Source organism: Melitaea cinxia, chromosome 12 (genome assembly GCF_905220565.1).
Source record: "Melitaea cinxia chromosome 12, ilMelCinx1.1, whole genome shotgun sequence".
Lineage (NCBI taxonomy): Eukaryota > Metazoa > Arthropoda > Insecta > Lepidoptera > Nymphalidae > Melitaea > Melitaea cinxia.
Genome location: NC_059405.1, coordinates 11,137,269 through 11,281,447, shown reverse-complemented (window position 1 = coordinate 11,281,447; position 144,179 = coordinate 11,137,269). Strand labels below are relative to the sequence as shown.

The 144,179-nt window shown below is 33.1% G+C and overlaps 1 protein-coding gene across 1 annotated transcript; it reads right to left on the bottom strand.

Moving 5' to 3' along the window:
- Window positions 1-52,306: 52,306 nt before the first annotated feature.
- LOC123658246 (transcription factor collier) lies at window positions 52,307-129,034 on the bottom strand. The gene is made up of 16 exons (XM_045593686.1): window positions 128,978-129,034; window positions 122,274-122,382; window positions 119,918-120,053; window positions 107,247-107,400; window positions 105,120-105,183; window positions 101,485-101,540; window positions 92,287-92,360; window positions 90,779-90,847; window positions 63,548-63,629; window positions 61,234-61,387; window positions 59,290-59,447; window positions 58,868-58,994; window positions 57,527-57,618; window positions 57,077-57,251; window positions 55,946-56,074; window positions 52,307-52,554 (listed from the first exon to the last, which is right to left on the bottom strand). Exons 1-16 carry the CDS (start codon window positions 129,032-129,034, stop codon window positions 52,307-52,309), a joined length of 1,884 nt encoding a protein of 627 aa, XP_045449642.1.
- Window positions 129,035-144,179: the final 15,145 nt, after the last annotated feature.

Genomic DNA, 144,179 nt, shown 5'->3' with positions numbered 1-144,179 from the left:
TTAACCACACAAGAATGATGGAAAGATGAAGGAGGGTCAAACATCCAATGTTTGATTCTCAATCGTCTTTTTCTCGTCTTTCTGTGGCATGAGGTTTGAGAGAACGCTCTTCAATGTATATTGTGCAACAATACAACAAAATGAAAAAAAAAACTAATGTATGGAAGTTGACTTTATACTATGGTTTCAGAAAACTTAATCGGTATAAATTAATAGGTATTATTTCAGAAATATATTGTCTAGAGTATTTTAAATATCATGTTTTTTTTTAACAAAATTGCCTACAGTTTATTTCCCTGTAATAGAGTTACTCCATAAAAGTAATAAAAATGGAATACCTACAGTTAGTAACAACATAAAAGTCAGATTAAATCGGAGTCAATATTCATATAAAATGCAAAGGCATTTTATCTCAACCATTATTTACACTGAGACATCATTACAACTTTTTAAAGGCACACATGTTATCAAGGACACTCGATCAAGGAACAAGGCATTAAGCTCGCGAGACGTGTTTAATCTATAATGCGCCTTATCGCAATATTTTCCATTTCCGGGGTAAAACCGGGACGTCGGCGGGGCATCGCCAGGGGAAATAAGGAAGGCTGAGTTTCACTTTGTTGTTTTTTTCCAGCGCCGGGAAATTTTTCGTACTTTCCTCTTCGTTTACACTTACAACGGTAACGGTTGTTACGCGCCCGATTGTTACCTGCATTCCGTGCTTCTGAATTAAATATCGCGCCCGGCAAAGGGTGAAACGTCTGGATTTGCATTTCGTTTGCAACAATGAAACTGTATTGGACTCAGATCTCCGTGTTTAAGTTATGTTTTAAAAAAAAGTAAAATGCAAACAATTTCCCTGCCCCGAGCCTAGAGCGAAAATTGCTTACTATAATTACAGTAGATATAGGATATTTATTCACTTTCTAACATATTTCAGTAATGTGCACAGTCAATGCATAACTTAGAAATAAAGGAGGCGGGCGAACGTCCATAGAAAGTTGGGCCTGAACGTTACATTGATGATTTTAGTGTTATTCTATAGAAACTATAGTCCTTTATCAAATACAGAACATTTTGAATAAATCCTTCATGGGAGAAAAAAGTTACAAGATGACTTTGTTTAGAAAAAAAAATAACCTCAAATCGTTATAGTCACTCAGTACTTGTGTTATTTAAAGTACAATTACACGATTATGGACATCTATGGTTGAATGAGAAAGCATGTTTATTACAATTGAATCTATGTATTTGTTATTTTTCATTTGTCAATAATAAAGGGGAGAGTTAAATAAAAAATGGTTAATTGTTTTAACATTTATTTATTCATCATCATAAATTATTAGAACTTTATCAAAAAATTGTGCTGGTGGTATTAGATTTTCTTGATGTCTTGCCCAGCCTAGGTACCATATTACGGACATTAATGGCAACAGCAACCTACTGTTCGTCTACCTAAGACACAATTACAATAATAAACTCAGATGGCGTTCCTTCCTCTGCGAGAATTGTCAACTAATATGTAAAAAACGTCATTGTGTGTTGTTGTTAAACGAACGCGAAAGTCGTGAAAGAAAACCAAAAGATCAAACGAAATGCACAAAACACAAAAATATTCACTGCCGCAAGCTGAGAACAAAACGAGTGAATGGCTTTGACACTTGACTTACACCTGACTTAATGTTTTTACGCCTTTGATTGCCACCTTAAAAAATAAAGGTAGTCGTTTTTTTTATACTAATCTCTTTTTTTAGATAAAACCATTATACCCATTGCAAATCACGATAGCATTGCATACTCTTATTATGCAACATAAGTACATAATAAAAAACCTTAAAAATAAAGACAAATGAAACGAATCGGCAATCCAATAATTCGTTTTTCTCAGCTAGCAACATTTGAAGTGTTTCTATAGGACAGAAAAATATACTAGGACACAGGAAAACAAAAGTGTTTCAATTTATTAATCAATTTACTATCCCATGATAAAATAACGAATCGTTTCGCCATTGGGAATGAAAAAACTTGAAACGAATATTGATAAATATTTCAATGATGTAACGGATAGTAAAGTTCAGGCCCATTTTCGCCCGTGGCCTTTTGCCTAAAAAACATTATTTTTCATAGGTCATATTATTTTCTAATCGAATTTTGTTTTAATACAATATTCTAATGGATCATCCATAATTTGCTTGCAATATCCAGGTATCGATGTCTGTAATTAGTTAATGTTCTCGCTCATCTCCGATAATTTATTGAGACGGAGCACCTCCCTGCCGGTGTAGGTAGATCAGCTCGGGGGAATTGTTGAAAAACTCAAGCAAAATATTAATATAGCTCTTAGGCTAAATATTGTGAACTGTATCCTTCGAACTAGAAAGTTTTGATGCTGGAGCATATATTTCCCGCAATGTTTTTATTCAAATTGTGATACTTATCTAAAAATAATAGCAAATAAGTTATTTAAAATTTAATGTCATAGGTATTATAATATGTTGAATTAATACTACTTGTATTTCCATCTACATGTATATTTTAGCTAATAAATAATCAATAAATGTTGTGAATCGTAAGTCTTTCAAATTTTTACACAGTTAAAAACTTAAGGACTTGTAAGAGAATTGGTAAATGAAGATTTAAAGTGTTAAATATTAATTCAACATTTCAAGTATTACATTAAAAATTTAAGCAAAACTATTTTATAAATCAAAGATCAAGACTGATCTTGTATCTTAACAGTCATCTTTCAATAGTCTCAGTGTCGGATTAATCAGAATCGTTCTATTCTCACTTCGCTACGAAAAATCGTCGCCATCAGCAAAGCCGGCGTCTCGTCCTTAATAACTCGATGATGCATCGCCTATCATTTCCTTGCTTTTGTTAGAATTTTATAAATTAAGACATTAAAAACGAAGTATTAAAAGTTTTGCAGATTTATCTGTTTAATAATTTTTATTATAATGTATGACTGCGTTTTAAATTATTAACAATATTTTTTTTTATTTCCGTTTGAAAACCTATTAAATATAATTTTAGTCTTATTATTTTTATATTTTACTAACAATTACGTATAATTTACCCATATTTACTTTTATGGACAATTTTACTTACTTTTATTGAAGACAAATATTAGAATTTCATTAAAATATTAAAGCTTAATAAAAGCTAAATTTGTGGCTCGGATTTTTCGATAAAAGTTTTATGATTGTCGTATAACTTGTTCGACAAGCATGGTGGCGCAAGTCCATACTTTTCCCGTAATAAGCTGGGATCTCAGTTCGCGGCGTGATTGGTTCATTCCTCATGGGAACCGAACTTCGTCAACAAATGAGAAGTGAGCCAACGTGATCATAATTTATAAGACAACCGGTGTTATTTATTATCAGCAATCTTGTTACCGATGTGAAAATTTATTTTGCGGAAATTGCTATTAATAATATATCTTGTAATTAATAGTGAAAAAAATATCGCTTCACCTAAAAATTTAAAATTTAATACATAAAAGAGTTATATTTTTTTATTAATATAAACAACACCCACGGGCTTTAAATTGCCCGAGCCTTTTTATTAGACATCACGCATTATGCTTATAATACAGGCGATTAATTAGACAAATGACAACAGACAGTCCTCTGACTGCTTAGCACCTATAGCTAGGACGTGGTCCGACGCTTACGGCGTTTATCCGAGGAGAAGGAATTACAAATAATTAAATTAATAATTAACTTAAATTATTATATAAACCAAAACTGTTGTACTTTAAGCTGCGGTTCCAATAAGCCCATACCGCTTTTTTTAGATTATTCTTTTATTTTTTGATAGTTAAAATTGGCGCAAATTTCATTTTCGTGTCAAAAGTCGGAAAAATTGTTAGTTCTGTAGAAACAATTTATATACCCGCATTTTTGAATAACTTTTATGCTATATATAGTGTTACGGAGGAAAACATCCCTCGTACGCTCTAGAAATAAATAAGCGTACCGCATGAAGAAGATATATGGTGTGGCGAGGGAATACAATTCAGGATAGCAAAGGTCGTACCCGTTAGTATAAATGTAAGTAAATTTGAATAAAACATGTGCGGCTCGCGGGGCCGCGTGTTCTTCTTTGTTTTAATAAAATCCTCGTTTACGTGCTTCTGGAAAACATCTTGTTTATCGAGGTACATGGATTTTATATTAGAAGTTGTGGAGTGTTAATGCAAAGTATTTTGATTTAAGTAAATGACATATCTTAAATATGCTGCCTAGCGGTTTGGACTAAGTGTTCTGTAATAAAAATTAAAGGAATTTATAATTTTTATTATATGTGATATTTTCTTTGTAGGTGGTAAACGAAAATGCCTTAAGTTTTCCTCAATTAAAGATTTTCATGACTTTTTTTCTTCACTTGCACGCATTCAGCCTGTATCATCCCATTGCTGAGAATAAGCCTCTTTCTCTTCTTTTCTTTTCTGGGGAAGGATTGGAGCTTAATCCACCACGCTGCTCCACTGCGGGTAGGCGGATATCAGCACTTATAATAATGTAAAAGAGAGCGACTGGAAAAAAGACGGTGATGATCTTAAATTTCTGATAGACATTGCTTTAAGCCACACGATTATATTTTTTTTACTTCATCGCTTATATTAATGTAAATGCTTTAAATTTTAGAAATAGTTTGTATTATAAATATGTATTTATATATAAGAGCTAAAATCTATAGTTAGTCTGATATAAACAAAATAATATGAATACGAGAAGTTTCAAGACTAACTTTCAGTACTGTCCGTGAAATGATCTCATTGGGAAAGGAACTCGCCCTTAAAGGGGGAAGTTAGTCAATGCGGTGGGATGCCCGAAAGGGTGTTAAAACAAATGTCATATGCTTATGGGATTTTCGTGTTATGTTAATGCGAGACAACTGTTCGCGACTTAGTTTTGGACATGAAGTGTCATAATTAGAATATTTTTAACAAATATATAAATTTTAGTTCAAATTTGAATATCGAACTCATTTGAAATTATTATATAATTTTACTCGATTCTACTAAGGAGGTTCCATCGCCATATCTTTTTACCGGGTGTAGGTACCGATTTTGATACTTTTATTGCACTTATTTGTCGTGTAGTCCCACTTAAATTTGAGTGAGATCTGATTTTTAAGTTTTTCTAATAATGTGTATATAATTAACTGTTTTTTCCTCTACCTACATTGAGGGCGTGCTCGTTTTATTGCTTGTCGATGTAAATTGTGGTAAGTTTTTTTCGTTTATAGCAAACACAATTATTTACTTCCTACTAAAGATATTTTACAAAAACATGCTTAAAAATAAAATCTTAACGTGTTTTAATATTATTGTTTTTTTTTAAATATAGTTTTAGAAGAAGACAATTGTGAGCAAGTATTGACGTACGTACGTTTATGACAGAAATATCGACGGTCATTTCTTAAAAATTATTACAGCAGTGTATATTATTTTGGCTAGTAAAATATCCCTTAATTTAGAAGTACTATTTCTGCATATAGATAACACAGGCTTCCTAGTTCAGCGGTTTAGCTTTTTATGGTCAGTAAAGGTTATATTGTTTTGTGAAAATTCTGAAATGTAAAGACCTAGTAATAAACTCTTCTTATTAGATGTATACATTAACAGATAAAAACAGGATCTACAATGTAAATCATACAAATAATTCAATTTCAATTTCCAATCACAACAGCCGACCACAATAGACAGTAAACCGAATTACGGGGCGGTGTGGTCACCCTAAAGCTAAACTAAGCTAAACGCTAACCCGATGAGGTATAATTTGCGACCAATTAGAATAATGGTCCAGCAGTGATGTATGCACGACGTGTGGAGGAAAGGAAATGCTATGGAGTCGGTGTTATTTCTTTTTACAGAATGTTCATATCGAACTTACCTTTATTAACGGAGTTCAGATATGAGATCATTTAAGACGAGTTGTTAATTTTTTAGTGTATAAGCAAATAAATATGCCTATAAAGGTATATCTATTTTTAAGTTTTTATTTGCGATTCATATTGAGATATGACTAGCTTTTAAAAAAATATAATGTAACTTCTTAAACTCTTTAAGATACAAATCTTACAATTTGTAATATATACGAGTTGGTGTCTTACCTACTAGCTTCTTACTTTTTTTTACTTCTACCTTATCTTTAACACTTACCTTCGTTCGATAGTTTTTAAATGTTATTTATATATTAATTATTACTTATTTATCAATTCATCATTTTAATAAAATTACTTAAAAACATGTCTTTGTAAACTACAAATTGTTTCAGTAGTGATACAAACATATTTTTAAGAAATAAATTAAAACTTGGACACATACTTTAGGTATGTTCGTCTCCAACGTTTCTCCAATTCGTTAATAAATGTTCCGGGATGCGTTTGTCCAGTGGCAGAACGTCAATGTCGCGATTGTCGTGTCTATTTATGCAAAGTGCGGTGAATTTTGTATCGACGCGCGTCCTGTCTGGCGTCCACTTCAATTATTGAAAATAGTTCTTTACAGAAAACATTGTTCTCATTTCAATAAAATCATCTTTTGTTTTTATTAATTACTTTTGGCATTAAAATGTTCGAAATGATGGAAAAGATAAAACAATAATTAACAAAACTTTGTCGTTTCCAAGATACTCTTTAATTGAGGTATATTTACAAAAAAAAAACAAAAAAAAAAAAACATTAGAGTAACTCTTAAAAGGCTTATTATTAGGTTGTATGGTTATTTAATTTATAAGAGAACCATTAATTTTATTTTTAATACTATTTCGTATTATTTCCTTATTTTATAAGATGATATTCAATTAAATTGCAGTTTTATTTCAATTAAACTATAACCAAAACATTAAGTTAATAGGTATGAATTCCGTGTTAATTTATTGAGACACGTTCCACTGTCCCCGCTGGGTATTGTTTAAGGTATTGGAATGTAAACTGTTTATCTCATGAATTAATATTAAATTGAGCATGTGTGCTATTGAATAATATACCATTATTTATATATAGTATAGCTATATAGTAATTAATATAATTTAGATTTTTGATAAAGAAATTAAATTTAAATTTGACCCAAGTAATTATTCCCAAAAATAAATTTAGTTCAATTCAAATTAATCGTAAAAATAGTCGTATTGCAATTACATTGGATTGCATTATCATAAATAAATCTAATAGTGAATAAAGCCAGGTTGATTATACGTACGTAAAGGATTAACGTGAAAAAGAGGTAACCCGTGTCAATCTCCGGCCAATTTATGCGCACATTTGTTTAACCAAAAAACGTTTAAATTTACCGATTTACGACCGCTGTCCGAACTTTTCGAATGGATTGTCTTTCTTGCTCACATTACGAGCTTTTTGTGGTGTTGTGCTGTTTAAATCTAAAAATTACTTTAAAATAATCAATAATCAATTAATGTAATTATTTTTATTTTTTTAACCTCCTATGGACCACCCGAAGAATACTGAACGGAACGGAGGAATAAGAAACTACTTCATTATAGGACAGTCTAGAATGCCGCTAAGATCGGATGCCGGGATAATATAATTTTTTGTCGTGTTTGGTTATATATATTTAAATTTTTGTTAGACCTTAGAAGTATTGTATCTATTGTTATTAATTACATTGTATTATGAGATTTCCACATATTTATCTAAATAAATAATATATTTGACTTAATTTTTATAATTGTTTAGATTTATGTGACAAATATGATTCGAAGACATTTCTAAAGAAGTAAATTACAAGCAAACGCTGAATACAATTTAAAATAAGCTCCTACTTATCCAGATGCTAAAAGCTTTTGTTCAATTACATATTCATTTTTTATACAACTATATCGGCAAACAAGCGTATAGCTCACCTGATGGTAAGCGATTACGGTAGCGTATAGACGCCTGCAATATTACAAGCATCGCAAGGGCGTTGCCGACATTACCCCGTTCTTCTAACTTCACTGTTACAATAATTGTGTTTGTTCGTAAATGGAAAAAACCGACTTCAATTACATCGACAAGTAATACAACGTAAGTAAACGAAAAAAAATTAACAAACGCACTAGTCATCACTACGAATTTCGAGGGTTTTCCTCGATTTCTCTGGGATTCCATAATCAGATCCTGGTTTCTTTATCATGGTAACACCCTTGGAATATCTCCTTTCCAAAAAACAATAATTATTAAAAATCGGTTTATAAACGACGAAGTTATCCCCGAACATACTTTTAAAAAAATATATGTACGTTCGAATTGAGTAACACCCTCCTTCTTTGAAGTCGGTTAAAAAGTAAATAAACATACATATCTCGGTATCGTAATTTATGATAGATTTAGGTGGAAGCCTCACATATACCTTGTTTGCTCTAAATTAAGATCTCTACTTAGTAGATTTTGTATATTGAAACATAAGCTCCCATATACAATTTGTAGAATACTGTAATTAGTCCTGGCTCAATCTGTTATCAGTTATGGACTAAGTAGCTACGGTACGACCTATAAAACTCATTTAAATAATATTTATGCTTTCCAGTTACGTCTGTTAAAAACCATTATCGCAAAATTTAAAAATAATTTTATAAAAATAAAATATTTTTAAATATTGTCATGTAAGATTTAAGTTGGTTAAATTTAATGTCTTAAATGAAGTTAATGATCTTAGTTTATTAATCGAAAAATGTAGACCTTAAGAAAAATTCAGCACTCCAAAAAATTTGTTATACCGAATGCTAGACAGTTTTACGGAGCTCGAGTGTTAAATAACATTATACCCGCATTCGTTAATGAACTTTCCGAAGATCTACAAAAGTTACACCTGGACAAACGTAAATAGAGAAGATCACTAAAAGAACATTTATTAAAATCTTTAAGCGTTTAATAGTTACAAAATTTTGGTAATTACTTTGGTTATTGGTATAAAATGGTACGGTGTATAATGTACGGTGTAATGTTTTGAGGTTTTGGTACGGTGTAAATGTGAGGTTTCGCGGCAGGCTTATGAGTAAGTGTAAGTATGTGTTTTTGTATTTTTGAACTAATAATTAATAAAAAAATCATCGATAGTGGTCCACCCAGTCAAAAGCTCTGAGGAACCTAACATACAAAAAAACACACAATCGAATAGAGAAACTCCTCCTTTTTAAATGTTGGTTAAAATTTTGTATCTCCTAAAATTTTTTCTATTAAAAATTTTCTTCAATAGTCACTTTTCCTATCTGTTTTATAATTATTTCTATTTTTATTACTAGGCCTTTAGATAAAAAAGCTATTTAAAGAAATAAAAAATAAATCTTTGGACTAAATAAATTCTTTGAAATTAAAATCGCCTGGTTACCATCATACTGTCGGTATTGGCTACAATTAACATGATACGTTTAATTACCCACGCATAAATTTGTGCCTTGTATTGAGTATTTCATGGATAAACTAAGAAAAACTGAGCGTATGTGAAAAAAATAAAAATTCAAAAATGTATTTTATAACTTATGGCTTGTTAAAATTAATGTAATACATATTAATATGTCATTAAATATGTCATTAGGTGTTTATATAAAAAGCTTAACAAGATAAATACATAATTATGTAATGGCGTTTAGGCGTCGACAATATTTTAGATTTTTTTAGGACATTTCTTCAAGACAAGTATATATACTTTTATCAACTACAACTAACGACGAAGTAACTATAATAATAATCTTTGGGATATAGTTCTATAGTTAAGATTTTTTAGTATTTTCTTGTTTATATTTTGAAAAAAATTTTTTTACGTAATTATAGCTTTAGTAGCTCCACGGCGTTAACGGTCATAAATATCGCCGACAAATTCCCGCCAATCGCGACAGCGCACGTCCCATTTGTCGTGAAATGCGCGCGTAAATAATAACCAGATGAGCGTAGCTTTATCACGCTTATTTATAGCCTCATTATAAAGTAATCGTTTGGTTAATTTTATCGGTTTTTTGATATATTTTAATAGAGCAATTTTTATCTAATAGATAAACAAAATAAAAGTAGTAAAAAAAACTTTCAATAAACCATCCCAAATTCGTCACTTTCATTCTTAAAAGTTTTGTTTTAGAAAGTGACTGCCATTTATGTTATTAATAATAATTAAAAAATAACACAAACACATAAAATTACAAAAAATAATTTACACACCTTTTCAACTTTTAACCGTATTCAATGTTTTTTTTTGTTCCCGTTTTTACACGAGATACCCACTTTTAAGGAAGGAAAAGCCAAAGGAGATGTGAAAATATTTACGTAAAAATATTATTAGTGTTGTATTATCAATATTAGATATATCAGTGCCAGTAACTATAAACACGCTCCTATAAAAAGATGCAATATTTCCTAAGAATGATCTAAATAATGTTTGTATAATGGTCAGCTTAATAATATAATATAATAATAATAATAATTTTATTTCAGACAAAGTCCTTAATGAAGAAACAGAGAAATAAAAGAAAACAAAAATAAACATAGGAAAATAATAACATAGGATATTTATATCAAAGTACACACACACATATACAATATTCATAACCGATTAAGAATATAAAATAAGTATAAGCAAAATATACATTACATATCCCTGTAAACCTTACTAGTTGAATGGTAAATGTTGAACTCAAAAGGGCTCATTTGCTTCAAAATTACCTACTTAACGAGGCAAATTCAGATGCTTTGTATCATTATAACCGAATATTAAACGTAATATTTCCCGTAGGATTACAGCAAAACTATGGATAGTGGGATAATGTGAACAATTCGCCCAATAATGGTGCTTCATTGACTATCCCTGGACTACGCTTGATTTGCCGATAAACGTAGTAAATTGAAATGTTTCACGGTTCATTAAAAAGGTTCCACAACTAATTTTAAAGTTACATAATTTGTTAAATTTAGTATAATGTTATTTGCATTTGATTTGTATACTAATAAAATAAATTTATTGAGAGAGTTAATTGATTTTGTTCCTATCAACAGTTTTTTCTACTTGCTTATTGCTTATAAAATAACACATAAATCATTACAAGCAATATTACTGTAATTTACATATTGTTTCTTACTAATATTTACGAGTACTATTTCATATTGACGCTCTGTAAGATAAACTCAAATTTACCGACGTATAATTCGAGAGACTGTAGGAAAATTTCGTTTGGAAATCCTTCAGGGACTGACCGGGACAGTCTGAGGCTTTCGCAATATTGGACATCATCTAGACTAGATTAATCCGTTTTACAATGTGCTACCTAATATCTACGACTAATCTAAACTTCGACATAAGTAATGAAACAATTTCTATCGAATTCAGTGAATAAATAACATTCAAAGTTCGGACTTTGTACCACGATGTAAAGAAAATAATCTTATCAACCGCTAAGGGAGGGAAAGCGACAAAATTTTCAAAGCGAAAATTATGCATGAAGCAACGTAGCTCGATGAGGTGAACAAAATTCCAGCAATCTACGTCTTTTCTCTTGAATTTTTAAAGTATCTGATGTCTCGCCAGTCTGAAATTCATTACCGTACCGAGTAAAAACGCCGCCCCGTTGTTTAAACACAAAATCACAATAAAGTTGCTCTTGTAATGGGCAATGCATTTTCAAGAGAAGCGGTAACTGGCAGAGCGTATTATTTATTCCTTAAGGAAATCGAATGTATGTAATTTATTCTATGTTTATAAAAATCCCAACATTATTTTTCATGTAAAGATTTAAAATTATGTTTTTTTTTTACTTTCTACTGTTAAAAATACTCGTAAACTATTTGAAGAATTGGTATTCATATGTAGGTACTGCGATCTATCAAAACGATTTAGTTTTGTAAAAACTACTTGTATGACTGCATTATTTGTGGTGTATTTTAAAATTAAAATGAAGAAATATTTAATTACAAAACAATAATATGTGAGTCTCGTGCGAGTCATGCCTTTTAAATGATTTACAAATTTTTAAATATACTAATAATTAATTTTATAAAAATTGTTAATTTATAAAATGATGATTTAAAAAAAAGTTTTGAAGCCTACTCGTATAAAGAAATTTGTGATTCAATTTCGTTAAAATATGTTACTTTACTATTAAATTGATTATATTTTCTTTTACAAGTAATAAACATAACCTAATACGGTCGCGATATGAGAAACTTTCGATCCTTTATTAGCGAAGCCAACAACTATACCAAATCTAATTTCTTGTTAGATCATATCCTGGGGGAAGACGGCTATGAGCATCAAAGTTGTCGCTAACATGATTAGGGGAGACGAATTAGTTTCGGTCAGGAGACCCACTTGCCTTCACCTGACCGTTTTGTGGATTTTGATTAATTTGGATCGTTTTGAGATTAAATTTGATTAATAGCGTAACTTAACGAAATTATTTATATGTGATAAACCGAATAAACATACCGTCTTAAAAATTGTAATTGCGTGTTTTAAAGAATGTTATTGCTATGTAAATATTGATATGTAAATCCACGTCGTTGGATGGAAAGTACCAAATTTTCAATTTTATATACTTTTATGTTGGCATAGTTATCGATCAATAAATTTTTGCTTATTTTCCAAGTTATTATTGGACTGAATTGTTTATGATTAGCTAAAACGATGTGATTCTTCGTTTTTTTAGTACGTTATCATAGACTAGAAAAAAAACCAAAACCGCTAATAATACCTTTAATAAAGAAAAAAAATGAAAAATAATAATAATTGTAAAACTTTATAATAATAGTAATTTTACCACTAGAATGATTAGTTAATCAAGTTAAGTATATAAACGTGAAAGGTAGTAAGTAAAGCGAATGGATACTTAGGCGTTGTTATAGTTGTTTGTTATTGTTTCGAGTTTAAGGCTAAGAAGCTAAGAAATCGCATTTAAGACAACATACATACACACGCAAATCTGATATTTCATTTTCAACTTCTCATGGGCTCGGTAATAAGGGAAACCTCTCAAAGTACAGCTAGTATCATTTAAATATATCTGATTTTTTTTTTCATACCAAATAACAAGTGAAAATATGAATTCAAAACATTCATCGTTTGCATAGGTACTCGGCTCATCTCTGGAGACTGCGGTACATTCATCCAGTAGCCAGTAACTACATGCTTGTTAACTCGTCTCATATATTATGAAGCTATGTCAAATGTATCCCGCGGTGGCGTGATACAGCGTGCTTTATATATAATATTTAAGATTACATTTTAATGTAAAAATTTTGGTTATAATAATTTTGGTTATAATAATTATAAAATATTGGTTTACTAATAATTATAAATAATTATTAGTAAACCAATCAGTTGTATTAAACTGATTTGTTTTTTACTGTACTGGAATTACCGCGATTGTTATTTTATAACTGCCGATATTTCGGCGATGTTGCAGACGCCATGGTCGTGGGTGACACAGTCATTGTCATTTGACATAGTTCATAGTGACCATGAGAGGTTAAAAACCTATGTGTGCTCGTTTGGCACTATCAAAAGCCTTTAAGTCATTAATCCTAAAGGAGAAGAAGAAGATAACTTATACTGATTTATTTTTAGTACTTCCATAGATACAAATACTTACTTTAAGTATTGCTTTTGACATGGCTTCTCGAAATTTGTTTGAAATTAGTAATGCTGCCGATTGGTATAAAAACGTGTAATTTTTTTATACGTCAACGTTGAATTAATTTCCAGCGAGAATAGAAAAATACTAAAATAAATAATCTTTCAATAGAAAGTTCTACCTTGATCTTGCCTTCAAACTGCATACGATATTTATTTCTATACGCACAAATTACTTGTTCTCTTTAACGTAGATCTAGCTATCGTAACTTGGATAATTACATTTTGTTTTAATGGATAAATTTGTCAATAATTATGTTTCTGCATTCAGTTTGTAAGAATGTCGAAATGTAATAGCTTTTAACGACTGTTTGATTCTACAAAATTACTACTTTAAGATAAATGTAGCTATAATTGGTATTAATTTTTGAGTAGGTATATCAAAAACGTTCTATATAGCTTGCAGTATCATAACAATACATGAAATTTGAAAAAACAATAGTGTACTTAAGTACTTACATAGTTTGAACTTATAAAATGTTACGAGAACAAAAAACACATTTTAAAAATATGATATGTTTTGAACATCCTATCGTTAGAGTGGTTAGAGAGAAGGTAAAATAAAGGCTCGCCAAATGTCGTATGTCGCGACCTTTAGGGATTTGCTGACGGTTACTTATTTAACTTGAAGCGAGTAGCGAACTATCTACGTCCAATATTTGCATGGCTTACCGGCTAACTACATTCCCGTTGTTTCTGTTTGTGTGCAGATTCAGTTTACATGTCCATTCCAATAGTCTATCTGTTTTACTTTATCTTAAATATATTATTGACGATTCGATTTTTGTTATATGTTAAATCTATACAAGTAAATAAAATTGGAGTGTACCGATTTTGACGGGATTTTCACTGGCACATAGCTGATGTAATAAGGAGTAACTTATGGTACTTTTATTTCAGAAATGTATTGCGAGCTGTAAAATAACTTTTTGTTAAATTCCACGCGGACGAAGTCGCGGACACAGCTAGTTATAACATCAATTCTGCTCGATGAATGAACTACCCAAGCGTCTAGTATTTGCGTTTTAAAACTTTAAATTAATCATGTATAAAAAAATCAACGAGGCACATAATATCATTGACGGTCTTTATAAGTCTAATATACATAATTTAATATTTAAATTGAAATCTAGATTTACATAATTATCGTATTTATTTCTATATGATAGAACCTTTACACATAAATCGTCGTTTAATTCGTCTATATTTGTGTAAAAATAATTGTTTTGTATTAAAAACTGTATGAAATGATTTCTTATACGTGTTATTTTACACTACGAAGTTCTCAAACAAGCGTACGGTCCGCCTTTGGGTAAGCAGTTGCAGTAGCCTATGAACGCCTGCAGTACTAGAAGCATTGCGCGTGCTGACCTTAGTGGGCCCCAGCAGGAGCTCTGGTTACCTTACTCACCACAGGAATACAACACTACTTGAGAACAACATTATTAAGCTAGAGCGGTACCAATTAATCGTATTTGCGCGGAGTAAAGGTAGAATTGGAGTAGCATCTTGTTGAATCGTGATTTCAATACTTATGATAGAAAAGTAGACAATATTATTATTATATATTACATTAGAGTTACATATTACTTTATTAATATTCTATTATAATACATTGGTACAAATTTAACTGTTTAGCCAAAACAAAAATTACAATTCAACTTGTACGATATCGAAGAAAACGTTACCTTCTCTTTTGGACCGAGTTCGAAAAAGGAGGAGGTATTTGTGCCCAATTAAGCATCTACTACTGTTTATTATTATTATTTTTTGATTATATAGAACCATTACGGTTTAATGTTATGTATATTGCGTATGTGTATATATCTATGTATGTATGTTTATGTGTATATATAGATTGTATATATTATATAATTGTATATTATTATGTTGTACAAGCCTGATACATTGCAAGTTTCTTTCTTGTAGGTAGTTTGTTTCTTGGGTAGTCCGGAAGAGATTACTATTTAGATACAAGAACGCACGTATTTTATGCTTTTATTTCCTATAATTGTTGTATGTTACTGTGTGCAATAAACTTATTTATTATTATTATTCTTCGATTGAACTTTTTTTTGTGTGTTACCTCATAACTTTTTACTGAGTGTACCAATTTTGATGGTGCTTTTTTTATAATCGAAAGCTGGTGCTTATTATGTGCTACCATTTAACTTTGACTGAGATTTGACAAATACTTTTTGATTTAACCCTAATATTTAGAATTTAATTCACCGTTTTGCCATATACATATAATGTGTCTTGTTTATAAAATTAAAGTCTAAAAAAGTTTCGATTGAAAACACAAAATTATAAAATTATTTATTAAAGTTAATCAATCGTATTGTAGGTTACTTTCATTTACATCTAATATTAACACAATTTTTTCTAACCAAATAATTGTACGCTTAAAGTCCATAAATCGAATGTATTGTATTTATATTTCAAAAGTAAACAGTCTTACTCATTCTGCAAAAAAAAAAGATGATTTATCAAAATAAATTAACCGCAAGACAGTCGGGGGCGAATCGTCACGGTCTTGTCAAATATTTACACCGCAGTTACCCGGAGCTACGAATTATAAAAAGCGGGATCTATTATTGTTGGGTACAAGAATTGAGGAAATAGAGGCACAATGTACGAAAAAAAATCATATTTAATTAGATAAAGAATTAAATAGACGAATGTTTGCTTTAAAATCCTGTCTATAGTAATAGGTATACGTAAATCATCATTACTTTGCGTAATATAAATCCTATACAAGCCCTTACTATCTAGATAAATATTTAAAACATTGATATTTATATCAATCGCTGTGAGAAGTAGAAGTAGGTACGGCAGTTCACGTTTGTGCTCATCACGGAGTATATTCCTGTGGTAAGTGGTGATCATGTATATATATGTTTATTATATATATTTTATATTTAAATAATCTGCAAAAATGACAATACAAATAATATGCTTGCAAAACAGCTACTAGTACCTGTAGGAGTTTAAAAAAGTGAATTTAAACATACATATTATTTAGCATGGCTACCATAACCTACCTCGATTTTTAAATTCTAATAACTATCAGAAAAAAAAATAAAAAAAAAAAAAATAGCCAACCACGTATACATCCTACCTGTATTTTAGATACTATTTAAAGAAAAAATAAATAAATAAAAGGTACCGCCTCTGCATGCGAACCGTATTATAATATGCTGGCCAAATCTCATGTGACTCGAAACTAACAATCCATCATCGTCTAGGATGGCTACCGTAATAATGCCCTTCAGAATAACAAACACAGAAAAGAAAAACTGGCTCGAGTGAAACCGGTAAGGGTTCTGCACTACCGCACATATTTTTTTTTTTTTTTTTTTTATGTCACTAGGTCGGCAAACAAGCGTACGGCTCACCTGATGGTAAGCGATTACCGTAGCTTATAGACGCCTGCAACACCAGAAGCATCGCAAGCGCGTTGCCGACCCAATCCCCAATCCCCCCAGGAGCTCTGGTCACCTTACTCACCAACAGGAACACAATACTGCTTAAAAACAGTATTATTTTGCTGTGATCTTCTGTAAGGTCGAGGTACTTCCCCAGTCGGGCTGCTCCATATTTTGAGCAAGAAATTCCTGCTGTGCCCTACCTCGGTTAAACATATAACATATTTAAAACTTACTTCATTTTTTTAGAAAATAAGTGACAATGTCGAAAAACTTATTTCGCATGTTTTTTTAATATTTTTAACCTTACATTTTCCACATGTTTTATTTTTTTATTTTTCGGTACTTTTACTTTTATATCTATTTTTTAATTTCAAATATGGTTCTAGATATATAATGCTTACAACCATTGTACCATTGCTGGACTACGTGTCTATAAATAGGTTTTAGGTTTAGCACCTTTTTGCCTAAAAGGACCAATCGGAACCCTAAAAAAGATCGAAATGTAGGAAGCCCCATTAAAATATAATGACAATAACGTGGGTTTGTGTTGATTTATCAGACTATAATATTTTGTTATTCTATTTTATTAAAAGTGTACTGTATTGTTATATTTTTCATGTTAAATAATGTACAGTACAATAAATAAATGGTATTTTATAGATATTTTTTATTATATTTTATTATTTTATGCATAAAGCGAACTCAAAAAATGTTACAGATTTAAAATATCCTCCTACTTGACAAGAAACGTCAAAAAAAATTTTTTCGTAATGGTTTTAATGTAATTGTACATCGTAGAAACATATATACATTAAATTTAATTCGATAGATTGAACTTCAGTCTTGATCAGAAACTCAGAAAACATATTACAATTTATAATTTTAAAAAGCATGTATGCTTAGTTAAAAATGATTTCCATGTAAACGTCATTTTGAAATAGCGGCTCACATGAAATTTAAATCCAACTCCCTGAGGTCGAGAGAAAATTAAGTGTCTTCATCCGCAAGATGGCGCTTTTGTTATATTTACGGGTGCGCGTGCACTTAATATTCATTAATTCCGTTCGAAATGAGCACGCTCACTCTTCCGCTTCGGTGACGTGTGATTTGAGTGCGGTTTTGTTTAGATTATTTCACTTTTATTACCACGTGCATTTGTCTTAGAAACCAATGTATTACTATGTTATATGAATTGCCATGAATATAGGCAATAAAACGAAGAAGGTACCATCAGATTCAGTTACAAAATATATATATTGTATTTAGATGTTGAAAAATTTTTAATTACAAATACAGGTTAAATTACTTATGTGTTTGAGACAAAACGCAATGTATGATTGCTTGTTTTAATTTTATTCTGCGAAATATCAGAAATTCAACAAAGGCGTGTATAAAAATGCATTTACAGTTTCTTTGATAAGCCTTTAACAGGCGTGGACGGCAACGCAACACGCAGCCGAAGCAAGAAATTAAGAGTTGTGTCACAGTACAGCCTCCGGGGAAATTCGACCAATCACGGTAGTAGAATTGCTCATCGTATCCGAAATGCTTACACACGGATGCCTATTTAAAATAAGATTTCGTAATAACAGTGATATTTTTATTTTTTTCTTACAATATTTATGGTGTAGCAGTGAATGTAGTCTCTTAAAAAGTCGGTTTTCGCTGTTTAGGTTCCCGCTCGAAGTAGATATTGGTATTCTGCTAACATCTGTTTCTGGTCTGGGTATATATCCTTGTGAGACTCCCCAATATGCCTTGAAAAGTACGTTAAGCTGCCCTTTCGTTTGTTATCCATATATTTTGACACCTCATGCAATAGCTGTTTAATTTGTCCTTATTATCATTATTACGTATACGTAGGTAAATTTTAGAAAGTTTGTTTTCAAATTTTTAACCGACTTCAGAAAAGGAGGATATTACTCAATTCGACCGTATATATATATATATATATGTTCGGGGGTAACTCCGTCGTTTATGAACCGATTTCTTCTTCTTCTTCTTCATGTGGTCACATTTAAATTTCATCGAGATCTGATTAAAACTGTTGGAGTAATCTTTGATAATGCGTATTTACTTGACTATTTTTTCGTCTACCTACGTTCTATTACTTGTCGATATAATTGAAGTCGGTTTTTCTTTGTTTGCCTGCAAACACAATTATACAATATTGTTCCTACATATTGACATTATATTACTTTAAAAAAATTACATACAAATTGATATCATGATTATACTAATTATTTACATCGTCTCTGTGTGATAGAGCATATATCCGACGCGATTTATCTCGCACACTTTCCTCAATTTCGCTCAGCGGTTATGACGTGCATTTACTGTTACAGGTTGCAATTTATTTTAATATCGCTCTTATGTTTACAACCATAAAGATCACTATATTGCGTAGATCTCTATTACACTGATAGCACTTAAATTAGTATTACACGAAAGTCTTTGTTATCACTAGTAAGTGTTAAGAAGTAAAATACGTAAAAATTTCAATACAAGAGTACACAATGCTCCTCTATAGTGCTATAGCTACAAAAAAAACTTGTATTTAAGAAGTTATAATTTTGATACCAAAAAAAACCGTTACAATTAAATTACTGACATGAAAATTTTCACGAAAGTCAAATCCGCATCAATCATATAAATGAAACAAATTTTACATCACGATAATTAAAACTCCTTACTGTCAAAACATCAATAATGAAGAACTCCCAGTGGGCTGCAGACTTCGATAAACAGGCGTAAAAGCTTTTAGCATTACAGTTCATTCATTTATTCTAAGTATTTCTTTGTCGTCCCCGCCACCGCAAAGGCGTTTTAAAACGCCCAACGAATGCCATAAAGAAAAATAAAGATTGGAATCTTTGTGAAATTCAAATCCCAAGAGGATAGATTCACAACGAACGCCTCTGCTTTCGGATTACTGATTGATTATGCATTCCCGTCGCGTCTGATGTGTGCGGGGTGAAAAACAATATTATATCGGTATTTTGTATTGTGACGGGCCGAAATTATATAAATGCGAATTATATTGTTGTATTTAGAAGTCATAATCGTTATTTGTAACTTTTGTATGTCTCTGTAATTCGGTTTTATTATTCTTGTTAGTTGCGAAAATTAACGTGATAACTGTACAAATATACGTTTTTTTTTGTCAACTTATAGTTAAGTAAAAGAAAAATATAAAAACACATTAGGTATGATGGCTAAGAAGCGGCTTTTAATAGTATAAACATTTTGGTCGTATAGGAATAGTAACTTAGGTTGTTTGATGAAATCTAATTTACATAGAGCAAGTCAAGGAATTTCCTGCTCAAAAACTAGAACAGCCCAGACTGGGAAGTACGAGTACCTCAAATTTACAAAGGATCTCAGCCGATTAATACTGCTATCAATCGGTGTTGTATTCCTCTCATGAGCAGAGCTCCTAGAGAGCTAGTCCTAGTGTTGCACGGGTCCATAGGCTATTGTAACCACTTACCAGCAGGAGCGCCGGCTAATCGTCGAAAAAGCGGCATTGTGAAACGCAATGTCATGAAACAGTAAAGTGTTGTTTTGTCACGGGACACAAAAATAATTTAGCAAACGCAAAAACTGCACTTGAACCACCGTGTAAGTATAATTTGTATATGTTTGCAATCGTGTATGTGCTGCATGATAAAATTATTAGACTGTTGGTTGATATAAAGCATAAAAGTATCTAGGGGAGCGAGGGGCTTGTTGTAACAGGGGTAAGTAGTAACAGGCTCTTTTTACTAGGATCTTAAACTTTATCAACGCATTTCTTTGACTCAATTTAACCTATAAACCGCGCTGCATCATATTGCCATAGCCAGTGTCCCGCCAGTCGGCGCAGTGAGCGAAATTGTGCACGCGCATCATTTTTGCCAGGTAATATGAAATTGTACTGTCGTAAAATTTTGGTTTGCATTATTAATATCGACTAATTTCAGACTTTCTATATCTTATTTACATACAAATTTATCTATCTTTGATAATATCTAACAGTTTTTAAGGTTGCTAAATTGTTTAAATAGTTATGTTGATAAATGTTAAAAATTATACCATGGGGTTAGTTGTAACAAAAACCCGGGGCTAGTTGTAACGAAATTCCAGGCTTGATGTAACGTGTTACAATATGCCCCAAGTTATGTTCTTCTAGAATGAGGGTGTATAAAAGAAAGTCAGAGCGGGCAACACAAAGCCAAGAAGTGTACGAGTTAGCGGCAGCTGAAGTTTTAGAAAAAAAAATGCAGTATTCGGAAAGCTAGTCAGACTTTCGGATTATGTCACGTCTCTCTTTATAGATACATATTGTCTAGTATGTGGTGAAGCTTACACAGATTCAAATAAAGAAGATTGGGATAGAGTGTATCATTTGTAAGATGTGGGTACATGTGGGATGTGTTACAGGAGACACGATTTATTTTATTTGTATTAATAGTCGCTCAGATGAAGACTGAATTTAATTATAATGAAACCTATCAAATGTTGATTCTTATATAAGTACAATACTTTCTTAGATATATATTAAAAAGAGATAATTACGAATCATACCTTAGACATAAATAATTTAATTACTTACTGTGATATAAAAGTGCAATGATGATTATAAGTAGTGTTTAAGTACATAAAACAGTTAATTATTTAATTTTTAGGCATTGATTACTTAAAAGTCTATTTGAGTTGATTTTTGATAAGAATTACATAATACCTACTTTAAAAAGGTGTCAATTTTGTTAAAAATAAACAAAGAATAAATGATTACAGGTATTAGTGTCGTTTTTTTTTTGTCGTTACTACTTGCCCCGGTAGATGTTACAACTTGCCCCAAGCACGAGGTAAGTTGTAACACCGCACTTCTTCTAGAAAATAATTGATTGTAAAATAATGTATAATAGTTATGGTATTATTTTTACTTTATTGGGTAGAGGAAGAATTACAGCATCCATCCATCTTTATTTAGTAGCAATATAATCAATAGATTTCAAGATATATTAGTTTTCATGAAAAATGTTACAACAAGCCCCTCGCTCCCCTACTCCTGATAAGTTAGGTTAATTTTTATATCCTTATGGGTCATGAAAGAGATTCGCAATACGGTTTAATAATTATTAATGTAGGTATACATAAATTTAAATTACAGATACCGGATTTACATGTAGCTTTAATTTACAAATAAATAAGATACCCAAACCAAATCAAACTAATTAACGAGTGACCCTTTTCATAAGCCCGACTTTACTCTTGATACGACAGCCTACAAGACATCTAGGGCCCATGCGACCCCACAAGATGGCGACCACAGATAACCCTCAAATGTCCTGCTACTGTCTGATAAAACAGTAAAAGCCAAATGTTGACCTGCGGCCCTTTAATATTCAATGGGGAATCACGGGTCTGTATTATATTTAATTTGGAGGAACTAAAATTGAAATTTTTAATTTCTGAGCTATTTTCAAGAAATATTTTGCAAAACGAAGGTATATTTGAAAACGTTAAATGAAAATTAGAAATTTGATTAGCTTGAAGTATTAGTCAAAAAATCGAGTTAAAATGTACTGATGTTTTTTTTTCTTCTTTTGTTTTTTTACGGCAATCTCATGTGCAGTTTTAGTCTAGCACTGTTTTCGTATTGCAATATTAAAGTAATAAAATAATTTTTCAGTTTGTTCTAAATTTGAATAGTAGGATAATATGGCCATATTATTTATCCGTAAAGATTATTATCTCTAACCAAACAACCAATTAAAAACCAAACTCGTTGCGACAACTGTTTGTCTTGTTAGCAATATTTTTAATTGAGACAGACCCTGTGTTAGCAAACAATAGTTAAAAACGACAATTTTTAAATGATCCCTTCATTTTTCTCTGACATAGAAATATAGAGTTCGATTTTCAAAACTAAATTAAATCTAAGGGTCGAACAGAACTGGTTAAAAGTATAGGGTGAATGTTTACATAAACCGGGCAAATAATTAAGAATGTTCATTGATTTTGTCAACAAAATGTGTGGTCGGTGCGGGATTGTTGAGGGTATGATTGTTTGTACTATTCCCGATGTGTTCTAGATTGAAGTTTATTGGTTTATTTTGTTATAAATTTATATTTGCCCCTCAAGTTACGTTATTTATTAATATAAAAAAAAAATACTTACAAAAGTTTATGACATGACCCTAAATTTTGGGTTACAGTAATTATAATATATAAATTGAGGAAACTACAATGCACGCGTCAAGACGCAAACTAAAAATGTCTACTAACCAGAACTCTAACAGAATTTCACCAGGTATGTGAAAATATGTATTTGTGAACAGTAACTTACAGTGTTACTATTACTGTATTAATTTACAGTATAATACTAAGTACTGCCAATACAAGATTTCATAAGGTTTCTTAAGCGATCCATTCAAGTATAAATTATCTAACTATGGAACCTTGTTCGAATATAAAAATATCTATTACAGCTTTCAAATACAACGTATTAACTTTTAACCTAGGCAATTTCTTTTTCTTTTAACCCGTATTTCTTCAGAGACTCATTCCCTTATTAGAAATGTTTGTTTTGTCCGGGAGGTCCTGGGTCATTATCCGGGTGACACGTGATGCGTGAAATTATTTCGTACTTTACACAATTCGGGCCAGTGCGTATGCGCCCTTCTAGTATTTACGGACGAAAATAATAGGGACATATCTTTTTTTCTAAATAGTTAGAAATTTATGTAATTGTATTTATAAGTAAAATAAGAAGATTTTTTTTTCCGAAACAAAATGTTAAAGTTTTGTGTCTGATTAATAAATAGCGAACCCCTAAAGTGTTACTATATATCCACTATAACTAAAATCCCTACTAATATTATAAATGTGAATGTAAGTTTGTTTGTTACGCTTTCGCGCGAAAACGACTGATTCGATCATCACGAAACTTTATACACATATTCTTGGAAGTTTTAGAAGTAACATAGGATACTTTTTATTAGAAAGAAAAAAAATTAATGCGTGCGAAGCCGCGGGTAAAAGCTAGTTATATATTTAAAAAACATGTACATAGTCGGAACTAAAGCTGCTTGCTTAATTGATAATTACGTATATAATAACGTATATATGTATGTAAATATGTATGTATAGCAAGTAGTATAATAGCTTCGTATCCAAAAATTATGCTTTTTTTAATTTTTGCAACTGTTTAAACATCAATTCTATCCACATTAGACCCACACAATAACAATTCTAGATATGTTCCCCTTTCTATTACGATTCCAACATAACTCGTAATGCAATACATCTGGTGCGATGTGCCTGACACCATGATGCATTGATACACAACATCCATTTGTAATTGTGTCCTAATAGTGTTGTGCTTTCGCACATACGACTTTAATGATGCGTTTAGAATTCGTTTTCAATACATTTACATTGTAGAAAATAATTGACTTTTACCAATGAATGATTATTTCCTTTGTATAATAAGACAATTGTAGGAGTATTTCTGGCCCATATTTGCCCCTGCATTTACAGGCATCTTTAAAATTTATATTGTTCTTAACCGTAAAAAAAATATGACAAGAAAATTTCTAAATGTTAGAAGTTTAGTGACACTAAGAAGTCTCCTTAAGAATTTTTAACATGTATATATGCATTTTATTTTGCAATATACTCCTTACGAAACGATATAATCGTGAAGTATTAAAATAATATGAGACAATAAGTTTTTCGGATTTTATCGCGGTTTATAGTAGCCTGCCATGGTCCGAGAGGTCAACTCGACGAGTCACTTTTTCGAGTTGTTTCATTATAATGAGTTAAGTTCGCGTAAACATTAGAAAACAATATAATATTGGGAAGTATAATTGTATTTGCTTGCAAACGAAAAAAAAAAACCGATTTCAATTACATCGACAAGTAACACAACGTAGGTAGACGAAAAATAGTCAAGTAAATACGCGTTATCAAAGATTACTCAAAAAGATATTATCAGATCTCGATGAAATTTAAATTTGACCACATAATAAACATCAGCTTTCGATTAAATTTAAAATCATCAAAATCGGTTTTTGGAAGTGGGTTAAAAATCGTGTGAAACAACAAAACAGTAGTGACGGTAATAGTAGCGCTTGACAAGCGCTTTTAGCTGTAAGGTATAGCTGTAATAGTATGTTTACTGTACCGATACAAACAGCAAGCGTCAATTTATGTTTTGATTTTATTATTTTAAGTAATTATAATTTGATGTATTTAATAGAACATTTTAATTTTTTAATTTTTTTCGTAGATAATTGTTTAACAATATATATAATATTTATCTTTAAAGCTAACGTAATATTTACAAAACAGTATATAAAATTGGGTAAGTAGGTATAATATATTTCTACTGTTTTTCATTTATACCTTTTACAAATATTCTTTTATATTAAAAAAAAAAAAATCATGCTTCCAGTTTAAATAATCTGATCCGAAGCAGAAAAAAAGATTAGAAGGAAGCAACGACGTATTCGGTTCATCTAATACCCTCTCTCTAAACCTTGTCTCATCGTGTTTACGAGTAATAAATTAAATTTACAAGGTGTTGAAGTAAACGAATGAAGATGAGGGAATAATGTTAAGACTCTATTTCTTGAGTTCTTCTGCCTCAGGGGTTTTTAAACATTTTTAATGTAATCAATTTATTTTGTGCAGAATTTATTTCAAAATCTTATATCAACTGTGAGCACACATATGTTTTGTTTCATGCAGCTAAAAAGTTTATTCGTTTTGACAAATTATAAATTTTGATATTTAAAGCCGATTTTTACATTCCTTAATATGAAACATCACACCGGAACAAAGATAAAGCCGCATGTCTTGTCTGTCTAAATCTATATACATACATTTAAATAAAATTAAAGTGTAAATCTATGATTTCAAAGTGACTCTGTTTTTTTCAAGTGCATATAGATACGTACACTATACTTAAGTAAAAAAACGATATTAAATTTTTTGTCTGTCTGTCATTCTGTTTGTCCAGGATAATCTTCGAAACGGTTGAACCGATTTTTATAGCACTTTCACTGAAGGATAGAAGAGGAGTAACATATGGGGTATTTTTATACCGGTTTTTCCTGCGTATTCGGGATTTACGCGCAAAAAACTGCTTTTACCGCGCGCGAATACCTACCGCCCATATAGATATGAAGTAATAACCAAACATTTTTCTGTATATTCTGAGTAAATACTCTAAGAAATACAATTGCTTTGAGAAACCTGACCGAAATTGAGCTCTGCGAGCATTCTGGTAGTTTTAGTGCCTGAAAATAGAACCATAAATGTGGTATGGTAATATACAAAGAGATTCAAAACTATTTTAAAACACAATATAATAATTAGGTACCTACTACTAGCTAGCAGAGATTGTTGTCGACTGTGCAAACTCGAATCCTGAAATATTTCGGACACGTTGTTCGAAACGAACAATCCATAGAGCGACTCGTTGTCCAAGGGCAGGTAGAGGGCAAGCGGTCACGCGGTCGATCACCTACACGTTGGACAGACCTCATCAAAGCTGCGACACAGACCTCCATAGTCCAGAGTTCTCGAGACACTGAAAACCGCATCAAGTGAAGGCGTATAGCGGGGGTTGCTTTAGCCAATGAATCGTTGTCAACCACGACCACTCTGTCAATAGTGAACGGCTAAGAAAAGACCTACTACTTTAGCACTTCTTAGTAAATATAATAATTTTTTACGCGAAGCCACGGGCAACAACTTATGATAAAATAAATTAATAAGCTTAGTCTTACCTCAGTTCAAACACTAGATTAGTTATAATCTTGATCGAGATTTTTTTTATTTTGATTTTCTTATCCGTATAATGACTATGTTATTCGAGCACAAGTAAAACTATACATGTTTGCAATACACCATAATTGTAAACACATGTTTTTTGTACCTTATATTAAATAAATAATAAGACAGTTTCTAAATTTATATCAAGCGTAAGTTCGATCATGCTTGGAGTACTGCTCTCATCTTTGGGATGTCTCAGCCAAGTACCAGCTGAAGCTTCTTGAGTCAATTGAGAGGCGAGTCAAGAGGCTTATCGGTGATGATGCACTGGTCGCCGCAAAGCTGCAAAGCTTGCATCATCGGCGTAGGGTGGCCGGCCTGTCGGTTTTTTATCGGATACACTTCGGAGAGTGTGCGTAGGAACTCCATGATCTGATTCCCCCCTCCCCCTTCCATCATCGTACAACCAGACGCTCTGCGGTACGCCACCCTTATATGGTTGACATTACGCACTAAGCGATTCGCTAGTACATTCTTCATCCGTACGGCCAAAGAATGGAACTCTCTGCCAGCGTCTGTGTTTTTGGAAAACTATAACCTGGGGATCTTTAAGTCGCGAGTGAATAGGTTACTTCTAGGTAAGCGTGCTCCATCTTAGACCGCATTTTCACTTATCATCTGATGAAATAATGGTCAAATGCAAGCCTATCATTGTATTTAAAAAAAAGACAAAGTTTGCGTTACACATTAATTTATGTCAAGTCTCAAATGTGATTTTTTCAGGTAGTCAAAAATTGTAAAAGTTGTAATTGTAACAAGCATATCTAAACAAACAAACGAAAATTTTGTATACATAAGGTACATAAATTGTTAACTCTACATGCCTATAGAAAGAAGAGATGATGTATGAATATGGATGGGTATTTAAGTAGATATAGGAGAGGAAAAGAAAGCGATTGCGTGAAATATGATATTAGGAGAAACGAAGTAATGAATGAGGTAAGGACTTATAGAAGTGTAAAAATACAGCATATGTTAAGTCAATTTCTACATAAGCTATAAGTATCGTATGATAATGACGAGCATAATATTTATGTGATTGGCGTAAGCTTTTGGTATATCAGTTAGTGTTAAAATACTATAGAAACAACAGACAGATAAAAAGAAAAACAAAACACTTTTTCTTCAATACCTGTAAAAAAATTCCAACATGCCGTCATTGTATATATTACCTGAATTAAATGTAATTCTGAATTTGGTATTTTTAGTAAAACGTGAAGGTGAAATTAATCTAAAATGTGTGTTAACGTAAAAGAATTTTCAGAGCGTCGTCGAGATTTACCTGTCAAGATTCGTTACATGCAGGGCGATATTAATGGTCTTACGGAATTCCCTTACTTTGTATGTCGAAGAAATTTCCATGAAGCTTATTTATCTTTTCAAATGTAATGTTTACTTGTTTGTGAAGGGACTTGGCGATAAAAATCTTTTAACTACCGATAATAATCGATAATAATAAGAATTTTCAGGTTTGTTTTACTTCAGCCTATCGCAGTCCATTGCTGGACATAGGCTTTCACAAGTTCGCGCCAAAAATGGCGTGAAGTCATGCGTGTTGCCCATAGTTACCACGCTGGGCAGGCGGGTTGGTGACCGTAGAGCTGGCTTTGTCGCACCGAAGACGCTGCTGCAGTTTGTTTAGTATTTGCCAAGTGTGACACAAATCAAAATATTTTTTTTTAAATCAGGTTAAAAAAAAGTATAGTAATAGAGTATTTAAAAACGAATTGGCAATCGTCATTTTACAATAATAAAATACTGTTTCTTAAAAAGTAATTGTAGAGTATCTTTCGATTTCTTCTCTGTAGAATCTACATTCCGAATCGGTGGTAGCTTCACTTTTACGCTTCAGCCTGTAATATCCCACTGCTGGGCATAGGCCTCTTTCAACATGTAGGGGAAGGATCAGAGCTTAATCCACCACGCTGCTCTAATGCAGGTTGGCGGATATATTCCCTACTATGCGTAACGATCGCTATTAGGTGTACATGATAGCAACCATCGTCTTCACACTTAATAGAACATATTCTTTTTAGTACCTATTTACTATTCAGCTATTTTACTTATAAAACTATAGCTTCATTGACCTTTCAAGAAAAGCAACTAATTATAAAATAATAATTAAATACCGATGAACAGACACTACAAAAAACGCAGCATACTTTTGAAATAACATATTACAATATAATTACATTTTACGAAAACCAGAACAACAAAAAGAGTTACATATGACAACAATCGGTACCCTAACTGCTAATGTCTTCATTTCACCGACCATTGATCGTCAATGAAAACACAAAGCGTTCAAATTCAATTTATTGCTTGTCAAATCTTCACTTGTTGCATTGTAGTGGTACCATTGCTGGTAATGACTGCTACACATGTTGTAAAGGGGTGAATCGAAATAAAATATTAACATGATTCGAAAATTATACAGTTCATTGTTCCTCATTCGATTCGCGTAGCTTGTATATATTTATTCGCCTGCCAAAGGAGGGTAAATACATACCTCCTATAACATTTTAACTATGAAGTCTAACGTAATAAGAGGTGTCATTAGATCTTCCATATAAAATAATAACTGGCTGTTCCCCGCGGTTACGTACGTAATGGGCGTCTTCCTCAATAAATGCGCTATCCAACACAAGAATGATTTTTCAGTTCGAACTAGTAGTTCCTGAGATTAGTGCGTTTAAACAAACAAAAAAACAAACAAACTTTTCAGCTTTATAATATTAATATAGATCATAATTACAACCTATACAGTCCACTGCTGGACATAGGCCTCCTAAAGCATACGCCAAAAATAGCGTGAACTCATGTATTTTGTCCATAGTCACCACGCCGGGCAGGCGGGTTGGTGACCGCAGGGCTGGCTTTGTCGCACAGGAAGACGCTGCTGCCCGTCTTCGGCCTGTGTATTTCAAAGCCAGCAGTTGGATGGTTATCCCGCCACCGGTCGGCTTTTAGCTTCCGAGGTGGTAGCGGAACTATGTTATCCCTTAGTCGCCTCTTACGACACCCACGGGAAGAGAGGGGGTAGCTATATTTTTTAGTACCGTAGCCACACAGTACGTAATATAGTACAGTAATATAGATGTCTGTATCATAATAATTTTTCATTAACTTTGGGTATACAGCCAATGTAACTGGCATTGCAATTGTTGTGATTTGAATGCTTTTGAAGGCAGTATTTTAGTTTTAAATGTGTATTTGACATTAATTAAATTAAAATTTTCTTATTTTTGTTTACTTTTTTTAAATTGTAATAAAAATTAGTAATCGAGGTAAAAAATTTATGAGGTTTTCATTAGATAGGCTTTTCATTTTCACAATGAAAACGTGATAAGAGTTCCTTCGCACTACACGTAAAATAATTATATCGTCGCAACTACTGTAGCGATAAGACTTCAAGAATTTACTAGCTGAAAAGGATAATAACACCGGCAAAATAACCGAGCACACCAAATTCAATTAATTTTCAATTTTATTCGAATAAACCACATCCTGTTTCCAAAGTATGTTAAAGTTTCGCTTTTTTGATTTAAGACTGAATTGAAGGAATATTTTTTTAAATATCGCTTCAGCCTGTAATATCCCACTGTTGGGCATAGGCTTCTTTCCCCATGTAGGAGAAGGATCAGAGCTTAATCCACCACGCTGCTCCAATGCGGGCTGGCGGATATATTCCCAAACTATGAGTAACGATCGCTATCAGGTGTACATGATAACAACCGGGACCGACGGCTTAACGTACTCTCCGAGGCACGGTGGGGAGACCCACAAGGACTGCACAAACACCCAGACCATGGCAATCACCTGTATGGCCAATACAAATGTATGTCATTTGCGGGGATCGAACCCGCTACCGCCAGCGCAACCGGCACAATCCATAGCTGTGACCGTTGCGCTAACGCGGCGTCTTATTTTAAACGTAAAATATTTAAAATAATTAAGGGTATGAGTAACATTGGGAACACGGGGAATTAAATAAATTATATACCTATTTAATGAAAAATATGGTTATTAATCAAATATATTATTATATATAAGAAGGGAACATATGGAATTGAATCTCTAATTAAGCAAAAAATATGGTTATTATTCAAATTTATTATTATATATAAGAACATGTTTGGTTACTTTTTTTATAGAGTTCAAATGCGATTTTCTTGTCAAAACTACTAAACACTATTCGTAGGGTGTCGTATAAGACCCGCATCGTTTACTTTAAAGTTCTTGGCTTAAGAGTGCTAAGCCGTGTTGAGACCGACTATTCCCGAAACGAGAGCTTATCCATCAATATCTTTGCATACGGTACATGAGTGGGATACCGTTTTTAGTTTTATGAAATAGATATGTTATATACTTATTTTCGCTTACCTAAATCTTTTAAACTTTGGCCGATTCTTTTTAAACAAATCCGTTGATTCGTATATTTTATTACCCAAGATGCTTATTTCTATTAGGTAGTACAGAATGTTGTAGTTTAGCAATCCATAAAGAATTTTGTGGCGTATACCTGCAGTTAATTATAATGTGAAGTCATTATGAGCAACGAGAAAACATGATCGCATCTATGTATATAAATACGTATTATTAGTACTTTAGACAAATGAAGTGTTCATCTACACATGACAACGCGCGCTTATATAAGACTAGCTTCTGCGCACGACTTCGTCCGCGTGGAACTTTTAAAGGGGGACAATTCTGTCAGAGAAGATTTTTTGTGAAAGTTTACGCAGCGTACTCAGCGCAAGCTCTCAAAAGGAAAAAAACAACTGGTTTCGAAACATTCTTCATTGTTGCTCCGCTCCTAATATAGCGTAATGATATATAGCCTATAGCCTTCCTCGATAAATGGACTATCTAACACTGAAAGAATTTTTCAAATCGGACCGATAGCTGCTGAGATTAGCGCGTTCAAACAAACAAACAAACAAAAACAAAGAAACTCTTTAGCTTTATAATATTAATATAGATTACTGTTGCTGTTATTATTACTTTTCTCTTAGTTCCAATAACAGTATAGAAGAAAATACAAACTCACTAAACAGAAAAGCTATAGTTCTTTTCAGGATATGTCAGCTCCGACGGATGTTCTTGCCGTTTTTATTTTATTTACTTATCAATTTACTACACATTTAATACATTTTTATTAACAACTTGTCTATTGTTATATAGTATTTGTATATTATTATATCTTGTATACTATTATATAGTATTTTTATTAAATTTATCCTTACTTAATTTACGAGAAGAATAAATATCTTAAATACTAGACTTAACTACGAAAATAAACGAAATATTTTTATGTAGCATCAATTTTCAATTGTTATAATAAAGGAAGCGTTTTTAGATATTGTTGGTTTGTAGTAATTTTGTAAAATCATCCGTTGAACTTTATTTTGTAATTGGTACAATCACAGTCTCCTCCAGTTCAACCACGCTGCTACACTACGGATTGGCGGATATGAATTCCTATACGATCGATATCTAGTAACGATCGCTATCAAGTATAAATTATGATAACAACAGAGACCGATATCTTCAAAACATAATACTAATCAAAAAGTAAACAGTAATAATAGCGTCACTCGATAAAAGTTGTAAACAATAAAAAAAATAGTTTAAAAAAGAAACTCTTATACAGACATCATAATATGCGTATGATTGGTCAATACAGAGTTATCCATCTGTAAAAGATCTAGGACATCATATACTTAGTATTTTCTGTAGAAAAAATGAAAGTGTAGCCCATATATTAGACGTAAACCAGGCATCCAAGTCGTTTGGAAGATAACTAGTACCTCTGCGAAGGGTGTGATGGTGAAGGCGTGACGGAGATAGGTCGTATGGGGCTGGATGGGAAAAAAGATAGAGAGTATTGCGATTATGTTTCATTGAGAGTAGCTTATATCCTTTGCATTTTATTAATCCTTTTTTATATATTACTAGATCGGCAAACAAGCGTACGACTCTCCTAATGATAAGCGATTATCGTAGATTATAGAAGTCTGCAACACCAGAAGCTTCGGAAGGGCGTTGCCGACCCTATCCCCTATTTCTCCCCAGGAGCTCTAGTCACCTTACTCATCAAAAGGAACACAGCACTTCTTGAAAACAGTATTATTTAGCTGTGATCTTCTGTAAGGTCTTGGTACTACCTCAGTCGGGTTGTTCCATATTTTGAGCAGGAAATTTCCTGCTATGCCCTACCTCAGAAACCTAATGCCCTTTTATTCATTTCCTTACTTCCTATTTAAGCTAGCAAGACATTAGAAACTCTACTGATACCTACTAAATATGCTTATAGGTAGCGTTGATCAGTTAACTTTTGCGATCCCTGAAATGTTGTATCCGTATTCTCATTTCCTATTCTTCTCTATTCTTCTCTTCGTCACTCCGTATCTTCAGAAAGACTGCTAATTTCAATTCCATTTTTTTCTTATAAGTACTTGGTAGTAAACTTCATTCTGAAATCATTCTACACAAATATTACATAATTACGTAATCTTAATTATCAACCGCAAAAAACCTTTCTCCTTTTATTAAAAGTGTTTATTAAAAGTTACGAAATCTGGAGTTATTATCATGTGTTTTATTACGTACATGAAAATAATCAGTTTAGACGAATCGGAGTAACAACTGTAAATTACTTTCATATCCAATTTCCGATTCAATCAGCGTCATAATACCTCTGGGAAAGTTTTATTAACAAACGAACGGTCTACATAAAGCGGCAATTACGTCACCTACAAACGACATTCAAAATTACCTATTGCCAACATTTTTTTCCATTCAAGTCCCAGTAGGCACCGAAAACTCGATGGGAGTGGTCGAATTTCAACAAAACACTCCCATTGGCCGGTTAGAACACACCCACTGTTGTAACAAAAAGGAATATTTCAGTAAAGCGAGCTTGTTCCCGAATACCGCTCGCGGTAGAGCCTTGAGAATTCCTCTCTCCCTTTCTCAAGTTAGTTTGTTTGTGTTTCAGGACGGTGCAAACGAAATATGGGTTTGCATCGAAGTCCCGTGAGAGTAAGCAGCGCCATCTTACAGATAACTCATGAACTACGACAGCGAAATTTCTACAAGATGGCGTCGCTTGTATTGTATGTTTGCTACTTCTTCTTATTACGTAGAAAGTTTTCAGCGTTTTTCGAGATGTGATAACTACATAACAAATAAAACTTTTACGGTAAAACCTAAAATAAGTTGGTTAAAAAATTTGAAACTTTAAGTTAAATACCAATTATTAATCGATTTAAAAAAAGGAGGTTTCTCAATTCGACCATATTACATTATATACATGTGTAAAAAATAATTATGTGTGTTCGCGGACAACTTTGTCGTTTATGAACCGATTTTGCTGGTTCTTTTTTTGTTGGAAAGAAGATATCCCAAGAATAGTACCATGATAAGAAAACCAGATCTGATGACGGCATCCTAGAGAAATCGAGGGGAATCTTCGATAATCGTAGTGGCGCCTAGTGCGTTTGTTAATTTTTTTCGTCTACTTACGTTGTAGATGTAATTGAAGTCGGTTTTTTCGTTTGCCATCAAACGCAATTATTTAGGGTCTCGTAACTGATCGAATTGGTTCGGCAAATAAGCTGGACAACAATTTAAAAAAAAATCTTAGAGATATGGAACTTCATAATTCAATGTCATCGAAAAATTGATAAACGTACGTGGCACTGTTTTTTGGGGCTTTTTGTGACTTTATCATTCTTTAAGTAATATCTTAAAAGATGTATCTCTAAACTTGTTGTCAAATATAAGAAACGCGTCAAACAAAATACTAGGTATAATATAAAATCTTTTATAGTTAAAATAGAGGTAAATAGAGGGTATCGTAATTTCAGTTTAACATAAAAAGTGTTTCACATAAAATAATTTGTAGTTATCGAACCGCATTAGCTAAGTACGTACAGTTGAAGTGAATGATAAAAATAACGGTAGACTACAAAGGTCACTTTGTTACATTACAAAGTTTGGCCGTTGATTATTATCGATATACCTATCTAATAGGTATTACTTTTAAGTACACGCTTTCAAAAATAAAGCCTAAATTCTTAATAATTATTTGTAACACTTTATGGTGAGTAACTACGTCAAATATATGTATGTAACTATTAAAATGCGTAAAATGCTTATTGTTTCATCTATTAAACAAATCTTCCCAAACTCAAAAAGAAAAATCATAACCATCTACGTCATAAAGTTGTATGTGCATAATATGATTATAGCTAGCGATTCTTGAGCATTACTATTATATATTATTCATAATAATTCTTCGTAGTTCTACTTTTATTGGTTGTAGTTGTTGCTTTATTCATATATTTCATAAAGAAATGTGTCAGTCTATTTTAATTCCAGATTTTTAAATCTGTCCTTGATCTGGTAACGAGAATTTTTAATGAGTGAAAAAAAACGAAAAAAAAAAAGAATTAAAAAATTAAATAATAAATAAATAAATAAATAAATAAATAAATAAATAAATATCTACACAAAAAAATTGAATTAAAAAATGAAATAACAATAAAAACTAATATTATCAATCATTTTAGATATTGTATGAACCATAATTTTGAAGTCTTTCATAAGAAATGATTCATAATCATCATCACTACAGCCTATTGCAGTCCACTGCTGGACATAGGCCTCCACAAGTTCGCGCCAATAATGGCGTGAACTTATGTGTGTTGCCCATAGTCACCACGCTGGACAGGCGTGTTGGTGACCGCAGGACTGGCTTTGTCGCACCGCACGCTGCTGCCCGTCTTCGGCCTGTGTATTTCAAAGCCAGCAGTTGGATGGATATCGCGTCATCGAAATGATTATTAATTAAGAATTAAACAGATTTTTTTCATAGTAGGTATACGGTGTACCCATGCTAAACTATATTATATAAATAGAGAAAACTTAATCTATATTGAAATGCATAAAAAACTAAATATTAACTTTTCCCCATATAAAAATGATAAGAAAATTTAATAGTCAAAATTGATATTCTTTCCAATCTTCGACAATACAACGTTCTTTAAAATATTGCCGCATGAAATCGATCTTTCGTAAGTAGCTTACCAATTTTATAGGGAGGTTTAGCGGGCCTCTTAGGGTTTATCTTGTGATACACTTAGCTCATGTCTGATACAAAATTAATAAGGGTTGTTTTGTAAATTAATATACCTATCTAAAGAAATAAAACCTAATGTTTGTAGTATTTTAGAAAGGAAATAGGTACTAGTTGATTATGTTTAAGGTATGCATTATATGAGTATTTGTTTATTAATTAATCTATACAAATAAATAAAATTAAAGTGTCTGTTTGTAATATTAAAATAACCACTTTTTACTAAATGCATACCAAAATGACGTTTTTTAAAAAATTAGTCTCTATCTATATATAACTGTCTGTCTGTTTGTTCCGGCTAATCTCTGAAACGGCTGGATCGATTTTGTCGGGACTTTCAGATGGTGTAGTAAAGAGTAGCTTAGGCTACTTTTATTTTAGAAATTTTATTTTATAACTCTGCGAACTGTACAATAACTTTTTTGTTAAATTCCACGCGGACGAAGTCGCGGGCACTGCTAGTATTTAATATTTTTAACGTCCACACGCCATCGTCTGTTCCTAAGGTAAGCAACTTGTGTTTTAGGTAACAGCCGCCTGTTCCACCTACATTTTTTTTTATGAATATATATACAAATAATACACATATAGATAAGTATATATATTACACCTAGACTCGGGTTGAGAATCGAACCCGTAACCTCTGGAGCAGAAAGCAGGGTCACTATAAACTGCGCCAATGGGCTAATCATAAATGTATTGACTTTAATAGTTTATGTTAGCTGTGCTCGCGACTTCGTCCGCGTGGAATTGTGACTTTATGTTCAATGTGATTCTTTAAATTGGCATAACTTTTTTATCAATATAGATTGCCATGAAACAAACACTAAATGTTAAGCTTGCCACAATATATTAGTAAAACCACATCTAAATCGGATTAGCTGTTTCTGAGATTAGCGTGCATAAATACACAGACAAACAAAAGACAGAGAAAAATTCTGATAATCGTTGTTTTGTGTGCTATTTGCGTTATAAAGGTCCCAATAATATTTTTTCTCATATATCTTAAATCTACAGACAGCGCCCTTTCACATTTTTATTATATATATTGGAATGATGAATTTATTTTCATATATTTTTTTATTATTTATAACTTTTTAACAAATTAAAATATATATAAAGATACTAAAGTATACGAACAAAAAGTTAAAATATAAAATATGTAAAAATGTAAAAATGATAGCGTTAAATACAAAATGTTTAAACTGGAAATAATGGAAATTATAGATAATTTTATTGAAATAGAAGTCTGTAAAATGAAAAGACGTTATTTGATCAAAAACAAAAACACTAACAGTGTAGTAGCCAGTTAAAGGTACATTTGATACTTGAAATCTTAATGATGTCGGCTAGGATTTGAGCTTACGACCGTCTGATATCGATTCACGTGTTCTATCGACTAGGTATAATAAAGTTGACATTAAAATAAGTAACGACATTTTTACTGATATACTACAGTGGGTATCTACATATTTTAGCGTATTTTTGTCTTAGCAAGTTCACACAAAATCGCATATCAAGTAAGCTTATATCGGTAATAGCTAATTAGCCGGAATCCCATAATCGGTCAGGATAGGAATCACCCACGCGGGTCCTATTTGCGGGCGCGATTAGACCCATAAAACTCGACGCGATCTTGATAAAGGACGCGAAAATTGCTAACCAACCTATCTCGTGTACCTGGTGTAGATGTTATGAATACTTGCTGTCTTAGTGACTTCACGGTCTAATTTATAAGTGTTTAATTGATTTTAAATTCCTCACTATAAGCTTAAGTATTAGTTAGTACACGATCTTGTATCCTCAAATGTTCTTTGTTAGTTAATTTTCTCTTGTTATGAATATCTGTGATTTTTTTTTAAATCAAAACTACGATAATACGAATTTTAAGGGTAAAAACCACGTCAGATATCTACAGCGTCTGATTCTAAATAAAAATGTTCATTGTGCTATTTTGTTTTTAACCGACTTCCAAAAAGGAGGAGGTTCTCAATTCGACTGTATTTTTTTTTAATGTATGTTACATCAGAACTTTTGACCGGGTAGACCGATTTCGACAAATTTTGTTTTAATCGAAAGGTGGTGTGTGCCAATTGGTCCCATTTAAATTTATTTGAGATCTAACAACTGCTTTTCGAGTTATATACAATAATGCGTTTTTACTTGACGCTTTTTTCGTCGACCTACGTTGTATTATACCGCATAACTTTCTACTAGATGTACCGATTTTGATAATTCTTTTTTTGTTGGAAAGGGGATATCCCGAGTTTGGTACCGTGATAAAGAAACCAGGATCTGATGATGGGATCCCAGAGAAATCGAGGGAAACTCTTGAAAATCCGCAATAACTTTTTACTGGGTGTACCGATTTTGATAATTTTTAATTTAATCCAAAGCTGATGTTTATCATGTGGTCACATATAAATTTTATCGAGATATGATAACTACTTTTTGAGTAATCTTTGATAACGCGTAGTTACTTGACTATTTTTTCGTCGATCTACGTTGTATTACTCGTCGATGTAATTGAAGTCGGTTTTTTTTTTCGTTTGCGAGCAAACACAATTATCCTGTATGCCGATTGTGCGTTAGAAATGTATTAAACTGCACTTAAAAGTACTATAATTAGTAACGAAACTTTTCGAGTTCGTCTGTTTTAGAACGAGTTTAGACAGGATGAATTTCAAATTTTTCGTACCAAAGCTTTTGTTAACCGCTTAATTTTTGAAGTAAACTTTTGTCTGACTGTGTGCTAGTTGCCATTCCACGGAGGCGTCGGTTTAGAAATTTTCCGACGTTGCTGAATCCGGTTTTATTAACGTCTATGCATATTCAAATAGTTGCTTTTTGTTATTTGGTTGAGTTATATTGGACTGTACATTCTACTCACAAAGGAAACTAGACGTGAATGTATTATTTTGAACCGTCAATAAAAATAGGCATAGACCGATTTTTGGTGATGGTTTTTCTGTTCGCCAAATTGAAACTGATTTACAGGATTTTATTTTACGATAAATTTTTTTTAATATCGTGAAATAAAGATTATAAGAAATACGTACCTACTCAATATTTAGATTAAATACTACTTACAATAGCATACTTAAAAAGTTAAAGTAATTTTAACAATTTGCTAAACAGCTAGTTTTATTGCTTACATATTATTAATTCAACGATTTTGTTTGTGTTCTCTCGTGAACGGACACGCATAACAAAGTGCTACAATTAAGGCGCATTCCGCTCCAACACAGTTCAACAGTTTTTCCCTCGTAATTCTATTACATTATTAACTTACACCGTGTCAAACAAATAATGCTGTGCTGTTGATTTCGTCGACTATCGATGTAATAGGTGTATGTTTTTCTTTTGAACTACGTACATGAAACACCTTCTTTATCTTAAAAATAAAGCCGAGCAGTTGCTTTTTTTTATATCGTTTATTTATATGCTTACATATTTATTTATTTATTTTTTTAATTTACATCCACAGGCTCAAAATGTCCATGCCTTTTGTTAAACATGCATTATAATTATATTAATACCAAAGGCGATTTGTCATACAAAAAACAGATCGACAATCCTGTGACTGCCTAGTAAAACTAGGACGTGGTCCGACGATGACGGCTTTTTTTTCCTTACGTACTCTTTGATCACTCATCAGTCATTCATTCATAATTTCTGAGCATTTTATTAACTTTCTTACCTATGTCTATATTTACACTTATTCGCTAGTTACCATATATGTACACTTATGTTCTACTTACAATACACACTTAGCCTATGTTACTTTTAGTAAGGGTGTTTTTTAATATATTTATTTATAGGTAAATAGTTATTATTAATATTTATCTATGCTTACTTATTGCTCCCCATGACAACAATAATAAAATTGAATCGACTTCAATTACATCGACCGGTAATACAACGTAGTTACACGAAAAAATAGTCGAGTAAAAACGTATTATTAAAGATAATTCACAGTGTCGCGCGATAGTCTGCGACGAGCGCACGTAACGATTGCGACTGTATTTACATTGTAAAAATATTATCAATCTACCCACTTTAAAAATAATTAATGAATATGGATGAATTTTCTTTGAGTGATGAGGATGATCCTGATGAGGGTCATTCAACAACTTTAAAGCAGCGTGAACATTTGTTGAAGGATATGAGCTTGGATCTAACGGAGCAACCCGAGAATGCTAAAAAAAGTGAAAAAAGATTACGTGAGGCCGAAGATAGTAGCGAAGAAGGATTTACGACTGTCACAAGGAGAAGATCCAAGAGATTGATTCGTAGTGATTCGACAAGTAATAGTAATTATATGATGGAGCAGCATTTGAATAAAGAAGGAAATGGAAACGGACCTGTTCAGTATGAAGTATGTTTGTTTTCATTAAAAGTTTTGCCTAAACAAATGGCTATGGCCAAATTTTTGAAAAATGAAAATATAACTAATATTACAAAAATAAAATATAAGAGTGCGTATAAATTATTTATTCAGTTTGATGATAAAAAACAAGCTGAAAAACTCATACAAAGTCAGAAGATTTCAGAGATGGATATAAGGGCTCAATTTACTGATGAAGGAAATTTATCTTACGGTGTAATTAGGGGAGTAGATTTTGACATAAAAGATGAAGAATTATTAGATAATTTGAGTTCCGTACATGAGATAGTATCTATTAAGAGGTTGAAAAGAATCAATGAAGATGGAAAATGGATTGATAGTCAATCGGTTCGGGTATGTTTTAAGTGCTCTTCTCCACCACAGTATATATCTGCGTATGGATGTAAAATGGATATAGAAAAATATGTTTTCCCAGTGACACAATGTTCCAACTGTTGGAAATTCGGTCATTCAAAAAAAGTATGCTCCATTAACAAACCGACATGCCCAAAGTGCGGTAAGGATCATCATAACTGTGAAGTGGAAATATTTTGCTGTCCAAATTGTAAGGGTCAACACATGGCTATAGACAAGATTTGTCCGTGGTTTTTAAAAGAAAAGAAAATCCGATTAATTATGAGTGAACAAAATTTAACATATAAAAAAGCTTTACAAGTTTATTTGGATGAGCAAAGAGGAGAAGAAAATTTATTACCGGTTATATCGCACTGGATTGATAAGGAGCCTCATAAAGCTTTGCCGGGAACCTCCCTAAATTCAGGAAAAACGTATAGTTCGGTTCTACAAAAGAATAAAGAACAAGACACTCATAACAAACAGTCTAAAATAAGAAAGATAACAAATCAATCACAACAATTTAGAAAAAGTTTTAAAAAGAAAAATAAAGAATCATATGTAAACTCACAAACAGAATTACAAGAAGACGAAATGGAATTACAAATTTCAGAAGATGACAACAGCAATTCAGACCCAGTGGCAGAAAACCCTAATATAGAAAATCCCCATACAAAAAAACGCGAGAGAAGTAGAATGCAAAAATTTGACATTTGGAGTTTTATAATTAAAATTAAGAATATAGTAACGTCTAATGATGAATTTAAAGATAAAGTATCAGCGTTTGTGAAGGTAGTGTGTGAAGAATTTCATTTGTTTGTGTTTAATATAATATCTGGTACGCGAATGGGTGAAAATTTGTTTAATTATTTCAATGGATAAGAACTGTAACATTAATATATTGCAATGGAACTCACAAAGTTTGAAACCAAAATTAATTAGTTTTGAAAATTTATTGTATCAAGAAAAAATTCATATTGCTATTATCTCTGAGACGTGGTTGAATACGGACACTACTCTCTATCTGAGTGAGTATAATGTGTATAGAAAGGATCGTTATGACTCTTATGGAGGAGTAGCGGTTATGATCCATAAATCTTTAAAGTCGTTTGTTTGCTCTAGCAGTAGTATTAATTCTGGCATAGAGGTAGTTCATATTAAAATAATTAATTGTAAGTACTTAGAAAATATAATTTCTGTTTATTGTCCTTCATCTGTTACAACACGTCAGTGTGACTGGGATAGTATCTTTTCAATAGCATCTAGGAAAACGTTAATTGGGGGGGACTTCAATGGACATCATTCCAATTGGTCCTACAAAACAGATAACAGGGGTGTTCAATTACTGGATTCTTCTTTAGAGCAAGGTTTTGTGTCACTTAACAATGGAGATGCAACAAGAGTTAAATTAGTAAATGGCATTTTGCAGATGTCATCTCCAGATATAACATTTGTGTCGTCTGATGTAGCTGTTAGTTTTGACTGGCGGGTAATTAATGAGAACCTCGGGAGTGACCATCTGGTTATTAAAGTTAAATTGAATTTTACTAACGAAATAGTCTATATTGAAAAACGTAATTTTTTAAAAGCTAATTGGGAATCATACAAAAAGGACCTTACTGATTCATTTGTCTCGGTAGATAGTTTCAACCGTTCTATTACTAGTATACAAGATTTATATGATTATTTTATCAATCAAATCAATTTTTCAGCTAACAAAAACATACCTATAAGTAAAATTTTTATAAGTCCTATCAAAAATTTCAAACCTAAACATTACTGGTCACCAACGTTATCAAAAGCGATTGCCGAGCGTAGACTAGCTCTCAGTAGATTTAGAAAAAACCCTACTCCAGATAATCTTCGAAAATTAGAAGATAAAACTAAACAAGCAAGAACAATGCTGCTCAAGGCTAAATTAAACAGCTGGAAAAAATTTTGTACGGATATTAATGAGTCTACATCCGTAACAGATATGTGGAATAAAATGAGATGGTTTAAAGGGTATCAAAAAACTATTATTTCATCACCTAAAGAGAAACTAAACGAGTTGCTTCGATCCCTTACCCCCGATTATGCCTCGAACTGTCAGCCTTTTGTCCAATCCAATAATGTTTTACTAGAGTCAAGTTTCACTATTCAAGAATTAGAGGCCTGTTTAAAAAAGAAGGATACGGCTCCTGGTACTGATGGTATTACGTATTCCATGATTGTTAATTTACCATTGGCTGGTAAAAAAGCACTTCTAACAATATTTAATGCTATATTTAATTCGGCTACTGTGCCAAAGCAATGGCGTACAATTTTGATAGTTCCCATTCCCAAATCACATAATAGCTTAAATTCAGAAATCAATTTAAGACCTATCTCACTTATATCGTGTTTGTGTAAAATATTTCATAACATGATAGGAAAACGGTTGGAATGGTTTATAGAAAACAAGTTGATTTTATCACCTCTTACTTGTGGTTTTAGAAAGACACAATCTTGTTCAGACTGTTTGTCACGTCTTGTTTCTTACATTCAATTAGGCTTTGCAAATAAAATATCAACAGTGGCGTGTTGCATAGATATTGAAAATGCATACAATAATATTTCGATAGATAGAATGGTTACGACATTGGATAAATTAGGAGTTGGTAAGAGAATATGCAACTACATCTGGTCATTTCTGAGCAACAGACAGCTAATGATCAAAGATAGTACAATGGATCAGTTAACTAGGTATACTAATAGGGGTCTAGCCCAAGGCGACCCAATTTCTCCGTTACTTTTTAATATAGCAACTTTTGAAATATGTACTAAAATAAAAAATGTATGTGTTGCACAGTATGCAGATGATTTTATTTTCTACATTTGCCATAACGATTTAAAGCACTGTGAAACGGAATTACAAATAGCTTTGAACTCGGTTGTTAAAATGTTGGATAATATTGGCCTTCAAATATCTGGAAGTAAATCTAAAGTGTGTATATTTAGTAGAAGTCGCCGTAGAGGAAAAGTTAAGTTAAAAATTAATAATGATGTTTTGCTATTGAATGAAAATATTAAATATTTAGGCCTCTGGCTAGACCGATCGTTGCGTTGGAGTAAACATATCAATGAGATTGTTGAGATATCTACAAAATTTTTAAATTTATTAAAAGTGTTGGCTGGGTCTGGTTGGGGTATCCATCCAGGCCATATTCGATCCTTGTACTTGTCTTTGATTAGAAGCAGGTTTGATTATGGTTGCTATTTTTATGATAACAGTGCAAAAACACATCTTTATAAAATTGACAAGGTTCAAAACCAAGCCCTTCGAATAATAGGTGGATTCATTAGAAGTACTCCTATACATGTAATGGAGAGTGAATTGTGTATTCAACCATTGTTTATTAGGAGATTGTATCTAGCATATAAATATTGTATGAAATGTAGATCTTGGTCAAATAATGCAACAATTAAACTTTTGGATGATTTAAGTTCATCAAGATATGAGAGATACTGGCAAAATATTAAAAACCCGTTACTTTTATTAGTATATCGTGAATGTAAACAGGTCCAGATTCACTCCTCGAACCTATTAGAAATGTTTAAATTGAATTCATGGATCAGTAGTATTGATTTAAGTAATGTCATAGAAACTAATTTGAATTGTATTAAATTATCTAAAAGAAGCTATGAAAGCGCATCTCTGAAAATTAGTGTCGTGAAAGAATTGTACGAAAAGTATTCTGGTTGGACACAAATATTTACAGATGGGTCGAGGAGCGAAGCTGGACTTGGATGTGCTTATTGTAGCCAGAAAGGGGATATTTTTGGTCAATTTAAAATTTTATCAAATATTTGTATAATGACGGCAGAACTCATTGCAGTTTCAGAGGCTTTAAAATATCTCAGTACACTGAATAACCAAAATATTGTCATTTTCACGGATAGTAAAAGTAGTTTACAACATTTGGCTCGATGCGCCTCTGGATATAGCAGAGGTGTATCGATAGCCTACACAATTGTCAACATTTTAAACGAACTTCGGATTAGGAATATAAATGTGAAGCTGCAGTGGGTTCCATCGCATATAGGTCTTAGTGGTAACGAGAAGGCTGACTGTCTAGCAAAAATAGCTATAAATGAAGGATTGGAACTTCACGTTTTACCTACTTTTTCAGAAAGTTTGACTAAATTTAGAATTGATTGTTATCAAAAATTTAAAGAATATTTCGACCAAAGAAGTAAAGAAAAGGGTATATGGTACAAAATTATTCAAAATCAGCCCCCTCGTTTACCTTGGTTTATAAAAGCAAGGATTAGTAGGAAGTACATCACTACAGCATTCAAATTACGTTCAGGCCATTTTCCATCCAAAAAGTTTGCCTTTTTAATGAAAAAAGCTGAATCCCCTTATTGTGACACATGCGGCCTGCTAGACGATGTACACCACATATTAAGTGAATGTTGTAAATACGAAACGGAGAGAGAATTATTAATGAAACGATTTAGTATAAATAAATTTGATATGGGTACTTTTTTTTCTGTGTTAACAGAGCCTTTGTCTGATGCAGCAAATTTGCTAGTTAATATGATCTTATATCATCAATGATTCTTTCTCCATTTCTTAGACATAGTGAGAATTAGGGTATGATGGGGCTGGCATGTCTGTGTAGACAAAAGTCCCTAAAAAAAAATTAAAGAATAAAAAAAAAAAAAAAAGATAATTCAAAAAGTACTCGTCATATCTCAACCAAATTGAAAAGATATCACACAGCAAGCTTTTAATTAAAAAAAGAATTATCAAAATCGGTACCCAGTTAAAAGTTCAGAGGTAACTTACATTAACAAAAATAAAATCGAATTGCGAACCACCTCTTTTTTTTAAAAGATGGTTAAAAAGTTGAAAAAATTAAACGTGTTCAAATGGACAAAATCTCTTCTTCTTGTGAAAGAAGACTTACATCTTCATTTTCATTTTCAAATAGAATACTCCTTAAGAATCGATTTTCATATCCTCATATATCCCCACATATTTAAAAAAAATATATGACGAGTAAAATCTACTAAAGCTTATTTCTGTAAATTAACAACCACAGTTATTAGAATGCCATAAATAACCTCGTGAATGAACTGCCTCAATCTTCTTAATTTTGACTTTATTTGAAATATTTTGTGCATATGTATAATTACGGTATGTGTGGTTACGGTAAGAAGAATATAGCCACCCCTTTTCTTCCCGTGGGTCTCATAAGAGGTGACTAAGGGATAACATTGTTCCACTACCACCTTGGAACTTAAAAAGCGGACTGATGGTGGAATAATCATTCAACTACTGGCTTTGAAATCACAGGCCGAAGACGGGCAGCAGCGTCTTCGGTGCGACAAAGCTAGCCCTGCGGTCACCAACCCGCCTGCCGAGCGTGGTGTCTATGGGTAAATTACGTGAGTTCACGCCATTTTCGGCGCCAACTTGTGGAGACTTATGTCCAGCAGTGGACTGTATTAGGCTGAAATGATATTTATAAAAAAAAAAACAATCAAAAATATTTATACCTAAAATAAATGTTTACAAACAATATTGATAACATTTCAATCCTCGCGGGCATTTACCAGTTGTCACGTTTCTTGAGCAAAGATCACAACGAAAACTTTAATACTATAATCCGATGTCCAAATCATTTCACAGAATATAAATTGAGTTTATGTTGAGATTTTACATCGCATCTGAGAAAAGCTAACAAGAAAAATTTCAAGAATTCCATTACTTTTTTTTTTTGTTGATTAAAAGTAATTGATATTAAAGATAAGGTAAGTACTTTAAATGAAACCAATTTTTTTTATATATAATATGTTACGAATCGTCATCTAGCTAAACTATCAATATTCTAATCACTTTAGCACTGGAATACATACGCTACGCTTCAGGCTGTAATATCCCACTGCTGAGCAAAGGCCTCTTTCCCCATGTAGGAGAAGGATCAGAGCTTAATTCACCACACTGCTCCAATGCGGGTTGGTGAATATATTCCCTATTATGAGTAACGATCGCTATCATGTGCACATGATAACAACTGGGATCGACGGCTTAACATGCTCTTCGAGGTACGGTGGGGAGATCTACAAGGACTACACAAACACTCAGACCACGGCAAAGATCTGCATGGCCAATACAAATGTTTATCATGTGTAGGAATCGAACCCGTAACCACTAGCGCAACAGCCACAACTAGTTTGTTGTAACCGTTGCGCCACCGCGTCGTCAATGCGTAAAATACATATTTATGTCTATTATATACGTCTTGAAAATATATTTATGCATATCAGTAATATTTTATTTGTAATTGTAATCAATTAGTACTTTTTCTCAAGATTTTTAGTATATTGACTAAATTCTAACAGAAAACAAGAATCGATACATTCATCGCGCAGCACTAGTGGATATGTTTGCGGTGTCGTCGGCCCAGCGAAGATCGTGCTGAAAACTTTTAATACTTTAACTCGACTCTCACTCGATTTCGCCAAACACAGCTCGTTGACACGCTTCGGCGTACTGCGATATCGCTTTATAACTGTTTTACAACTGAAACTTTACATTAATGACTTTGTTTTATGAACTGTGCTATATATATAGTTTGTTTTGTGTTTTTTTAGTCTTGACCTTTTAATTTTCTTTGTTTATTTAACACACAATAAGGATTACCGATATAATTTCTAAATGACTTTAAGGAAATATATAAATTCTGTACATGGTTTTCATATCACAATAATATTTTTAAATCAAAAAATAGTGATCAAATGTTTTTTCAAAATTTTTCTCTATAAAAAAAACAATATGCCTATATCATCAATATAACGAAATTCTCTGAACTATTCATTTAATAACGTTGATTTAAACCGAGAACGCTCGCAAAAATAAAACAAAACGTAAAACGCGTAAGAAAGTCCTTCAGGCGGGAGGGGGTGGAGGGTGGCGGCCGACAATAGGTGTACAGATAACTTTCCTTCCATAGTAGAGTCAATACCGACCCTAGGGAGTTTTACCCTCGAGGCACGGTCGCTTGGGAAAACTAGACCCTACAATATAGAAAAGGACAACCTTATATGTCACTGTGGAGTGTAAACGGCGCATACTTATACTTATGTATTAATAATATATAAAGGAAAAATGCCGAGGACGTGTGCCGAGTGATATGTTGCGACTGTTAGTGAGAGAGGGATGGATGACATCAATTTGTCGTGTCGTGATGGGGTTTTATTTTGTTTCTACGTTTACATTTTTTTTTCAGTCGATCTATTTTTGAAGTTTATCGAATTGTTTCAGACAATTTTTACAATTTGTCATTGTTTATCTAAACTAAAAACTTGCAATATGTTATATTATTCGGAGTTACATGCCGATAGGAGCGCCATCTACCGAGTCCAATTGAGATAAAAATTACCTCATCTCCCAAATTGGACCAAATTATAGATGCTTAGAAAATTTGTAAAAAATTGGTTCAGTACTTTCCGGGTTACATACTGATAGCAGCTCCACCCACCGGGTCCAATTGAAATAAAAACTACCCTATCTCCCAAGTTGGACCAAATTACAGATGCTTACAAAATTTGATAAAAATTGGTTTAGTTATTTCGGAGTTTATCGCCCACATACATCATGACACGAAATTTATATAGATATATATGTTAATGAAACATTCTTTGAAATTCTTAAAATTTTTGAAAAGTACCTTATTCGACTTACATTAGGTAGAATAATACCTAAAACAACTAATTTATCTTAGTACATGTAAATCAAACACTTTCCATAATTAGCAATAACTACAGAAAAGTTTTTCCAATAACCTATATACCTACGTGAATTCAACAACTGAAATATCTAACACGATTTACTAAAAAAATCCAATTCGTAACCTGATCCGCCCACACTTAATATGATTTAAGGGCAGATGCACACCGGACGCTAATTTGGTAATGCGCCGTCAGACGGCACGCGATCGCCACGCGGCCGTGGGTTTGTGCGATTTGTTCACTTAACTAAGTTATCACGAAGGGCGGACAAATAGCTGCAAGATTACTAAAAATTATAAGTTTGTCTCTGATCAACCTAGTCTAGCCTGTGTTTTGGAGTTTACTTATTAAAAACGACATAAGCCCCTTGATATATAAAAATGGGGGAAGTGAAATCGCGTGAAACCGTAACGTTGAGAGTGACATTTAATCGCGTATCGTCTCTTACGAACAAAAGCAAAATATATCCTAAAAACATCACGGTAGGTACCTAACCAATTGTTTTTAAGGAGTTAACTTCAATTGCAAGTCGTATCTGACAGGCACACTTTTTACGAATGTCAATTTAAGAGAAAGAATTATAAAATTGTATACTTTTAAATTTGGCATGTTACTTACCGTAAAGTTACTTGGTGAAATCTCAATTGATTTTTATCTTTCGTTTTTAAAAGAAATTCTTAATTGATAGTAAATGAGATAATTAGTTACTGTTACTATTTTAAATATGTAAATAAAAAGAGACTTACCTAATTTCAACGCGGAAGGCTGTCCGCTGATGGAATGACATCCGGACGTACGCACGCGCAGGTCACGTGCGCCGCACACGTCGACAAACGAGCGCAACTAAAGACTCATTTGGATTATTGTAACGTAATCCGTTTACAACAAATTGCATACTGTGTGAATCCAAGGGTAATTTTGTTGGAAGTAATTTTATAAAGTACAATCGAATTTGTACATCATACAAAAGAATTTCTAATTCAAAAAAGTGTAATGTTACACGTTGTATTGAAATGAATTGACAGTTCCAATGCCTACTGTATACATAAACATTTAAATATAGTTTTGTACGAAAAGTTCCACAACAAGTCGAATTTGCACTATCAGTTGAATTTGTATTAATTCAATTATTCAGACAATGATGTACCTATATTATGATAATTAATAATTGCAAAGACAACTCGGACGAAGCATTAACATCGGCTATGTTTATGTTAATTCAGTAATACAATCCCCATTCTTTACTGACACAATTAGGAGCAGCGATAAACCCATGCATTATCTAGTCACGAGCAACAATGAAAAATATTACCCTTGGAGGACAAAAATTGTTAGTATAATATTACAAGTGGGGTGAAAAAGGTAGCATGTGCGAAATCACAATAGCTTAAACTATTTAAGTTGATGTTTTTGTTCGAGTTATGAGTGTGATGGATGGGTTGCAGCTAGTGTGCAACGACCCTTTCGATTGAGCACTGCGGAATTATGATGACCCTTACCCGTAATTTTATATCATTTAAAAAGATAATTTAGATATTTTTATCTCTACTTTTAATCCAAAAAGACAAGTATTATCAGATTAGATTTATGTGAAAATATTAAAATTTAATTACTTTTATTACGACTATTATGAAAAGTAAAACAAAATATTGAATAAATTATTATTTTTATATTTAAGAAACGTAGCTTGTAGAATGCGGTGTAAATAAAACTTCTCCAAATGTATAAGTAAGTTTTTAATATCGTGTTTTGTGATATTTTGTTTCTTAACAATTATAATTTACAAGTCTTATTTGTTATACAATTGTGTTAAATAATATTTACTATATAATAAATATTACATTCAGAAGGACGATGCTCAAAATACAGTTTTATATATCGGGGTGTTATTTTCAGGGTGACATAGATAGGACAGTACTACATTTTTCGTATACATTTAGTTCGTTTCAAAGAGATTTCACTCTTCTCCGTTTCGTTGTGATGGAAATAACTTGTCTTCGCACTTAAGTAAAAAAAGATATGTATTGTTCCGAGATATGATTGTTATTCGAGATTCGATACCATCTACATTACATTCGTTGTTATGCATACAAACAATGCATTTAACTTAACATTTACATCTAATCATTTCAAATTGAAGAGTCAAAAAATTTACACATATTATACAATTTTACTTACAGTAAATATATCACAGATTTTATAAAAAAAAAAGAAAATGAAACAGACACACACGTACCAAAGAGGTTACACTTTTTACACTTGAGCCCTGAGCGTTAAATGATAGGACTTTTATAAAATCTATATGACTATTCGAACCTAGCAACCAATCTATAAAATGTGTAATTTTTAGGTAACACTAATATTTACACGTAAATTACAATAATATTTACATTCCGTTACCTGCCCTGCACATCCCGCCATATTTACCGTACAAAAACATCTGTTAACTGATATTTTTATCATATTACTACTACACTTGTTAAGTCACTATAAAATTGATTGCACAAATTATAAAATGTACAAAAGTACACAATAAGTATACACATACTTTTATGTATATAAATGAAATTTAACATACTTATTTAGTACATTTAACAAATACAAATAAATAAATAAAAAACCCTGAAATGTAACGGTTAAATTCTTTTTTACTTATATTTTTAATACAACTATAATAATTGAAATATATATGAGGGTGGCATATAGCCTTTACAATATTACATATAATAAAATAAATATGATAAAACTAAAATAATTGTTAAGAGTTTAAAGGTCATATAATGTGTTACACATGAATCAATCGTTACTTGGAAGCGAGAGGTGCTGTCTGTGCGTATTGCTGTGCGTTGCACGTGGGTAGAGAGAACGGGTTGACGCTAAACGGTGATGACACGAGACCACTCATTCCTGGTGACAAAATAACGATTGTTATTCTTAGTCCAGGCGTAACATAACTTACGACGTAATTGTTTTGATACATGTAGAAACTTCATCACTGTTAAATGATAAATGGTAAGTTTTCGGTACTCAACATTTTAAGTATTTTTTTTTTATTAAGGTATGAAAAAAAATAGAGGAGTAAAATCTACTGAACGAATAACCTCGTTACGTTTCTTGTAACGCCATCTATCGGAACCCAAGTAACAACGTTTTCTAATAACTGGCGATGTTTGGATTCGTTTATTTACCATTTGATATGGTATTAATCTTTTTAATAGACTAGTAAGCCTTTTTTGTGCCTATTTAGACACTCGATCTGAAGGAAAAAAACTCAATTTTTTCTTGAGGTTATATATATACATATATATACATATATATACAACTAGGTCGGCAAACAAGCGTACGGCTCACCTGATGGTAAGCGATTACCATACCTTAGAGACGCCTGCAACACCAGAAACATTACAAGTGCGTTGCCGACCCTACCCCCAATTCTCCCCAGAAGCTCTGGTCACCTTAGTCACAAACAGGGCAACAACACTGCTTGAAAACAGTATTATTTAGCTGTGATCTTTTGTAAGGTCCGAGGTACTTCCCCAGTCGGTCTGCTTTCCCTAACTTATACGAGTATGTTATCGATGCATACTGCGTTATGAGTTTAACATACTTTTTAGAAAATATTTTTTCTTAAAGAAAAAATATTTCATATACCTTTGAGACTGTGATTGAAATTAAATAGATAAAAAACATAGAACATTATTCGTACATGTGTCGATAGTGTGTAAAGCGTGTAAGCAACAAAAAAAAGCGAAACACAAGCAAACAAAAAGAAACTACTAACACTGCCCGGTGAGATGTTGCCAATTTTGTTGTTGAGTATTACGCGGCGGACTTTGCCTGACGACTGCGAACGCGCTTCGAGGCTTCTCTTTACCGTCACTGCATTTTGTATGAGTGTTTACTGGACATTCATTCTTACACTCGCCGTTTCTTTTAGCGTAATAGTCGCTATCTTTCGTGTTATACCCGTTATAGTGATGTTCGGAGGATAAATGTCCGTTCATGTTCGCCGGGTGGTACGGTCCTAGAGACGCTGGTCGAGATAAAGAAAACAAGAGTTAACACGAAGCGACAAGTACACATGGCGTGCGGAAGCGTTGCTAATGTGGTATAAAACTTAATTGTGTTCCAGGATATAAAGCAAGCAGTATATAGCCTTAGTTAAATAACATTTATTTCGATCTTTGGTTTGGATTATAATTTTAATTTTGTAAGTGTTATAAGCATAACAAATAAATTATGCCAAATAGTAAAGAAAAAGTTTTAGAAGTTTAACTATGCTATCATAAATTATGTGGACGTAAGTACCGGACATAAAGATAGCAGGTATATGGACAGTACATGCATATGATAACTTTCACGGTTATGTAATTAAAATAATAATTGTGTTTGCTCGCAAACGAAAAAAAAACCGACTTCAATTACATCGACGAGTAATACAACGTAGATCGACGAAAAAACAGTTAAGTAACAACGCATTATCAAAAATTACTCAAAAAGTAGTTATCAGATCTCGATGAAATTTAAATGTGACCACATGATAAACATCGGCTTTCGATTAAATTAAAAATCATTAAAATCGGTACACCTAATAAAAAGTTATTGCGGATTTTCAAGAAGTTCCCTCGATTTCTCTGAGATCCCATCATCAGATCGTGGTTTCCTTATCATAGTACTAAACTAGGGATATCTTCTTTCCAACAAAAAAAGAATTATCAAAATCGGTACACCTAGTAAAAAGTTATTGCGGATTTTCAAGAGTTTCCCTCGATTTCTCTAGGATCCCATCATCAGATCCTGGTTTCCTTATCATGGTACTAAACTTGGGATATCTCCTTTTTAACAAAAAAAGAATTATCAAAATCGGTGCATCCAGTAGAAAGTTATGCGGTATAATACAACGTAGGTCGACGAAAAAAGCGTCAAGTAAAAACGCATTATTAGATATAGCTCGAAAAGTAGTTGTTAGATCTCAAATAAATTTAAATGGGACCAATTGGCACACACCACCTTTCGATTAAAAGAAAATTTATCGAACTCGCTCCACCCAGTAAAAAGTTCTGATGTAACATACATAAAAAAAAAAAAAAAAAAAATACAGTCGAATTGAGAACCTCCTCCTTTTTTGGAAGTCGGTTAAAAAATTATGGATCCTACTAAATGAAAATGAAATATTTATTTGAGACTAAATAACAGGAAAAACTACGTAATAGATACGTGTGTCATGAATGTGTATATATTATTTCTAAGAGTCCGATTACATGCAACGGCTACAAAAATCTTAAACGTACGACTCGCACAGCTTTTAGTACAAAAAAATGTGATTGGCCTAATTATGCAAACAAACAAATTATTTATCTCTTTAACACAAGGAATCATCAAATTTGTCAGTATAAATACAAGGAATAAAATTGCATGTAATCAGCCTTTTTTAACCGACTTCCAAAAAAGGAGGAGGTTCTCAATTCGACTGTATTTTTTTTTATGTATGTTACATCAGAACTTTTGACCGTGTGGAGCGATTTCAACAATTTTTTTTTAATCGAAAGGTGGTGTGTGTCAATTGGTCCCATTTAAATTTATTTGAGATCTAACAACTACTTTTCGAGTTATATCTAATAATGCGTTTTTACTTGACGCTTTTTTCGTCGACCTACGTTGTATTATACCGCATAACTTTCTACTGGGTGTACCGATTTTGATAATTTTTACTTTAATCGAAAGCTGATGTTTATCATGTGGTCACATATAATTTTTTTTTGTTGGAAAGGGGATATCCCAAATTTGGAACCATGATAAGGAAACCAGGATCTGATGATGGGATCTCAGAGAAATCGAGGAAAACTCTCAAAAATCTGCAATAACTTTTTACTGGTTTTACCGATTTTGATAATTTTTACTTTAATCGAAAGCTGATGTTTGTCATGTGGCCACATATAAATTTTATCGAGATCTGATAACTACTTTTTGAGTAATCTTTGATAACGCGTAGTTGCTTGACTATTTTTTTGTCGATCTACGTTGTATTACTCGTCGATGTAATTGAAGTCGGTTTTTTTTTCGTTTGCGAGCAAACACAATTATTTCATTCTTCTATCCACCTTCGCCGTGATATGCACATCCTTTCTTTCCTTTATAACATACTCCATGATCAAAAGTCTGCTCCTTACTTTCGATCCCGTTTCGAATCGCGTCCTACCCTCACACACTCTAGGCGTCCTTGTATAACAACAATACTTGAAATTCCTAGGCATAACACCAACTTCCGATTAAATTCTTTTTCTATACGCGCCGCTAACCTTTGGAATAATCTCCCAAAATTCATTCAAGAAAGCTTATTGCTTTCCACTTTTTTAAAACTAAGATTATTTGAAGAACTATCTGCTTACCATAATCAGTACAGATTTATGAGATGTATATATGTAGTATGCATGTTAGTGTATGTAGTGAATGTATTTTATATGTTTTTTATTCTTCGATTCCTGCACTACTTTGCCCCGCGTTCACATCATCGCTCACTCCCATGGGTTGACTGGAAGAAATCTCTTTTAGAGATAAATTCGCCCTTGCCAACTTCTTATATTATAATGACTATTGTAAAATTACTTAGTGCAATAAAGAATATAATATTTTCGAAATAATAAGCTAATTATATGATAATATTTAAAAAAATAAACCTACAGTATAAATATATTTATCTTTATCATTTGAGAACGCGTTGCCTAATTAATAAAAAAAACAGATTAAAGATACCTTATTTCACAGTCTTTATGATACAATTATACAATTTTAGATTTTATAGTGAAGTTGGTGGCTTGTCTCACAATTGTTCAAGCATGTCCTCAAAGACTAAGACAGATCAGGTATTTTATTAGCATAATGAGTTTTTTTTTAATATCACTAGGTCGGCAAACAAGCGTACGGCTCACCTGATGGTAAGAGATTACCGTAGCTTATAGACGGCAGCAACACCAGAGGCATCGCAAGCGCGTTGCCGACCCATCCCCAATCCCCCCAGGAGCTCTGGTTACCTCACTCACCAACAGGAACACAATACTGCTTGAAAACAGTATTATTTAGCTGTGATCTTCTGTAAGGTCGAGGTACTACCCCGTATTACCCCAGTCGGGCTGCGTAACTGACTAAGTCAATGAGACCATCGTATTTAGAATAACGCCAGCAACACCAAAAGCATCGCAAGCGCGTTGCCGACCCATCCCCAATTCCCCCAGGAGCTCTGGTCACCTTACTCACCAACAGGAACACAATACTGCTTAAAAACAGTATTATTTAGCCGTGGTCTTCTGTAACTTCGAGGTACTACCTCGTACTACCCCAGTCGGGCTGCGTAACTGACTGAGTAAGTCAATGAGAGCATCGTATTTAGAATAATGTTAGGTGAAGGGTCGACTCACGCGAGGTGGTGTTGAAGAGCGAGGTGGGCGCGGCGGGGTAGTGCTGCGGCGGGTAGGCGGGCGCGTGCGGCGTGGACGCGGCGGAGCAGTAGCGCGGCGACACGGAGCCGCCGCTGCGCGCGTACTCCTCTAAAAGAAAAAGCCTGGGTCAACACGAAATTATGGTTAGGTTATGTCGCTAGAAGCTAATTCAACTTACATGTACAATTAATTATTTGAACTAGTGATCGAAGATCCAGTCCAGAGTTCGAAATTCGAACATAATTAAAAATTTTTGTTCAAGAAAACCAAATTTTTTTAAAAATTTTCATTTTGTTTACAGACTGACAATCAATAAAAGAGTATATTGTATGCGTGTTTATATCAAATACATTGTAGTGTGTGTAATGTTTATTTTGTTGATTTGATATATTTTTATTCATAATTAAAAAAAAATAGCTATACTATAATAATATTTTTTTTTCTTTTGTGATTGAATTATGATAATGTTAAGTTTTTATTTTATAAGTATGAATATGGAAGAGCGGGACATCCTGACACAGGTAAAACACTTACTTAAAAGGATGTCCCAACAACGGTATCACGTATGTAAACGTTTTTTCTAAATAAATAATTTTTTTTAATAGCATTCTGCACTCCTACTCTATATAAACTGTAAGTGTACGAAATTTCATACTCCTCCGTCCGCGCAATTTTCGTAAAAAAGGGTACAAAGTTTTTGCTTCACGTATTAATATATAGATTAACTACTTATCAGATATAAATTTAATATTAGAAGTACGAAAATCAGGTAGAGATAATAGAACTGTTATCATCAAAGCGACTTTCAAGTACAGTGTGACATTTTAAACAATATTATTAAATGTAGCCATTAAAGATTTGAAGGTTCGCTTCAAGCTCGGGATGGGTATTTGAATTTATACATATATTTCCTTCCTTTTTGGATGTCTGTACTTGTGGGTCTTTCCAGCTCGGTGAGCACGTTAAGCTGTCCCGGTTGTTATCATATCACCTGATAGCGATCGTTACTCATAGTAGGGAATATATCCGCCAAACCAAGTGGAGCAGCGTGGTGAAAGCCAGCAGTGAAATGTTACAGGTTGAATCATGATAAGATATATAAATCCTTACCTTCAGTCCACTGCGATGCAGCAGTGTCCTGTACACTAACGGCAAGCTGCCCCGTGTACGAGTTGAAGGGCATGCTGGCGGGCGGCGAGCGCGGCGCTCCAAGACCCAGTTGGTTATTACGGGGCATAGAGTAAAGAGCCTCCGCTAAGTCAGCCGCTCGCTTGAGTATTATTTCCTTTTTGAATAGAAAGACAACTTCACTATTAATTATTTGTTTTGTGCGGTAAAGATATATTTGATTATATTTGCTTTCTAATAAGTCAAACTTGAGACTAATAATTAAACGATTTTCTTTTTTCGTTATTATTTTTAATATACAAATATTAAATGTATAAATAATATAAATCTATATATGTATTTCATTATCTCCACTAATACTGGAGCTCGTTTATTACTCGCATAAAAAACAGATTTCATTGTATATTTTACGACATCTGCTATAAAACGTACCTTGGGCAGTTTTTCAGGATCGCCCGGATGCCTCGGTATAAGTTTCTGTAGCCTCTGGAAGCCGTAATCTATCGTCGGCTCGTTGAGAGCTGCTATGCGCAACAAGAAAAACAAAATCAATCATTAGCTGCCCCACTAACGAATGAAAGCCTAATTGATGGATCGCTATCGTAAGAAATTGCGTATCACGAATTACTTTTTTGGTCTGTTTCCACGATGCTCACTTGTTGTTTGTACATTTATTTATATATACAAAGATTAACGATACTTATATTATTTTCAGAAATAAATACACGCTGTTGTTATTAATGCGTCACGAACAATTTATACGACTCTAACTCGACATTTCAGTAAGTTTGTTTTTTTATGCAAACTTGGTAAAATGTTCATTACATATGTACTAAAAAAATGTCAAATTGTAATTAATAAATTAACTATTAAAAATACCAAACTTCAAATAAGTTTCCTATATGGTATATAACTAAGTCGCTTCCCGCTGTCTGTCCCTATGCATGCTTAGATCTTTAAAAATGCGCAACGGATTTTGATGCGTTTTTTTTGATAGATAGAGTGATTAAAAAAGAAGGTATAATACATGCATGATGTTAAATATGGTAGAAAAACACTGATAATTTTAGAGGTTTCTAACGTATCATTTGCTGTTGATAGTATCGTGTGAAGCCGGGGCGGGTCGCTAGTATAAAATACATCACGTTTTTCCCTTCTATAAGCCTTTATTGTAAAGTTCACTTTCATGAGTTAGCTTAGTATAAATTGCTGGTGACGATTAAGATTAACCATTTATTTTACAATTTTTGCTATTGTCTCGCAAAACTGTGAATTGGCTCGACTGTTTGGTCTATTAAATTTTTTGTATTTCATTCAAAATTGTAACCTTATTACTATTAAGTAAGTTACTTACTATTAGGTAACCTTATTAGTATTAAGTACTATTAAGTACTACTGTTACTTATAACACGGGCTTTCTGCCACTGATTGTTGCATTAATATCGTTCTTGTTTCAGTGATAAGTGAGAATCGATAAAAATTATTTTAAACTGATAATAATGATGAGTATAAAGCCATTCTTTGAAATTCACAGGCCGAAGACGGGCAGCAGCGTCTTCGGTGTAACAAAGTCAGCCCTGCGGTCACCAACCCTCCTGCCCAGCGTGGTGACTATGGGCAACACACATGGGTTCACGCCATTTTTGGCGCGAACTTGTGGAGGCCTATGTCCAGCAGTGGATTGCAATAGGCTGAAATGATGATGATGATGATGATGATGATAAAAGCCATTCAAATTCAAACTAGAGTTTTTATTTGTATACATATACTCACAAACATAAACAAATCTTCCCGGTGCTCCCTTGCAAAACTGCTTGCTCTTGTACGACAGTGTTACCTCCACTACACCGGGTATGTGTCGAGGCGGCGTCTGGACTCTGATCGCGTGTGACGTTATAAGCTGTGACAACACACAACATTAACGCCTTAATTTCATTTATATACTTTATGTGAATAGTGTCTAACCACGCAATTTAATTATGTCATCGTTTATTGTACCCATTTTATTTTAACATGGGTTTCATGGTTTTTATTAACGTTAGTGTTAATTTCACCATTATCGCTTACGTAGTCTATTACAATAAAAATTATGATACATTTTTTAACATAGTTTAAAGTTCTATAATTAGAGCAACGATTGCTTCTGTGCCGGTATTTATTGTCTTTGTAAGTATTGTGTACCTTTATCAACTCACCTCGCTCCAGACCAACATAGTTCCGAATACAACTTGAAGTCCATCGAAAAAGTTGTCCCCCACTATTATGACCGTGGAACCCCCTGACGTCCAGCCTTCGCTTGGAGATATTGCTTTGATGCATGGCGTTGCTACAGGCAACGGTGGGTAAAGGCCCGCTATTGACAGAACAAATAATTCTATTCACTATTACGACCGCTGCAGAGTCGATATTTCATTGTGTATATATAAGTTGGACAACAATATCTACTGAAATAACTAAACTGAAAAGTTTCAAATCATATAAATAATGTTTAAGTAATAAAAGCGTTACTGACATCGTTAAACTACTAGTAAAAGTATTTTATGCTCAACAACTTAAAAAGTTGAATAAACGCCAAACTGTTAAAACTCACGCCATCCTACTTGAACGCTTATCTTTCACTGTATCGGAAAAGGGACAATTGTAGCTCGTTAAAGTTACACTGGCTTACTGTTGAATTATAACGATAATTGATTATAAATTTTATATCGATTAAAATAAAGTTTAAGGTAACATAGTCGGGAATGGTCGTTATGACATTATGGAATCGTTAATGTTGATACAAGATTGCGAGGGGGACACGCGTCGCAAGACAACAGGGTGAATCTGAAATCTTGCGAACAAAACGACTGAGTAATAAAGACGAGAAGAGAAAGTGAATTTAAGGGGACGAAAGAAGATTAAGTCGGGGATACTTTTTTAATTTAAGTAATATAAACATTTTTTCTCGTCCTACGAGTGGGTATTAATTAATATTTTTCTAATTTGTGTCATTTTACTGGTAAGTACTAATTTTTGAATTCATTTTAGTATTTTGTCTGCCTTTTTATCATAATATAAAACCACTGACCAGTAAAATGTAAAAATGATTAGAGAAATAACAATTCAACACTTTTTAATGTTGCATGCATTCAGCCTGTGACATCCCGCTGCTGGGCATAGGCCTCTCTCTCTGCGTAGGAGAAGGATTGGAGCTTAATCTATCACGCTGCTACACCGCGGGTTGGCGGATATGGATTCCTATATTATGAGTAACGATCGCTATCAAGTATTTATGATAACAACCGGGACCGACGGCTTAATGTGCTCTCCGAGGCACAGTGGGGAGACCCGCAAGGACAGACATCCAAACCGGAAAGGAACATTTGTACAAATACAAAAATCCATCTCGAGCGGGATTCGAACCCTTAAACCGCCGGTGTTTCAGGCGACTACGCGCACCACTTCACTAGAAAGGTTTTAATGTTAAAAAGTGAAAAAAAAAAGTTTTTATAAGTAAGTTTTTGTATTATATGTTAAAAATTAAACATGATTTTTTGGTCTCCATTATCTATAGATTATATACAATTTAATACCGTAAATAAATATTACGCACTCTATACATAATCTATACTACTATTAAAAATATAAGCCTCTTTAAACTACTACGCCCACACTTTCGCTGACCCTCAGTTTTTACAAGATATAATAATTCTTCTAAATCACCCCTCTTCAGGCTTACTTTTACCACCCTTCCCCCTGTGAAATGTCTACTGTGATTCCTTGCATACAAACGACATCCTCAATCCTTAATTCACGGTTTCACACATTTACTTTAACGATTGATCTGTCAGTATATTACATAACACAATAAAAATGTAAAAAAATAAAAAATAATAAAGGACTGTTTCTAAAACCATAAATAATTATGTGGAGTCGGTCTTTTATCTCATATATGTATGTAATTTGATCTCATTTTTTTAATAACAGATAGTTACTAATAAGTTATATTGTTATATTAGTATTATTAGATAAAAAAACTAAGATATTCGTTAAGCTAAAACGCATTTTTCGCTCACTCACTTACAACCTTTAAACCTCTATCCTTACCTCTTGAAATTAAGAACATAAAAAAAACAAATAAAAAAGAAAAAAAAAAAAACAAAACGTACAATTAGGTTCGGGCGCGGCGTCAGTACCTTCAGACGGATCAAGTCGCTTCGCCCGCCTCCCGTGTTTACTATTGTTGTGTACGAACATATTGTCCGATATCGCGAGCAGTGGCCCGTCGACCATCACTTGTGTTGATATCACCACCTGTAACAATCGCACTTCATCAATATAAAGTTAATCCTTGTCCTTTATCAAAGCTCTGTCTCTTTCCTTTATGGGGACATAGGTACGAGTCTCCCCTTTCAATTTTAATATAATTGTTGAGCATTGTATAAAAATTATCGCGTTTTTTTAAACGAGTTTACTATTATTTAAAATTGAATTCCTGCGAATGTAAACATATTAATTATTCATAGAACCTGATCGAAGCACTGCCTCTTTTAATCGAGTTTATACCAACCAAATCCTTATAAGCGTATCTATTTTTAAGCGAAGTTCAAGATCATAGTTAAGGGATACAAAAATAAAACCCACCAATCTTCGATCTGCATCGATAACGTACAAAAACGTGCGCATTCCGACGTAACACACGTAAACACACGCACGTGCATACATAGGCACACACAGTGACAGAGATGAAAGGGAGAGTCCCTAGGGAGGTGGGGCCAGCGTCTCGAAATGGACGACGTAGTAGGTATGCAAGGAAGTGCATTGTGCAAACGTGTCTGATGCGGGTGGTCTTATTAACCTATAGATTTAATTTTTGATATTTGAACTTGAACTTACTTCTATAACTTTGTAGTTTCTCTAGAATAAATCTAAAAATAAACTTCACATCAATTCTTCGAAATATTGTAAATCTGAGAAAAACTTTTTATTATACCTATAAAAATACTAGTGGGTGTCCGATCAATTTAATAAAATTAGTAATTTCTATCTTTCTTCATTGAGTTAAATTAATATGAAATACAAAAACGTACTTACTATATTTCAACATACCTGCCACAGTTTTATAAATACAAGCGTTATAGCCGACAATTTTAAAAAGGTAACTTAGTTTATTACTATTCGGTTTTCTCTTAGATGTCATAAACGACGATAATATAAGACCCTTATATTCCTAACCTTGAAATGTTGGGGAAAGACCGATGAATTATTCAATGACACACAGAAAGACAAATATAAACACAGCGCACACGTCACATAATCGTTTATATACATTAAAATGAACATTATACATAAGTTACACTAAGTTCTATATTTGCTTGAAGTTAGGCAAAGGATACGCAACTCAAATATAATGAAGGCATGTGAGGTAGTTAATTTGTCCACAGGCAGACTACTGAAATATATAGGTATAGTTCAGAGGGAATTGTTGTTGATTATTTCCGATAAAAGCACATGCCACATTGTTAACAACATAACGCTATAATAAAATACACTATGAAGCCTATAAATTAAAATAGACAAACTATATTTTAACTATTAATTTCAATACTTATTTTTAAATTGCATTTAATTAGTAATAATACTTCGATGAATTATTAAAATTATCATCTTTAAAATAGGAATTCCAAAAGCGTTATAAAAAACAGAATTATTGTAATGTAAAATTATATTAGTAGACTCCTGACTATAATCAAATTAAAAATCAAAGATAAAAGAGTTATTTTCGATCTCGACAGCAAAAATATAAAGTAACATAAGTTAATTTAATTTAATCCTTCCCCTAAATTGGAGGTGCTTCAAATATTCAGTAGTCATGAACGCAGCCCTTCCTTCAGTCGAGGGTGATACGAGCGACGACAATGCTAAAAGTGTAAGCCACTTATATATAAAAGTAATCTTAAATAATACTCTTAGAATATTAATTTAAAAAATTCTGTGTATAATAATGAAGCCATGAATAATTACAAAAATTGTAATAAGAAAAACCTATAAATTTACAATCACATACTGCTAAGAAGTTTATTAATTAAATTCATTTAATTCAAGAATTCAAAGTTCTTCAATACATATTAATGATGCGAGGATTCGATATATCAAATAATAGTGTACTCTTTGTAATTTCACTACGTTTTTAAGTTTTCACTTAAAGTCATCTTTACTTAGACGAAAATCAAAACAATACAGACAGTCTTGATTTTGCTACTCTAACATTTTCTGACAATTAGTACCTACCCTACCTATATGTATTGGCCGCTAGTTGACTAGGTGACAGCAACAATGTAATATTGACAGCAACACAGCATTAAAGTGAGAAGTAGGCTCTGATATATTACACATACATAGTTAGGTACTCATTACAGCTAATTTTTTTTAAATTATTTTCCAAACAAAAATAAAAAATATTTGATAACTTACTTGAAACCTCCTCATGTCTCGCGGGTTTCCGGCGTTTTTCAGACAGTTTTGATTGCATTTGAGAAAGAATTTGAGAAAAAAACTGAAACAAAAAAGGTTACATTAACGTATAGTAAAATATGTAAATAATTAAGAATACGTTTGAAGTAAAAAGTGAACTTGTGTCGTAAACTCATATCGGGCGGATGAAATTAATTATCTTAAATAGATACATATTTTACTCCCACTTAGCTTTAGCTAACTTATTTTCTTCACAACTTTTTTTTTTACAAAGTTTTTACTAAAATAGCTACTACAGAATTATGTGAAAAGATAATCAGTAAATAGTAACGGTTTTCATAATTTTATTTTTTCTACAATAATATTAACCTTACAAAAGAAATCCGTAAATGATTTGTAAGAACTTATAACAACCTATGAACTTAGCTTTAGCATCTTAAGAGTTTTGTATAATATTATTTATCAATGTTGTTAATATGCGTAGTGACAACTAATGGAATCATTTAAAAGTGTGCCTCCAGCTGTTTCCACTTCAGTAGCGACCGTAAGCTCCCTAACATAGTATTAATTTGTTTCTCGCGTTCACAAATTTGTATCTTCCGCTCATTCATGCCCGTTTTTGTGAAACAGCTATTAAGCTCTCGAGTGCCAAGTTCACAACTTTTTGTCTAAATTTAGATGTACAGCAAAAAATTATAAACCGTTTACGCGTAACAGTTAGCTTTAAACTAAATCAAACAATTTTCAATGAAAGTCTATAGGCTCAACTACTGGTATATCGGATTACATACAATAGTTGATCTTTGCAATGTTTTGAGTAGGTTGCTATCTTACGAAAATAGGCTTTCGGGATTAGTGTTAAGGGTTATTCGGAGCGAATAGGTAAGTCGGTCGGTGCGTAACATAGAGTGCGCGATCAGGCAGGCGATCACGATGAATGCTTTAGCAGAAATATTTTACATAGCCTCCGGTGCCGGCGATGCCGCCACGCCGAGTATTGCTGTGCCAACAGATGTGGATATAACGAGAGTTGCTACAACTCACACGGGTGTTTTTAGAATATTTAAAAAGCGATTATACGTGATATGGCTTAAGGCATTTCTTAGCGATTTGTTTTTTAAATAGGTACGAATTTTTAGTTATCTAGGTTGAATTTAGGTATAATTAAAAAAATTACAGCGTTAGTATATGTACCTAATAGCGTATTTTGATTAATATCAAAATTAAAATGTTAACCAAGTGTATTATTTTTCTTTTGCATAATAATAACGCGTATGAGCTGTGAAAAACGGCGTAATATCTACTCAATGAAAGCCAGTCCGGGCTAGATATGAACATTGTGCTGCGAACGTATTTGTAGAGCCCGCGGCGTCGCACATCTGTCCGCATTATTTATGTTAAACACCTTATGTCACAATATTGCGAGTTAGTTTACACGTCAAACGAGACCGAATAAAGGTAGCTATGGAAATTTTATTTTGAGAGAGACAGCAGATGGATGATCCTAGGCGAGTCTATTATAACTACTTTAAACGTTTTTTAAATACAAAAGTTTAACATATCTTTTAATTGGTATATTTGCATGGCTTACCAAGTATCATATACTCTGCATAGATTTTATAAAGTCTTTAATAAATCCAAAAGGGTCACCTGACATTGTTTGTCCTTCGGAATTACTCCTATGGTCAGCCCTAAGCTTCGGAATGATGGCTAATACCGGTAAGTGAAATCTATTACGTTAGATGGGCATTCTGGTTTTAAGGCTTACCGTGTACCGTGGTGAGATTTTATTGAATCTATTATGATTTAAAATGACTTGAATTTTGTTTAACTGTTTTGTTTAAATGCTTTAGTCTGTAATATCCCACTATTGGGCATAGGCTTGTTTCCCCAATTAGGAGAAGGATCAGAGCTTAATCCACCACGCGTTCCAATGCGAGTTGGCGGATATATCCCCTACTATGAGTAACGATCGCTAACAGGTGTACATGATAACAACCGGGACCGACGGTTTAACGTGCTCTCCGAGGCACGGTGGGGAGACCCACAAGGACTGTACCCAGACCACGGCAAACACCTGTATGGCCAATACAAATGTTTGTCATGTCCGGGGATCGAACCCCCAATTGCCAGCTCAACAGGTACAATCCATGGCTGTAACCGTTGCACCAACGCGGCGTCAGTGTTTTGTTTATTATTTAGTAATATCATCCATTTTTTTCAGACAATATTATTCGCAGTAGTTTTATACAGAAATATTAGGAAAATATCAACTGATACTAAAAACTGCGAGAAAAAAATGTATAACGATAATTAATTTCCAAAAAAAAATTTAAACTTTATCCACACAGATAAATTTTTCCAACAAAAACCAACTAAAATACATCAACGGAACTAGTTGTATCCAACTAGCTGTTTATACCGACTTTAACTTAGATATGTGCAGCGTTCGCAATACTAGAGACTCGACAGGTGCTAATTTATACGAGGCGAGTCGTAATTTACGACTACGACGCCTTATGTGCCGCTGAATGAGGTTGCGCTAATGAAACAATGTGTAACTCTTTATTTTAGTTACTTTAACACATTTACACTCAATACAACAAATTAATAGCATCTACGATACGTGACGATGTGTAATTATTAAATATATTGAATTCATTTAAAAATTGTAATTTCTATTAGCTAACACAAAATCATGAAAAAGAAAATCGAGGTTTTTTTTAAATTTATCTTTACCAACGATGATGATTTGATCTTCTTCTTCGGTACAATAGACAAATGTAAGAAAGAATTTGTTATCTATGCGTAAGAAGACAATATATAGTCCTTAATTGAAATATACTATAATAATTACTAACTTTTGATATTTAACCCGAGTTATAAGTAGTACTTGTCTCATGAAAATATTATGATATTAAAATGTCGCAATAAAAATACACGGTTAAAAATTAGTCACGAGTATGTTTGTGGATCTACGGGATCTAATCGTTAATAATTAATTATCTAACTTCTACAACTAATCTTAACTAATCTTATTACAAAGACGATCGGTTTGGTGTAGTAGTGATAGAAATTCTATTACCGTCGATAGTTGAAGTTTCGTTTGTGACACTTACACTTATAACGAGGGTCTCAGTCATTTTCTGGTATGAGAATTTGTCTTTCAGAATCTTCTAGCTCTACCTTGAAACGTGCTCTATGTAAACTTTTTCAGAAACCTAGTCATCTGTTTCTATCATTTTCACTACTGGGGGAAATTACCCGCCAACATACACTAAAACAATATAAGGCGGGCTAACATAAGGATGGATCGGACCTTTCTATTTCATATGTGTAAAATTCTCAATAGTAAATTTTTTGATGGCTTCAATTCAATTCAGTTGATAAAATGACACAAGATACCTTTTGCGAGTAAAGTTTTGCAAAAGTTTAACAGAATTATTCGTTGTTAACACTTCAAGACGAAGCGTGTTAGTATTTAGTACATTGCTGAACATAATACACAGGAATATATTATGATTATTCATTTACTTGTTTAAATATTTACTAATAATTTATGTCTGTACTATAGTTTAATACTATTATACAAAATAATAGTATTAAACTATATTACAGACATAGTACAGATATATTAAATTAAAATAAATAAATAAAATATTAATATAATAAATAATAAATTATGTCCGGTAAGTATTATCTGTGGTAAAGTTTGAACATATTGTCAGTCCGCGTGTATAATATACTGCATACACTCATTATTTTTCAGAGCAGTCTGATTCAGAAAAAAAAAAGTGCTGAAAAGAATGTATATAAAATACCAAAATTTAAAAATAGAACGCTGCAATCGAACAAAAAACTTCTAGCCGTAGTTGCGTAAGAAACACTGCGACAAAATCAAACCGTTCCCAATAAAAGCGCCCACCTTTACGAATATATAGAAAATATTTACCTATCGCATCACGAACAGAAAAGTAACTGTATTTTTCGTCGTAAAAACTACCCCTGGTTTTCATCCCTTCTCGTATATTATATAGCCCTATCCGTTAAGGCTTATCTTTTGATATCAAACGAAACGTCGTAAGCGACATTGATTTCTTTTATTGATACTAAAGGCCTAGAGTAAATGAACTACACCGAGGTACGTCGTAATTTCTTCATATAGGGGTGTGAATTGGTTATAATAGGCATCAGTCATAAGGTTTAGATCGTTACATCCCTTGAGCATTGGTGGAACAATGTACCGGAGCCTCGGAACAGTACAACATAGAAAATTCATATTTGTAATTAAAAATATTTGTTAATGATATCCATATGTTTCAGAAAAAATAAACTGACTTCAATTACATCGACTAGTATATACAACCTTGGTAAGTGAAAAAATAGTCAAGTAAATACGTATTATTAGCGATAACATACGATACTTGTTCGATCTCAATTAAATTTAAATGCGACCAAACGACACGCACTACCTTTCGATTAAAAAAAAAATTATCGAAATCGGTCCACCCAGTAAAAATTCTGAGGTAACACATAAAAAAAATACAGTTAAAGAAGAAATAAAAATATGTAATCAAAGTGGGTATCTGTGAGGCTTTAAGCATAACAAGGCTCGGTATGTAATTTATTTCATGCTCTGCGTCAAAGAATTTTTTTTGAAGAGAGGTAACATTATAAGATGAAACGCTCACTCTAAACACTCACAAGTTTTTCAAAACAATAAATGAAATTTAAATGAAAACAGTTTATTCGATAAAAGTAGAGAGTTAAATAATATGTTAAAAATTATCTTTTAGACAGCTCCAATGGGTATTTATATGTAAGTAGTATTTGATGTACCTAATAAGCTTTAATTAACAATGAGACTAAATTCTAAATAACCTTTCGTATTTCGTTCCTTATTTATTCATTATTAATATTTTTTATTATTATTAGTGCTGTGTGGCTACGGCACTAAAGAATTTAGCCACCCCCTCTCTTCCCGTGGGTGTCGTAAGAGGCGACTAAGGGATAATAAGGTTCCACAACCACCTTGGAACTTATGAAGCCGACCGATGGCGGGATAACCATCCAACTGCTGGCTTTGAAATACACAGGCTGAAGACGGGCAGCAGCGTCTTCGGTGCGACAAAGCCAGTACTGCGGTCACCAACCCGCCTGCCCAGCGTGGTGACTATGGGCAAAACACATGAGTTCACGTTATTTTTGGCGTCAACTTGTGGAGGCTTATGTCCAGCAGTGGACTGTATAGGCTGTAATGAATGAATGAAAAATTATTAGTATTTATTTTATATTGTAAAGTTACACAACCGACTACAATGTTTCTTCTAAACGTACGTTAAATTTTGTATTTTGAAGGCAAAAACTTTAAGCTGTATATGCTTACATAAAGTCGGCTTAATGGCAATGAAATTGCTTCATTATTTTGTATAAAACGTCTTTATTTTATAGTTTTATTTTTACTCGCATATTCCCAACTATACGTCGGAAAAAATCTACTACGGCATTAAGTCGCGGTGAGGGAGCGGAGGGGGTCTTTCAAGTCGGAACACTTGAATGCCACCCACCTCACACTCCGCCCTCTATATACTATGTTTATTTGCATGGATGTTCCTTTCAAATAGTTTGAAACAAATATCTCCAACCTACTTTTTATAGAACTCAAAAAATATTAACTTATCAAAATATACAGTTCATTGTGTACGATTACACTAGGAATCGACCAAAAATTGTGAGAAATAATTTATGAAATTAAAAAAGGTAACCATAGGGGTATGTAAAATGTACACTAATATTTAATTTTTAAATATAAAAATAAATTTAACCTTAAACTACCTCAAGCGATAACGATAGTTCGAAATGGAGTAACAGAAAACATTTAAACCCGAAACCGCATTCGGCAATCGAACGTTCGCGAAGAACTCGCACTGACAACAAGCGGTCTCTTATAACTTTTCCCTTTTAACCTTTCGCCCCCCTGCTCCCTCGGGAGGCGGTCCCCTGGGCGCGGGACTCCCCACGCCCCGCTCCACTCAATACCGACACGCCATGCGGACGCCAAAGATTAAGTAGCCGGAAGATTGACCAAAAATATCTACGACCGACCTTAAATACTTAATTTATATAATTTCATTAATAAAAAGCTTTCTCACTTTTGAAACTTAAGTTTTTAATATGCATTATATTATTAATAATTTTATTAGACTTCTTATTTTTCACGTTATAAATTTATTACATTTAAATATAATAAAATAAAAACTGTGAACTGATTTTAACGAATATCATAGAAACAGAAATATATAATAGAAACGTAACACAAGTCACTGAAAAGAAACTTTTTTAACAGAAATTTCTCAACAAACGTTAACGCTCCCTCAGTAGGCAATACATGTAAATGAAAAAGTCTAGTTCTGCGTGTTTTATTCATGCGGGCAAATAATCTTTGTTTCCGTGCGACGGGCCTATAACGGACCCAGTTTTCGACTTTGTTTTTCCGCGTGCGCCTATAGCGAGCATTAATATTTCAGTACGTACGAATTCAAGGGTTAACTGGTCCCCGTCTCTGACGCGTAAATAGACTACAATAACAACGATTTCCATATGTACCATTCATCAGGATATGCGCCCGATTCAGTTTGTAAATGTTTGGTTTTTTTATTGAGTTATTTATCGAATTACTTTGTATCTTTGTTCTTTGTTTGTCTTTATATTTTTGTTAAGTAAATTAAAACTTTAATTGTTAAATTAACATTGGTTAGTATTGTAGTATGGTATATTTGCTTTTACAATTTTACAAACAGAAAAATTATAGAAACGTTACAAAATAAGATGAATTTTTTTTTTCATAAAACAAACAATAAAAAATACGTCAAACAATACGGTAATCGTATAATTTTTACAACATTTAATTTTTATATAAATAAACAAACATGTAGTGCTTTTCGTACAATATATAAAAGTATTGCAATACGCACATACATAAAGTCTACAAGCTATAGTAGTTTTCTGAAGGAGTGAAAGATATCGCGACGCGGCGTCGTTGCTATGGCGACGCAATAAAACCTCTTCAGAGAGACGCAGTAAACGTAACAGTTTAAGATAACTTTACAATAAATGTCAAGTATTAAGACGCTTTAATTATATTCCTTATTGTCTTTTTTAATAAGTAAGCGTATTTGATTTGTAATGGAATGTACGAATCGTTAGAATCTAGTATTAACTAAAAAATCTGTCTGAGATTTCTAAGACAAGCATAACTTAGTAATAATAATACCATTACGTAATTTCATGTTATATAAAGATATAACATACAAAATTTTATATATAATAAAGTAAATTCAATGTGACGTCTATGGCTCATTTATTAACTCTTAATTATACGAAAAGTAATTATACAAATACAAGTCATCAAAAGAAATGTATGTAGGTAGGTGTAGGTACCTACCTAGATCTCCGTTTGTAACAATGAAGATTAAAGATGAATATGCAACAAAACATTTAACCTATGCATTTTATTTTCATGATACAGTTGTAATTAATAACTAACTATTAAGTGGTTGTGTAACATTTTTTTCCACAGAAAGAGGTTTATTTTTAAGAAGACAACGAGATTTACATTTTTTTTCAAATACTATTTTTAGCATGTTCTATATTATCGAGCCACTGCCGTGTCTAAAAGTGCTCGGCGTATCTTCCAATTGAGAATACTCGCTGACATCGTCCAATCGCTCGTGGCTTGTAAGCCTTTCCCCGCTACGGAACTAAGCTAAAAATACCTACGTTATATTTCCCATCCGCTTTTTTCAACGAGTGTCTTTTATATATAGTGACGTAAATGAGTATTCAATGTTCTCTACGGGCTTTGAAACAAGAATTCGAAAATATTAAAAGAGATTAATTTCACATAGAAAGCTAAACCATAATCATTTGCACTGTTATTAAAACTTACTAAAACCTGTAAGTTCTATAAAATTAGTTATACATGATATAAAAAAAAAACAACTACGATATAAAAAAAATATATATAACAACACGGGACATTCGTAAACGCGCATGTGTCAAATAGATTTAGTAGTTACTGTACAAGTTACACATAGTATAAAACTTACAAAAATATTAAATAAAGTAAAACATTTAGTTGCTGTGGGTACCACTAAAACACCGCATTCAGCTCGACCTCTTTCGGGCACAATCAACATACAAAGACGAGGGCCAACATTACGCGTCACTTCATTGTGGGCACCACTCTAATTGTAACTACACTCCAGGGTACCATCAGCCGCTCAGCGCTCCCGATAGTAGGCGTGGGCCACTAATCTTCGACCCCTACATACTAATACACGAACGAATCCCTCCAAACAAGTTTCAATTCTATTTCAACAATGTTAAGGCCCTAATTCGATAGCAATAATTAACTGTATTTGCAAACGTAGCGAGGGTAAACGCACACTATCAACTCATTAAATTGCATCGCCTTTTTAATGAGTCTGAAAGTGAACAAAGGATATTGAGCGCGATTACATTAAGTACGTACTTGTAGCGAGGTAAGATAGTTTGTTTCCTCGGTAATGTTTAGATAAGCAAATTAAAGTATTAATAAATTTGTTTTAGTTCTAACCAAAAATTATCTCGTAGTTTTGAATGTTAAAAATTCTATTGTTGTTGTTGCTAACGCTTTTTTGATCGAGAAAATATTTTCGAAAATCGTTTTGTATGTTATTCTAGCAAAGGTATTTATTAATCAACTGTCAACTCTACACTTCAATTAAAGTTGAGGAATTGAAAACAATAGATGTAATATAGTTAACGCTGAACCGGGATATTAAATATTCCTAGACTATTACAATATAGTACACTAATTTAATTAGTACACTAATTTAGTTGGTTCAAAACATACGACTTACATCTTTATGAAACGAACGTGTCACTGTTGTCAGTTTTATTACTTCTGAAATAATATAGGTACCTACACCTATAAGATGTTTTACTTCTTAATAATCGACTTTAAATATGCTTACTATTAATGTAATCAGAAAACTTAAATGTAAGTTTGACTATAAACTCACAACTTATTTAACATACAAACAGAAAATATGCATTCCAAATTTGAAAATGGTAAAAAAATGTGGAAATGAAAATTGGTATACGTATATGAGTGTGCTATAGTCCGAATAAAGTATTTTAAGAAAGATTTACGGGAAAGATTTAAGAATATGGAAAAATCTGAAAGAATAATTAATGATATTATTAGATATACAGGAACAAGACAGGTTAAACTAGTAGTCTTATACACTTACGATATTAAACGGATTATAATACTTTCAGGTACTCGATATTTAAACGATGTTGCTTGTGATTCACAAAAAACGCCATGCAGGAAAGAATAAAAATCTTTGTTGTTGTAATGGCCTGTAACATCTTGACAGATGATTTAATCAGTGTCTGTGTTATTTATGCGACAACGCCGTTCGTGGCTGAATAAGCCAATCCGTGAACGACACATTCGTCCACACTTTGGACACACATATTGGGGATTCATCGGTGGAGGAGCCCCCCCGCGATTGTGTCTCTTTGCACGCTTTTGAGCCAGGTCTTCGAACCAGGTGCTATCGTGGGTTTTGCAACCCGTGAAGATGGTCTTCCGCCACTCATTGCGGTTCGATGCTAGGTCTTCCCAAGAGTTGCGATCAATGTTAAATGCAACCATGTCACGTTTAGTGCAATCCCTGAAACGCAGCATAGGTCGCCCCACGTTACGCTTTGCAAACGCAATTTGGCCCAATAAGGTTTGTCTGGGCAAACGCGCACTGCTCATTCGGTGTACATGTCCCAGCCATCTCAGGCGTTTCTGTTTGAGGAGAGCGACAACGCTAGGAAGCTGTGCAATCCCCAACACTCTCTCATTTGTTACTCTGTCCTTCCACGTGATGTTAAGTATGCTACGGAGACAGCGCATGTGGAAAGTGTTAAGTCTTCGCTCTTGTTTGGCGTACGACGTCCAGGTTTCGGCTCCGTACAAGAGTATGCTTAATATGCAAGTTTGATAGACTATCATCTTAGTCTTTGCGGTAAGGTGTTTGTTATTCCATACTCTTGTACGCAGCCTGCCGAACGTCGTGGCCGCTTTGCCGATGCGGATATCAATCTCTCCGTCAATGGAAAGATTGTTCGACACAGTTGACCCCAAGTAACAGAACTTGTCGACTACTTTCAAGGGTTCGCCTTCCAGCAAGATAGAAGGCTGGTAGGTGTAGCCCTGCGCTAGAATTACGGTCTTCGTTGCATTTATGGACATGGAGAACAGCGAACATGCGTATGCAAACTTGTCCAACAAAGTCTGAAGCTCCCCGGGAGTTTTCGCCACGAAGGCTGCGTCGTCGGCATAGAGCAGACTATCGATATATAAATCCTCTCGTTTACGGGAAGATTTCAACTGGGCGGTACCAAACAATTTCCCATCCGCTCTTGTGTGTAGGTGAACTCCCTGTTGTGCATCACCGAAGGCAACTTTCAGCAGCAAGGAGAAAAATATGCCGAACAAAGTGGGTGCCAACACACAGCCCTGGCGAACCCCTCTTCGCATGTCGAAAGCGTCGGACATTTGGCCATCAAAGATAACGGTACCCTTCGTGTCATCGTGAAGAGATTTCACCAGCCTCAGCAGTTTTGGGGGACATCCTATTTTCTCAAGCGCGATGTATAGCCCCTCCCTACTCACCGTATCGAAAGCTTTATTTAAATCAACAAATGCGATCAGCAGGGGCGTGTTCTGCTCTCGGCACTTCTCTTGAAGTTGCCGAAGGGTAAAAATCATGTCCGTGGTTGACCGTTCAGAGCGAAAGCCACACTGGGCCTCAGGGTATACCCGTTCAGCAAGACTTTGCAGTTTAGTCAACATGACCCTTGCAAATAGTTTGCCAACGATGCTAAGAAGAGATATGCCGCGGTAAGAGTTACAATCGCCGCGGTCACCTTTCCCCTTATACAATGTAACAATATTTGCATCTCGCATATCCTGAGGAAATCGCCCCTCCTCCCAGCATTTGCCCAGAAAGTTATGAAGAAGTGGTAACACACACTTGAGTTTTAGGAGTTCTGTGAGGATACCATCTACCCCGGGACTCTTGTTGCATTTAAGCTGCAGAACGGCCGCATGAAGGTCTCCAATGGTAGGCAGGCTATCGAGCTCAGCCATAACCGGTAATGTCAGAATAAGTTCCCTTGCTACGTGACTGATCTCGGCTGGTTGAGAATAAAGCTCTGTGTAGTGTTCTGCCCACCTTTCCAGCAGACGACTACTGTCGGTTATAATAGAGCCGTCGATCTCTTTCAAAGGAGCCGTTTTCTTTTGTGCAGGGCCGATAGCCATTCTAATCCCCGCGTAAACACCACGAAAGTTTCCTGCGTCCGCACAATCCTGGATGTTTCTGCACAGGTCCATCCAATACGCGTTGGCAAACTGACGGCAAGTTCGCTGGAGGGAAGATTTTGCAGTGCAGAGTTCAGCGCGTGTGACTTCACAGGGATCAAAATGGTAGTTGAGTGCAGCCTGTCGCTTGGAATCAATTAAAGGCTGAAGCTGATCTAGGTTTTCGAAAAACCAGTCCGATGATTTCACCTTACAATATCCGAAAACTTTACCAGCAGTTTTGGTGAGCAGCTCCTTGATGGATTCCCATTCCACTTCTGCAGGAGCATTCACATCCCAAGTAGCTGTCTGATGTCGCACGGTTGAACTAAAAGACTCCACTAACTCAGGATCCCTAGTTTTGGGAAGGTTTAAGGTCTTCCGTCCAGGGGTTTTGGAGGAATGAATCTTTTTTGGCGAAAGACGTATTTTGCTAGCCACTAGGGAGTGATCCGTGTCGCATTGCGCGCCGTGGAACGTTCTCGTATGGGCGACCCTCCCCAAATCCCCTCTTTTGGTTAAGACAAGGTCCAATTGATGCCAATGACCAGACCGGGGGTGCCTCCAGGAGACCTTACGCATTAGTTTTCCTTTAAAATAAGTGTTTGTGACACACAGCTGGAATTTAGAGCAAAACTCTAGTAGACGTTGGCCATTTTCGTTTTGCTTACCCACGCCATGATAGCCAAGGCATTCGGGCCAGGTGGTGTTGTCCTGTCCCACACGTGCGTTAAAGTCACCCAGTATATACAATCGATCCCCGGGCGGTACATTGCGTACAGCGTTGCACAGATCGTCGTAAAAGACGTCTTTAGATTCCGCAGTCGAGGTTAGTGTAGGGGCGTAAGCGGAAATTAAAGTAACAAAGCCGCATTTAGTGTTAAGCCGTAAGACCATTATACGCTCCGTCAGACCCCGCGGTGTTTCTATGGCATTTAGTAAAGTATTGTGGACTGCAAAGCCCACGCCATGTTCACGGTGTTCGTTTGAGTCCTTGCCTTTCCAAAAGAAGGTGTAGTTTTGTTCTCGCAATGAGCCCTCATCCGGAAGCCTGGTTTCTTGTAGTGCAGCAATAGAAATGTTAAGGCGTGCAAGTTCCAGATCAATAACAGCTGTTTTGCGCAGTTGAAATGCGTAATCTGAAGTCTCCGAGCTGTCGGGGAGACCTGTCCTCATTGTACGGACATTCCAAGTACTGAAGCGCATGGAAATGGTTGCTTTGTTGGTTCCTTTTTTTCCTTTTCGCTGTTTATTCGCGGGTGTAAAACAACACAGCACCGTTTGTCGGGTGAAACCCTATGTTCCCAACACCCCAGGGGAACATACGATGCCGGGACGGACCAGTACCATATTGACTGGGGGCTGCCCAGTTTGAAGCGGGCGGTAACTGATCAGTGGATCTACGATGGACCCTCCCACTGTCAAGAGTGACCCCTGGCGCCTACACTTACGTCCATTTGTGCTGGCTTAAAACCGGTGACTGTCACTCCCCGTGTTACTTTCCACGCCGCGGAACGACGTGGGTGGAGTTTCCTCTCCACAGACACTGCATCGCCTGGGACGCATATAGATAACGCAGGGTTGCCCAAGACCTGTGCCATCCTCTCGACCTCTCCAGCTTGACTCGCAGGAATGGCATGCCAATACGTGCAGAGCCACCGAATCGGTTGCAGGCTACTGCCGTTTTTCGGATTGCATCCTACTCACGCCTTACGGGGTAGCCAGTTCCGGGTTTAAATTCGGAGTTTCCTTCTCCTAGGAAGGTTGCAAACCAATGCTAAAGACGCCTACCTCGCCATAAGGGGAAAGGAGAAAATATGTGGGAAGAAAAGGTAACAGGAGATTGTGGAATCGGGAAAGATGAGAGAAAGGAAGGGATACTATTGCTTCAAAAGGTTGGGAGTCCGCAATAGTAGCTCGGGAAGCCGGGGTCGCATACCCGTGTATCCTTTTAAGCAATCACTGGACAAGTGATTGTAAAGAATACCCCTGACTATAAATCTTTGTAAGACCAAGCAAATTATAATTATATTCATAGTAGTGCTTATACTTAGAATTTTAGCGTAAACTTGATATGAAGGACCTTAAAAATCTTCAAACAAACTAAAACAGTTTTAAAATTGTTTACTATTTTCTGCCAAGCGTGGTATTTACATACGCCACGTTCATATTTACTCGGTGAATATGCTATAAAGTGATATCACGTGATCGTTTTCGGCCGGGTAATAGTTATAAATTACCCGGGTAGTTTATAAAAGCCGGTTAACCCGAGGTAAGCGGACAAGGCGGGTAATTTATTATTTGGAAATTCGGACGCATTTTCATATGCTCTATTGATCGTATCACAATGGGTGGGGGGGATAAAGGGTTTATTTTAACCAAATTATTATGGCTGTAATGACGCTTATTATTATTAGTAATAAAGACTTACCTCGTTTGCTCCATATGACATATGGTCAAGGGTGATATGACTCATTCCGTATTAACACGCATGCACGGGAGCAGTGATAGCTAAGTGGATAGAGTGGATCTTTTAATAAAATTTCGCGGTGAAAAATCTGGGGAATTACACATTCAGTGGTTTGTTGTCATATCGTCACATCATACAATGAGTCATGTATACGTATAGATTATTAAATATAGTTATTAATAAACTTCTATTTATCTTGCAGGCTTTTCGTTTCTCCGAAAAAAATATAAGTTTTGGTATAAAAATCAAGTATCTACGGTCTGATTGTGTACATCTTAATTGTTTTTTTTTTTTTTTTTAATAAAATTAACTAAGTCAAATACGATACAGTTTAACAGCCTGCCTGCCATACTTGTCGATTTCCCAGAGTTGGTTACACATGTATTTTATAAAAAAAGAATTAACTACAGAACAATTTTCAAGATTATAATAAAACAACTTAAATTTGAACACATATTTACTCATGAAAAACGTTTCCTTGTTAATTTCTTATATAAACTTATTTATAGTCACAACATTTAAAATGTTTTACTGTTAGCGCAGTTCGAACCGAGAACGGAATATGTAGTAGCGATGCGCACTGTATCATTTTCGCAAGAGGGTCTCGCCAAGTTATTATAAGAGAGCTACACTTACGTTCAACGCCGTCTTAAGATTTAAGTTCATCAAATATACAGTTACAATATTATATTGTACTAGCTGAACTCGCAAACGTTGTTTTGTCATATATGTTATTAAGCCCCTTAATCAAAAATACCTAAAAACCCAAAAAAACGCAATAAATACCCGATATGCAATAAAATAATACCCGAATAAATACCCGATATGTACACAAAATTTCATAACGATCGGTCCAGCCGTTTTGGGTAAGTAATGTAACTAACATTGTGACACGAGAATTTTATATATAAGATTACCAAAGCAATAATTTTTTATAGTTAATGTTACCAAAATATTTATCAGACTTTTTAAAACTCTTTTGTTAACATAAAGTTCAAGTACAAAAAACTTTTATATATAATAATGTAACAACAAATTTGATCCATAACATGTTAAGATTAAAGGGACATTAACATTGGTTTCGGATTTTTAGTAATCTCACTTTTGTATTTGTAATATTGCGTATATTATATAACTTAAAATTACTTATCTTAACGAAAAGACAGTTCAATTCAATTATAATTTTTATTTATTGATATCTGTTAAAAATTTTCAACTTGCCAATCTTAAGAAAACTTCCGAGATTTGTACATCCGCCAGTCTATACCTAGTTGAGCAGCTTGATTAGAGATTACTTACATTGAGCTGAAAATCCTTCTCCAATACCCTTCATCTTCCAATAGAAGAGGAAAAAACTGACATGCGCAAGTTATTGTATCTTAAAAAAGAATATTATACAATGATAAAATCTTTGAGCAGTAATAAAATATTTATTTAAGGATAAATTATTAAACGTGAGAGATAATATAGAGTTTATAAAAATATATAGGTATTTATGACTCTAAGTGAATACGTTATACAGTTTCCGGAATTTTTAAGCAATAAAAATATCTAGCACTTAACTTATTTACGATTTTCAACGCGAATGTACAAATTTTATATTCGCAAACCCTACAGTACATTTATCAAACGAAAACTTTTAAGGTAAGCATATTTAGGTCTTAGTACACATTTTTAGTGGTTTACTTACTAAAATGTCAGTGATAATATTTGTTTGATATATAATATTATCTATTATCAGGAAATATTGTTTTACAGGCACAATTGCGTAATGTAAAACTTAACGCAATTAAAAATACATAAAGTCGTAAGTTACATTATTAAAATCGTTGATTTAATACAAATCATAATATTACATTTAGGATTTAAGCAAAGAATATTAAATAAAACTCAAATGGAAAACCAAAATATAAGCGCTTCGTTGGATCGCTTCAACAAACTGCTCTATCAAAATATAACGACCGCGATAAAACGATGGAAAGAAAGCAAACGCTACCATCGAATTTCCAAAGATCCTACAATATCCACATCCCTCTCTAGCGCACATGTAATGTCTAATTCTTACTTGTTCTGGCATCAGTTCTCAATTTTTATAGGCTAGTCGATAATATTTCGGCCGCTTCGCGAGATATGTTTTATATATTTTATGATGTCCAGTTTAAAAAGTTCTCTCAGTAATATCAATAACAGCAACCGCTTACTTGGTAGACTAATAACTATGTATATGAAAACCTAAACAACCTAATAAGAAACCACTTTTCAATATTTTATATGAAGTCTAGGAATTTAAATTTTCTTTATTTTCCCATATTAAATTTATTTATTATATTTTGTAGTGTATTAGAATATATTAACTTAACTAATTCAAAAAAAAAAAAAAACTTCAACTTGGTCTCTTATAAACCGTCTTGAAGGCATGTCATTAATCTTAGAAAGCTGGCAGCGCAGCAAACGACCTCCCGTTAAGGCCATCCATGGGCAGCGTACCCATAATATGCTTGTGTAGCCGGAAAAACGTCAAAGTAAATAACGTCGGCAGTGCAAGCCAAACGAACCCTTCCTCTAATTTGTATTAGAATCATTAACGCGTGCACTAGTCACGAAGCTTCCGACCTTTGTTAACAGACAAATAGAAAATAAGGAATCCCGGCGAGGAGAAAAAAGGTAAACTCACAAGATATATTTTTTCGTAGAAAAGCGTGTCGGTAGCATTGTTAAATATATCGTCCAATCAGTATCTCGGGGCTGAAGAAATTAGCGTTTGAAAGTGAATGGTGGAACGGCGTATCCTGGTCTACCCTTTTATGTGACGCAGCATAGTAAAAAAAGAAATCTTATTTGAATTTGGAAGACGAATTAAAAAGAAAATGAATTCTGTACTAATTTAACAGAGAGAGAGTTTCGAGACGATTTTCGGGGATCGAGCAGGCAGGCTTAATTAATGCATTAAAGTTGAAAGTCTTGCGTTCGTTCACCTATATTAAGCTTATTAATACTGCCTTATTCATATACCGGTAACTTTATCTGCATTTTAAGAGTTTAAATATTTAATAGTCTTAAGCTTATGTATAACAATACATTAAACCTTTTTTTCAGACGTAGAATTAATTTTTAAAAGGTCATGGTACAATGTTTCTAATATCTTGTGAATTCAGGCCCCTAAATAACTATCGTTTCGTGATCAAATCTATATAACTAATTGATATATATATATATATATATATATATATACAAACAAATCTTTCATTACTCTCTAAGTCGTACACGAAAGCCAGAAGTAATGTTTTGGATGAAGTTTTATATAAATTATGTCAATCGTACGTTATATGTCTTCATAACGTCACGAAAATCTTCAGCTTTAACGGCATTTTATATGTCGGTGTAATCACAGATTAGGAGGGCTCACGTCTCAGTGAAATTCGGATCGGGGGCCCTTTAACGAATCGTATCACTTGTAATGAAGGCTAATTCTTTCATTAACTTCCCGTGACAATAGGAAAAAGTCTAAGTGTAAACGAAAACGAATGGCCTACGTGTGAATTTCGAAGCTATAAGTTCTATGTGTATATAGTGGTTTTTATAAGTTTTCCGTTGTGAAATCAACTTTGAAATTAATTTTATATTGACAGCAAGTTTTCATTGTTTATTTGGTTTACGTCTTTTCTAAGTAGTTAACTATTAAAATGTTTTGTTTACGTTAAAGTAGATATATATATAATACAAAATATAGATATAAGTATCATCCAAATCTGATTATCGATATCTGCACTTCCAATGCATTTTATCACATTTATCAAAACATAAATCGAAATCGGATCTGACAAGGCGTTAATGGCCAACTCAATGCAATTTAAGCGACCCCAGCCGGCTATAACCGAATTTCTTTTTTGTATCAACGTTACTCTGTTACAATGCACTTTTCGATTTCAATTTATATTTGACTATGTTTATTTTTAAAATTTATCTTTAAAAAAAAGAATTCAATAAAAAAATATATTATATATTTGAAATAATGCATTATTGCGTATATTACAAAGAATTTTCTTTGAAGTTTCTTTAGTTTTTAATATAAGATTTTTATCTGTAAATCATTCTCGTCTTTACAATCAATCACTTTTTAAAATGGTGACATTTTATTCGTTATATAGGAAATTATTTCGAATCACGAGTTACTTTTTCTACAACTCGAATTATATCAAGTCTATTACTGCATGTCAACCCGACACTAGCGATATAAAGCGAAAATTGGATTTACAGTGACAATCGAAGGCGCTGCCGTCAAAGGCGACCCGCGATATGTTTGCCCAAATACTCTTCGAAACTACACACCATTCTTATAGGACTTTGCAAGCTATCATGATATTCTCATCTTTAAAATACAATTGTGTTTTATATTTTATGATAGTTATTCAAGATTCAAACCTGTGATGTATAGGTACGTAAATTTTTATTAAAATGAATAACAATTTTTATAAACAAAATAAAGCTAAACGTCTTATAAAGAAAAAACGTGTAAGATGTTTACTGTAAAAAAAAAATAACATCGTTTACATGTGGGTAATTAATCATCAATTAACTGAAATACGAAAATAATTAAAATAAATCTAGCGTTCATCGTTTCTTATATTGTACAAAGAGCGGCATAAAATTACTGACATACAAGTAAAAACATAAGAGCACTACACTAATTCAATTTACAAAGCAGGCAATCAAGATTACCGCATTGTTGTACAGACGCCGTCAAAGAGCCAAAGGAAACTCCTTAATAATTAATTGATGCTTAAACGCGCTGACGTCTTGCGCTTCAAAGGGGACTAACAGCTGTGCATATGCCCCGTAAGTGGCGCTCGCTGTCTAGCTATACTAGATATACTGCGATTGATTTCCTATTAAATAAATAATATTTGTCTTACCAATTTTCCCTTGAGTTTTTTTTTCGAAATTCAGAAACGTGGTCATATTTGCAAAGTTCAAATATAAACCGAATAAAGAGGTTTTATATCCGCTCAAGATTATTTACTTGTTCCTCATGGGAAGAAGAAGAGATTGTGTTATCACAATTTTATTGAAAATAGGAAGAAAATTATTATATATGATTAATTATTAATATATTGTGATCTTGCCAAACAATTTCTTACTTAATTAACATCAGGTAACCAAGAAAGATAATTATCACCTCCCAAATTTTCAACCTTGTTATTTATCGGTAAACAAATACAAGACTTACTCTAACGTTGAATAGATGTAAGATCATAATTCAACGAATTTACACATTGTTAAATTTCACTGAGATCAAATTGTGAGTAGGTAGATTTGAAGATCATCCGGGTACAAATGACAGAGAGAAGATATGTGATTAGTGACATATGAAATAAAAGTAAACTTATTTGGTTTATTTTTATAAAAAGGTAGCTTAAATACGTTATACATTTTTATTTTATGCTGCAAATTTTGTAACTTGATGGATATGTATGTTTCAATATCGCGACAAAATAAAATGTAATACCATTAAATCTGAATTCACATTCAGCTAATGGATATTAAAACAATAATATTCGTGTATCCGAAAACCTCAATTATAACGTAAAATTGAAGAGCTATTAATCAAATAAAAAGTCATGATTACACCCAAATCTTGATCACTAATTGAATGTGGCACTCGTCTTAATTGAACTTAAATGACGCCTTTTTGCTTCGAAACAGATTAGTCGTCACGATAATGCTGTGACAATTACAGAACAGTGATATTACTTAAATATTGATAAAAAAACTTACTGTAATATGTTTTTTTTGTTACTAGTAATGTTATTTTTTTTATTATTATCTGAGTTGCTTAAAAATAAATAAAATTATGTAACATTAAAGTGTAATTTGAATTATTAGTGCTGTTTAAATATTTATTTTTAAATATTATAGCACAACTATATATCAACTTTATGTTGTTTTTGGTGTTTTAAAGGTAAAGAGTTTAGAAAATAGAGACAGAATATCTGTAAGTAATAAAATAATCAAATACAATAAAATATATATAGGTACATAGGCTTGCCAACACAGCAATTGAATTTTTTTTGGGAAAAGACGAAAACGGATGATAAAAAAGTTACTAATTATACTGGCTCCTGATTGACCTCTTCGTTAATAGATTTGTTGCTAATTTGGAAATTATATCAAAGTAAAATTAAATTACCACTGTTGTTGGAGAGGCAAATATTTGGGAACCCAAAAACATTTTTTTGTTTATTTACCTTTTTGAGTTTATCGAGCTGAAATATATTTATTTTATTTATTTATGTTTTATTTTATACTTTATTGTACACCACAAATACATTACAAACAAAGCATAAAGATACTTACGTACCTACTTTAAGATACCTAATATATATTGACTAGTATAATATAAAACTTGCGATTCCTACATAATTTTTAATAAAAAGATTAAGAAATTAAAATAGCTGTATTTACATATTCATTCCTTAAAGACATTTTACTTATTTATATAAAATATTTTAAACGGATACTTTGAAATAAATCTTATATTTAAAACTAGTCGCTGCCCGCGACGTCATCTGCGTGAACGCTATACAGCACCAAAATTACCTACGATTATACCTTTTAAAATAACATTCATTTTCCCGTTTCTTCTTTACATTTCATATCTACAGAAAAATCTCATAGATGGCGCTGCTTTAAAATTGTCTTGTCTTGTCTACTTATATTCATTTAATTATGTTTATCGGCTTAGTTACTTATATTGCGTGATTTTTATAGTGTGAAGCTAGCTTATATACTAACAACAACATTCAAATATGCCTCGTTAGATTACACGTTGTTACAGAATGCGTTGAGGAAATAAAGGTTCACTGCTCGTTCCCGGTAGGTGATAGCATGATAATATGTAGCCTATATGTTGACCCGACTTCTTAATAATATTCGTGCCAAATTTGAAGTAAATCCACGCGGTACTTTTTGAGTTTATCCCGGACATACATACAGACAAACAGACAAAAATTCTAAAAACTATATATTTGGCTTCGGTATCGATTGTAGATCACACCTCAAGTATTCTTTTAAAAAAATATTCAATGTACAGTTTTGACATTCCTACCATTTTATTATATGTATAGATTCTCGTGTCACGATGTTATTTAACATACTCCTCCGAAACGACTGAACCGATTTTTATGAAATTTTGTGTGCATATCGGGTAGGTCTGAGAATCTACCAACACCTATTTCTTATACCTCTAAGTTGTAAGGGGGGGGGGGGGTTAAGGAGGTTAATAAATTATATGGCAAAACAATGTTTGCGGGGTCAGCTAACATAGTATTTATATAGATATTTTTTATAAAAAAAAAACAAGTGTGCTTTAAACGACACGATAGTAGTAAAACTTCTTTAACATAAGGCCTGCACAATAGGTTTGCCCTGTGACATAGATATACGAAACGTAACTGGTTATGAGAGAAAGAGAGAAAGAAAATGTGTGCTCGCACTTCTCTCTCTTGCTCCGTTCGCCCGAACACTATTCGTAACGCTCTCATCAAGCATTCACCAGCTTACTCCCGATGTCAAGCGTGCGTAATGAAATTTTGCTTCAATATTTATTTTAATGAAAATTATAAAAAATACGTAACGAATCAAACACGCTACAACTTTATTAAAATAATTCAGAGTATCGACACAAATACAATAGCCATACATTATAAAGATGGTAACACAAAAACCGCTTCATAGATTAGAAACAACACGAGGTTCCGACTAGTTGCAATTCATCATTATTATTCCAGACAATTTATCAAGCGGTTGGCTCGCCTCCGACCGGATCGCACATTCTAACGAGATGGTGAATTTTCACCGAATAATTTCCGAACCGACGAATCACGTATTGGAATCCGAAATGAGGTCGAAATTGAGATAGAAGACTTGTACATGGTTTAGAATAAAAGTGGATATAAGTATTATGCAGGCAGAAGTTTTAACTCTAACGATAGTATTTCATAAGTATAACAATAAAAAATTTAATTTTATACTTAATAAATTAAAAGTAATACTAGTATTTAGGTTAAGTAGGCCTAAAACCGAATTACAAAATTATAATTACAGCATTATATATTAATATACAACTAAATTTTGCTTTTATATTAGCGAGAAAAAAAAATAACGCTAATAAATTAACATGGTACCATCGTCATTATTAAGCTTCTACTGAAGTTGAAGGGTCGACACGATTACCGAGGCTCATTACTTCGACTCTATCATATTTCAATTTACGATCGTCACCCGGACTTATCGAGTAGAAAAATCAGGGGGCACGCCGGTATAAATCAGAAACGAAATGTCTCATTACTGCCTTGATTTATTTATTTCTCTAAGTGGCAACAGGATATTTTACATACATTACAATATAAGGGAAAAATTCGCTTACTTCGTATTTAAATTCAAATCTTAACCGCGCACATTACATAGAAATTTTAAGCAAAGACATTAGATAAAGTCCAAGGCGAGAAAATGCTTGGTCGGAGGGAATAAGAAAGCGGTTCTAGTTGTTAAGTCTTGTACAGTTTCTGTCGCTATCTTTTGGATAAGGAGCCTAATCACCAGTCGTCGTGTCTGTATCGGGCCGTTGCGGAGCGCGGCCTTCCCCAGGGTACGCTTTTAGGACCGCTTTTTCTTTTTGGTTTACATTACACTGAAAGTGTGTCGAATTTTTTGTTATATCTCACTTTGTATGCTGATTTTACTAAATGTTTCAGTAAAATTTTATTTATAACCACATACTTTATAATTTTTTTATATTAGTAGGTATAATTTAATACGAGTTCGTTCGTTAACCGGTCGGTGGACTCACGTCTCTTTTGGAGACATTAAAAACAAACATAGTCTGACTTGAACAGCGATGTTGTTGACTAACGCCTACCTTGAAATAGAGAAAAAATAAAAATAAAAATTTGCATGTATTAGAGTAAAAAAGGACATGGGTTCATAAGCCCGTGGATGTATAAGACTTGTTAAAAAAAAAAAAAAAAAAACAATACGAATTCGTTACAATTTCACTGTAATGATCATCTTCAAATAAGAATAAAGTTGTCGGCAAAAGTTATTTCCGCCTATTTCTACTTACAAAAGCAAGTGCAGAACCTATTAATAAAGACTTATGAAGTTATCGAAACTTTAGCAGTAGAACGGCCAACCTGTTCGGGTCGCGCACCAACAAACTTCTGTTTGCAAACTATTCGTAATATAAATTTATAGCTGTGTTAACAACTACCTACTACTACAATCTTGTAAACTATTTTAATGTTTATTGAACTCCATATTTAGTTATATTATTTTCATTATTAAAATATTTAAATACGACACAACACAATCGGAATAAATTGCCTATATTTAAAAAGAAGTTGGTACAAAAAAGTAATAGAGGATTCAGCCGCTCAGAAACAAATTTATTTGGCGAAAAGAAGAGAGGCGCACAGCGCCGCGGCGTATCTAATGAGATAATATAATAGCAGTGATTCGCTCCTACCACTGTTCACAGGACCGAAAATTACCGGAAAAGTGCAGGCGGGAAAACCTCGGTTTTAGCACGTTAAATTTCCCTAATGTAAAATTAGAATTTTGCCTCCGCGATGTATATTTAATAGTGGTATAGTTCAAGATATATAAATAATAAAATACACCAATAATACTACCACAAGAATTAAAAGGAAGAATTAAAATATAAGCTAAAAGAATACTGGTAAGTTAACTATGAATAAAACGTGAAAACTTTTTAGCCTCATAAATTTGTAAGATATGCTGATTTTTATTATTAAGCGACTTTTATATAGAAAATAGCTTGTGTAAATATAATAAAATAAATTATATCTGTATACGAATTCAGTTAGTAAGATTATTACAAACTATAATAATAACACAGAGGCAAAAACAAATAGTATACAGAACAATTCATCCGTTAAATAGCAGGTATGTTAATGTCAATAAAATATCCTTTTCTAGTAACAAGCATCAGAGGGTCATATCGAATTGGGAATCGATTTTGTCGCACCCGAAATAGGGTGTAAAGATCCCATTGTAATATACATAGATGCCTTCCATATGTGTAGTAAACCCTTAGTGCTCGTCTACCAAACAAACCTATAATACGCGACTTTAAATATTCAAATGATTAAAATATCCTTTACAATTATTAAAAGAATTAGTTTATTCGCTAACGTAAGTGTCCGTGCATGTAATCAATTATCTTTTCCCCTTTTCAATAAATAAACAACCTTTAAACCTATGGTAGGTTAGTTTAATCCGTTAATAGTTATTCCGATCACAATACGCTTAGCATGGTATGTTTTAATGCGAGTGACTCCAACCCCTCGGTCAACTATCGTTTTAAATTCAAGCACGACAAAACATCTTAATCATTACGCTTCATAAAATCCTTAAGTGATTGCGTAGAAGGGACAGATTGCGTGGGTCGGAATTGATTTCGAAAGTCCATCTCCTAAAGTACCTGCACCCTATCGATATTGTGATTGTAATTGTACCTTTATAGATGGGTACAATTTTAAAAGGGCGATATAAGAAGTAAAGTGCCCACTATTTTCCTTCTCAACTGCGTCTTTTTTACTTTATGTGTTGAAAAGTTCGTAATACTTTCTAAGGTATATTTATGAACAGCTGCAGCTGAATGCGGTTTTAATTATCAGCGAACGTGTTTTCGTTTGAAGGAAGAGTGAAAGATATGCTCAGTGAAAATTTCCATAGAATACAGAATCGCATAAGTTAATAGTAGAGCCGGGCGCGAGCAGCGGCGGGCGGGCAGGCGGGCAGAGATAATGAAATTGTGTACAGAAGCGCAACGAGCCGCGATCGTGTCTCGGGCAAAAATCCACTTAACAAATTGCTGCTGATTCGAAGGGTTCAGGATTGTTGGCTGCTTTTACCGTTACGTCAGTTATTCGCCCGGTTATCGATACTCAAACGCTTTCACTCCGCGGTTGCGCGGCTCCTTTCAACATCAACTACATCATTGAATATTGAAATGGGTAAGATAAGAAATCCCGAAAAAATCTTGGCGCAAAATATTCTACAATTATTTTTTTAGTACTATACATCTCATTTAAAAAGTTTTCTTATCTAGTTGTCAAGTACTAAAAAAGACAAGTCCATTGACAAATAAACTGTTATGATAAGCAATAATATAATTAAACCAACAACAATGCCATCACAACATTGAGCCATATAACTTACAAAACGTATGAGTACAAAAGCGGTATAATGAATTCGGCGGCGGCGTTTTGCACGCAATTGCACAATTTCAATTATCGCATTAGTTCACGAGTGTACGTTACATGGGCGAGGCGGATGGGCTGATAGATTAATGTTCCATGACATACTGACTTGCCAATCATGTCACATGTAAGGCAATTCAGTCGGACCTTCAGGATTGATGATGAATGTAAACCAATTCTATCGATTTTCAAAGATATAATAAGTTATGAATATTCAACACTCAAAATCCTATTACATTTTCGGTAGCTAATTATAATGAACTCGCGTGTGGACTTTTGGACACATCAAACGTTCGTCGTTTTATATCGCAAGTTTATTCGTGGTTGTGAAATTCCAGGATCAACTTCATGCCCCGTCGAAAAGCAAAGGAAAGTTCGCGCACAAAGGCCGTCATTGAATTTTTTTTTTTGTTTCCAAGGTACAAAAAATTTGAATCGAACGAATTACAAAACCGACAAACGAATTGCTAGGGATGTCAACGAGTTTATTTTATCGATTTAGCTAGCTTTGTTTTAACTTAATAAAATCATATATGAAATTATATAAATATTTACTATGATATACAACATCATACACATACAAATATCAAGTGTAAATACTTATTAATGTCAGGTGATTTACCTCCTGCTCTCCAAGATTTGATTGTGAGATTTAAAAAATTAAATAATAATATTTCGAGACTAAAACTACTGCATAAAAACATGAGCATCATAACATTTCATGTATTACTCTATTAATATAATTTTTTAAATACTATTCAATCTATCATCACAATATATAACAGTCAAAACTTTTTAAGATATTGATATATTTTTATCCAAAAGCACGATATACACCCCTAGATTGAAAATATCGAGCGTTCGAAACGAGAGACGCCTATCTCAATTGAATTCCCGAAAAAGGAAGGGAAATAAAAGCAGTACGATCTTCACTACCCTCACCTTTGGATAGTGCTCACTCTATTGAAATTTCGATATTTGTCACTCTGATTAGCTCCCGACTCCCTATCGAATCCGAGTGAATGACTCAGCGTGAGATACCAGGCAATTACGGGTATAGCTATAAGAGCAAATTCTGGCTTACATTTTATTTTTTCGAAACAAAAGCTTCCGAAATGGGTTCCGACTTCTAATATTTGAAGTTTTTTTTATTATATTTGTATTTAAAGTATGTCTATTTATATGGTAATGCTTACAAAAATTTGTGTGAAATCATCTGTTTATACCTCAAGAAGTCAAAAAATATACATTTTTGACTGTAACAAATAATGTAAAAAACAGAAAAAAGTTTTTTATCACGAAAATGCATTGCCCGCTAAAAGTTTGTCCGCAGACATTATGGCGAATGTTCAAAAATATACAATTATGGTTTGTAAAATTTCACAGAAATTTTGTACGGTCTAGTCGATAGAATACGAAATATTTAACGAAAGGTCGTGTTTTCAAACCTGACCCGTACCTATTATAGTAAATTATACATTTAAACTTTTATACATGCTTAAAATATAACGTTCGTAATATGATTTATAGACTCTTACTTTTCTTCGTTATATTTTTCTTTTTGTTTAAAAATATATTAGCGTTAATATATTAAGTATACACCGCCATCTTGTCGACTATAGATTAGATATATAACACGTTCCACAACCCCTGCCTAATAACGCAAATCACTCGATTTTGATTCGATTTTCCCATTAGGTACTGATGAACAAAAGTTGAATTTACAAAACTTCAGCACCTGAAAACTCAAATATACTACGAGTAGCTCGAATTTGAACTTGCAACCATCCTGTTTTAGATCGACGTGTTATGACATGATCTTATGTATGTATATATAATGAACATCAATGAACTGGATAAGACTTTATCAAGTAAATTTAATAGGTATAAGAATGTAAATTCACAACAAGTTTAAGTTTATATTTAATAGTAATATATATATATATATATATATATATATATATATATTAGATCATTAAATTAGCAGTTGTTACTATACAGTTTGCTTATTATTTCGAACAACACAATAATTAACGACAATTATTCGTAATTTAACGACAATAAGTACTTACCGATCTATGATGACGGGATCTGATGGCGTTTCATTTCTGTTGCCGCAACTTTTCTTGTCACAACATCGACTGGTAAAGAAAAATAATATTAGTTCGCGTACATGATTGTACCTACACTTAAAAATTACATAAAATTACATTTATAGTGGTTGTACATTTATAGTATTATATTGCTCGGTCCCGGTTGTTATCATGTAACCTGATAGCGATCGTTACTCATAGTAGGGAATATATCCGCCAACCCGCATTGGAGCAACGTGGTGGATTAAGCTCTAATCCTTCTCCTACATGGGGAAAGAGGCCTATGCTCAATAGTGGGATATTACAGGCTGAAGAGAGTGGTCGGTAAATATCACATAATTTATAAAAAAGTATTTTAAATTTCAAATAATATTAAAAACCTATTATCATTATTTTAATTTACTTTTAAAACTGTTCGTCATTTAGTAACATCGTGGCCATGGTTGCTGTAAAGTATAATCCGAAACGTCGGGCATGTATGAAACCTAATAAATCGCATTCAAATCCGAAAACAGTTTTTCATTATAATGAGAAAAATTCGCATAAACATCAGAAACAGTTTAACGATTTCAATTTTGACCGTCATATTGTGATTCATATCCTAAGAATATATTCGTCTAAAGTAAAAAAAAAAACAATGTATTTAAAAAAAAAAAAACCTCATTTTTCTTTATAAAGTTAAATTAAAAAATATATATTTCTCATGCTTAAGTAAAACAATCGTGTTAAACAAATTTCATGATTTTAACAGAATTAACTAAGTCAAGGAAGTCGTATCTACGTTAAGTGAACGATGTTCGGCACTCGCGTCCTACCGTGGCTCCTTGACGCAAAGGGCAAAGACATTGAAAGGACAGACTCCCTCGAGACTCCTCCCCTGAAGACACGAGAACGGGACGCGTGTATCGCGATCAACGAGACGGAGATATTGCGTCTAAGGTGGAATAAAATTTTAATTGTTCACACAGACACAATATGTTTTCAAACACAATAACACACATGCGTGCGGCGGCGAGACGCGTTACTGTTACTACCGGAAAAACCACCCCAAACAAATGGTAAAATTAATAAGGACGTTCACTTGTTGTCGTTTCTCGGCGCTTGTTCCTAGAGTTTTGTAATTACGTAGCCGCTGGAATTGAGTTTGAAATATTGTATATCAAATGAAGCGCTTTGTTTAATGAATGTTACTGTGGAAGAGACATTATTTTTCCACAGTACTACATAAAGTAATGACATGATATAAAGTTGCTAAATAACAAAACGAATGTATAAGAGCAAGTTCAGATTTAAATATATATAGAACCGTCCTTTCGAAGAACTATAAAAAATTGAAATAAATGTTCACTAGATACATCAATGAGACATCTAAAAATAAAATATATTTTGAGAAACTCAGAATGACTTGCAAAATTTACTATTTGACGGATGAATAATGACTTTTTCAAAATATTGACGCTTGTACCAATTTGACATAGGTAGCTTACCTGCACATAACTTCATGTGTTAGCAATACTCTGCACATTTCCGGATTTTTATCTTGACCTTCGTAGACGATGGGCTGCAATGAATAAACTTATTAATATGATTAACAACTTGGTAAAAATAAGGCATTTGTTATATTGCTGATTACTATCTTTTAAAGTAGTACTAATGTTATTATATCATAACTATTACCATAATGAAACAGTATTTTATTTTCAGGTATAAAGTAATAAAACTTTATGTTTGTTGGGAAAAACTACAGCAACATAGAAAGTGATATCAAATTTTTCATACAAAAAGTTGTAATCTTACAGAGAACAGCAAAGTAATAACATTTTATTTATCACGGCCTTTCTAATAGCTTTGTACTTGAAGCCCGTGTAAAATTAAGCATATTAAATTAATTAAAAATCTGCGTGTAGATAAGATAATTTTTCGTCTTCATCAAGTTATTGCTTTTTGCTAATTTATGCACCCTTTAATATTATAATCGTGTTTATCATCTACGCGAAAATACATTTGCATAGTTCCATGACGAAGCTTCAAAACGTTTTAATTTTTTTACTAGCAGCTTACACGCACCTTTTAATTGAATTTGTGAAGAGTCAATGACTCGTACGATTCCTAATAAAGCCTTTTATTTTAATTAAGTTTCGTTTAACAAAATACTTTCCATCACTAAGTGTGTCCAATTCATACTAAGAGAATTGACGGAATTTAAATTATTTCACAAATGTATATAGCGTTTATTTCATTTTCGTAATGAATAATAACAGTAATGGCACAATTTTTTTTTTATTATGTGATTTTGTATTTTTTGCGAATAATGCTATCTCGTTGGCCCAGGTTTTAGTGGCCCTGCTTTCTGCTCGCAGGTTGCGGGTTTGATTCTCGCCTGAGTCTGAGTGTAATATTTGTATTTATATATTTTTTATATGTATGTAGTATTTCTACGTAGAAGCATTTATCAAAAAAAAGTATTTAGCTATATCAGCCGGCTGTTACCTATAACACAAGCATTAAGTTGCTTACCATAGAAACACAATCGTGTGTATGTTATATATATTTAAAAAATGTAAGCAAAATGTAACCAATGGTCAATTCAATCCTAACGCAAACTTGGCTTAACTTGGCTTGTGAAACAATTTTTCTCCGTGCTCATACTCTCTCCCCTACAGTAACTTAGTGTACCGAACACGTGTCTGTCCGTTTATCTATTAATATCTAATTACTAGTCACCCTCAGGGTGTGCGCTAATCTTAGTACACTTTTTTTTGCTCCCTCGAAGTTTTGTAGTATATTTCTTTATTATTCAACTATGTTACGAACACAATATATTTTATTTGTATCGTATTTTAAGACATTTAACAAGTATCAAAATTGTTCCAATTTCTTTCGAGTGCTAATTTGGAGATTACGCAAAGTTTAAATAAAAATACAAAAAACATTTCAACATATAATTATTGCGTGACTGGTGTTAGCGACCAAAATCCCCACAATCCTGAGACAGATTTTTCGCCCTAAACAAAATATTTAATTGAATATGAAATAGTAGGGTATTATCATCTTTTGTGCGGAGGATTTAGCAGGATTGTACGCGGAGCTTTTTGTAATATGTATTCAAGGGTCATAGGAAAGTATTTAAGGAACTAAATAGCTTACGGGGTCGGCTTTGAAAAGGGAATGGCATCAGGTGTAAAGCAATATGCGACTATATTTAGTCGTGAAATTAATCATCGCGACTGCTTGCGCTTGATACGTCTTAAATAGTAAACTTACAATAATATAATAGAAAGAATAGCTTTTTGTCATATAGTAACACAAAAATTAAAAATGTTATAAAAATAAATAAATTATTTAAATATTAATGAATTTATTTTTAACGCGTTAGTAAATAAGAAAAAGGAAGAAATACGAACTAATGCATAAAAAAATTAAAATACAATAGTGTCATTTTTGAAATAAAATAACATATTATATTTAATTTTAAAATCATAATCTGAAAAGAGTTTTTATGTTATTTCGCTTAAAAAACTGGTCAAGTAGAAGTAAATTGAATAAATGGACAAGAGAATTCCTAGACGAGTTAATCTTGTAGCGGTGGGCATTTTTTCAGTTCAGAAGCGAGTCCCACAGGATCAACGCGACCGATATGCACTATAGCCGCATGGGATTCAATCTCATGGGAATTTGTGGAGATTTAAAAAAAAATCCACCACTGCCCACGACTTACCGTAATGACAATAGTTTCATATGCTGAGGTCTTTAGTCGTTAGTCTTTATATGTTTTATACTTAGTGATAATAACTTACAAGGCTTGTTCTTTCTATAGTTCCTTTAAATATTTGAATATGATTTAATACTGCAACATCTTACTTCGTAGAGTATATTAGGTAAATGTACCTATACTCGTAATCGTATAATGTTATGATATTGTAGGGTTTACCTGCATTATATGATTATACGATCTCGCTACGTGTGGAAAAGTAAGCAACCTCTTTTGAAAACCAAATTTTAAATATTGTTTTAAAATTAATAATAATATAAAATTAATATTAATATAGACTTAGAAGTTTTTAAAAATAAGGATTCCGATCTGAACTGCAAAAGTATTATTTCTCTCCAACTATAAAAAGAAGAATTCTACAGTTAGAATAGTTAGGGACAAAACCCCTGCAATATTATACGATTATATAATATTAATTGATTGATTGAAATATTAATAAATTAAATTCAAAAAATATCAAATCATAAGTAAAACATTTTTTTTTCACAAATCGCTTAATAATATTCAAAATAATCAATTTTTTAATTACGTAATTTTAAACTTTAATATATTATATTTATATACGTATTTATACAGATAAATAAAATTGGAGTGTCTGTTTGTAATATTAAAATAATCGCTTTTTATTAAATTCATATATCATCATTATCATCATTACAGTCTATACAGTCTACTGGACATAGGCCTCCACAAGTTCACGCCAAAAAATAGCGCGAACTCATGTGTTTTGCCCATAGTCACCACGCTGGGCAGGCGGGTTGGTGACCGCAGGGCTGGCTTTGTCGCACCGAAGACACTGCTGCCCGTCTTCGGCCTGTGTATTTCAAAGCCAGCAGTTGGATGGTATTCCGCCACCGGTCGGCTTTTTAAGTTTCAAGGTGGTAGCGGAACTGTGTTATCCCTTAGTCGCCTCTTACGACACCCACGGGAAGAGAGGGGGTGGCTATATTCTTTAGTACTTTAGCCACACAGTACAGTAGTAAATTCATATATACACACGGTACATATACCAAAATAACATTTTTTATAATTTTCTGTCTGTTTGTTCCGCGCGAATCTCTGAACGGCTTGACTGATTTTAACGGGACTTTCACTGGCTAATGTAATAATGAGTAATTTAGGCTAATGATTTTTGAATATCATATCAAAAATTGACCGCTCAAACGGGATTCGAACCCGCGTCTCCGACTGACCGTGTCGGAGACGCGGGTTCGAATCCCGCTGGGGCGGTCAATTTTTGATATGATATTCAAAAATGTTTAGAATACCTAATGTGTGGGTAACACAAAAATAAAATCGTACATATTAGGCTAATGAATGAAGAAAATTGATATATTTTATAACTCTGCGAACTGAACAATAAGTTGTTTGTTAAATTCCACGCGGACGAAGTCGCGGGCACAACTAGTAATAAATAAGAATGTATTTCGTTTTACTCTTATTACAATAATAAATATTTTCCTTAACATTAAAATGATAATTGAGTCTTACGCGACAAAGAGAAAACGGGTAATTTTGTAGAAGCGGTGCTGTCTCGTGATTTACATGAGCGACAACAATCGTCGACTGTAAATTTGTATAGAGTACAGTAGTACATAGTACCGAGTTGCGCAGAGCTTAAAATAAATTATCATATGTGTAAGATGTGGAAAACTTACATAAGAAATACTATTATAACTTTTTTATGAACGGCCTATAGGTTGACTTTAAGAGAATGCCCTTTTAGGGTGAATTCGTCTTAGTCGCACTAATTTTTTTACTAGCTTCAATTCTCATTTTCCTTTGATATTAATCAATCTCCAGTCATATGATATCTGAATTAAAAAGGATACTCATATTACGTTACTCATATTTGTGTATTTAACTATTTGTAGATCAAATTTCATCACAGATTCCTATTATATAAAACTACTACGTTACGCTTGAGCTTATAATAAACAAAATATTTATATCATCGTTCGAAGTCACTCGTCCATTAGGTAACATTTTATAAATTTTTATTATTGATTGATTGATTAATTAATTCGTTTCAATTATTATTATTTTGGATTTTTTGTGAGATAATTATTTCTAAGATAATTGTAAATTAATTAGTATTTAGTTTTTAATCTATGTGATATTTTAGTTGAGTCTAAATGAGGTTTATATAAGTTTTACTAGTGCCGATATTATTATTATTAATATTTAGAACTTTTTTCGTATGTAATAAAAATCTTTTAAATGTTTAAATTTTAGCAAAATATTTTTAAACAGTTACGCGATTATAACAACAAAGTTTGTATATTTCTTAAAAACAATAAAGATGTAGAGAATAAAAATAAAGCGAAGGACATAAAGAAGGCAGAAGCGCAGTGATTTATACTTTCGCGACAAAGCGGGCGCAGCTAGAGTTGTGTAGATATTTTTATTATTATTGTACTTGCTCCTCGCGAGATATATAGGGGAAATATTTTATTTGCATACTAAATAATATGAAATATTGTTTTATCAAAATTACTATAACAAGTGAATCACAATTACACTACTATTCTTGAATTAAAAGAAACTATAGTCAAACGACTTCCCTTATAGTTTACCTAATTTGATATTTATTTCCTTGTGTCCTTGTCCTTGCTAGTATGAATAGTCACATTTTATAGTCTATATTGCTTTCTATAGCTATGAAATTATGTTACAATAAAATCATTTATTTAGTAGTTCCAGATTTTATTTTTTACAATATTTTATTAACCGACTTCCAAAAAAGGAGGAGGTTCTCAATTCGACTGTATTTTTTTTATGTATGTTACATCAGAACTTTTGACCGTGTGGACCGAATTCGACATTTTTTTTAATCGAAAGGTGGTGTGTGTCAATTGGTCCCATTTAAATTTATTTGAGATCTAACAACTACTTTTCGAGTTATATCTAATAATGCGTTTTTACTTGACGCTTTTTTCGTCGACATACGTTGTATTATACCGCATAACTTTCTACTGGATGTACCGATTTTGATAATTATTTTGTTGTTGGAAAGGAGATATCTCTAGTTTAGTACCATGAAAGGAAACCAGGATCTGATGATGGAATCCTAGAGAAATCGAGGGAAACTCTTGAAAATCCGCAATAACTTTTTACTGGGTGTACCGATTTTAATAATTTTTAATTTAATCGAAAGCTGATGTTTGTCATGTGGTCACATATAAATTTTATTGAGATCTGATAACTACTTTTTGAGTAATCTTTGATAACGCGTAGTTACTTGACTATTTTTTCGTCGATCTACGTTGTATTACTCGTCGATCTAATTGAAGTCGGTTTTTTTTTTCGTCTGCGAGCAAACACAATTATTTATTAATAATTTTAACAACAAAATTTTTAACATTATATTCAGAATATGAATAAATATATTCCCCCCACACATTTCTACTACAAAATGTACGTTTATACGTAAAGTTATTAAAAAAATATTTTAAAGAATATTTTTATGTTAGCAGTCTGAAAGACTGTAAAGTAGCTTTATTATATTTAAGAGTAGTAAGAGAGACAAATATAAGAAAAACTAGAGAGGTTTCTCGTTAACTATTTTTGGTATGGAACCCTATTTTTTTTATTCCGGAGATCTATTCAATGTGAGTGATTACATATAACCTGCAATTACATCTAAAATAGCATCCGAAAGTCATTTTCCCAACAAGAAGTACCAAATTAATATGTTGTTTGAACGATGTGAAGTAAACATAATCATTCGGTCACGTGCGTGCGCACGCTCCGCTCTACAAACAGTACTGCTTTCTATAGCATTTCTATAGGATTTAGCAGAATCTCATTTCGTGAACCATGAATCAGAAGACCTTAAGAATATCCTCAAACAGAGGGGCAGTTAGATTGATATTTTAGATATTGATATGATACTGATTTACTGTGTGAATAGAAATAATCTGTTCTTTGATTATAACATGAAAATCGTAAAACGTTATTTTAAATTATAAGTGGTATTTTTATTTAAATCAACATTTATTTATCTAGTATATTTTGATGACAAATAAATTTTATGAACTTGAGTTTTGTTCATATTGTAAAAAAAATGTGTTAAATATTACATTTACGTACAACAAGCTGTTGTTGAATTTCGTATTCTAAATATAAGGATGAATCAAAAAGCCAAGATCGTGACTTAGTCGTGTCTTTGATTTTAATATCTTTACTTATATTTCAATATTTTGAAAAATGTACACTTAAGTGTGCGACGTATTAAATGTACATATTCTCTTAACACATTCTCTTTCTTGTAAATATATTCGTCCAAGGACCGTGCATAATAATCTTCATAAAATATAGAGACAGGCTAATTTTTTTTTGGTACAGTTGCGTGTCGTGCTGTGTTCGCATGCAGCATTAGTTGATTGGCGATGTGCCCTCAGCCTAACGATTTAATACAATTAAATAAGCCGCAACTATCTAGTCGCCATCATTGCGGACATTTTTAGTGAACGACTATTTTGCGTGTCGGACACTGATCTCTTTAATTTCTAATCATATTACATTAATTGTTATCATATTTCATTAAAGGGACATATTTTACTAAGATTTAAAAAAAATGTTACATTGTATCTTTATGTCATATTTTAAAAAGTGTCTCTCATAATTTATTGTAAGATCTGTACCTAAAAACAAAAACAATAAAAAATATTATAATTTATTTCAACAATAAAATATCGTATTCGACGAAATAATAGGACATTCATAGATAGTCGAAAAGCGATCTTTGAGCGATAAATGTACAGACGTACACACAATTCCTTTCTTAGTTAACAACGTTCGGCCTAAGTTAATTATGTTCACGGCATAAATCTTTCGTAATTGGCCTCTTGTTACACAACACTAAGAGCTCGGGACGTGTTGAAATTATATATGTGAGGTACACTAAAGTTTCATGATGGCTTTACGGTAAAATTGTTATTTATGCAATAAACGCGAACGTGATAATTGTGTACGACCGCCATTGTTACAACGCCTCTGTTTATTACTAGTAGGTACCTTAAGATTTCAAATAGCAATATAAAAAACTGTTTTTCTTTTGAATACTTTCCTCAACATGTATATGTTGAAATTTTTCACATAAATGGTAGGGCAATACAGGAAATATCCTGCTCAAAGTTTGGAGCAGCGCGATGGGGGAAGTACCTCGGCCTTACAGAATATCACAACTAAATAATAATGCATTCAAGCAGCTTTGTGTTCCTTTGGTGAGTTAGATAATCAGAGTTCCTGTGGAGCGGCAAGCAACGAGTATTAAAAGTCTTATAACTATTTGTTTATTACGATTTTTATTTTTATTGAATAGATATAAGTAAATATTTGTTCAATGCACTTCAAATGTTTAAAATTAGCGGATTCGATCACAATTATTATTTGTCACTTTGTCACTTGTACATGAAAAGGATTAAACTTTATCATTTCGAATCTCACATTTCATCAAACAGTCGCCCTTCTAATCCACGTCAATCAAATCTAAAGTTTCCCAACTCCGTACCATTGAGACGAAAATTTGACACTTCTCACCAGTTAACTGTCAAGTCGTAACTGTAGGGCTACTAAAGCGCTTTATAGTCACAGTAAAATATTCTAAGCAAATGTAACATTATTTTGTATTAAAAACACTGTCATTTTTATTCGAGAATTGATATTCTCGCGGTAGCAATATAAAATAAATAAATAAAAAAAAACAATCCTCATCATCACTTCAGTCTATCGCAGTCCACTGCGAGACATAGGCCTCCACAAGTTTGCGCCAAAAATGGCGTGAATTCATGTTTTGCCCATAGTCACCACGCTGGCCAAGCGGGTTAGTGACCGTAGGGCTTTGTCGCACCGAAGACTCTGCTCCTCGTTTTCGACCTGTGTATTTCAAAGTCAGCAGTTGGATGGTTATCCCGCCATCGGTCGGCTTTTTTAAGTTCCAAAGTGATAGTGGAACTGTGTGATCCTTTAGTCGCCTCTTACGACGCCCACGGGAAGAGAGGGGGTGGCTATATTATTTAATACCGTAACCACACAGCAAAAAAAAACAATAATGATTACAAAAATTGATAAAAGAAATGATGTGGGTTTGCTACTTAATAGATATGAAAACATGCACTTCTATCATAGACAATTAGAAATAAAATATAGGACCAAAATTTTGACTGTAAATTTGACACTTTTATATATTATCATATTTTGTTGGTTAAACTCATTTGATTTGTGAAACCCTCGCGCCTCAGTGCAACATCTCATTACCAGCCTCCGATACAATGCCGCTGACCAGAGGCGGGAGTGCGGATGAGGTCTAATCGGGCGCCGGCGATGACAATCAGCCACGCGACCGCGTGCCCGCCACGTGTACACTTTGAGGTAACGTTTTAAAATAACTTGCTGTGTGAACGCATCCCTAGTTACGTTCATTTTATGTTTGCTCTAAAATATTGTTGATTTTACGCATTTTGAATTTTTAACAATTATATGTAATATATTATAAATTGAAAAGTACGAAAATAAGAATGCATTTTTGTGAATAGCATTTTTTTACAATTGGGTCGGCAAACAACCGTACCTGATGGTAAGCGTCACTTACTAAGCGGTTACCGTAGCTTATAGACGTCTGCAACAACAGAAGCATCGCAAGCGCGCTGCCGATCCTATCCCCATTTCTCCCAGGAGCTCTGGTCACCTTACTCGCGAATAGAAACATAATACTACTTGAAACAATGAAAACAGTATTATTTAGCTGTGATATTCTGTAAGGTCAAGGCACTATCTCAGTCGGGCTGCTCCATATTTTGACCAGGACCTGCTGTGTCGCACAACCTCAGTTTATTATAAAAAATAAAGACTACAGCCAGAGGCAAAATCTCTGAAGTATATATTTAAAGTCTAATTTTATGAAACTTACCTGTTTAGTAACAGAGTCGATTAGCCGAACGAATATATCTTGTTCTTGTCGTATACCTGAAACAAATTATCACTTGCATTAAGTGTCTTAGAAATGCAATTAAACTTAAGTTAAATATATCTGTTTGGTTTATGCTTAAAATTTACTAGACGGATACACAAAACTGCATAAAGATAGATGTAGTTTCTAATTGTCACAGATAACATCTATTGGCCAGATACAGAGCAATTTAAAATTTATATTTTGTTATAAAAATCAAAGTTCACTATCATTTCTGTCTTCATCGAATTCTGGTCAGTACGGATTAGATCTGATCAAATTAAATTAAACTAAATGAAATTGTTAAATTTAATGCTTGACTCTCAAAATTTTGTTTTATATAACACATTAGCAATTTTCGACGTATTTCCTGGATGGAAAGTAATTATGACTAAGAGTTTTAGTGAACTTTCGTAGAACGTATCCATTCTTTATTCTCTTGAATAGCAGAAAACGCGAATTCAATGAAGATTTTTTTAATGCTCGACTTTGTTTAGAATAGTTTTTATAGAAATGGTTTTGTCTTCTTTCGAAACACTTCCAGGAATTGAGATGAAACGATGACACAATAGAAAGTGGGAACCAAAAGGGTGAGGTTGATTATTATAGTAAACAAACACTTAAATAGATTTACCCCATTCAGATTCTTTTTTAAAAGTCGAGGTGCTTACTCTACTATATTAATACTAGGCAAAAAATGAAAATGTTGTACTGCACTGAGTGTTCATCTCAAAAAGTATACGACATCAAAAAATATAGGTATCTAAAAATCTTAATGCTAAATTAAAAAGAAAAATTCTCACCTACAACAAGATTAAAAGTAATTTTAAAACATGATAAGTAGGGGTAAAGACGATACCACTTTTTACAACTGAGGACAATTAACCTGTAAAATTACACGAATCTCCTCTTTTTCTTAAAGAAAATTAAAACACGGCGAGGAAATTAAAAAGTATCACAAATTAATTTCGAATGAAATTTAATCTCTCCTTATATGGGGTGGGAATACGCAGGAAATTTTTGGCCAAAATTAAAATCACCCTTACGGGGGGCTTTGTAAGAAATTAAAACGATAATAAGATGAAAATTGCAATATTAATGGAGATAGTAACTGAAAATTGTCATTTTGGAAAGATTGGCTTTGATTGAAAAATTGTACGTTATGTGATATTTATAAACACAGTTTCAGTAATATTAAACTATTTAGCCATCAGGTATCATGCTATTGTCTTTACCCTACCGTCTAAAAGCTCGAGACAATGATCATTCATAGTCTAAGAGCATGTCTATTCGGTGCCAATTTTCCATTATCTCGGTTACGGCCAAGACGGCAAATATTTACAATGCATCCATCGTATGCATTGTCTCCATACTGAATACTATGTTGACTTAGATCTATTATCGCCTTTATTGCAATAACGTAAGACTCAATTTTAAATGCTCTGACAAAACATAACATAGCTTCCGAAACACTGGAATATTTTGGGTAAATATTTCCTATTAAATAAAGCTTCTTATAATATATGATTATTAGTTCTAAGATTACAATCTCTAATAACTACTAACATATTGATTTTAATATGTAAACAAAATATTTTGTGTAGTGCGTACATTGCGACCGTGAGCATTGCACGGAAAACAGAGCCGAACCATCGAGAACCCAAAATGTCCAATAACAATGAAAATTTAGGTATATCACATTTCGACGGGTGCAAAGTAAAAAAAGTTAACTACAATTTTGAGATTTTTTTATTGCAGTAACTAACTAAAAACTTTATATTTTACAACATGGCAAAATAAAAAATACAAATATCACCTCATTTCTTGTACTTTTGTCAAGTAAAAGAAGACAACTACTGCTGTTTTGTAAAATTACACGGTGTTCAACTACCACCTGGCCGCTTTTACGCAGTCCGCACGGGGGGCGCACGTTCATTCCTATTGTGTCATCAGTCAGATGTCATGTGCTTCGCCGGCCGGCAACAATGTTTGTTTGTTTTAGTTTTTTACGTATTAAGGTTTGTGTGAAAGTGTTATCATAAAAATAAACCATTTGAATAGATCACAATAGACATGGAAAGACGTTTTTGGAAATTTTTGGAATTGGAAAAGTCATACTTATAAATATATGAAACATCTTTATTAAACCCAGATTTATTAATTTCTATGTAGAAACGACCAAGTGGTAGTTAACTCAGTTGTCATATTTTTAAGCACAATGTAGAGGCAGACAACTGCAATATCTCGTAAATTAAACATAATTAGATGAAATGAAATATACAATTGTTTGTCTTTCTAAAAAATATAGCAGTGATGAAAATTTCAACAAATTTGGTTTGAAATTGACAAAATGGGAGCACTTTTTCCTATTTTGCGCTCTCCTGAAAAGTTGCTGTTTTTAACCGACTTCCAAAAAAGGAGGAGGTTCTCAATTCGACTGTGTTTTTTTTTTTTTATGTATGTTACATCAGAACTTTTGACCGGGTAGACCGATTTCAACAAATTTTGTTTTAATCGAAAGGTGGTGTGTGCCAATTGGTCCCATTTAAATTTATTTGAGATCTAACAACTACTTTTCGACTTATATCTAATAATGCGTGTTTACTTGACGCTTTTTTCGTCGACCTACGTTGTATTATACCGCATAACTTTCTACTGGATGTACCGATTTTGATAATTCTTTTTTTGTTGGAAAGGGGATATCTCTAGTTTGGTACCATGATAAGGAAACCAGGATCTGATGATGGGATCCCAGAGAAATCGAGGGAAACTCTCGAAAATTCGCAATAACTTTTTACTGGGTGTACCTATTTTGATAATTTTTAATTTAATCGAAAGCTGATGTTTATCATGTGGTCACATATAAATTTAATCGAGATCCGATAACTACTTTTTGAGTAATCTTTGATAACGCGTAGTTGCTTGACTATTTTTTCGTCGATCTACGTTGTATTACTTGTCGATGTAATTGAAGTCGGTTTTTTTTTTTCGTTTGCGAGCAAACAATTATGTATATAACTCTTTTTACTTTGCACCCGTCGATTTGACACATAAATCATTCGATTTTTTCTTCATGTTACCAAAAATAATTAAGCAGCTGCAAAACAATTAAGCTTTTTGACTTATAAGTCCCTTTCATATTAATCTAAATGAAAGTTATTGTAAATTTACTGATAAAGTAATATACCGTAGTACAAATAGCTTTATCGTTGTTACATCTTATATATAAAATTCTCGTGTCACAATGTTAGTCACCATACTGCTCCGAAACGGCTGGACCAATTATTTGGAATTTTGTGTAGATATCGGGTAGGTCTGAGAATCGGCCAACATCTTATTTTCGTACCCTTAAGTTATAAGTCCCCCCCCCCACTCTATTAAGGGGGTTAATAACATATATGGCAGAACAACGTTTTTGGGGTCAGCTAGAATAGAACTTTCACGATGACTATGAACACTATTAATTAGACGGGACCTACCACGATTGTTGTTTTGAAGATTCCAATTTTTTGGAGACGTTTGTCTAATTAAGCGTATTAAATTAGCATAACATTTCAATGAATTTAACACTTTTGTACCGAAACAATAAAACTTACCGTTAGCATATAACAATTGTAGTCTATATTGAATGCCGTTATTTGTCTTTTGGCCTTCCGCTTCCTGAAACAAAAAAGAAAATAAGGGTTTTGTTAACTATTGACCATGCATATTAATTGGGACAATTGGGATCTTAAAATGACTACTAAATCGTCCCACTAACATACTTAATATACGTGGGATGCTACTGTAATTCTATAAGTTTATTTTAATGGAGGTAACGTGGTCACTGTGTGACAACCTCCTATTTTTTTAAAGAATAAAAAAAATTAAATTGTAGAGTTAGGTATATGAGAATAACACAGTTCCACTACCACCTTTTAACTTAAAAAGCCGACCGATGGTGGGATAACCATCCAAATGCTGACTTTGAAATACACAGGTCGAAGACGGGCAGCAGCGCCTTCGCTGCGACAAAGCCAGCCCTGCGGTCACCAACCTGCCTTCCCAGCGTGGTGACTATGGGCAAAACACATAAATTCACGCCATTTTTGGTGCGAACTTTTGGAGGCCTATGTCCAGCTGAAGTGATGATAGGCGTTTATTATTAACGATTAACTTATTAATAATGTATGATTACATATGTTGATATGTCACCTACACAGGTTTTTACCATTTCTTCTAAGAAATCTTCGTGTTAACTAAGAAGCTTAAGAAGCTTATTCTCTTATTGTAACCATTTTTTACTGCGATATTGTTGATTTTAATTTTTAATTCATAATTGTCACACATGTATTGTAAATCACGTCTCTTAGAATTATATTTGAAAGAAGACTTTAAGATAAGGCAAAATCATTCTACAAAAGAAGTCTTCATATAACATTTTTAAAATACTTACTAAATAAAGAAATTAAAATGAAGAAATCATACCTAATATTTATATAACTAGACTTTATGAAATAAAACAGTATTTTTTAGCATTAAAATAGTATAGGACATGATTACAGTGTTATTGTACACATAGACATGACTGTTTTTCCTTAATATTTTGACCGCGACGCTAAAAACGCTCGCTTGAATAATTAAACGGTAAACACAAGATGTGTGAACGCGACGCCGCAGTAACCTACAAACCGCGTGCTTTTATGTTTTATACGTATTCACGTGTATTTAAGGTAACATAAAAAACTATAAATGAGTTCACGCAATGACCTTTGGATTTCAAAAGTACTATAATATCAGTAATACTATTTTCCTAAAAAATATAGGTATAAATAGAATGAAATTTCAAAATGTTTGAACGATACTTTCGAACGACTGTACCGTTGAATATTTAAAATATTAAATATTTAAAGTAATTTTCGCTTAAAACGATAAAAGACTGACTAACAAATTACATCTAAAGCACTTAAGATATCCTTTTAGCAATGCAGCCCTAATACTAATTTTAAAAAAATCACTTAGATATCTATTTATAATCAGGAATCAGTACCAAATCAACATCTGAGACGCAACAAAACAACATCAATTTAACACGCCACCAACGCAGCTGAATTATGTAAATGTTCGATGCACAATGAACCAATGTCTGTACGATCCTGATTGATGGAGCGACTGCTGATTATCAGGCAAGGATTTCCTGATAAATGCATCATTAAAACGTAGCACAAAGAATTTATGGTGATATAATCCTTTCTAAGTTTACTTCGAAATTTGAGTTTTTGATTTAAACGACTAAAGTTACAAATAGCCTTTATTTTATTGTATTAATTTTTATGTTATGTGGATTTTTTATTCAATAAATTAATGGGAATTAATTGTGTAAAGGTACGTTTCACTTAGATGTATAAATATCATTTAATTTATTTTGTTAATAAATAATAATACATTATATTCCCTCTTACAAAAAGAGGTTTGCTTATTTTTATGATTAAAAAAAGTAATATTCGACCTATTTTTCGAAAATAAAATTGGTATCTATATACTCTATAATAAAATTTGACAGCTCAACCATCAATTTAGCTGTACTTAATTCTTTTTTATTTAACAAGTAAAGTTCCTTTCCAATAATAAAATTTATATTTTTTTTATTCGCCTATTAAAATCAAAACATTAATCTAATTTTGCAACTGAAAAATAAGTTTATACAGTAACATACAATCCACGCAAAAACTTAAATTTCTTACCTGATCCTTCTCAATGAACCCTATAAACGCGGTGCGTTCGATCTCGACGGGTTGGCCGGCGCGGTCGTAGAGCGCTACGACGAAATGAAAGAAGTTGCTCTTGCGCAAGTTGCTGGGTGGCTGTTTCTCAAAGTGGGCGCGGCCTACACCCACACTGCTACATAACAAACAAAGACACTTGGATGAAGTATGCATACTTGCATTAAATTACTTTCAGATTCTTTTTTTCAATGTTTACATTAACGTACCTATATTTAAATACATACCTTTTTAATTTGTATAACTTGATACATTAAATAATGTTAATAATAATTTTTAAATTACGAACGTCATCATTATAATTTACATTTAAATAAACATATGTGCAAAAGTAAACGAAACATAGAAAAAAATGTATAAAAAACTAAATCTTTATATATGTTGCAGTCAAAACTCTTAACCAGTCAAAAGCACTATTGACTGGCAAAATTAGTCAGAAGTACTTTTGACCGTTTGCTTTAGTCAATAATACTTTTGACTAAAATAACAGTTAAAAGTACTTTTGACTAAATGATTACGTCAAAAGTGGTTTTGACTGGTTGTATCAAAACTCTTAAAAAGTTAAGGTGGTCGATAAAAATAACAACAAACGCACATATAAACTTTTATATTACTCATTATTAGTGGAGAACGTGCTGATATTAGAACAAAAATGAGTGACTAAGAAAAGAAAGAAGGCTTTTTGCAAAGAATTTTAGCGATGGAAGATATGAAAGATAGTCATTTCAATGTGATTTTTTTTTTTTTTATGTTATGTTACTAGGTCGGCAAACAAGCGTACGGCTCACCTGATGGTAAGCGATTACCGTAGCTTATAGACACCTGCAACACCAGAAGCATCGCAAGCGCGTTGCCGACCCAATCCCCAATCCCCCCAGGAGCTCTGGTCACCTTACTCACCAACAGGAACACAATATTGCTTGAAAACAGTATTATTTTGCTGTGATTTTCTGTAAGGTCGAGGTACTACCCCAGTCGGGCTGCTCCATATTTTGAGCAGGAAATTCCTGCTGTGCCCTACCTCAGTTCAAATGACAAAAGAAAAATTTAAAAAGTTTGCAATGGATGTGGAAGACGCGAAATTTAATGAAAATGAAACACCATTACAGTACAGTAGACTACAACGCTTTAACACATTAAAGTTTGTGGTATAAAAAAATTAGTTACAAACACAGAACCTGTCAAATATTTTTGCCGGCTGAGGAAATCTACGACATTATTGATGCTGCTCATATTTCTATAGGGCATGGTGGTCGCGATAGACTTAAGAATGAAACGGCAAAAAAGTACGCTAATGTTACAAAAGAAATGATTAATATATATTTATCAATGTGCGAAGTATGCCAAAGGAAGAAAAGCAAGAAAAGGATGGGTCAGGTTTAGAAACCGATCCTGCACACTGAAATGAACAGCCGCTGCCAAGTCGATCTGATTGACATGCAGTCGCAAGAAGATCGTGGGCATAAATTTATTATGGTTTATCAGGATCATTTGACTAAATTTATTCACATCTAACGAGTTAATAGTGCTTTTGACTGACGCTTTTTTGGAGTTAAAAATACTTTTGACGGAGAGCGTCAGTCAAAAGTATTTTTAACCGCGAATTTGCAGTCAAAAGTACTAATAACCAATAATTTTCAGTCAAAATCACTTTTCACCAACTTGTCCAGTCAAAAGTACTTTTGACTGATTTCGCTAGTCAATAGTACTTTTGACTGGTTAAGAGTTCTGACTGCAACATATACAACTGAGGTAGGGCACGGCAGGGAATTTCCAGCTCAAAATATGGAGCAGCCTGACTGGGGTAGTACTTCGTCCTTACACAAGATCATAACTAAATAATACTGTTTTCAAGCAGGTTTGTGTTCCTGCTGGTGAGTAAGGTGACCAGCACATCTGGGGGAATTAGAGATAGGGTCGGTAACGCCCTTACGATGAATCTGGTGTTGCAGACGTCTATAAGCTACGGTAATCGCTTACCATCAGGTAAGCCATATGTTTGTTTGCTTTATATATACTTATATAAAAAAATACATAAGAAGGTATGTAATACCGTTAGATTATATAATGTACAACACGTGTTTGTCATTTACGTAATACTAATGTTATAATAATAATAATAATATAATACTATTTTTGTCCACAACAACAATCAACACAATAACATATAACAATAAGCTATAATACCGCAATAGACACATACACAATAAGCTTAATACCTTAATATAGATTTTTAACTTATAGTGTAAGAAAAATTATTTGTTATAATATGTTATTTCTATTGCTAAAAATAAATAACAAAGAGAAAAAATAAAGGCAGATTTTTTGCACATCATTAATCTCTAAACTGAATTAACAGTAACTCAATGGTGATTTTTTTTCGTAAACCAGAAACGAACCTGTATTCTATTGAGTGACAACAGATAAACGGAGACCCAGACGGCCATAAATCTAAAATTCCGCTTGTGTTGTCTTTATTTATCCCTCTATTTGTCAATAGACGCAGACGTTTACCAACTGAATCACTAATAGTTTACCGTTACTACAAAATACGCTTGCAAAAAATATAATGATAAAACAATGAATAATAACCCTTTTATATATATTTTTTTTAATTTCACTCACAAGACATTTATTTTACCCTTTACAAATGAATGTTAAAGTGAAACGGATAGTCATAAAAATGTACCAGACTGTGTAGTATAATTTTTAAATCAAAGATTCTATTCTTTTAAAACTAGAACTTTCTAAAAAAAAATTAATGATTCGCAAATAAAGAGCAAGGATACCGTCTAAAGAGTTTTATTTCAAGGGGAATAGTATTGACAATTTACAATAAACAAAGAAATATTTATACTATTTTACAGTTAAAATAAATAATTAGTGCATCGATATTAGTAAGTGACGATAGATTAATATTACCACACACATCGATATCGACATATGGCCACCAAATTTGCTTGAGTCTACAGAAATAGAGTTAGTTGTGCTAATCATTTTGGAATTAAAACAAATAGAATCAGTTATTTTTCATTATTTTATTAAAAAATATTGTAATTATGATAATAATGATGTTATATTTTAACTTTAAATTTTTTATTGCAGCTCTATTTTATTCTTTTCCTATAAACGAAGTGTTTTTGTGCACATTCTTAGACATAACCCTCTCCAATTTCATTTTTACAAGGTTTTAAGTTAGAAAACTGCTGCATAAATATAAAAGATTAAGTAAAATAAATTAACATTTTTGTATATGTATTGTATAGAATTTAATATATATATTTATAAAAATCAATTGCTGTTTGTTTGTCTCGCTAAAACTCGAGAATGGCAGGACCGATTTAGTTAATTTTGATCATAAAATATTTGTGTAAGTTCAGGAAAGGTTTAAATGGTGATAAACACAAATAATAAGTGACGGAAAATAGTAAAAACGACGATTTCATTTTCCAATACGTAATGTTCTTAGCAGTGAACAATTTGTTGTATTTTGTCAAGAAAAATGTCACTTGGTTGTCAATGGTATTTGTAGGTGCATTCAGAAAGTCTTTTATCCATATTTTTCACAAATACACGTAGGTGATACGAATTTCACTGGGTCATCTAGTGTAAAATAAACGAAATAGTAGAGTTGTCGATAAAAATCAATAAAACTAGACGTGACTAGTGTCGCATTACTTGCCAGGACGGTATTACGCTATGGTCGCCCATTCATCTCTCCCGCTGCAGAATTTGCGTAAACAAATTGGTTTCGCGATTGCCATTTTATACTCTCGCGTCGCTCCATTGTTTTATTTATCGCTACCAGTTTCGGCAGCGCGCCCGCGATTAGGTTGTAGCGCTTTTTTTGCTTACAGATCACTGTAAATTTATCAATCTTTGAAGCTTGCGATTTTTTTTATACTATAAAATATATGTTTGAAAATAGAACATAATTTACGTAAAACATTTCGAGAGACTTCAATAAAGTCAGAATTGTTTGACTCTATTTTGGAGTGTTTCGTTCATTGGTACGTAAAATTGTATTATGTAACTGTATCCTACCTACAAAAGACTGTAGGAAGATCAATCTTTGATAATGCTTGATTTTTTTACGCTTTAAAATATTTTTTGGATGTTAAGTGGGTACTATTATTATTTATTATATTATTTACTTTCAGTTAATTGCATATGCCTACCTAAATAAGCTTATATTAAATTAAAAAATTAAAGAACTAATTTAATTGTTCTAATTGTTAAAAAAGTATAAGTAATTAGTGGTACGGTGCGCAAAGTATCCACCCAAAAATTTAGGTTCGACTATACAAATGAGGCTGTCATCGAGACGTCGGCTAGCGATCCGTCTACATTTGTCAAACCCATTGCTGATGACTGGGCAATTTACTTAATTATGTATAATACTTAACTTGATAAGGTCAAACGTAACAACCCTTGTCGTATTATAAGCATATTTTATATTTGACAGACATTATTTTAATATTTTGTATCATTTACGAAATGCGCTTTGTGTAAGAATTTAAATTATTACATGGAATATTTCAAATGTTTATTGTGTACTTTTATGCTAATTTTTTAAAACATCAAAATAGGTGTTTACTTTTAAATAAAAATGAAATGGTTTACACGAAAAACGCCAACTTTATCACTACTAACAACCTTTACACAAACCGTAACAAGACAAAATCATTCTTTATTTTATAAAACTAAAACAACATAAATACTTTTTAAAATCTCTATAACACTAAAATAATTATGTAACAATAAATTCTTTCCATATTTACTGAATGCACAAATTTAAACAAATACTGGTGTATTTACGGAGAGCGGTTAACTAAAACGCGACAGATGCGGGAGCTCTGCGCAAACAATGCTCACTAATTCGAGTATCAATACGTCATATTATACGGAACCAAATGCCGATTGCACAACTTCATTACTGGTATGGTAAACAGTTTTGTTAAGGGTTTGTCGAGTGTCTGTTGTACCTACTATTTTATTAATTCGTTTTTATGTTTTCGAGTCGAATGTTTGTTCATTTTTATACTAACATTTCAAAAATAAGTTTGTTTTATTTATTTTCCTTAGTAGATCATAACAATCAAATATAAAAATTCTTATAAAGTAAATACATAATACCATAATAATCGTAAACTTTCCTCTTCATACAACCACGTTATCTAGTTAACGTTACTATTTTCATATCATTCGCTATAATGATATATCGCTATTGAAATTTTAATTTATAGACCGTTCATTATCTACAGTCGCATGCGAAACTGTAAAACGCCCCGCGTACGCTCGCTCGCCATGATTTATAACGCCCTTTGCGTTTATGAACACACTTGCTATTGCTACGCGTTTCATTATCGCCCGTGCGAAATTCGCTCGCCCCTGATTGGACACCATATGCGGTAATAACGTTATTGTGTATCGGCAGGTTTGTATTATGATGTGATGCGACGTTTCTGCATATTAATACTCACATAATTAATGTTGAGTGCGTTTCAAATAAAAATGTGTCTGATTATTGGTATTAGGTATACAATAACGGATATGTTCCACAATATTAATTTTATTATAAATATATTGTACACGCAACATTTATGCGCATACAAAGGTGCCGGTACAAAATGCAATCAGGATTGAAACCGCCTTTTATAAACGCTTGTGTTAATGTGAAACAAATCTTTGTCGCACTGAAGATGCTGCTGTCCGTCTTCGGCCTGTGTCTTTCAGAGCCACCAGTTGGATGTAAAATGTGTATATTACTTATAAAATATTTATACGTAGCAATAGCACTGTTTACTATCACAGACATACTAACGAAGTTTAAATTTCGACAGAAAAAAGAAACTTTTACATTACAATTTTTTTTTATATCACTAGGTCGGCAAACAAGCGTACGGCTCACCTGATGGTAAGCGATTACCGTAGCTTATAGACGCCTGCAACACCAGAAGCATCGCAAGCGCGTTGCCGACCCAATCCCCAATTCCCCCAGGAGAAAAGCCTTAAGAGGAAAGGGTACCGAAGAGACTTTTCAAAAATAGGTATTTGAATAAAATGTTTCTGTCGCGCTGCATGCCGCTACCGCGCCCCGCGCCATCTCCGCCCCGTTTTTTCTATGTGTGACTGTCGTGTTGTTAGTGTGCGTGCGCCGGCTATTCAGCTATTAATTGTTGACGATATTTTAGTATTCGCATCTTTCGTTTGTGATTGACTACGAGTACATATAGCGCATAGTGCTATTTTTCTGAATTTGGCTTGTTTTATTGAATTCGTTCTGCATCGTATTGCTGTGACTCGGCTTACTATTATTGAATTTCGTAAACTACTTATTATTATGTTTTATTATTTTGACTTGGATACTCTTTGTGACTTGATACATGTCTATATTTTTGTGGGTAATTATCGAAATACTTAGGTACTTTATTTATGAATTAGGTATGTAATTACATGGTTGAGGTGTGTGTAAGAATGGGTAATGAAATACATACATGATTATAGTGTATACATGTAGTACATAGTATAAGTGTAAGTATAGTATATATATGTAATGTAGTACATACACAGTATAGAATGTTTGCCTTAGTACCTATATAATTTGTAATGTCTCATGTTTGTCGCAGTTATTTATACATAGGTATATGTTATATATATTAATTAACATATAATTGCGGCGATATAACAATGGTTAAAAATAATATTATAATTAAAAAAAAAAAACAAGAAAAGCCGCCTGCGTGAAGAACAACTATTAGAAAGTCAATTGAAAAAGCTGGAACAAGATAAAAATTCAATAATTACACAAAGATAGCTAAATAAATCACACCAATTTCAAACATTATGTACTGTACACTTACAAAAATCATGAAGGCGACTTTTTCAATTATTATTTTATTTATGTTTTTTTATTAAGATTGAATTTTTTTAAAAAGTGGTTGATTAACATGACATAACATAACAATACACTTTATTGAACACCAACAGAAAATAGGAAATAGAAAAATACGTATCAGATTGATTTTTAACCGACTTCCAAAAAAGGAGGAGGTTCTTAATTCGACTGTATTTTTCTTTTTTTTTTTGTATATATGTAACTTCAGAACTTTTGAGTGGGTGGACCGAGTTCGACTTGTACGCAAAGAAAAAAAAGCCGACTTCAATTACATCGACATGATGTAATACAACAAAGGTAGACGAAAATATAGTCAAGTAAATAAGCGTTATTAAAGATTACTCAAAAATTTGTTATCAGATCTCGATGAAATTTAAATATGACTACACGATAATTATCAGCTTTCGATTAAATTAAAAATCATCAAAATCGGTACACCTAGTAAAAAGTTATGCGGTATAATACAACGTAGGTCGACGAAAATAGTCAAGTAAAAACGTAATATTTATATTACTCGAAAAGTTGTTGCTAGATCTCAAATAAACTCAAGTGAGACCAAATGACACACACAACCTTTCGATTAAAAAAAAATTGTAGAAATCGGTCCACTCAGTCAAAAGTTCTTAATACATAAAAAATACAGTTAAATTGAGAGCTTCCTCCTTTTTTGGAAGTCGGTTAAAAATAGAAACCGAATTTACACGTCTATAGAATTCCTAAGTCGACAAGCTTGAACAGTGAAAGATTTAGTATAAACGAAAGAGGAGTGAGAGGGAAATTCAAGAAGTAAGCTTTCCTCAGAACGAAAACTGCGTTCATTGGAATCACTAAGAAATTTAAATCGTCGTTTTAGATAAGCACGTACAACAGGATTAAAAAGAATAGAGTAAAGTAAGTTGAGAATATACGTATTCCCGAAGTAGGGAATTGGGTGCCACTCAGGGCGTAACTACTGCCGTATCAGCCGTATCAATGATACGGGGCCCCCTATTTACAGGGCCCCTAAGGTGTGTAAGCAAAAATTAGTAAAATGTTATCCACAATGTCACTTAATCTTGTGCTTCCTGGAAAAAAGAATAAAAAAACTGTCATACATACCTATAGAGTTTTAACTTCAGAAATGACTGAAGTCTGAAAAGCAGTCCCCTTTTATCCGAGTCAAGCGTGCGCCCAATTGTTGATAACATTCTGTATCGTTTATTTCGGGATTCAGTTAATCATTATGAACAATGAATTAATCTTTTTTATATAAGAATGGGGCCCACAAGCAGACGAAGCCATCTGATTTATAACGGCTACCGTCGCCCATGGCCTTTAGAGAAAAGATGTAGACACTAGACGCTTTAAAACCCCCAAATTTTAGCAAGGTCATTCCACACTTTGAATGTACGCGGAAACATTGCGCACGAAGCTCGCACATTGGTTGCAAACCACTGGTGGATACAATTAGCACCACTAGACTTCTTGACATCGAAAGAATGCAGAACACGACAAACGACACTGCTCATAGTGCACATTACGCATCGCGTGTTAGCACCGTGGAATGCTCGGTGGTGCTTTTCCCTCATCGTCAAGAGTTGAATTCGACGCAAAAAGAGTGCAAAGAATTTCGCTTACTTTTTCGCATAATATGCCAGAGAGCCTTCAGGTTCGCGCAATGATGGAAGTGTAGACTAAAAAAAGTTACCTTCGACAGCTTTTGTAAGAAACAAAAGGCATGGGTTCCATTTGGAAAGCCCAATAGTCTCTCGCCAATTCTGCTGTGTTTGAACTTTGCCCTAGCGATTTACTACCTGTAAGACCTAGAGGCAGCGTTGAATCTCTTCTTCAGGTTATGCGCCTGTGAATCCCCCATATAGATGCGGAAGATTCATAGGAATTCACTAATAGTATTGGCCTCACAGGCTGAAGCGAACGATCCCCCGCATCTATTGCTGCAGGTCAAGGCTAATAACTCTCCAGCTTGGAACTACAAGCTCTTTAAATTAGCTTAAAATCCGAAATTCAAAACATTCATTCCATTAAAGAACTCATGGAATTATTACTGATAAAATTCAATAGCCTTGCATCCAATTTTCCGGAGGTATTAACTTGATGTTTTTCAAAACTAAAACTGATAAAAAATTACCTGAGGATTTCGATGGAACAGGAACAGCTACAGCAGACTACACTCACTATTGTCTATTCTAGAAGGAAGTTATAACTTATAATCAACAAATATTTATTTTAATTCAATGCAAGCATTTTTTGTGACAAATCTTTACCCATCATTTGCCTGCCCCCCCACTAATTTTGATACAGGGCCCCAAGGTTTCCGGGGTTCCAAGGAATGCTACGCTAGTGGGGCCACTTGAGTTTTTTACGCAATTCAGAAATATGATTCTATTTGCGAAGTCCAAATACGAATCGCATAGGTACATAGATTCGACCAAATTTAATAATCTGCTCCTCAGTAATGTCAAGATAACAGCTAAGCAATTTTTTACCGATGAAAAAAAAACAGAGGAGGTTCTAAAGTCGCTACGTACCTATATTTATTTATGTTTGACCATGCATAGCTTTTTACAGAGTATTCCGAAATTGATAAAAAAATATATTGGAAAGAGTAAACCCCGAAGTTGTTTTTCGCCTAGGAGGCGAGGAAGAAGCGCGGCTCGCAGCTTGCTTGGCATAGGCATGGGAAAGAGCAGTCCTAATTTTTTAAACTTTCTTATTGTATTTTTTATTAGTATTACGGTAATAATAATCATAATACACTTTTTTGAAATCCTTGTATTGAGCCCTTTCATTTGATACCAAAAACAAACAACACAGTTATTTACCATAATTATCATTGTTATTTGTTAGCGGAACCCTTCGTTAGCCCAGGTTTGCACAGTGTTACAATAAAAACAGCATATACAAATACGGTTTTATTGGAGTTATGAAAAGAGAAATTATTTAATTTTGTTAATACGAATTTTAGAAAATATCGACTAAAAATAACATCACTAGTGTATCGACATAATTGTCGACTATGAGGCATCACTTCGCTGGTGTATATACGTATTGCTTTGACCCTTCCCTCCCCCAGACCTATCCCCCAAAAAGCAAGAAAGGGACAACTGCAGCTCAGACCGTTTTAGGTATATAATTTTTGACCAAAACAGTGTTTCGTAGTCGACTGTTTTCTCCTCAAAACATGGCAATTTTTTTTAAATTTTTTTTTTAGAAAATAAAAGAAGACTTCGGCTATGCCCCTATGTTTTCATTTTTTTGAAAATATGCATGTATTTTTTTTAATGAGTGTCTGAAAATGTACAAAAAATTATGCAATATTTCGAGTTTTTGAAGTCTCCTAATTCCTATGATAATAAGAATATGAAAAAAATCAAAACATAGGGGCATGGTCATGGCAGCAAAGAGTTCTATGTCACAAAAATATTTGATCTAGTGTCATTATCCAGGGAGAAAACAGTCGACTACGTTTGTATGGAGAAAGACCCGGTACCCTTTCCTCTTAATATACTATTAAAGTTTGGTCTTCTTTACTTTTATTCTGTTTTACTACAGTAATAAATGCAATAAATTACACAAATTCAAAAAGCAAAAAGTATGAAGAATCACATTCCATACGAAGCGAGTCCCTACAAAACCACTCTTAATCCTATCCAGTTAACGCTGCGCATTTGTGCCTGTTTGTGGAATCTAACACAATTTGCTATAACGCGTTTAGCTCGATGCTCTTTTCACCACTAACTGGCTGATCAAAACCGTAAATAAAAGCTTATAGATCCATGCCCTTTTGTAGAAATTCATTTGTGTATATTAAATAAACAATACTTTATTTATTTTAGATATCCAAAGAGGTTTCAGCCGACAAACTAATTAACACATGACGGAGTTTGAAACATAACTAAATGATTATGTTTTTTGTAATGTTTCGGAATTTTAGAAATAAAAGAGGTTTTTTGATACAACATATGTTTTGTAATTTGACAATAAAAAAATTGAGTAAAATACTATTTAAGAAACTTCATGAAGTAGGCATGTTTTTTAAACTATGAGCCACCTAGGTCCACCTACGTTTTTTTTTATACCACAGGTGCTCAAACTTTATCATAAAAAATTCGAATATTCTGTTTATCATTTTTAAGTATTAAAAAAAAAGAAACCGTTGTGGCTAGAAATATTTTGTAGTAAGTATTATTAGTCGATCTTGAAGTTAGAACTAACAAACCCTTTGCTTGTTTTAATTACTTGTATATAACATATGTAAGTTTTATTAAAACGTAAAAGGCAAGGTGTAAGTCCATTATAAGATTACGTTTGTTGCTTCTTGTAATTTAATATTTATATAAGTCAACAATTTCTTGAAAAAAGTCAATATTTTATTTATATTTTATAAAAAAAATGTTCATATTATTTTTCATAAATTTTAAACGTGGTATCGAAAATTTCATTTGTAAATTTCTAAACGTTAAAATCTAGTACCGATTAAAATCAGTAGGTATCTACTAAAGTTTGACGTTACGCTTCGCGACTATGATTGTTGGCGATAATGAGTTTTTAAAGACAATATAAGAGACAAACTTCTTAGCATTCCATGGATTCACCGTGCGGGTGCCGGGTCCCTCGTGTGGTAGAAGGAGAAACACAGAGCAGTTCCCAAGGCTTGCAACCTAGGAGTAGGTTTAAGCCCCCCTTTGAGATACAAATCAATGCTCACCTTCACTGCTCGAGTTACCATGCCAAATTTGGTAGGAACCTGTTAGTGCAGCCTTAGACACTCGTTCTAAAATAGAACTTACTGCAGTTCTCGACAGGCCAAGGTCTTTCAGAAGATTATAGAGAGATTTTGCTGGTATACCTCTCGCTCCTACTTCTACCGCGTATAAATTAACCACATAGCCATTTTTGTGAAGTTCATTTGTTAGTTCGTAATATTTATTTAATTTTATTGTGTGGTCTTTAGGAATGTTGGTTTCCTACGGTACAGTGAGCTCTACTAGTATTATATGTTTAATGGGTCTAGAAAAGAGGAATGTGCCAGGTTTGGATGACGAAACACCAACATCCTCTGTGATTTTATAGTGCTTGTCATACGTATCCACGAAAATATTCTAATCAGGTGCCGTACTTATGATTGAGAAAGGCTTGCTTTTAGAGTTGACAGCTGAGCCATCCTTTATAAAGTTAATTTGTCGTTTATTTGTAGTCAATCTTTTTTGGGCTCTAGCTACTGAAAGACTTACTACTTCGCGTATGACTTCAAGTACGCTATCACGTCGACGTGAGTAATAACCCTCATCAAGAAGCACCTTGCAACCTACCAATAAGTGCCCAACAGTACCTATTGCTTCACCACAAGTATAGCAAGATTTTTCAAAGGCTTTCCCACATCTTACTAGGTTACTTCGGTTAGGAGGGTCATTTGGAAAGCATTTAAATAGAATTTTAATAGGGCAGGAGACCAATCATATAGTAAGGTGTGCCATTTCTGGGCTAACGGGATGCAATAATAACGACTATTTATTAAATAACTACATTATAAATAAATAATAATAATTAATAAATTATTATTTATTTAACATTATAAATAATAATTTATTTTAAAGCAAATACTTTAAACTTAATCCCTATCAAGTGAGGTCACTATAATAAATTTCTGAAGTCACACAGTCTGACTATCACCAACATTTAGGTACATACTTGTATATACTTATACTTAAAAATACAAACGAAAAATACTTACTTGGTATTGTCAACTAAGGAGCTCGGAGTCATCCAAGCTCGAGTGAGGGGTTCTTCCTTCAGCGATGTAACAGGGCCTCTTGGTTGGGCATGGACCCCTGCCGCTTCTTGGTGATGAAGGCCAAACATCAGACCTCCTGAAAAATATATCTTTTGTAAAATCCTGATACCTAAATAAAAGTAGTAGGGTGGACCACAGAAAAGTAAAAATATTATGTTATATTAAATAACTTCAAACTTTCTTTTAAAGATATTTTGTTAAACAGATATAAATTTAATAAAACATTATAATGAAATATAAGTATTAAAGTAAATGATTTCTAATAATGTACACAATCATAGATAATAAAACTATTGAGTGTGTCTTTCTTTATAATTTATTTATTTATATTCATTTAAATTCAGATAGTTTAATAATAGGTATCATTTTAAGTCAATATGTATCATTACATACGGTGGCTTCCCTCTGTCTATATGCTTAGATCTTTAAAACTACGCAACGGATTTTGATGCGGTTTTCTTTAGTAAAAAGAGTGACTCCATAGAAAGCTTTATATGTATAATACACGCATAATATAGTCGAGGAACACTGATAGTTTTTGAGGTTTCTAATGTGATGTCTTAAATAAACACATTTTTTTGTGCTTACATTGCAAATATTTATTTTACATTTTATATTTAATATCAATATCATTGCACCTGTGCGAAGCCGGGGTGGGTCGCTAGTTAAAGACATATAAATCATTATTCGAACGTTAAAAGTAATCTTAGACTGATTTTAATTTTTCAGCATTCTATAGTAAAAATAAAATCTTTACAATCATCTGGAGCCCTCCTTAAACTTGTTCGATTAAGACATCATGTAAGTTAATTCCATTTTTATCCGAATTCAAAAAAGAGGGAGGTTCTCAAATGGACTGTATTTTTCATGTATGCATAACGCATTCAGCCTATAACATCCCACTGCTGGGTATAGGCTTCTTTCTCCATGTAGGAGAAGGATTGGAGCTTAATCCACCACGCTTCTCCATTGCGGGTTTGCGGACATATCAACTTCAGTAGAAGCCTAATAATGACGATGGTACCGTGTTAATTTATTAGCGTTATTTTTTTTTTCGCTAATATAAAAGCAACATTTAGTTGTATATAAATATCGCTTCAGCCTGTAATATCCCACTACTGGCCATAGGCCTCTTTCCCCATGTAGGAGAAGGATCAGAGCATAATCCACCACGCTTCTCCACTGCGGGTTTGCGGACATATTCCCTACTATGAATAATGACTGCTATCAGGTATTTATGATAAGAACCGGGACCGACGGCTTGACATGCTCTCCGAGGCACAGTGGGGAGACCCACAAGGATAGACATCGAAAGCAGAAAGGAATATTTGAACAATATCCTTCTCGAGCGGGAATCGAACCCGCTAACCTTCGGTGTTTTAGGCAACTACTCGCACCACCAGAGCAGTTGTAATCAAAACATATAACCATAAAATTATATTTAAGCCGTCTTTTTATTGGCCTTTATTGTTACTATTTTATTTACCTATATCTAATATATTACGCGTAATAAATTACGCGTCACGTTTTGTTCGCGATGGACTTCTAAACTACTAAACCGATTTTAATCAAATTTGCACACCGTGTGCAGTTTGATCCAACTTGAAAGATAGGCTATATTTTATTTTGATGTATCTAATTATTATATTTAAGGGAAAAAAATAAGGCGGTACGAAGTTCGCCAGGTCAGCTAATTTATAAAACCTACGTTCGTATTATAATCTGATTTTGTTCTAAATACATTTTTAAATGATAATTATAACCTTAAACTTTATTTGTGAATTTTTAAATAATCCCAATTTTTATTTGAATAAATTAAATTATTTCATTCCCAACTACTTTACTTAGATACTTAAAAAAAATATCTTTACATAATTTTCTAGGTATGCTTTTATTTAATTTTTTATTTTTAAAAAAACCTCTGCACATTATAAAGATTTACTTAAAGCTTTATAGACTACAAGATAGAATATAAATTACATATATATTATCAAAGTATCTAATAATAATTGAAATAGAACAGAATGTATAGTCTCTTATGAATTTTAATGGTAAAAAGATGAATTTGTTTTTCATGGAGGTACTATTTCCTTACTAGCTAGGTACGTATCTACTATTTTTTAATTATAATACCACTTTTTTTCACGCATAATAAACTAAAGATTTTATTTAATACTTTATCTTTAACAAAATCATTATTTACAATACCTATACATTGAAACTGTGTAGATAAAGTTAACGGATTTCAAAAGTTCAAGCTCTACACTTTCCATAATAATGCGTTATGAGTTCGTACCTGATGATCTCGGCGCTCCAGACGGGTACAGCTTGCGGCCCCATCCCACGGGGTCTAGTTCGAGCGGCGGCCACGGCGAGCCGGCGTACCCGCCCGCCGCCGCGTTCAACTCGTCCGACCGAATTGCGACGACCGGACCGGACCGGCCGCAGGCGCCCGAGAGCGCACGAACACACGTGGACAATTACGAACTAATTTAACTTACAATAGATTCGAATAAACGCGCACTTTTTTTTACTTCTGTTAAGTTAATTAAAAGTCAGGTACGTGTCTTACAGAAATGTCCGATGCATAATAAATTATGAACACAAAGAAAATCACTTGCGAAAAATAAAAATAAACTGCGATAAAATAACACTGAAGATGAAACTCAAAAGCGTTTTTAAAACAATAAATGTGAATCAAATGGCAGTATAATAATGTAGCTGCCGAAATCTTTAAATTCGTCTACTTGTTTTAAATATCCGATAGGCGGCTCTGTGTTATCGTATGAGCGTTCTGGGATAGAGTCCCGGTAGTACGGGCGATCCCGCTGTGGATTTGCGGAACACTAACAAGCGTCGCGGGAGCGCACCGCCGAGTGCTCGGGCATCGCTGTGCCCCCGTCCGTCCCCGCGGACTGTGGGAGGCGCCCTAGGGACACGCCCTCGCCTCAAGAGCGGGACGACGCGACTGGCGCAGGTGGCGCCACTTATGTACCCCAGCATCCGTACTGGAAACATTAAATACATTTTTCGTTTGTGTTTTACAATAATTGAAAAGTCTATTAATTTTTAATTTTTTTATTTTTGAAAAAGAAATAAGGTTGTGTATCTTCGAAGAATGTTTAAAGGTAAATGGTAATAGCGTATCTCGGGTAGTTTCCCTCAGAGACCGTTATACGGGCGCGCGGGTAAGGGACGGCGGGAGATGAGACGTACAATATCTCTCTGGACCAGCCAGCCTCTGGGACGGCCCACAGCACAAGAATTACTTATTAAACCAAGTTAGATTGACGATGATGAAATTTCAGTGGGAATTGACTTTAACTGCTTGCGAGATGAGGTTTTGTCGCCACATTAATTATTACGTACGTGAACTTTGACTGTGGTTCAGATTTCGTTAAGCGAATCGCTTAATTTCGCCTTCGTTCCTACTTGATACACCTTTGAATTGTACCCAACCCTTATTAATAATGGTATTTATTTCTATATAATAACAATTAGAGATTTTATATTTTATTTCATACGTACCTATTGTCAGGTGTCATCGGCAAATATTAATTGTAAAAAAAAAAACTTTTTTCGTAAGCTTGACGTTGAACAAAATAACGTATTTATGCCCTAACCTGTAAGTTAATAGAAAGATTAATAAAGTGGAACCATTATCAAAAAGGATGTCGAAACAGTAATAATGTAGGCATTGATTGACGTGTAGTCAATTTTGCAATAAGTATATAAATATAACAATCAGTTAAACTATTAACTACATCTATGTCGATAGGTATTGTTCAAGCTTTAAAAATTGTATTTTTTTTTTTTTGTTTTTTAGAAGACTTTGGTTCATTTCGAAAAAAAAAAAATTATTTTTTTGCTGTATTTACCATTTTCTATATAAACGCGTTATTTACTTGATCGTGGCTGTATATCACAAAATACTTTATTGCACATCACATAGTAAAACATAGTAAGGTATAATATCTATGCGTTGCCTTGCCGTAGTCTTGATAGCTTTACATAAGTAGCTATAGATTAAAATTTATTCATTCATATTATTCATATTATTTGTTCATCGTTATTTTTGATTTCCGAATTGAATTTCGTTTTTAATCGACTTCAAAAAAGGAGGAGATTACTCAATTCGACTGTATATAAATATTTTATGTATTTTCGGGGATAACTTCGTCGTTTATTACCCGATTTTGATAAATCTTTTTTGTTGGAAAGAACTATGATAAGGAAACCAGGATCTGATGATGGGATCCCAGATAAATCGAGGGAAACTCTCGAAAATCTGCATAACTTTATACTGGGTGTACCGATTTTAATGATTTTTAATTTATTCGAAAGCCGATGTTTATCATGTGGTCACATTTAAATTTCATCGAGATCTGATTACAACCTTTTGAGTACTCTTTGATAATGCGTATTTACTTGACTATTTTTTCGTCGACCTACGTTGTATTACTTGTCGATCTAACCGAAGTCGGTTTTTTTTCGTTTGCCAGCAAACACAATTATTATGTTTTCGTTTTTATTTCGTTATTAGTAGATAAATAACTTATTATATAGAGACATGCATTATTTAGAATTTTATCATCATATTTACAAACAATTTTATTTACAAAGTCTAGAGATGTACTCTATAGAAATTTCTGAACGTTTCCTCATCTTTTGTAGAAGCTAAGCTGGGTGCTATTTATTACAGTTTGTAATTATTTGTCTAGATCAAAATACTACTGTGAATAAAAGCTGTTAGATCAATTTTGAACATCACCCTTCTCGTTTCCTTTCTTACGTACTTCCTGTTCTCCCTTATTTCTTTAGCCAGCATCCGTTTACACCTCTGCATCCGCTTTATGGGCTACGGTGATCGCTGAAAAATGTTCCAAATCGCTTGCTTATTTGATACTTTATTATTAAAAAAATCTACAGGTCTACTCTTTTAAGTGAACCGAACTTAGTGTTTGCTACTTTTCCAATAGTAATAATTGGTAAAAAGTTAATATGTATGATTATAAATATAATTATATAAGTATGAACTCGTAGTTATATCACTAGAAATCCAGAAAGTAATTTTATGCTGATTAGTAAAACAACACTAAACTCATAAAGGCTGTTTCATATTATGATAAAATTAAAAAAAAAAAAAAACAATTATAAACACCCCGTTTTAATACATTTTTTCACTAACTTTATAAAAATGCAAAAAAAAGATTAAATCTAAGTTTTAGTTCTTGCAATTAGAACGTAGGTACCTCACTTACTAAGTAATTAAAACGTATAAAAATTATACAAAAATAGATAGGTACATAAATTATTAGAAGTTTCGTTTCGTATTTTCTTCTCTAAGCGCATTGCATAAGCGCTCTTGTGCCTGTATGTTTAAACGCCGATTTTAATGTTGTTATGTTCTTTTTACCGAAGAAAAAGGCATCCATATGATACGTAAACACGCAATGAATTAGAAAAATTAAATATACAAACAACTACGAGTCTTAAAAAATATAAAAAGTCTGGTATAAGGCTGCGACTATTTTTTTAATCAACTCCGTTTAGAATCCGTTAACACTAATAAGAATTATTCTCATTATAATAAGAAAAATTTTAGTGAAATTGTGAAATATTTTTTCTTCATAGTGTGCTTTTTCAAATATTGATAGATATAGTAAATAGATAAAAGTCACAATAGATAAAATATCTCAAACAGTAAATGAATTGAATGATCGATCGATGAATTATCTATACATCTATATCTATACAAATAAATAAAATTGGAGTGTCCGTTTGTAATATTAAAATAACCGCTTTTTACTTAATTCATATGTATAGACGATTCATATTCCAAATTAACATTTTTTTATATATCTCTAAAACGGCTGGACCGATTTTAACGAGACTATCACTGGCAGATAGCTGATGTAATAAGGAGTAACTTAGGCTACTTTAAATTTATATATTTTTTATAACTCTGCAAACTGAACAATAACTATTCTGTTAAATTCCACGCGAACGAAGTCGTAGGTACAGCTAGTCTTGAATATTTATTAAAGTTTCTATATGTCATTTACATAGGAAAAAAAATCTGACTCCATCAAAAGAATGTTCAAAATACGAAAATGTAAAGTTTGTGCTATAACAAAAATCCATAACAAAATAAATAGACCATTATCCTTATACTTCAACAAACGTAAATAAGATCACAAGATTTCTACATTTTAAATTTTCTGACCATACTTGACGTTCATAACAAATAACAGTTTCAACAAGTTAAGGCTTCGCTCTGGGAGGTCCCCGCGGACCGCCTACGCCCCGCCCCCTGGACACGCCCACCAGCGCCAGGAGACCTAGCGAGTTTGAAATATTGTTGGCAACTATGGTCGATAATAATGAGTACCTACGTCTCACTGATATCCCAGAAGCTTATCCTATATATCATCGCTGGTTACTCAATTATTAAAGTCAAAGTTCAACGACAGGGTATTGGTAAATTCCATTCATATTTACGTAGAATAGTCTGTCGATAGGTAAGTACTATTAATACACATACATGAAGAATAGTCCGTCGAATTCTCGAATTACGACAAACGAGTGATAAGGTCAGAGGTGCCACAAGATGGACAGGTCAGTTTGAACACTCCTTATTACTTCAAAGAACATCAAAGCCGTGCGAGTTAGATCCAATTATTTTACTTAGTTAATAAATAAATAATTTAGTTCGAATACAGAAAGTTTTGCTATGATGGTAATATTTCGAAATCAATCTCGAATCAGGCTTGAAGCAAATTTAAAGACATAACTGTGGATACAAATATAATAAGTATTATTATTCTTACTGATTTATATGCTTAATCGTTTAAATTTTCTATCAAATTTTCTATTTTTTATTAAAACTAAATTTAAAAAATCCTTAAATGAATAATCACGTAATCTGAGTTTATTAATATTATTTATATAAGTAACCAGTGACTCATTTTGGTTAATAAACAATATTTTTTACATATGTTATTTGTATTATTACAACCTTTTTAAATAAATAGTGAATAGGTGGGTATATTGTGAATATGCTACTTTATTCTTGTAGAATTATGGCACTACTACTCCTTGATGGAATATTACTTTAACTTTATTTATAGTAATTTTAATGAATAATAAAAAATGAGAGTACTGATCATAATTTCATAATAGGTAGGTTAAAATGAGTCCTTAAATGAAAAAAAAAAACGAAAAAAAACTATCGATACCGAAGCAGCGCTAGAGATCTTTAATGACTCACCAGTTTAAATATACTACACGAAGCGATATCATATCAGTTCCATCGAAAAATATGTATATATTTTAAATAAGAAATAATTAATAAATCAAATCAAAACCAAAAATAAATTTATTCAAATAGGCTTCTAAAGCCTCAGAATCGTCATCCTACAAATCATAATTTTAATTTCCGTTAAAAGTGAAGCTGTCACGGATTCGGAATATAGATTGTGCAGAGAAGAAACGGAACGAAAATCTGCAGTTACCCTTAAAAAAAAACTGTGTTTCACAATCCACACTTTTTTATCATTTATGTAGATATGTACCCGAGTAGAAATTTTTTCGTCTTCCTTAGAAGGACCGGACCAGGCATGCCTGATCAGGACTAGATAAGGCATGTAACGCAGATGATTGGTCTGGACCTGATAAGGATGAGATGAGATTTCCTGATCGGGTCCAGATCAGGAAATCTCATCTCATCCTGATCAGCCGGTTCGGTCCGGTCCTTTTAAAAAACACGAATTCTTGAAAAAAAAAATTTAACAAAAAAAGCTGCGCTTACGCTTAAAAACAATAATAGCGCGATTCAGGCTCAGTTCGCGTAATTTCTTTTAGGCTATCCTGATCTGGACCGAACCGGGTCCTGATCCAGTATGCCTTACCATATTTGATTATATTTTACATCAGGCTATCCTTGTCTGGACCAGACTGGTCCTGATAGAGCTTGCTGGATCTGGCATGCCTCATTCTATCCTGATCCGGTCCAGATACATGATCTGGTTGAGCCTGACCATTTTTCTAATCAGGTAATCCGTCACCATACCTATTCGGTCACTTTAGCTATGCAAACTTACTATTAAACTTACTAAAATTATTCTCTTTAATATAAAGCTGGCCGTAGTTGGAGTAAGCACCTAATCATTTTTTGCGTAAAAGAAACAATTTTTTTTCTGTCAAATATTTAAGAAATAGATTGCACCCTGTCACAATCAGTTTCTTCCAGAGACCTCTTCACTGGACCCGTTCATATTATATGCCAAATCCGGTTGTCCTTAATGAATAAGAAGTAAATACCTCCAGTATTCAAAATTTATAAAAATAAGAGTTAATAACCTTCTCGATTACAAATTTTATGGGAGAGCACTTGAAAAATTTAAATCAGATTTTTTATGGCAACCTTATTGGTACATGTTCAGAAATATGTATTTTATTAAATGAAATGTAATTTTCATTCGGTGAGCAGATGTGTGAAGGTGAACCTTACTTGATCTTAAACTAAATGCTCTAGAGCGCAAAGATAAACCCTGAAAGTGCATCCACGTATTAAATTGCATAATTGCCCCTCAAGCAAACAATCGAAGGTACTTTTGACACAATGGTCCATGGTCTTGGGAGTATATGTTTGTTTCGTATGCATTTTCCGCATCATGAAATCATTCATATTTATTTTTGTTACGAGCTTCATTTACTTATTTACTAATTCACTGATGACGAAATAGCTAAAATAACCACACTAAATTCGACTCACAAGCAATATTATTATTTATGAAACAAAAAGATTTTAATTCTCTCATATTAAATTTTCAATAAAAATTGGTAAACAAGTTTCATATTTTAAAAAAAAATCTTAAGGTCCATAAAAGTTAAACATCAAAAAATCTCAGAATTTTTTCATTAATTTTTAAATTACGACTCAATAGTTCCGTATGTGTTTTGTATTTGAAATGCGTTTCTTTAATCTAATTTACATACAGTGATTATATCCTGAATGAAGGCCTTAAGGAGAACAATAGCTTTAGATCCAGGCATCACAATTAGGTTACCATTGTCCTCTACCAATACAAACTAGATCATAGTCTTTGGGGAAATGCCGCCATGAATTAGAAAGCTTAATTACTATTATGTTACAGGCTATAACGATAATTATTTTTAATACATATTTTTTATAACCTACTTGTTTTTCATGTTAAACTTATTAACACATACATAATTTAAAAAAAATTGTCGTTATTAAACGTAATTATAATAAGACCTTTTATGTGTAAGTAACATAAACGTCACTTGTAACTATGTTTTGTGGCGTACCCACATACCTATAGGTATAAAAACTTTTTAATGTGTTTTTATCAAACTTCGTTATATTTTTAAGTTTTGTAAAATGTATACTTGATATATCGCTTCAGACTGTAATATCCCACTGCTGGCATAGGCTTTTTTCCCCATATAGGAGAAATATCAGAGCTTAATCCACCACGCTGCTCCAATGCGGCTGAATGCTCCAGTCGGATATATTCCCTACTATGAGTAACGATCGCTAGCAGGTGTACACGATAACAACCGAGACCAACGGCTTAACGTGATCTCCGAGGCACCATGGGGAGATCAACAAAGACTGCACAGCACCCAGACCACAGCAAACATCTGTATCTACCTACACACAAATATTTGTCATGTGCGGGGGTCGAACCCGCAACCGCCACCGCAACAGCCACAAACCAAAGCTGTGACCGTTGCGCCAACGAGTCGTCGTGCTATACATGTTAACAATTAACATTTTCTACTACCACGTCGGAACTTAAAAAGCCGTCCGATGGCGGGATAACCATCCAACTGCTGGCTTTCAAATACACAGGCCGAAGACGGGCAGCAGCGTCTTTGGTGCCACAAAGCCAGCCCTGCGGACACCAACCCGTCGACGATGATGGTGATGATGATGATTTATTCATTACGATCAATATTTTTCTACATGCATTTACTTTTAGTTATTTGTACGCACTCAGTACCTACCCAGTTATCTACTCTACCATCTATACCCACTAATACTAATATACTAAGATGCGCAAAGTGTAACATTGTGATAATACAAATTTCACACTAAAAGGTAGAAATACGGCAAACAAAGACAAATGAGTTTGTTATTTTTTAAATTGTTTTCTGCTAAACTTCATATTACTAGGTTAAGATCTATTCTTTCTGTGATAAAAATTACTTCTTTATTTCTTATTGTGCGTTTTAATCACCAAAAATAAAACGACAGCCTAAAAATTTCACTTTGAAGAAGAAACATTACGATTTCAGCTGTGTGGTGTAAAAACTGTCAATATTGTTTTGTATATAATTTTATGCATACACACACAGATAATATTAATATGTCTGATTATATCTTAATAAAACAATAACAACAATATTACAATATCAAATTATTATTTATCTATGGATCAATCTATTTTAATAACGCAAAAGAAGTAGCAAAAATAGATACCATCAAAGATGTCACAGTGAAAGTTTCAATGCAAAAATGTATAAGTACCTCCGAATACCTACGAGAGTAGAGTATCACTTCATTTTAATTCGAAACCTTAAGTCAGCTTTAAATTACGCTTTTTGCCGTCCTTACAGCACCCTCGACGGCTGTCCCGGATTAGGGCTACCAGCATACTTTTTCTAGTGCGAAGAAACATCGCAGTACCCTTAGACGCCCCCAGGGGGTACTTCCAGACCCTTAACGTTTACGACTACCCGATTGCTTTTCTATGAAGGGCCTGAAAACGGCCGCGACAAAAACAGACAGATGTGAACGGAAGCGAGGAATTGATTAGGTTTCCGTGTTCCGAGTGTGAATTCTGATGTCCGTGGCCACTTGTGGTCATTTTTTACTAATAAGCTGTCAACAGATGTAGTAGATTATAAAATATTTAATGGAAATATACATTTGGGTGCACTTTTAAGTGTTTATTTGTTTGTTTTGTTTCACATAATCATAACACATTTTCTTATTACAAATACCAATTCATAAAGTTTTTAACCGACTTCAAAAAAGAAGGAGGTTATTCAATTCGACAGTATATACATATATACATATGTACGGTATTTTTTTAAATGTATGTTAGGGGATAACTTTTTCGTTTATGAATCGATTCTGATAATTATTTTTTTTGTTGGAAAGGAGATATTTCTGGTGTGGTACCATCATAAGGAAACAAGGATCTGATGATGGGATCCCAGAGAAATCAAGGGAAACTCAAAAATCCACATAAATTTATATTGGGTGTACCAATTTTAATGAATTTTAATTTAATCGAAAGCCGATGTTTATCATGCGGTCACATTTGAATTTCATCGAGATCTGATTACATCTTTTGGAGTACTCTTTGATAATGCGTATTTACTTGACTATTTTTTCGTCTACCTACGTTGTATTACTTGTCGTTACAACTGAAGTCGTTTTTTTTTTCGTTTGCCAGCAAATACAATTATTCTTACGTCAAGTTACCAAACACTCGGTAAGTAATTTTAATAAATTTATATTAGCTATGAATATATTTTTTGACGCCGCGCTGGCGCAACGGTTACAGTCATGGCTTGTATCTGTTGCGCTGGCGGTTGCGGGTTCGATCCCCGCACATGACAAACATTTGTATTGGCCATACAGGTGTTTGCCGTGGTCTGGGTGTTTGTGCAGTCCTTGTGGGTCTCCCCACCATGCCTTGGAGAGCACGTTAAGCCGTCGGTCCCGGTTGTTATCATCTACGCCTGACAGCGATCGTTACTCATAGTAGGGAATATATCCGTCAACCCGCATTGGAACAGCGTGGTGGATTAAGCTCTGATCCTTCTCCTACATGGGGAAAGAGGCCTATGCCCAGTAGTAGGATATTACAGGCTGAAGCGTATGAATATATTTTATAAAACATTGTTAATTCAAATACTAAATATTTACCTATAAATAAACAATTGCTATAAAATATTATATTCGCAATACATTTTTGGCAAATATAACCTTTAATATTATTCAATTACAAACTATTTGGTTACATATTATTATTTGTATCTGTTTCACAATAATCACTTACCAAAAAATCGAATTCTATTATTAATGATGTACAAATTATTATTTGTATCTATTTCAAAAAATTTCTAACCGAGAAACCCAAACGATAAACAATGATCATTGCAAAAAATGCCTCCCGCTGTTACTGTGATTTTGTAAACATTTGATATGAAAGGAACGATACACGTTTACCTACATCTTCAGTAGTTCTTTGACATAACGAGCCGCTCCTATTAGCAACCGCAGACGTACTTATATACGGCTGTCATTTAAAACTACTGTTTTTGTAAAGGCTTATAATCGGTTACATTCCATAGAAATAGTTGAAATAACGTATAGTTCGAACAATACAGCTTGCCAAAGAAGGCAGACGATGACTTTGTGTTTTACAATAAAAGCTGAAATTGTTATTGTAATATTCATTCATTCATTCAGCTTAATGGTTATTGTAATAAAGTAATCACGCTGGGTGACAGTTATACATTTATCTTTCAATAAAACACGTATTTTAGAACAATAAAAGTTATGTCTATTTAGGTTGATTTCTAATAAATAATGTAACATTAATGTATACTTCTATTGATTCAATTAAAAAATGGTTTCCGTTATTTAGAACAAAACATTACAAACAACTAAATAGCAAACTTGGCTAAGATCTAGACTAGGTAAAACCGAATTAGAAAAACCGAATTATGGGGTTTTTGGGTGTGGAGGGTGGAGGGTGTAGGGGGCCCTCCAGGGGCAGCCTTCGACGACCAGCCTCCGCTGCGGAACGGAGCATGAGTGAGCGTGCTTTCGCACGCAAGGGCGGAAGAGCTGCACTTCCCGCAGCGCCGGAGCCAAGCGTTCCTCTAACTTTCGAAATTCTTCTTCTAACCTCAAAACTTTAACCATGGATATCTCCATAACCATGGGGTTCTGAGGTGTGACAGTGGTACCAGGGGTAGCGTTCCCCACCCTCTCCCCCCCTTCCCCCCACGGTCCCGAAATTCGGTTTTACCTAATCTAAAGCTTTACCAGCAAACTTGTACAGGTATGAAATTGTAACGATTTTATGTTACTCCATTATAAATAATGTAACTTAGTTGTAATTTAATCATCTCATTTTAGCCGGTGTAAAAAACATTATAAGAAACCTATACTAGATTTAAAAAAAGTTTGAGTATATATCAGTCAGTCAACAGTGGAGCAGTTTGACAGGTTAAATTCCCTAAAAAGCCCATGCCTAGTAACTGTAGCTCACTGCAACAATACTTCACAGTATAAGGTTGAAAGATGAAGAAAAAAGGTATTTTACAAATTCCTTCAGTATTAAAATCCCACAAAAATCAAATTACTTATAGTTAATTTACATTCTAATAAATTTTTTAAAATTACGGAACCTTAAAATACCGGAATGTCAAGAATAACATTTTTATTTTGCATCACTTTAATGGCGTTATATTTTAAGAACATCCAGACGAACAATTTTAGCGGTTGTATGAACTGAGGTAACTCGTCATAATGTGTTTAGCTCCTGCTCTTGTGAGGGATCAAAGAATTTTTTAAAATGTAGAGGTTTGTCATCGTAACTGAGACTTATTTTGATGTTTCTATAACTAGAAAAAAAAGCTGTCTAGAAAGTTGGTTTACGGACGATAGTTTAACGTGACAACGTCATAACAAAACATCTCCTAAATCTCTCCGAATAGAGATAGAGCGAAATGGGACAATGAGCGTAACGCCACAAGATATCATCCTTTTTCGTGCATGCAGCCAGCGTTAATCGATTTATTAGACGTTGTCACGTCAAATGATATTTGTTCAGTAAGGAATAATGAATGACCGAGGGTATAAACTTTTTAGTAAGTATAGATTGGATGGTTGGACGAGTCTTTTGAGTTAGCGCCGATGTATTTTCAGTGCAAAATATACTTAAAATTTTGGCTTAAGATATAAAATATTATGATTACAAAAATATAATGAATAACAAATTTTTTGATAAACTTTAGAACAAGGGCTAAAGCTCTTTTATTGAATAAATGTAGCCATATATCTAACATTCTTATAAATTACTAGCTGTGCCCGCGACTTCCTTCGCGTGGAATTTCACAAAAAAGATATTGTTCAGTTCGCAGAGCTATAAAACAAATAAATTTCTGAACTAAAAGTAGTCTAAGTTACTCCTTATTACATCAGCTATCTGCCAGTGAAAGTACCGTCAAAATCGGTCCAGTCGTTTCAGAGATTACCCGGAACAAACAGAGAGAAAGACAAACAGTCACACAAAAATTACAGTAAATACATCCATATGCATATAGAAAAAAAAAACTGTTATTTTAATATTACAGACAGACACTCCAACTTTATTTATTTGTATAGACTATAATATAAAAGATAGAATATCACATCTGTTTATATGAATAATCTCTACCGTCATATTACCGAAAGCATTACATTACTTATTCAATATTTTCAAATTGGGAGAGCTTCGTTGTAATGGAGCCGAAAAAAAATGAAAACCCCAGCAAATGGATTTGCAAGCTTATTTCTTATTTATTCTAGAAATTGGAATGGACCTCTTTTTTCTTTATATTTTATCTCTTCCTCTACAGTGCTGACATTCCAACTAAAGAATTTTCTAATTTATTTATTTATTTAGGACCATTTACAAAATATACACTCGGTATAGAGTTTAAAATATGTTTTACACTCATTTGATGAGTGTTGTTTTACTTATTAAGTATAACAGCACAGTATATGTCAACATAATTATAGAAAAAAAAAAATAGTTTAAAAATAGTTTAGTTTATAAATTCATAATATACACACGTAGAAGTAGAGAAGTAGAAGTAGTAAGAAAAATATTATGAACTTATTGTATGGTATAGTTGATATAAATTGTTAAAATAAATTTATATTTGAATAGATTGTTTATTCTGATTTCCTTTTTTCCCAAAAAGGCTGTGAAAGCTGTGAAGAAATAAGTAGAAAATAAGTAGGTAACTTCTGTACTTGTATATAATAATTAGAGATGTCACGAATATTCGGCAATTATTCGGTATTCGGCTATTCGGCCTCTTTTTTCGCTATTCGGTATTCGGCCGAATATGGTTAATAGACTTGCGCAAAACAGTGCTTCAAAGTGTAATGTAATATTACATTACATTTCGTACTGAGTAATATGGCATCACACCATCACACCGAACATTACCCGAAATGTGTACTGTTCGGCGTGACATATTTCTTATGAAATGCTATATATCACGTAATTGTCATCACACCAAACATTCCATGAGATTTTGTACTTATAGTATGTTTAAGTGTACGGTGTTCGGTGTATTACGTAGCAGACCAAACATCACTTTAGCATAAAAATGGTAAATGAGAGGTGGAAACTGGCTAAAAATTCATAATATTTGTTTTGTTTTTTTTTGTTTGGTTTTCTAAAAGTTTGTTCTAAAATTAGCTTTGATTTGTAAAAAAAGTTGGTTTCCCTTCATACTTAAGTAAACCCCAAGGAAAATTGGGATATTTATTCCAGGCTTAGGATAATCCAATACACATGGACAACTAAATTAATACTAGCCGTGATCCGCGATTTTACCCGTTTAGTTTCGATCCTCATGTGATTATTGATACCAAATTTCATCAAAGTCAGAAAACGTAAAAGGTAGATAGAGTTACTTTCGTATCCCTACTAATATTATAAATGTGTGTTTGTTTGTTCGCCCTTCTTTCACGTCAAAACGGCTGAACCGAATTTGTCAAATTTTGGTATACAGATAAAACAGACCTTCGAGAGCCTTAGGCTACTTTTTATCCCGGAATCATAACAGGAACGGGAACTACGCGAGTGAAACCGCGGGACGCAGCTAGTTTATAATATAAGTTAGGAATAAACTAATGACCATGAATACTGGCGTATTTAAAAATCAACTTTATATACATACAATGATTACTTTTTTTATGCCAATACTTCATTTATAATTTTATTTTCACAAGCAACATAAACAAACAAAACATTTTAATAAATGCAAAAGCAGAAATTTGAACTCGAATTTTAGCGGCAGTCAAGTGCGTAACGCATTATTAAAAAGTATTACGTACAGTGTTGTGCTATAATATGCCTTAGCATTCTTAAATACGATTCATATTTCACTTAAAAAAATGACGGAAACTCGCCACGGCTCAGTAGCTCGCTCTCACTCATACTAACGAAAATAATATAGAGCTAGAGAGTGAGGTTATGACTGGTTGCAAAAGTGCGCCGCGCATCACCGTGTCTCACTCAGTAAGTGAAGTTAGACAGAGCAAATAGATAAGAAATCCAACATTCCGACCGAACAGAGCGCGTAATGTCAAGTGTGATGTGTAATACTTCATTTCGTCGCGTAATGTGTGATGCCATATTTCATGTTCGAGTAATATCACGCGTAATGTATCAATTGCATTACTTACACATGTCTAATGGTTAACCATTTGGCCGAATACCGAATAACAATTTTTTTATTACGTACTAACTGTTTTTCCACGACTTCGCGTAAATTATAGCCCATGTCCTTTCTAAGGCTCTAGAGTATCTGTTTACCAAATTTCATTTAAATCGGTTCACCAGTTTGGGCGTGAAATCATGATAAACAGATTTACTTCCTTATTTATGATAAAATACAGTAAGGAATACCAATTAAATTATGAAAAAACTCGAAATATTACTCACAAAGATATTTATTTAACCAAAAAAGAACTAACAAATTAATATTTAAAATCTACCAGTGGTAAGAAACAAACGCAACAAACTGCCAGTTTATTGTCTTCACTATAAATTTTATAATAGTTCCAAATAAGCGATTTCTTATTAAATTGATTCATTTTGCTTTTTTCGAACAAACGATGATATTTCTTATGGTAATCAATCACGTTAAATGTTATATTTTAGTATACAGTACGTACGATGCACTAACGATCAACAAATAAAGCAGGTTGTGACACGACCGTGACCTAATCACAATCACAAATGAAAATATGAAACAAAACCGCCCGCGCCTACCAAACATATTAGGTACTTCAGCGATGCAAGTTTAAACTCGTACGGTGACGAGTTGTGTCTTGTCGCCCGCGAAAAGTACTAAGTGTGGCCGAATATTCGGCTGCCGAATGTTCGGCGCTTCGGCCAAGAGCCTCGCCGAACATTCGGTATTCGGTATTCGGCAAAATTACTATTCATGGCATCTCTAATAATAATACGAGTATATAGTATGAATAAAATTTGTATATCTGATGCCCAAAAACAGGGGTAAGATACATTTTTTTTTATTTAAGTATTAAGTCTATGCGTACATCATAAAATTGTATATCATGTTTTCCGAATTTAAAATCTACTACACAGTTTAATACATACACAGTAATTTGACTGTGGCAGGTCGATAGTGTATTAGTAGTATTTTTTTGTATTATAGATAATATTCAAAAGACTTGTGAGCGTCTTTCATTCGTTAATTCGTTATTTATTACCAAAATAAATTTCAAGAAATAATATTACTAACTTATAAACAAATATAAGAACTACTCATTTAAAAAAATACACACATACACCAAAAAATAACAAAATACCGTCTGTACACTTTGCATTTATGAACACTTGTTCCGTCAAAATACAATAGACACAATTTAGAGTTATATAAAAATCATAGCAATGTTACAAAAAGCGAAACAACGACCCCTAACGAAACAACGAACCCCGGACGACAAGTGGCTGAACGCGCCATCTGACTACGGTGTCGCCGCGACCATTTATCATTCGAGATGTGACAACTGAATTTATTTTTATAAAAAACAAACAAAAGCACCGTACTGCACTATGCGTGGATGACGATTTCGCTCCTCTCTGAACATTTTGCGTAGAGAGTAATTAAATATATTTACACGTTAGGAATTTATTTTTGTTTGTTTTGAATTATTATTTCAAAGTTAAAAAAATTTTTGGTGATATATATAATATTAATTTTAGGTTTATTATAAATATCTCAAAATTATAACAGTCGAAATAATGTGATAACCAATTTACACATTTTTGTAATAAATTCCAGTAAATTTTATACGTGTTGCAAAAATAATTATTATGAAATATGTACAACAAAATCAAAACTTTGTAAAGCTTAAGTGATTTTCTTTAATTAAAATTTTGAAATAAAGCTACCATCTATCACCAAAGGAAAAATGTGGACTTTGGCAAGCATCTATTATTTACTCATTCAAAACGAGGGTAAAATAAAAATTTCTCTGTGAATTGTTAATCTTTATGAAAGTTGTCCAAAATCTGAAGGGCGTTGGTCGCAGCTCGTAGGGTTCAACACAATAGAGAGATAGCAATTTGATATTCAGGCCACATTTTTAATAAGTACCAGCCCTATGGCCGGTAATGGGTCGAGTGGCCCACTCTTTACAGCTTTTTTATTGTGCTATTAACGACTCGCATTACTGTGCATTATTTTTACGTCATGTATGTCATATATGTATAAATAACATTTCTTCAAAAAAGTAAAGGTTATAAGGGTAATCATATGTATAGTAAAGAAACGTGTACTTAGATTTTTTTACGCTACAGTTAACTTTGACCTATATACCTTTACTATACTCTCCCTTACCTTGTTTATACTTCACCATTTCAGTGCAAAAAGAAAATAAAATAAAAACAAATAACGATCGTCCACTAAAATGTTCATTAGTAAAAAGCATAACAAAGCTCGTCAAAAGTTACAAACCATATTTTAAACAAAGAGTGCTTATGCTATGTCTGTGCATAATGCACTTAGGTGCGGTATAACGATATGTATATAATAATAAATTGAGTGGCGCTTGTTGCTAACGAAGTATTGTGGTACATCTGTTCATTCTTATTGAACTCACGAGTGTTTTTGTTGTTGGTGTTTTATAATATATATATATTTTTATAAAAATGTTATGAAGCCGTAATAGTAGTAATGCTAGTCAACCAAAGACCGGTGGCAAAAGTCTAATCTAGATGTTTATCTTATGGGCCTCCCAGCAGTGCCTAATAGAACACGTAAACCCGCCAATCCCAATTGTTATCTCAGACATGTGATAGAAATCTTTACTCGTGGTACTCATAGTAGAGAGGTGGATTAATTATTACAATTATTTGTTTATTAGCTATTACATTTTGGCGGTAGTTAAAGCATAAAAAAATCACCATACCTACAGAAGTCTTCCGTCATACAAAACGAACTTCTAATAATATTTTGAACTATTTGACGTCGCTAAAATAATTAGTGGTCGCACAGTGGTCGAAGTTTGACCATAATTAGAGATTTAAATTAAAAAAAAATGAATAATGAAAATATAGAACCTTTTTTAATAATTTTCGATTTGACTACATTCTCTGACAATCAACAATAAAAGAGTATATAAGTATAATATGCGTGTGTGTGTTAAATACATGGTAGTATGTGTAATGAAATCACATATCAGGCTGGTGACGAGACCTGTTGTGTCTTCCGACTTTTCCTCTGGCACGCCATTGTAAAAGGAGCGTCTGACGTCTTCTCCTCATCTTCTGATTATCAAAATTCCTGGTAAGCAATTCGACTTGTCTCTGCAAGGCATTCAACGCTGAAATGACAAATGCCTTAAAATTTGCGAACTCTGTCGTCAATGATGTCGTCGTCGGGGATGAAGTTATCTGAAAATCACGCTGGAACTCCTCCATCTTACTATGAAAGATGCAGTCATTTCAGCCAAAAAATTGTTTATAGAGTCTATAGTGTTACTGATATTGTAACTTTTAGAATTATGAAGAGATTTAACTAAGAGAATTATAGCCGCGTACTATTGATCACATATATAAGTTTAGCACTTAAAAGTTTTAATGAATCGGTCAAAATATATACTCATTTGAAATTAAATTATAAGAGCTGTTAAAATCCTTTGTACACTTATTCTCCGATTTCGAAAAGTTTGTACACTTATTCTCCGATTAGAAATTTCAAACTCGTCCGTCCACGCAATTTTTGTAAAAAGGGGTACAAAGCTATTGCTTCACGTATTAAGAAAGTCAATTCAATTATCTGAACATTATAATACTGGCATAAAATAAATGAGGCTGTCGACATACTACATACACTACAAACACTACTACATAACAAAATTATCCTTTTAAAATTTTATAAATTATTGAACAAATACTACTTTTATGTAATAGTTTCAAAATGTACTCTATGTAAAACGGTAAAAAATATTTTTATTTTGTTTCGAACTAACAACGTGTTTCAATAACTACGTATTTCTCAAAACAGTACACACATTGACGCAATTATCCTTACAGAGATAAGTTAAGATAACAAGCAAACTAAGACAATACAACTTAGGAGAACTTAGCGGCTGGAATGAACTCGTATCGCTTAATTAGTATTTTGGTTCTATCTTGTTTAACTTGCTAGACCTAATTAGTATCTTGTAGTTTACTGTACTACCTGGATTGATATCAGTAAGTATACCTACGCTTATATCTTTGTTGATTAAAAACAAAAATATAAAAATACAGAAGTTTTTTTAAATGTTGAATTAAGTTACCCTTGCATTAACAATGTAAAATATAAAAAATTATCGTTAAGAAACAGAGAAAATAAGAATTTATAACATTGAAAGACTAAATCTATATAAACACACACACACGCATATTATACTCTTTTGTTGATCGTTAGTATAATTGTTAGTAATGTCAAATTGCAAAATTAAAAAAAGGTTCTTTATTTTCATAATTTTTTGGTTTTTTTATTTAAATTTTTAATTATGGTCCGATTTCGACCACGGTCGGCCACTAGTCTATATATTAATACGTGAAGCAAAAACTTTGTACCCCTTTTTACGGAAATTGCGCGGACGGAGGAGTATGAAATTTCGCACACTCATCTATACTAATATTATAAAGAGGTAAAGTTTCTAACTTTGTTGTTTGTAAGGGGTAATCTTTGCAAATACTGATCCGATCATGACAATTCTTTCACTAATAAAAAAAACTACACTATGGAGTGATAAAGGCTATATTTTATTGTGATTGAACAAAACATTTAGTGAAAAATCTTATAACAATGACTTGAAACAGTAACATACTCTGTCTTAAAACGACTATTTTTATATCTCACCATCTTGAAAATGCTAACAACATAACATAAACGTTTTAGGTTCCCCCAAGAAAACTACGTTCCTTATAACGTTTTTCAAAGTATTATTTTGTTCTTAAAAATACACAAAATCGTATAAAATTCAATTATAGTAAGTACGTTAGCTTCATATATACACAAAAAAATTTTATAATCTTGAAATTTTTCTTATATTTAATACTTTATTGCACATTTTAAATTACGTTAATGAAAATAACTAAATTGTAACTTACAGAAGTGCAAAGGCTATCACTAACTCACTAAGTATAAATATCGTGTATCTACGGCTTAGTCTATGTTTTCGTTCTAAATATTTTTAAATCGCACTAATGATTATTCCGATCAGTCGTCAAGTTTTATTGAATTACGGCAAATTCCTACATAAATACATAGCTCTCAAAAAAAAAAACTTTAAAATCAACCAAACATAAAACCAAGCCTAAATTAGCCTAAACTAGTGACATGACAGAGACAACAGGCCCATCAACATAATAAGTAATACCTTGCATTCCGCTGAAAAAAAATCGGTGTGTTTATAAACCCGAGCCTGGGGGTGACATTACACATACAATTACATTTATTTTTCTCATTGCATTGATTTATTAAGAAAAATAAATATATATTATAAATCAAGTCACTACCTATTACTTACCTAAAAAATACCTAAAAAACTAAATACATTCATTAATTTGTCTAATTAAGAAACAGTAGACGGGGTGTGTTTGTTGCACAGATTTTTTTAAAGAGTAGGTACATAGATTAAACGCGTTTTCATAATAATAGATACTTAGTTACATTATTACGAAACCCGTCTTAAATTAAGCTCTAACATTAATTAATTCAAATACTTATCTAAGTCCGTATATCATCTGCATTATCGTAAACGTCTAAGATGCTCTAAATCTTAACAGGTGTGAATATGTGAGTGGGTTATTAGTAATGCGTAGCTTAATATCCGGGCAGACTCTGAGGTCGCGCTAATTAAATACGAATCTCAAGACAATACGTCGAGATTTCGGTTGAGCCGAACCACACGGTGTGTTTATTTCATACGCATAAATAAATACTTTACTTTCATAATCAAAATATTTTCCTATTATTTTTGTTATGCGACATTTAAAAGTATGATATAAAATGTATAAATAATTCTGCTTGAGAACAACATATTACAACTTTGACGTTTAAATAATCATAGAATAACGTAACAATACCAAACTGGATACGTAGCATAGCGCTATCATTATTTGTTATCTGTTTGTTTAAAAACCCGCGAATTCGTCAACGTTGTTTATTACATTAATAAGTATACTTTTGATTCTGATTGTACTACAAAATGAAAAATACACCAGGCTTTAAGATCTTCAGGGCCGTAACTAAAAATCGTATCCAATTACTACAGCAGATTGAATAGCAAAATAATACTAATTTCAAGCAGTGTTGTGTTCCTGTTGGTGAGTATGGTGACCAGAGGTGTGGGAAATTGAGGGTAGGGTTGGCAACGCGCTTGCGATGCTTCTGGTGTTGCAGGCGTCTATAGGCTACGGTAATCTCTTACCATCAGGTGAGCCTTACGCTTGTTTGCTGACTTAGTTATATATAAAAAAAGAGAGAACTTAGCTACTGCTAAAACGAGTCAATAGACAGACGGGTTTACATTTAACCTTCGCGCGAGTAGATGCGAAGTAGTAAACAGCTTTTTCACGTCGTTGCTAAAAATTTACTGTTAAATTTGGTTTTAATTAAAATAAGAACGCTTTTCATGATTTTTTAAAATATTTATTTAACACCACTCATCAGCAAGTAATCTCCTTTGCGTAATTTTTTGGCGATCCTTTGATTTGCTCAATCTCCTTCGTCAGTATTCACCATGGAGTCTCTAAGAGCAAATCTAACAACGACGACAGATGTTTAAAACTTGCATAGAAATCTCTTCCCACTAACGACCACTTCACTGGCGGCAGAGTAACAGTTACAGCCACAGTATTTAAAAAAAAAATTGTTATTTGCTTTAATACACTTAAGAATCAGATCGAATTCCTGGGCAGGGAGATGTATCGTAAAGAAACGAAATCGCGGCGTAAGACCCTTCTCTTCCACGGAGGATCCAAAGAGAAATCAGAGGACACTTTTGCTGGAATTATAATCTTGACGCTGAGAATCTTAACTTACTTAGCTTCTCGAGTGCAAGTATACAATTATCTTACCGGCTTGGCCGCTCCTTAGGTAGGAAACCTCGGCCGTTAGTAGTGAAGTTCACTGACCTCGCAGTACGAAATAAGGTGTGGTTCGCGAAAGCAAAATTAAAGGGAACTGGTGTCACGCAGTCTGAGTTTCTAACAAAACCCCGACATGATGCTTTTCTTGCGGCTCGAGAGCGATTTGGTATTAATACCTAAGTGCTGGACGCGTGATGGCTGCATCTATGTCACGGCTCCGAATGAAACACGTCAGAGGGCTGAGAACTTAGCTGACCTTGATGAAATCCTAGATGGCACGCCCGTAGAAGTAGTCAAGTCACCAGCTCCAAATATATCTAACGTAAAATCATCGGAATACAAAGGTGTTACATCTCGATCTAAGAGGCCGGTTAAAAAAATAACTCACTTGCAGTAACTGTCACTTACACTTATATATAGGTAATATTATGATTTGATTTATCCATTTTTTAAATTTATTTTATAGCACTGTACAATTCGTAAATTTAAACTTTAATTTTACAGCGACCCGCTCTGGCTTCGCACGGTTGCAAAAACTACCAGTATTCCTTTACTATATTATGCATGTATTATGCATATAAACCTTCCTCTTTAATCACTCTATCTATTAAAAAAAACCGTATCAAAATCCGTTGCGTAGTTTTAAAGATTTAAGCATACGTAGGGACAGAGAAAGCGACTTTGTTTTATACTATGTAGTGATAACTTTTTATCACTCTCGTTTTTTATTTTCGAGTGCATGTTGG

Coding starts and splice junctions, on each gene's coding strand:
- LOC123658246 (XM_045593686.1), bottom strand. CDS start 129,034: ATGCCTGGATCTAAAGCTATTGTTCTCCTTAAGGCCTTCATTCAGGAT. Junction 105,184..107,246: donor GGTTCATTGAGAAGGATCAG/GTAAGAAATTTA, acceptor TTTTTGTTTCAG/GAAGCGGAAGGCCAAAAGAC. Junction 90,848..92,286: donor ACACATGAAGTTATGTGCAG/GTAAGCTACCTA, acceptor TTTCTTTACCAG/TCGATGTTGTGACAAGAAAA.